The sequence below is a fragment of the Cololabis saira genome, chromosome 6, assembly GCF_033807715.1.
Source record: "Cololabis saira isolate AMF1-May2022 chromosome 6, fColSai1.1, whole genome shotgun sequence".
In the NCBI taxonomy this organism is placed as follows: Eukaryota; Metazoa; Chordata; class Actinopteri; order Beloniformes; family Belonidae; genus Cololabis; species Cololabis saira.
The window spans coordinates 43,806,466-43,950,644 of record NC_084592.1 but is presented as its reverse complement, the minus strand read 5'-3'; the positions used below and the strand labels follow the sequence as shown (position 1 = coordinate 43,950,644).

The 144,179-nt window shown below is 39.8% G+C and overlaps 3 protein-coding genes across 3 annotated transcripts in view; 1 reads left to right on the top strand and 2 right to left on the bottom strand.

Annotated features, from left to right (window-relative positions):
* The window catches only part of LOC133446219 (parapinopsin-like), a 98,001-nt gene extending 78,800 nt beyond the window's left edge, over positions 1-19,201 (bottom strand). Inside the window, exon 1 of the mRNA XM_061724172.1 lies at positions 18,393-19,201. Within this exon, the coding sequence (XP_061580156.1) occupies positions 18,393-18,762 (370 nt within the window). The 5' untranslated portion in view covers positions 18,763-19,201. The remainder of the gene's footprint in view (positions 1-18,392) is intronic.
* A 17,709-nt stretch (positions 19,202-36,910) lies between these two features.
* Positions 36,911-122,355, top strand: uxs1 (UDP-glucuronate decarboxylase 1). Its single transcript, XM_061724170.1, has 15 exons — positions 36,911-37,487; positions 52,083-52,110; positions 55,307-55,355; positions 60,354-60,397; positions 63,144-63,204; positions 67,116-67,296; positions 75,753-75,857; positions 79,086-79,145; positions 92,954-93,075; positions 107,045-107,164; positions 108,438-108,481; positions 117,338-117,398; positions 117,514-117,571; positions 119,834-119,937; positions 121,166-122,355. Exons 1-15 carry the CDS (start codon positions 37,400-37,402, stop codon positions 121,295-121,297), a joined length of 1,257 nt encoding a protein of 418 aa, XP_061580154.1. The 5' UTR covers positions 36,911-37,399; the 3' UTR covers positions 121,298-122,355.
* ecrg4a (ECRG4 augurin precursor a) lies at positions 121,953-132,811 on the bottom strand. Its single transcript, XM_061724171.1, has 4 exons — positions 132,659-132,811; positions 127,011-127,058; positions 124,685-124,929; positions 121,953-123,038 (listed from the first exon to the last, which is right to left on the bottom strand). Exons 1-4 carry the CDS (start codon positions 132,726-132,728, stop codon positions 122,889-122,891), a joined length of 513 nt encoding a protein of 170 aa, XP_061580155.1. The 5' UTR covers positions 132,729-132,811; the 3' UTR covers positions 121,953-122,888.
* Positions 132,812-144,179: the final 11,368 nt, after the last annotated feature.

Sequence of the window (144,179 nt, the reverse complement as noted above, 5' to 3'; positions counted from 1 at the left end):
ACAGTTTCCACAGGGAGATGCTCAAATGTAACGTCAGCAGCCAAACATGCGACCGAAGCAGCTTTCACATCCAATACAGATGTGCAGAGAGGAGTGGGCCGGCGCTGATGGAGACTGATGCACGAACACGAGAGAGGGAGGAGAAGGTGAACGGAGGAATGGAGGGTGACGAGCGTGAGTCACTCCGCCTCACGCTGGCTCCTGGCATTTAGGAAAGGAAAGGTAAACAGATGGAAGAGGTGACGGCAGAGACTTTGTGTGTCTTTCCAACGCCAGACCTCTGCCGTTGCACGAACCCGTCCGCTTTAAATCTCTTCCTCGTTGGGAAGGAGCCCGAGGCTCCGAGGCCCCGCCGACGATCAATTAGGATGTTGTAACTTTTGATTCTTTGTTCTCTGGCAATCGAAACAGTTTCTCTATGATATCATGTTAAAGAAATACAACAGGATGGGTGTGGTGGTTATAGATAGATAGATAGATAGATAGATAGATAGATAGATAGATAGATAGATAGATAGATAGATAGATAGATAGATAGATAGATAGATAGATAGATAGATAGATAGATAGATAGATAGATAGATAGATAGATAGATAGATAGATAGATAGATAGACAGACAGACAGACAGACAGACAGACAGACAGACAGACAGACAGACAGACAGACAGACAGACAGACAGACAGACAGACTAGTAGGACAAGTTGGCCAAAATTCTTCCACAATGACATGAAAATGGAAAACTGCTAAAATCATCCAAAATAAAATGAAAGTTGCATCAAGTGAGATGCAACTTTTATATTATTCAGGAATAATAACATCATGTAAAATATGTTTTTCATCAACATATTGTATTTCTGCAATTTCACTTTTTTTCACTTTCACTTTTTCAAAGATGTTTGACCTTTTTTTTCCTTTTTTTCTTCTTTTTTTTCTTTTTTCTTCTTTTTTTCCTTTTTTTCTATTTTTTTCTTCCTTTTTCCTTTCCTTTTTAATCTCCACATTTTGACTTTTTTCTCGAAATTTCGACTTTTTTCTCAACATTTCGACTTTTTCTCGACATTTCGACTTTTTTCTCAAGATTGTAATTCAACATTAATCTTGACATTTCGACTTTTTTTCTTGGAATTTCGACTTTTTTCTCGACATTTCGACGCGCACAAGTGCATAATGAAAAAAAGATCTTCCCCCAGTTATAACTAATATAGAAACATGCAGCATGTGTTGTCTTCATTCTAAGGCTTATACAATACTTTTAGATAGATAGATAGATAGATAGATAGATAGATAGATAGATAGATAGATAGATAGATAGATAGATAGATAGATAGATAGATAGATAGATAGATAGATAGATAGATAGATAGATAGATAGATAGATAGATAGATAGATAGATAGAGACAAGTTGGCCAAAATTCTTCCACAATGACATGAAAATGGAAAACTGCTAAAATCATCCAAAGTGTGTAATTCAGGAATAATAACATAATGTAAAATATGTTTTTCATCAGCTGAAATTGTATTTCTGCAATTTCAAGACCTGATAAGAACCAGACAATTTTTTTTACTATACTGATACATAAACTTTAGCAATGATAAAGTACAAGGTGTACTTTCTCTTCTATATAACCTTATTCTTCCTTTTTCCTTTCCTTTTTAATCTCGACATTTCGACTTTTTTCTCCGAAAATTTTGACTTTCTCGACATTTTGACTTTTTTCTCAAGATTGTATTTCAACATTAATCTTGACATTTCGACTTTTCTCGAGATTACGACTTTTTTCTCGACATTTCCACTTTTTTCTCGAAGTGCATAATGAAAAAAAAAATCTTCCCCCAGTTATAACTAATATAGATACATGCAGCATGTGTTGTCTTCATTCTTCACATAACAGTGCAGCGCCTCAATGAAAGTGTCTTGAGTGATAATCTGTGATAAAAGTTGCTAACTAGCTAGCGTGGCATGAAACCTGAAATTAAAAGGTCAACCGCTGTCCTTGTTTTGACATCCACCTGCAAAATTAACATGTTAACTCCTCTACATCTTACAAATGAACACCTTACATTATTATTATGATATCAAAAGGAATATTTTAGCCCCTCAGTAAATTTGCTACACTGTTTTAAACCACTGCTAATCATAGACATGAGGCGCAACATAAATTTTATTAACCGTTTCTTAGCAGATTTTAGAAGCTTTTAGGTTTTTTTTCCCAAGATATCATACTGTAATGCTTGTGTCTCCAGGGGGACTCCGTTTTTACCGCTAATTGTTTGATTATATTCACTTCCTGTGGGATCAGGTTTAGCTTAGCTTACAGTTAGCAAGCCAACAGTGCAGCAGAAGCTTTGGTTCCTTTGAAAAACCGTTTGACAAGTCTTTTTGGATCTATTAAAAAAAGAAAACTACTTTTTTCCACTAGGTAAGGGACATTTTATATGAATACTGGAGTTCGTAAAAGCTAATTTTCTAATGGATGGTAAATAACCGTTTTCTTTTTTTTTCTTTTTTCTCTTTTTTCCTTTTTTCCCTCTTTTTTTCTTTTTTCTTCTTTTTTTCCTTTTTTTCTTCCTTCTTCCTTTCCTTTTTAAACTCGACATTTTTACTTTTTTCACGAAATTTTGGGTTATTTTCTCGAAATTTCTGCACTTTTTTCTCGACAAAAAAAGAGACTAGTGAGACAAGTTGGCCAAAATTCTTCCACAAGGACATGAAAATGGAAAACTGGTAAAATCATCCAAAATAAAATGATTAAAGTTGCATCAAGCGTGTAATTCAGGAATAATAACATCATGTAAAATATGTTTTTCATCATCTGAAATTGTATTTCTGCAATTTCAAGACCTGATAAGAACCAGACAATGTTTTTTACTACTGATACATAAACGTTAGCAATGATAAAGTACAAGGTGTACTTTCTCTTCTATATAACCTTATTTTTACATAAATACTTCCAAGTTTCAGACAGAAGGTGTAACATATAAGGAAGGTTATTAAAGTTACTGTTGGTGTTTGGGCCGCCCTAGTGGCTCCTGGAGCTCTTTCAAAAATGTTTGACCTTTTTTATCCTTTTTTTTCTTCTTTTTTTCTTTTTTTTCTCTTTTTTTCTTCCTTTTTCCTTTCCTTTTTAATCTCGACATTTTGACTTTTTTCACAAAATTTTGAATATTTTCTCGACATTTCGACTTTTTTCTCAAGATTGTACTTCAACATTAATCTTGACATTTCGACTTTTTTATCGAAATTTCGACTTTTTTCTCAACATTTTCTGACTGACAATCTGTGATAAAAGTTGCTCTTCTAAACTTTGATGAATCCTGTCACCGTGTGTCCTGAATCCTCTCACGTGGCTTGACAGTATTACAGGTACGAGCACAAAAGTACCGACGCCCGGTACAATAGTGACAGAGACGGAGAGTCCTCGGCACCGTGGAGCCGGAGACCCAGAGAGAAAATAGTCAAAACACCTGCCGATCTCACATCACACTTCATCACAGCACGAAACGCATAAGCCTTTTGTCAATAAATGAACACTCTGTTGCATCTAAATTCCCACAGAGATGTGAATAAAAAAGAAAACCAACATGGATGTGGGAGGAAAAAATGAAGGTAGAGTTGAAATATTGTGCTTAGTTTTGTGTTGTGAGAGAGAGGATCGATTCAGAGTTTGATGCTGAAAAGAAACAAAGCAAAAAAAAATGCTTGAATAAGTGACATGATTCAGATTATCCGTACACATTCCTTCTCCCAAAACCTTGTTTCAGGGGCGGCTTTAACAGGAAACAGAGAAAATCCCCCAGAAAAATGATGCACAGATGCACATTTTGAGCCTAAAAACGCTTCCAGCAGATGTTTGTGTGAAGATTAAATCTTCATCGACACATCAAAACAAGCTACTATTTATCCCCCTTTTTTCTTAGAGTGAAGGGAAGGTCGTTATCTTTTATATTTTTAATAAATCATAGTCACCTTGGCCAAATGTATATTCTGAAAAACAAGTCTGGGAATGACACTCCGTTCATTTCAATTTGGTTTATTAGAGAAAAATCATAACATTCGCCGAGAACTTTAAAGATAAACTTAAATTCAAGTCCAATATATGTCAATTTCAATCCAATTATAATCCAGCTCATTAAAGCCCACTTCGCTATTTCATTTTGATAGAATGCAGACTCATAAAAACTGGTTTAGCTCAGTAAACCAACAGATTGCATTAAATCACCATTTTTATTAAAACCACTTTGGTACCCTCACTGTCCAACATTGAGCAGCTCACAGTAAAACAATTACATGATAGACGCCAGTTGTCCATGTTCTACAAAATATTACTGTCAGGTTCCAAAGAAAACTCTCATGCACATCTATCTGCTTGGAAGAATGATCTTCAGGTAAACATCTCTGTAGAGGACTGTGGGAAGACATGTCTTCTTGCCCAAACCCAAACCATAAATACTAAGGGCCTGATTTACTAAAGGTTTGCGTGCGTAAAAACGTGTGCAAACTTGACATCACCCGCAAACCAATGTGCAAGCTGATCTACTAACAGCGTGCAAAGAGGACTGCGTCTCTCAAATGAGCAAAATAGCACACGCTATTCATTTAGTACTTTTGTCCTGATGAATAATCAATATGGGGCGTACCCGCCAGAAATCCTAAATACTGGGAGGGGAAAATGCAAATATGTTCATTTACCACACGCAATGAGATTTACCAAGCCTGAAAGTTTTTGTGTGGATTGTGATTGCGTCTGTATTTAATACGTTCGAAAGGAAGGTGCTAATCTGCCCAGCATTACGCAGGGATGCTTGTTGGTGCCTGATTTGAGGACTGGGGTGGGGATGGCTCAACTTGTGGTGAGGATTCTCCACATGCAAAAGGAGAAATATTGTATTTGAATGTTAAATCGAGTATTATTCAGCAAAAGGTTGCCACAGGAGGCACATTCATTTTTTTATTTGTGATAATAAATAAATCACGTGTTTTCATGGAGAAAAAAGTGTTTCTCATTGTGCGCCTATACTTGTTCTGCAGTCATACCCCGGTGTTGTGCCGTATTCAGCACCCCTGCCGTGAAAAGCACCCCCTCGTCTGACAAAAATGATATTCTCATTCCGTGTCACGTTCTGTTTAGCGTCCAGTTTTGTGTTAATGATTCATGTTTAAATGCGCTCATGGATTCCACAATAGTCATACTTTCCCACAATCACAGTCACAGATAACAAAAATCGGGTAAATGGTTATTGATGTCATTAATTAATAGCCTGCTTACTGTGTTGTCTTCCATAATATTTGTCAATATATATAATATAAACTCCTAAGTATATGTTTGTGTGAGTGTGTATATATAAATATATTGAAGTGTCAGTGTGTTGTTGTTTTTCTTGGTCTACTTATCATTGAATATACGATGGGGTGCTTTTCACGGCAGGGGTGCTGAATACGGCACAACAATTTGCCTCTTCCACTAATATCTCTATAACTCCAACTCGTCAAATTTCATTTTGCGCTCGCAAAAGACACGCAACACCTCATTTAAATACTGCGGTTTGCACCTGTTATCAATTGCGCACGCAATCTTAGTTGATCAACCACAAAACACACAACAACAGCACGCGCAAACCTTTTCAGTGCACACGCAATTTAGTACTCTTTATCTAGGATCTTAGTAAATCGGGCCCTAATTGCAAACTGTTACATTATAAATGGCTGCTCAGGACCTTTATCACACCCGTTAAATTACACCATTTCAATCCCAGTATTCCTGACAATTGCACTAAATGTAATGAAGAAATAGGAACGTTGTTTCATTGCATGTGGAGCTGTCGTAAGCTCCAAGTGTTCTGGAAGGAGGTTCTCGAACTGGTTTCTAAACTAACAGAAAGCGTTATTCCTGTTGAAGCCAAAATATGTTTACTATATATATACCCTGAAGGTTTTCCAGCAGGTACGAAAGAAAAGAGACTTATTAATTTCTGCTTGTTACAGGCAAAACGCGTAATTGCATTGAAATGGAAGGATATTGTGGGACCTAATTCTAATCAATGGATTAAGGAGATGTCTGTCACGTCTGGGGGTAAGGTGTGGACCCAAACGCAGGAGAGCAGGAGGCAGAAGTTCAATGAAAAAAGGATTTATTAACAAAAAACCAAACTAAAGCGCTGCAGAGCAGGATCAAACAAACTACAGGAATCAAAAAAACTTGGAGGAGGAAGAACGTGGCAGGAAACATGAGGAGCAAACAGTACGGTCCGACAGGGAACAAGGGAATGACAAGACCAGATAAACCCAGGGGATAACGAGACACGACGAGACACAGGTGCAGACAATCAGGGCAGATGGGACACAGGCGGGAAAAAAAGAAACTGAAAGCTAGGGGGAATGTCAAACCTTCACAATGTCTAGAGGTTTGGCATTTGAAAAACATACTTACATAGTAAGGGGTAAAGTCAAGAGTTTTTATGAGATGTGGACGCCTTTCTTACAATTTATGAGTGACGTGAGGATGTAAGATGCTTGTGAGTGGATAATTGTAACTGTACTTTTATGTTCAGTCTGGTTTTACTTGTGAAAGTGTACTCCAGTTAAGGTAACTCAGCTGCAAATAATAACTTGGTTGTAAGAGATAAACAGAATGATGACTGATAATTATGATTTATTTAATTTAAATATATTTTATTTTTACTTTTAATTTTTTTAAATTTATTTACTTTTATTTTTTATTTTTTTAATTTGTATTTACTCATTTATTTCTTCCTTTATTATTTATTTCTTCAATTTAATTTCCCCATGCATATGTATATATGAGTATATGTGCATATGTGTATGCATGTATGCATGCAGGCTTGTGTGCATGTTTATATGTACATAGCTGTATTCTTTATTTAACATTTTGACTGAGAATGTTGTGTTATTGGGGATGGGAGGGAGGGTTTTTATGGATGTCTGTTCTGTATATTTAATGAAAAAAGCCAATAAATATATTGTTGAAAAAAAAAATCACCATTTTTAATCAGCCTACCGGCCCATGCAGGCAGGGGGCAGCAGCTAGCTAACAACTGGGACAAGTTCAGGGATTTCTTATCTTTTAAATGAATTATGTCTTTTTGATGGGAACATTTAGAAAACATCTTGTGTATTCCCAGGATATAACTTGCTCTGAGGCACCGAGCAAACTATTTCTGTTCCTCACAACCAAATGCTAAACATAAACCTCCACTACAATTAAAACAACCAACAACAAATTTAAGAGTTTACGAGTTTCATGATTTTAGTAAAACTTAAAGGGGACCTATTATGAAAACCAGGTTTTCTCTTGCTTTAACATATATAAAGTGGTCTCCCCTCAGCCTGACAACTCAGAGAAGGAGGAAAGAACCAGATTCTGCAGTGTCTGTACAGCCGCCTGGATGAGCCGTCCAGTGTGATGTGGATCTACGAGCCGTTCAGATTTGCGCATTTTCGTTACGTCACCAAAATGCAAACCACGCCTCGGTCTCCTCCACTGCTGAAACCACACCCACAACTAACTCCGCCGGCCGGAGCGTCCGCCATTGTTTAGAAGCGGTGACTGTTTGAACAACGAGGGACAGTAAAAATTAGGTTTTGCATTGACATTGACCCTCATAAAAGGATCAGCACGGACCCGGCAACTGCACACGAGTCAGCGGTAAGTGACGTTATTTTTTTATGTTATTTATATTTGTCTACAAGTATGATCTTTGCATGCGCTACGTATTTAGCTTAGCTCCGGTGTAACACCAGAGCTCTATTAGTAATTTTTTCTGTTTATGGTTTCAGATCTTCCAAGCACCTGAAGCTTCAACGACACCTTCAGAAGACGCACGGTCCTTCCTTGAGCCAGCAATAGTGCATAAATGTTTTTTTTTTTTTTTTAACAATAAAGTTGTCATTTGTGAACATTCAGTGTTGTGATTTCTTTACAGTTAACATGATTCATTTGTCTTGTAACATAAGAAATGAAATGATGAGGAATCAGAGTAAAGAACTGTTAGTGTGAAGACGAGGTGACCCGTTCCCTCTTCAGGTAACTAAAGGCTGATTTATGGTTCCGCGTTACACCAACACAGAGCCTACGGCGTAGGGTACGCGTCGATTTAACGCAGAACCGTGGACACGATTTGCTACGCAGCCACTGCTCTTCTCCCCGGAGCGACGCTTTGTCTCCTCCCCTGCTACACGTCATTCAAGCAGCCAATCAGCACAGAGCATCATTATCATAGCCCCCCCTCACCTCAGAATGAAGCACAGAAAAAGGCTTTAGAAGCGGTAAAAATAAAGACATGGCCCACAGGCTGAATTTCTGATTTATGTAGAAAAAACAAGCTTTAGATTGTTTTTAAGACATTCAAGGCCTTTTTAAAATATACATTAAATGCCATAATAGGTCTTCTTTAACTGTCATCAGGTGGGTTTCCGTTAGCAGCGATTTGTCGTAAAACGAAGGAGGCGGGAGTCGTAACGGGGCCAACCTCCGAGGGCCTTTTCGTGTTTTTGTTTACAGCGACGGACCCGGTAGGATCCACTGACGTAAACTAGCGCACCAAAGTGCGCCACTTTTCCTGTTTGGCTGTAAATAAATGAAAGACTAAATATACGCCAGGAAAAGAAGAGGAAAATAGAAAAACAGAGTGGAATAACGAGGTCGGTGCTGAAGGAGCGGAGATGAATACTACTTTTGTGTTGTTGTTTGCATGTACTGCAGAAGTGGTAGGGATGGGCGTATGGACTAAAAAATGTATCACGATCATTTCTGGCATTTATCCCGATAACGATAAAAATGACGATAAAAAAAAGACCAATTCAACTCCATCTTTTTAACTATAAATCTATCACCACATTCAGTCTTTGGAGCCAAATCACTGCTCTAAAAGATACTAAATACTAAACTACACCAATTAAATTGAATTGATCCTTCTTTCTTTCTTTCTTTCTTTCTTTCTTTCTTTCTTTCTTTCTTTCTTTCTTTCTTTCTTTCTTTCTTTCTTTCTTTCTTTCTTTCTTTCTTTCTTTCTTTCTTTCTTTCTTTCTTTCAGACTCATTTCTTCCTTCCTTCCTTCCTTCCTTCCTTCCTTCCTTCCTTCCTTCCTTCCTTCCTTCCTTCCTTCCTTCCTTCCTTCCTTCCTTCCTTCCTTCTTCCCTTCCTCTTTTCTCCCTTCCTTCCTTCTTTCCTTGTTTCCTTCCTTCCTTCCTTCCTTCTTCCCTTCCTCTTTTCTCCCTTCCTTCCTTCTTTCCTTGTTTTCTTTCTCCCTTCCTTCCTTCCTTCCTTCCTTCCTTCCTTCCTTCCTTCCTTCACGTACGTTGTGCGTGGATTTAACACAGAACCATAAATCAGCTTTACACAAAAACGTCATCAACAGGAATTTATCGTTTTTACCGCGAGATGAAAAATTCTTATCGTGGGGAATTTTTTGGACGGTTTATCGTGAACGGTAAAATATCGCCCATTCCTAGGAAGTGGTTACATTTGTAAAGAGTAAAAGAAGGTCATGTGACCCTCTGTGGTTTAGGTAAATAAATGTAAAATAATTATCTATTTCTATAAATGTCAGAAGATCTATTTAAAGATAGATATATATATATTTTATATATATATATATATATATATTTTATATATTTCATGGACCGCTTGCAATTACACCACGGACCACTAGGGGTCAGCGGACCCCCGGTTGAGAATCACTGCTCTAGGACTATGGAGCTAAATCAAGGCCAAAAGTTTTGCTAATTTGAAAATAAAATTTCAACCTGAAAATTCTTTTTTTCAGTTTCAGTTCTTTTTTTTTTCAGTATCAGAATTTTTTTTCAGTTTTGGTCTTTTGGCCCTGATCTAGCGTAGGGGGCGTGGCATCATGAGTGACAGCATAAGAGAGAAGGTGAGGGACGTTCCTCAGTCATGTTGCCTTCAGGAAACGTAGGTTGCAGAAGTTATCAGTAGAAGTATATACACCATATTCACGTGATTGGCAGTGGAAAAAACTGATATTAGTGACACATCTCCCCCTAGTGGCGCTAACCAGTAACTACAAAAACAATGAAGTATCGGTGCGTGGTATCGGAGAATTGTTGCGAGTATATGAGTACGAGTACGAGTATATGAGAGCAGTATCGGCCCCGATACCGATACCAGTATCAGTATCGGGGCATCCGAACTAATTACTTTGACGATAATGTATAAAAACTAATGTCTGTTGAGGTCTGTCACCCATCCAGCTGCTGAGACTGAGGCCCCGAATGTCGTAGCCTGTAAATCCCTGCAGGTGATGTGGCTCTACACCTGGCAGCAGCAACTATTACCTCAACAGGAGCAGCCTCCACCTCATCCCCGCATAAAAGCATTTATTCTCCAAACAGTTTAAAGAAGATTGGGCCGGCTGTTGCAGACACAGTCAGACAGATAGAGGGACAAAGAGACAGATGGTAAATGCTTCATGGCCCATGCTGCTCTACTGGATAGAAAACAAGGATTCATATCTGCAAACAAACAATGTTATCGTATATTTCCAGAGGTCAAAGATTAGTTTATCTAATTTGTTTCTTTGACACACCAGCTCCTGGAGAGATGCATAAAATAAGGCTTGCTGTGACAAACGGTAAAAGATCAGTAGAGCATCTTAAAGACATATTTACACCAGAACACTGCCATGCAGTGACCGTATACACAAGTTATAAAGCTGCAAACTGAATGCCACACATACAGATGTGTTGTTTACTATCAGCAAATAATAATTCCAAAGCCTGGTCGTGATTAGGATGCTTATATTGTCATATAGGGTGCACTTTGAATCGTGCTGCTCTTTGAGCACGATTCCTAAATAAAAAAAATAAATAAAGGAGCATTTGAGAGTTCAGGCACAACTGATCGGTATCAATGCAAGTACAGTGGCGCCACCAGGGGGTGGCCAGGGGGGCCCACGGCCCCCCCTACAAATTTGCTGGCCACCCCACTTGCCTCAATAAAAAAATAAATAAATAAAAAACACTTGCCAGTCACTTATGCATTTCATCCCAAATCATTTGGGCAAAATGCATATCAGTAGGCGTTTTTTTTAAGTATTTCTGAGCCTAATAATAATTAAAAAAAATAAATAAATATATATACACAAAAAATAATGTGTGTATTTTTTTATTATTATTTTTATTTATTAATACAATAAATATATGATATATTAAAATATATATTTATATATTAAAAATGCATATATATATATATATATATATATATATATATATATATATATATATATATATATATATATATATATATATATATATATATGCCTTAGGTTTTTACCAACATGGTATTAACCATTAATATATATGCAGATGAGTTAGAAAGTAAAAAAAAGAATTTAAAAAGTATTTGAGCCTGTATACTACAACAGTATAATAAAATCCTGTAACGATGGCTTTTAGTTTTGGTTCCACCCCAAGAATTGAAGTGGCCCCATCTGGCCCCCCTATGAAACATTTTTGGAGGCGCCCCTGTGCAAGTACCGTTCTGACATTTTCAAACTACAGAGAAATTGACAAAAACTATTCATTTCTGACAAGCACTTAAAACTCTTGTGATCAGAAAAATTGAATTTAAAAGAGACCTATTATGGCATTTAATGTATATTTTAAACAGGCCTTGAATGTCTTAAAAACAATCTAAAGCTTGTTTTTTCTACATAAATCAGAAATCCAGCCTGTGGGCCCTGTCACTAGTTTTACCACTTCTAACCTCTTTTTCTGCGCTCCATTCTAAGGGAAGGGGGGGTATGATAATGAGGCTCTGTGCTGATTGGCTCCCTGAATGACGTGCAGCAGGGGAGGAGCATAAACCCTCGCTCCGCCAGAGCAGCCCGAGCCTGTAAATTATCACAACACTGAATTTTCACAAATGGCAACTTTATTGTTAAAAAAATAAAATATGAGTTGTATATAAATAACATTTATGCACTATTTCAGCCGGATCTGCCCGGCGGATGCTGAACGCTGGACCCGGAGCCACGCCGGGCGCCCGGCGTGGCTCCGGGGCGCATTGCCCGTTACCGGGGATCAAACCGACAGATTTCGCTGAAAACCGGCCGGGACCGCAGGAACCGGCCTGGACTGGTAGCAGGGACTCCCGGGGACCGACCAGCGCAATTTCAGCCGGATCTGCCCGGCGGATGCTGCGCGACGGGCGCATCCGCGGCGCATCGCCCGTTACCGGGGATCAAACCGACAGATTTGGCTGAAAATCTCGGAGGGTGAAGCTGGTCCAGCCTGGGACGGACCCCCAAGGACCCAGCTCCCAAACCACCCGGGAACCTGGATGATTTAACCCGGATCCGCGGCGCCGCGGCGAAGGAAGCACCGCTCCAGCCTGTGGAGAGAGCTGGTTGTGGGCGTGGTTTCAGCAGCGGAGGCTGAACCTATGGAAATCTGCTCCCGTCGTGACGTCACGACGGGAGCAGATTCTAATCGGCTCAAAAAAAACCACGTGACACTGGGGGACTCTGTCCGCCGGGGGTCAGAGAGCTTGCAGAAATTCATGGTATTTTGTCTCCCCTGTGCTGGCAGGGTGAGGGGAGACCACTTTATATATGTTAAAACAAGAAAAAACGTGTTTTTCATAATAGGTCCCCTTTAAGAGGCACTCTCTTAAATCTTAAATTTATATATATTAATAAAAAAAATATATTAAACATATATGATATATATTTATATATTAAAAATGCATATATATGCCTTAGGTTTTTACCAACATGGTATTAACCATTAATATATGCAGACAAGTTAGAAAGTAGTGGCCCCATCTGGCCCCCCCTATGAAACAGTTTTGGAGGCGCCCCTTCTTCAACTACAGAAAAACTGCCAAAAACAATTCATTTCTGACAAGCACTTAAAACTCTTGTGATCAGAAAATTTAATTTAAGAGGCACTCTCTTAAACTGCATTAGATCTCTAGTAAAAAAGCAATATAAATGTCTCTGATCCCTTTAAGCCCCACAGTCACCGCTGTACAGAGCAACTTATTAGGTTTTGCAAGATAAAGAGATTTGCTGCATTGGTTTTTAAGCTTCCCCTGTAACTCAACTTCAACTCAACTTCCTTTTATTGCCACACGGCCACATTGGTCACGGTGCAGGTGGTAGCTGCAACAATACACCACAGCAGTACAAAACACAGAATGTTTCCAGAGAAAAAAGACAGAGTAATAACAATTGCAGACAAAACTGGACAAGGCACACAACAGCACATATAAGACCAAATTGATCTCACAAAAATCCGTGAAATGCCCACGACCTCTCACCACTATTTTCCGTGGCACCAACACGGAAATGGTATAATTCCGTGTGAGCACCACGGATATTGTACCATGCAAAGTCAATGGGCTCCGTTGTCGTGATATATACACGGATTATTACATTATTATTATTATTCTTTATTATAGTGGCTAAGTTATGAGTTTTCGACGTGCAAGTTACTGTTTGTTACTGTCAGTTTGTAAAAGCATGTTTTTAACGCTGTTTTAACAGTGTTTTGATGATTTTTAACAGTATTTTGACGGCAAGTATATAACCGTGTTTTCTAGTATTTAACGTAAATTCGAGTATTTAACCATGTTGTTTGTTGTCGCCATGACGACGGAGGTGGCGTAAGTGATGTGAAATTATTATTTTTAGCAAAAACCACAAGCCTTTCCTACTTCTAACCAATCATAAGTGGTGCATTAACCTAACCAGACCTTAACCAGAGCGTCGTCCAGCCACAAAATATCATTTTTAATTGCTTTTGAACCAGGAAGTGGAGACGATAGGCGATTTAAATTCATTGTTTTAACCATTCTGCCATTTCGTCAACCATAGGGAATTCCCTGGGCGTCCCCTCTACGTCATAGAGTGACGAGTGGAGATCCTGGTCACGTGACGAGTGCCCCGATCGCGGATGTGATGTCATAGATTACTGTTGCTATCGACGTGGAAGTAAACCGTTTTAAAATAAAGTTTCATACAAAAAAAAGCAAGTAAACCGTGAAATATATTGTGCTTTTGAACGGTAAATATTAAAATAAACCGTACCCAGGTACATTTACAACTTATATTGAACCACTGTGAACACATCAGTCAGTTACATGATGTTAAATAGACTATCTTAAATAAATAAACATATTTACAATTCCTTAACATACATCATCTCTATAAAATGTAGTTACTATTTTACATGCACTACATAATAGAAATATTCAATTGATATATGTTTTTTAAAACGTTTTTAGGGTTAGGGTTAATCAAACCAATGTGACTACAAATATGGCGCTGATTAGCATAAAGCTGCATAACATGACTCTAGGGAAATGTAGTTCTTAGCAAATATAATTTTTTTTCACAGAAATGGAGGTTGTTAATACTAAAATAAGAGTGTACATAGTAGTTTAAGGGCATGATACACACATTTGTGTAAATATATTTTAAATATATAATTGTTAAATGTGTGAAAATTAATTTTAACTTTAATACTGTAATAATCCGTGTATATATCACGACAACGGAGCCCATTGACTTCGCATAGTACAATATCCGTGGTGCTTACACGGAATTATACCATTTCCGTGTTGGTGCCACGGAAAATAGTGGTGAGAGGTCGTGGGCATTTCACGGATTTTTGTGAAATCAGGTTGATCAGACAAGACCACCGAAATAGGACAAGGAATTAAGCATTAAGTAGTCGTACGGCCGAGGGAAAGAAAGAGTTGTTGTATCTCTTGTTCCTTTTACCCAGTGACTTATAAATAATCCTCCTCTGGGAGCAGAGGCGCTTAAACAGATAGTTAGCAGGGTGTGAGGGTCCTCAGTTATTTTAGTTGCCCGTGTGATGGTGTGGTGTTTGTAAAGGGAGTCCAGTGTGGGGAGTTCATGTTTAGTGATTTTTTAAGCCCTTTTAATGATCCTGTCCAGTCTGTGTAGTGTATGTTTGGTTGTATTGCCGCACCATATGGTGATTGATAAACACTGAATATTTTGGATTATGGCAGTGTAGAATTGGACCATTAAATTCTTCCTGATTCTGTATTTTCTTAGTTGTCTGAGGTGAAATAGTCTCTGGTTTGCTGTTTTGAGAAGATGAGTGGTGTTGGTGGTCCCAGTTCAGTTTATTGTTGATGTGTGTGCCGAGGAATGTGACTGAGTCTGTGGCAGAGATGGGTTGGTTGTTGATGACGATGCGTGCGATGGAGACCAGTGGCGTCAATTCAGTCAAAGCTAAGGTGTGGCTAGGTTACGAGTCACAGAATTTAACTACAGTATCAACCAACATGCCCAGCAAATACTCATCACAGAAGTCTATGTAGCTTATCTGTGTGGTCAAGAAAATTTGAACTTTTTCAAATTCAGTCTCACTCACATCCTGCTAACTATGAACTACACTACACTTTAACAAAGTGTTGATCAATTCAGTCAATGCGCCTTTACGCAATACCAATCCGTTTTTGGCACCACGGCAGCAAGAGTTAGAGAGCAGAAATAGCGTATCTGACAAACGCAGGTAAAGGGGACCTATTATGAAAAACACGTTTTTTATTGCTTTAACATATATAAAGTGGTCTCCAAAGGACTAAAGGAACCAAATTGTGCAGTGTCTGTTCACCCCAGCCGGATGATCCATCCAGTGTCATGTGACTTTTACGAGCCGTTCAGATTTGCGCATTTTCGTTACGTCACCAAAATGCAAACCACGCCTCGGTCTAATCCGCTGCTGAAACCACGCCCACAACTAAATCCGCTGGCCGGAGCGTCTGCCATTGTTTAGAAACGGTGGCTGTTTGAACAACGAGGGACAGTAAACATTAGGTTTTGCATCGACACTAAAGCCTGAATTATTGTTCTGCGTCAACCCAACGCAGAGCACACGCCGTCGTGAACCCTTCGGACTTCTCCGTCACTCCATTTCTCCGTGGTGCAGTACCCCCCCAGAGCGCTAATTCGTGATCTTTTCCTGAATGGGTTATCCGACTTTTTCCGGTCACAGTGAATGAAAGAGTTAAGGACAACTATTGTGCAAAAAACCAAAACAAAAAAAATCACACATACACGAAGAAAAGAGCGCTGAAAGTTCACGACTGCTTCAAACCGCAGACCGGAAATGCGTTGCTACCAAGCGAACCAATCACAGCCCTCTCGTCTGCGTCGCCTCGACGCGTAGTTACAATTTTCGGGAGGTGCACGTCAGTGACGGCGCATGTGACGGCGTGTGGTCTGTGTCGACGCGTAGCACACGCCGTAGGCGCGCCGTCGTTTTTGACGCAGAACCATAACTCAAGCTTTACCCTCATAAAAGGATCAGTGCCCACAGTACGGACCCGGCAACTGCACATGAGTCAGCGGTAAGTGTACGGTACGGTAAGGTTAGAAGCGGTAAAAATGAAGACATGGCCCAGAGGCTGAATTTCTGATTTATGTAGAAAAAACAAGCTTTTGATTGTTTTTAAGACATTCAAGGCCTGTTTAAAATATCCAACTCATTCTGTTCACCTCATTCACTATGTCAGTGCAACAATATCACGACATCCCAGTTTAACTTCAAACAGTTAAAGTCCAAATGCAAAAAGGAGAGGGAGAGAGCAGAAGAGAGAAAGAGAAAGAGTAAAAAAAGTCAAATATTTCCCTTAAACAGATTTATAAGAGGGTAGGATGATTTGATATCTTACCTTAAGATGAACTTGCATAATTAATTAATCAGTGGCTAACAGCCTCGTTAATAGCCTGACTCCCTCCGCTGCCGGGGCAACATTGGACCCATCACTTCTTTTGTTTTTCTTTTTAATTGCGTGGTTTCCTGCTTCCTTTTCATTTTTGTAAGTTAGTAACAATGCAAAGCGCGCAAAAAACGAGATTGATCAAGCGACTACTGTCGTCAGGGACGCTGGGACATCACATTTCAACATATGAGGGGAATACAGGTGTTGGGAAAGATAATACTAATGAAATCGATCATGTTGTTCGGACTTGCATTTGTAGTTATTTTATATGTATTAAATAATAGAATAATTAATACAAATAGACACAGAGTAATTCCATATTCCATTGATTTATTTATTTAGTTTTTTCTGGTGTACATTGTGTAGCTAAGTGAGTGTGATATTGTATATTGATGATTTTCTGTTTCTGGTGTCTTATAATCCTGTAAGGAATGGGTCTTCGGACATGACACAAAAATAAAACTCATTCATTCATTCATTCATTCATTCATTCATTCATTCATTCATTCATTCATTCATTCATTCATTCATTCATTCATTCATTCATTCATTCGTTCGTTCGTTCCATACATTTATTTAAAAAACAAACATTTACATGTTCCCCTGAAGCCAATGTGTGACAGCTGCCATATATATCCTTTATTTAACCAGGTTTTAATCTCATTGAGATTAAAACCTCTTTTTCAAGAGTGACCTGGCCAAAATGGCAGCATTAAAACAATACAACAATACATACAAACACAGACAGTCAGTCACACATTCCGGGGAAACAATAGTAAAACAATAGTAACATTTACACAACGGGGCAGTCACAAGAACCGAGAGAGCTAATTTCTCCGTCTTTTAAAATTGATTTGAATTCACCCAAGATACTAGATCAACCAATTTCAATTCCTTCTGCGCATCATAATTGTATATATCATATCATCATATCATTATAATCAGTACTGGAGTTGTAAAAAAAAAATCAGGGGGGATGGTGGATTTTATCATATGGGGACAGATAATTTGTGCTGATTACAAATAATATAATATATTACAAATAATAGCAGTGACCAAAACACCTGCAGAAATACTGCAGGAATGACATAGCAGCAGTTAAATGCAGCCTTCTGTAAGCTTTAAATATCCTCTGGGCTTACATCAAATACATCAAAACACAACAATAAAAAACACTGAACTTATCAATATGCCTCTGTCCTTCACAGGATAAGTAAAATGGATCACTGCAAAAACTCTAAATCTTAACAAGAGTATTTGTCTTATTTGTAGTTAAAATGTATCATTTTAGTAAAAAAATCTCATTACACTTAAAACAAGACTCATCACTGGAAAAAACAACAATTTTCACCTGTTTCAAGTAGATTTTCACTTAAAATAAGTAGAAAAATCTGCCAGTGGAACAAGATTTTATTGCTTTTAATGAGAAGATAAATCTTGTCCCACTGGCAGATTTTTCTACTTATTTCAAGTGAAGATTTACTTGAAACAGGTGAAAATTGTCAAATAAGTTATTTTTCTGGTGATGACTCTAAATGTTGAAATAGCAGTAAAACCACATTCATTGATGAAATGACATAAGGGATGGAAAGGTCGGTGCGTCGGTGTAACGCAGAACCATAAATTGTCCCTTAACAAAGACTCACCGAAGCAGGAGTTGATGAAGCCGTACCAGTTGCATCCTCCCCGGCCCAGCAGCCACCTCCCTCGGACGCTGGAGGCGAAGCTGAGCGTGGTTCCGAACAGACACACCAGCATGTCGCTCACGCTGATGTTCAGCAGCAGCATGTTCACCGGGGTGCGCAGCTTCTTGAAGCGGACGAACAGCAGCAGCACGACCAGGTTGTTGAAGAAGCCGAAGGTCATGATGAAGCCCAGCACCACGGACAGCAGCACGAACCCCGCGGGGGGCAGGGAGGCGGCTCCGGCCGCCGCGTCCTCCGGCGCAGCGTCGCTCTGGTTCAGGCTGGAGTTCACTCCTGCAGCCGGGCCGGGAAACATGCTGTGGTGGTCCATTCATCTGACTTCACTCTGGACCGACTTTCTTTTGCTTTTTGCTGTCACATCAGCTCAGATTTGGAAAGTTTTTTTAGAAGAACAGCAGCCTCCTCCGGTATTTCTTTGTGCGCTTCATGTTGTCAAAAAAGGCGCATTCCTCCTTTTATTTCTAAAGAACGCTGTTTTTTTTTTAAAAAAAAAACGTCCCCAAAGGCTAAAAAAAAAAAAAAAAAAAAATTAAAAATTACATTACAAACATGAAATACCACCTGTTACCTGAGGGCTTCTTTCTTTTCCTCTTTTTCTTTTTCCTCCCAAACACCGCACTGACTTTAAGGTGGTGATGGGGAGTTTTTATCCATATTTCATCCCAATTTACACTGTCTCTACTTTTTTTTTCTAGCTGTTTTCTCTGTGTTTGTGGGACTCTGTTATCTTTTAGTCCCTTTAAGCTCGTTGTAATCAGTCCTCCCAGCGCAGAGTCCAGCAGGATGACCGCGGAGTGAAAAGTGCGCTCCGCTCCGGAGGTTTTAACGGCGGAGCGGCTCTGACGTCACGGGGAGGCGCGTGAGTGAGCGGGGGATTATTATATAGCCTATATATCAACTTTATTGCAGACACAGGTCCATATGAAACATAATACAATATAAAACGTATACAAAAGAAATACAAAATATACATTTATAATACAAGCTATTGCTTGTATATACAACATTTTCAATTTATAAAACATACAAGCTGCTGCAGCAATGCCACCTTAGCCTAGAGGGGAATCTATAGCAGCTTTTCAAAGGGCTGACTAAAGCTTATGTGCTTTAGTGTCTTGTGTATTAATAATAAAAAAAACAGGTAGACACAGGATTAGACGAAGAACAAGGTATGACCATCATCATTTATTAACCTTTGTGCTGTATGCGGGTCAAGGGAGGGTGAAGGGAGAAAAAAAGGAAGGGAGGAAGGAAGAAAGGAGAAAAGAAGGAAAAAGGGAAGGAAGTAGGAAAGGGAGTAAGGACGGGAGAAAACATGGAAAGAAGGGAGAAAGGAAGGAAGGAAGTAGGAAAGGGAGTAAGGAAGGGAGAAAAGATGGAAGGAAGGAAAGAAGGAAGTAAGGAAGAAAGGAGAAAAGAAGGAAAGAAGGAAGGAAGCAGGAAAGGGAGTAAGGAAGGGAGAAAAGATGGAAGGAAGGAAGGGAGGAAGTAGAAAAGAAGGAAAGAAGGAAGGAAGTAGGAAAGGGAGTAAGGAAGGGAGAAAAGATGGAAGGAATGGAGAAAATAAGGAAAGAAGGAAGGAAAAGCAAATAAGGTAATAAAGAAACGAATGACGGAAGGGAGGTAGAAAAAGGAGTAAAGGAGGGTAAAAAAGGAGGAAACGAGGAAGGAAGAAGGAAGGAGAGAGCAGGAGGAAAGAAGGATAGAAGAATTGGGTCATTTTGACCCAAAGACAGTACAAGGGTTAAACAAAAAGACCCCTGGGAACAAGGAAGGGTTTTTTCTGGAGAACCTCAGTCTGCTTAAAGACAAAAGGCATCAATGAAGACATTTTTGCTTCCCATCAAACTCAGAAAGGTTAGATATCCATTTCAAGAATGATTTGGATTCATTATGAAAGAGGATTAACAAGTTGTGTATTTTTCTAGAGGGGAATGTTTCAAGTTCACTCCAACATCAAACTCAGCAATGAAACTAGTGGTGGGGAAAAAAATCAATGTTGCAATATATTGTTGCGTTCTCTGTCGCAATAAATAATCGATAAACTGACGGCAAATATCGATATTTTATTACAACACACATAATGTATTTACGCATTGTCACCGCACTATTGTTCATGCACTTTAATTAGTCCAGCTGTACAGTGTTTACATTTACAGGACTAGGAGGCAGTGAGGTTTATACAAATGCACTTTCTTTGTACATTGTATGAAGTTTTGGCATTGAATAAATGCATAACTACAGACGTTTTCCTTTTTATGGGTATTTTTTCTGATGAAATTTCTTACAATATATCGAATATCGTGTATCGTGATATTATCGTTATCATGATCAGAAGTGGTAGAGTAGCCAAAAATTGTACTCAAGTAAAAGTACTGTTACTTCAGAATAATATGACTCAAGTAGAAGTAAAAAGTAGTCATCCAAATAATTACTTGAGTAAAAGTAAAAAAGTACTTGGTGAAAAAACTACTCAAGTACTGAGTAACTGTTGAGTAACGTCTGATTTATTTTTTAACACAACCATTCAAACAGACAAAAGTACAAAATAAGCATCTTCAAATTAAATCAATAAAATAATAAAATAAATTAGAATTTATAAAAAATAATTTAAAAAAATCTTAAAGTAAATTCAAGTACTTTAATAAATAATAAAATAAATAAAATAACAGAATAAAAAAATAAATTAAGCACAAGTAGCACAAAATTTCAAGCCTTTGTACTTTTCTTTTTTAACCAGGCAGAACTAGAACAAACATGAACTCATAGAAACTCTGTGTGTGTTTGAGTCTGTGTAAATGTGACAAAACATGCAAAAACAAACATTTTTCCCAAAGAATCACCAGTGATGTCATGAGATTGACGCGTACGTGGATAAAAGGGATAAAAGAAAAGTAACAGCTCAACGTAGCCTAATGTAGCGGAGTAAGAGGAACAGTTTCTTCTTCACAAATCTACTCAAGTAAAAGTAAAAAGTATAGTGATTCAAAACTACTCCTAAAAGTACAACATTTCCCAAAACTTACTCAAGTAAATGTAATGGAGTAAATGTAACTCGTTACTACCCACCTCTGAGTTACTCGTATCGTCCCACCCTAAATGAAACGTTGTAGAGCTACGACTCAGACCGTTAGAGTCCATGAAAGAAACGACAAAGACTCAGCTAGTTGTCAGGACAAGCTTTCCGGGAGAAAAAGTCTTGACAGCACGGTTTGGGTTTGTGAAGTTGCATCTCAAACCACGAGACGTTTGACAGTTTCCTCTGACAGAGAAGACGGACGTAGTGATGTTTCACCAAAATGCAGCAAAAAGTAGATTAGACTACGACCAACAAAGTTCATCAGCACCGACTCATGCCAGCTGCTAATGTTGGAGGGCTGATCATTCAGGGTTATTTTGCAAACACAAGACCTGAATCTAAGTTAAACATTCAATCATGAACACCATCTGTCAGACAAAAGCCTTCCAAGAAAGAAAATAAACCTTGATACTGGCATATATAAGTGAGTGTGTGTGTGGTTGTATATATAGATAGATTTTCTATTGTACTTTGCTAATTTTTCTAAATTTTATATTGCTTTTTTTTCTTTTTTTTTTTAATTATTTAGCTATTTATTGGTTATTTCTATTTTTTTTGTATAAACCGTTGAGCTTGTGTGTTTTTGGCTGCTGCACGATTGAATTTCTCCTCTGGGAGATCAATAAAGTCTTCTATTCTATTCTATTCTATAAATAACCAAGTAAAAAAAAAAAGAGACTACTGAGACAAGTTAACCAAAATTCTTCCACAATGACATGAAAATAGAAAACTAGTAAAATCATCCAAAATAAAATGACTAAAGTTGCATCAAGTGTGTAATTCAGGAATAATAACATCATGTAAAATATGTTTTTCATCATCTGAAATTGTATTTCTGCAATTTCAAGACCTGATAAGAACCAGACAATTTGTTTTTACTATGTACTGATACACACAGGACTGTCTCAGAAAATTAGAATATTGTGATAAAGTCCTTTATTTTCTGTAATGCAGAAATGTCATACATTCTGGATTCATTACAAATCAACTGAAATATTGCAAGCCTTTTATTATTTTAATATTGCTGATCGTGGTTTACAGCTTAAGAAAACTCAAATATCCTATCTCAAAAAATTTGAATATTCTGGGAATCTTAATCTTAGAACCATAATCAGCAATATTAAAATAATAAAAGGCTTGCAATATTTCAGTTGATTTGTAATGGATCCAACTTTTTATGACATTTTTATGACATTTTATGACTTTTTATGACATTTTTGTGACATTTTTATAACATTTTATGATTTTTTATGACATGTTTATGACATTATATGACATTTTTATGACATTTTATGACTTTTTATGACATTTTTGTGACATTTTTATGACATTTTTTTGACATTTTTGTGACATTTTTATGACATTTTTATGACATTTTTGTTTTTTTAATTGCATTAAAGTTTTTGTGTCCTAATACCTCAGTGATATAAGGCATGTCGTGGAAACTGGAAGAAATTTGGAGGATAAGGAGAGAAGAAGTCATAATAATATAGAAAACAAACTTTTTTGGGGCATTTTCAGCACCACATCTTTAACGTTTGGACATCCCGCTTCAGACTCAGAAAAGTTATTTTTAACTTAAGAAAACTCAAATATCCTATCTCAAAAAAATAGAATATTCTGGGAATCTTAATCTTAAATTGTAAACCATAATCAGCAATATTAAAATAATAAAAGGCTTGCAATATTTCAGTTGATTTGTAATGAATCCAGAATGTATGACGTTTTAGTTTTTTTAATTGCATTACAGAAAATAAAGAACTTTATCACAATATTCTAATTTTCTGAGACAGTCCTGTAAACTTTAGCAATGATAAAGTACAAGGTGTACTTTCTCTTCTATATAACCTTATTTTTACATAAATACTTCTAAGTTTCAGACAGAAGGTTGTAACATAAAAGGAAGGTTATTAAAGTTACCGTTGGCGTTTGGGCCGAGTGTTCGGGCTCGGGTCGGTCGGTCATGTGACCGCGGCCGAGGTCAGAGCGAGGCTGAACGGGGGGTGGGATTTATTCTAACAGACTCGTGTCAGTGCCAGCTGCTGCTGCTGCTCCAAACAGAAACTGCTCAAAAGTGAAGATAATGTAATCAAGACCCGGCACGCTGGATCCACAAGTGACAGAAAAAGACTGAATAAATGGATTTGAAGGAAAACTGGTGACAGTGAATGATAAAAACTGAGTCAACAGATAACTGCAGAAGCTTCACAGCCAACTTTCACGTTCATTCAAACTGTACTGACGGACCAAGTCTCCCACCTCACATAAGCATAAAAAACATCTTCATATATTATTAATTTATCACAATTTCATTCAAGTATTGAGCATGAAATCCCAACCATGTGAGCAGCTGATGCCACTTGTTTTAGTCTTTTAAGGCAGGGGTCAGAAACCCAAAATGTTTTAGAGCCATATTGGACCAAAAACACAAAAAACTAATCTGTTTGGAGTCTGGAGCCGCAAAAAATGAAAAGTCTTGTATAAGCCTTAGAATGAAGGCAAATAGCGAAAGGCGAAATGTCGAGAAAAAAGTTGAAATGTCGAGGAAAAAGTTGAAATGTTGAGAAAAAAGTCGAAATCTCGAGATTAATGTTGAAGTAAAATCTCGAAAAAAAAAGTCGAAATCTCGAGAAAAAAGTCGAAATGTCGAGATTAATGTCGAAATGTCGAGAAAAAAGTTGAAATGTTGAGAAAAAAGTCGAAATGTCGAGATTAAAAAGGAAAGGAAAAAGGAAGAAAAAAAAGAGAAAAAAAGAAAAAAGGAAATAAAAGGACAAAAAAGGGGAAAAAAGAAGAAAAAAAAGGGAAAATGTCGAGAAAAAAGTCAAAATGTCGAGAAAATATTCAAAATGTTGTGAAAAAAGTCAAAATGTCGAGATTAAAAAGGAAAGGAAAAAGGAAGAAAAAAGGAGAAAAAAAGAAGAAAAAAGAAGAAAAAAGGGGAAAAAAAGAAAAAAAAAGGGAAAAAAGGTCAAACATTTTTGAAAAAGCTCCAGGAGCCACTAGGGCGGCGCTAAAGAGCTGCGGGTTGCCGACCCCTGGTTTAAAGGATCCTCGAGCACATTTCACCTCAGCACGACAAAGAGAAGACGTAAAGCACTTGGTAATATTTATTAAGTCTTAAAATCATTTTTACACCCCAGTGGTATGTTTCCCAGCCACGTCCCTTGAAAGCAATCAGCTTCCTGTTAATAAATCAAACAGGCCGTAACAGAAAGAGCTGCTTTTAAAACGTCAGGGTCAAAGGCGGGAAGGGATTCTGAAAAAAAACTGCATCACGACTAAGAATAAATGTCAATCTCCATCCTACACCTTCCAATTACACCTCCTCTCAAATTACCACGTTTGCTTTTGCACGAGCTTTTACCTTTTTCTTGGCTTCACGCTATAAACTGTGGAAACCGTGAGACACCCTGGGAATGACAAGTGCTTGGAAATTACATTTGAATGTCACAAAGTAAACAGCCAGCTGTGTGACGGCGGCTGCCGGCTCCCCGAGCCGCCTGTTTTTATACTTTACATGTAATTATCGTTGGGGAAAAGAACGTTAAACATTGCTTTGCTTATTGTGTCTTATGCTCCGATGCAAAGCCCAGTAACGTTATTTATGAATCTGCTGATCCAGTCCATGAAACCATCTGAACATTCCTCAGGAGTGGAGAAAATATGATCCGTGAATTATTCCTTTTCTTCTGTTTTGGGAGAAAATCTAATATACAGCAGGAAATTGGATAAAAGGATCTTTTGAAATTGGCCTGATCTGTGTAACTTATTTACGACAGCCTATACGGTACAGTATGTTTCAGAGGTTTCCTTCACATACTGTACCCTCAACCTCCACGCAGAAGTGCTTGAAAACAGTCACAGTCGAGTACGTGTATCATGATTCAACAGCAATGCAAATAAAGCTGCCCTTTCTGGACCTAATGGGGATTATATTTGGTCCTTCAGGCCGTATTTCATGATGCTTTTGTCGTCTGTGATCACTTTTGAACTGATAATCTACAGCAGCCTGTGAAGACATCCAAACCGGCGTTGCAGATGTTGACGATTAGTTTCCAGCTGAGATAATTCACAAACAACCTCAGGTTATCCCTGACTAGTTCGGTTTAACATTCAAAATCAATTAGAAGTCAGCAAGAGATATTACTGGATTTTTTTTGTTGTTTTTTTTTTTATATATGATCCATGCAGAGGCAGAGTCCAGACCCAGAGGTGTCAAGTAACGAAGTACAAATACTTCGTTACCTTACCCTTAGATGCATAACTGGGTCAAAAATGACCCGGTGAGGTTGTTTTCTTGAAATATCTTCGTAATGAAAAATTGTTATCATTTCATATTCCAGGTATTCCTCAAAAAACATGTTTTTGATATAATGCCATTTACATTTTTAACTTACCTTTTATACATTTTAAGAAATTGTAGTTTTTGTATTACTACCCCAAGCTTCCATAAGTGTGTCAAAAATGACCCGCATGCATTTTCTATGGAATCCAATGGGAACCTTTGATTCTTTTCAACTGTGGCTGTCAGGAATAAATTAACTGTGGACCACACAGACTATATCCGAAGTGTCACCCCTCAAGATTATTTTACACAGCAAGAGCTGATACGTGTAAGTATTATCTTCATATAATATTGTGTGTGTGTCTTTCATGACTGTTGTTATTATTATTTATCAACAAATTGGCCTACTTAATAACTAGCTAACACTAGCTAGCTAACTAAGATAGCTAACATTACTATATGTAGTGTGTGTGTGTGTGTGTGTGTGTGTGTGTGTGTATTTATTTATATAGCTAGATATTGATCTATTAAAAACATTACTCTTATGTTTCCTCATCCAAGGTGTCATGGCTGCTCGACAGCTGAAATGGGCCTACAGATACTTGACGATGGAGAGGCAGTAACGGGGTTGGACTCCGAGTCTGAAATGTCTGATGAGGACCCAGACTATTGCCCAGACTACAGTTACACGCACGCACGCACGCACGCACGCACGCACGCACGCACGCACGCACGCACGCACGCACGCACGCACGCACGCACGCACGCACGCACGCACGGACGGACAGAATGAATTTTCACATTTTTCTATTGCTGTTCTGGGTAATTTTCTTTTTCAAAAATGTTAAAAAGTGAAAAATAAAGATATTTCAAACATGAAATCATTCTTGTGTGGTCCTAAATATAATACTAAATATTATACAAGTGATTATTCTTAACCAAAATGACAAAAATGGCATAAAAACACATTGATTCTAATATGGGTCATTTTTGACCCACTTATGGAAGAGTGTAGGGTCCAGTCACTCGTGCATCTAAGTAGTTTTGAAACCAGTACTTTTATACTTTTACTTGAGTAAAAAACTTGAGTTGATACTTCAACTTGTACAGGAGTATTTTTAAACTCTAGTATCTATACTTCTACCTGAGTAATGAATGACGTCACACTTCCGTCGTGGACTCTGGTCAACGCCAGAACAGTTGCCAAAAAGGAAAAATGGAAGAAAAACACTCTTTACACAGTGAATATTTACAATGTGATCTTATTGCCACCGTGGCTTTTCCAGGATTTTCCATGTTTGTTTGTTTCTGTCTCTTCGTGAGCAGGATTAAAGCCTCATGGGTGGATTAACAGGAAAACTTCAACAAGATGATGAGACATCGCCGGCAACGGAGAAATGATTAACTTGTGATGAGTTTTCAGTTTCTGACTCATTGTTTGATATTTGTCAGGTATCATTGCTCATAAAAAGTTACCTTTGTGTATTTTTCTTCCCGCGCCTCCTGTTGCTAAACAAGAGGAGAGTTTCTTTTTAATTCTAAAAGGTCAACAAGACTGTGATTAGAAGGAGAAAAAGATCCCTTGGACTGATGCTAATTCCCGTCAGATGGCACATCAACAAACAACTCCCCGGACAGATGGGTCGCTCTGAAAATCAGCCCCGAGGGATTTCATGAGTCAATTACATAAGCAAGTGAAACGAGTCAAAGACGATGTAGTGTAAAGGTTCCTCGTACACATCTTTATGTACGTTTGTCTGTTTCTGGCTTTTCATTTGCATAAAGGAGTGTAGCTCCTATAATGTAATCATTTCCTGAAAATGTAATAACGCCTGGAAATGTAATAAAATTTGCAAATTAACTCAATCGAAAATGTAATAAAACCCAATAATGTAATAACTTGACCAATAATGTAATAAAATATCCTGACTGATATTGTAATAACCATTTTTACCCATAATGTAATATTATTACGTTATTGGGAATTTATTACATTTTTAGGTGGGTCTTTTTTCTCAACATTTCGACTTTTTTTTCGAGATTGTCCTTCAAAATTAATGTCGACATTTCGACTTTTTTCTCAACATTTCAACTTTTTTCTCAACATTTCAACTTTTTTATCAACATTTCAACTTTTTTCTCAACATTTCAACTTTTTTCTCGACATTTCAACTTTTTCTCGACATTTCAACTTTTTTCTCGAGATTGTACTTCAACATTAATCTCGACATGTCGACTTTTTTCTCGAAATTTTTACTTTTTTCTCGGCATTTCCACTTTTGTCTCGACATTTCGACTTTTTTTTTCGAGATTGTACTTCAACATTAAACTCGACATTTCGACTTTTTTCTCAACATTTCGACTTTTTTCTCGACATTTCGACTTTTTTTTCAACATTTCAACTTTTTTCTCGACATTTTGACTTTTTTCTCAACATTTCGACTTTTCTCGACATTTCAACTTTTTTCTTGAGATATTTTATTAGGTGGGGTTTTTTTTTTCCAAAACTGATAATATAATACTTGACAGATAATGTAATATATATATATATATATATATATATATATATGTTTATTTTCAGTCCAGAGTTCTACATTTTTTGTTTTAAGTATCTAAGAATGTTATATACACTGGATTTGAAACACCAGAATGACTATTGGGTTAAATTGCAGACTTTGAGTACCATGTAATAAATTCCCAATAATGTAATAAGGTATTAAATTATCGGTAAAAATGTTGTTACAATATCAGTCAGGGTATTTTATTACATTATTGGTGAAGTTATTACATTATTGGGTTTTATTACCTTTTTGATTGAATTAAGTGCAAATGTTATTACATTTTCAGGAAATTATGACATTATAGGAGCTACAAGGAGCCGTTCGCTCTGATAAAAAGGAGGGTGTCTGATAAGATCCCTGTACTTGTTAGAAATTTAACTTGCAATTTAGGAGATATGGCACAAAATTGCTTTTCAGTTTCGCTCACCTCCACAGAGTCCGCAAAACTCTCCGATAAGAAACTGTGAAATATTTTTATTAGAAAGGGATGTTTGAAAAAAACTTCACGACCAAATTTTGCCCCGCTACCTCTGCTCCACGACAACCCTTACATCGCATCAGCAGAAGTGATTTTGGACGGAAGGATCTCCTGAAAAGCTGTTTTTTATGTTTTTCATGGATGACCGGTAAAGAGAAAGTGTTGAGTTTGCTGCCAGGCCAAATCCAGAGAGGACAGCTGCTTTCCGAAGGGAAATAATCTGTGAACTTCCTGCCGTTCGAGCTCCAAACATGTTGTATAACATGAGCCGAGGGCTCAGGGAAGTATAGTTTCAATGAGTCAGCCTCTTAAATCGTTTGCAGCGTAACATCACTTCAAATCCGTTCAATAATACTTTACCAATCCCAGAAGGGAACGATAAGCTGTAGTAACAGTCATTATCTAAGTTTCTTCACTTCTTCTAGACGTGGGCAAGAAAGAAACTCTGAATCACTTTGTCTTTCATTTTTATGAAGCATCTTTCTTTGTGCGATCTGTTCTCGAGGCTCCAGACAGGTTGTTTTGTTATCAGTTTATCCAGTGTATTTATTTATTTCTTTTCCGTCCTGTCCTTTTGTGTTTAAACTCTCGATGATTTTAGTCGTCTCTGACAGAATCAGGGTTTAACAAAGTATGTTTGATCAGACAAAGAGGGCTGATGAAGGACACACTCGCGCTCTCGCACACCCACGCATGGACAAAGAGAAAAAGAAAAGAAAAAGCATCTACTGCAAAGTCAAAAAGCTTCTGTGACTGATTTTAAAAAGCTTGTCAAATTATGGTACTGACCGTTAATATACAGGACTGTCTCAGAAAATAAGAATATTGTGATGAAGTTCTTTATTTTCTGTAATGCAATTAGAAAAACAAAAATGTCATACATTCTGGATTCATTACAAATCAACTGAAATATTGCAAGCCTTTTATTATTTTAATATTGCTGATTATGGCTTACAGTTTAAGATTAAGATTCCCAGAATATTCTAATTTTTTCAGATAGGATATTTGAGTTTTCTTAAACTGTAAGCCATGATCAGCAATATTAAAATAATAAAAGGCTTGCAATATTTCAGTTGATTTGTAATGAATCCAGAATGTATGACATTTTTGTTTTTGTAATTGCATTACAGAAAATCACAATATTCTAATTTTCTGAGACAGTCCTGTACATGTGCAGAAGAAGAAAGCCCCGAGCTCTGCTACACCAACATCTGACTGCAGATGAGACAAACTTGGCATTGATTACAACCCCGAGCCGTCGGGTAAGGTGCAAAGGGCTTCGCACACCTGGTGGATTTTCCAGGAGTCCTCTTTGAAAATCCTCTCAAGGTCGGCCAGTTGGACGGGGACCGCTGGCGGACGGCCATTTTCAGGTCTGTGTAGATCAGGGGTCGGCAACCTGGAGCTCCTGGAGCTTTTTCAAAAATGTTTGACCTTTTTTCCCTTTTTTTCTTCGTTTTTTTCCCCCTTTTTTCTTCTTTTTTCTCTTTTCTTCTTTTGTCCTTTTTCTTCTTTTTTTTCCTTTTTTCTTCTTTTTTTCTTCCTTTTTCCTTTCCTTTTTAATCTCAACATTTCGACTTTTTTCTCCAAATTTTGACTTTTTTCTCTGTATTTCGACTTTTTTCTCAACATTTCGACTTTTTTTTTTTTTTCGAGATTGTACTTCAACATTAATCTCGACATTTCGACTTTTTTCTCAACATTTTGATTTTTTTCTCGACATTTCGATTTTTTTTCTCGACATTTCTCCTTTCACCATTTGCCTTCATTCTAATACAAGACTTTTTAATTTTTTGCGGCTCCAGACATATTTGTTTTTTGTGTCTGATTTCTGAATTGTCTGAATACTTTTGTACATGTAAAATTTCAGGTTTTGTTTTAATTAAATGTGCAAAAAAAAGTTATTTTTATATTTTCATTAGGTGCACTGAGTGTAGACGGATGTAGGAAAAATTACTTTAACCCTTGTACTGTCTTTGGGTCAAATGACCTAATTCTCCTGTTCCTTCTTTCCTCCTGCTCTCTCCTTCCTTCCTTCCTTCCTTCCTTCCTTCCTTCCTTCCTTCCTTCCTTCCTTCCTTCCTTCCTTCCTTCCTTCCTTCCTTCCTTCCTTCCTTCCTTCCTTCCTTCCTTCCTTCCTTCCTTCCTCTTTTATCCCTTCCTCCCTTCCTTCCTTCTTTTCTCCCTTCTTTTTCTCCCATCATCCCTTCCTTATTTCCTTCCTTCCTTCCTTCCTTCCTTCCTTCCTTCCTTCCTTCCTTCCTTCCTTCCTTCCTTCCTTCCTTCCTTCCTTCCTTCCTTCCTTCCTTCCTTCCTTCCTTCCTTCCTTCCTTCCTTCCTTCCTTCCTTCCCTTCCTCCTTCCTTGACCCGAAGACAGATGAGATTATCTTTTTACACAAACAAACTGCAGTTGTTTTTTTCTACCACTACTGAAGAGTAATCTGAGTATTTCTGCAGGCGACAGGAGTCCTAATGAAGTGACTTGTAATGAAATTCTGAGGTATCACTTAGTATCATATTCAGACTTCAAATATGTCAAGTTATTTTTATTTCACTGTTAAAAAATTCCCCAGGGTAAATAAAAAAAAAAAACAAAGAAAAAAAAATCAGAGCAAAACCCGCCGTCGCCTCGTCCTGCAGAAGTCTGATGTGGACGAGTGACTTTCCCACTTAATATGGAGCAATAAGTGGAGCCCACCTGCACAGCCACCTCTTCATTACAAGGATTATAATAACACACACACACACACACACACACACACACACACACACACACACACACACACACACACACACACAGACACACACACACACACACACACACACACACACACACACACACACACGCTCTGTCACACACACTTGTCACTAGATGGTGGTAGGGAGACCGAGCACACGAAGAAAGAAACTGAACTAAACAGCTGTGATAACATGTCTTAGAAAACATCCGTTACAAAACAAGTGTAAACAGTACTCGAGTTGTAAAAAAATCAAAAAAAAATCAGGGGGGATGGTGGATTTTATCATATGAGGACAGATAATTTGTGCTGATTACAAATAATATAATATATTACAAATAATAGCAGTGACCAAAACACCTGCAGAAATACTGCAGGAATGACATAGCAGCAGTTAAATGCAGCCTTCTGTAAGCTTTAAATATCCACTGGGCTTACATCAAATACATCAAAACACAACAATAAAAAACACTTTTCTGTTGAGCTCATAGGACTAGATAGTACAATCCCTTAGATCAATCAGCACTTGGTAGTGAGTGGGTGGGGGGGGTAAGGGTAAAGGGGTAAAGGGGGTAAACGCTTCATTGGGGTCTTCAGGTGGGCACCCCCCTTCACCGGTGTTTCGTTGATAAGCCCACGACACCTCAGGAACTAACTTATCAATATGACTCTGTCCTTCACAGGACAAAAAATAAAAGGCTTGCAATATTTCAGTTGATTTGTAATGAATCCAGAATGTATGACATTTTTGTTTTTTTAATTGCATTACAGAAAATAAAGAACTTTATCACAATATTCTAATTTTTTGAGACCGTCCTGTATAGGGGTGGGCAAAAATATTGATACGGCAATATATCGCGATACATAGTCTCCCGATACGATATCGATATTCAACGTATGTATCGCAATATATTGCCGTATCAATATTTTTGCCCACCCCACTGTATTTTTGTGATTTCAATTTCAGTGTGGGTGAGACACTGCATTTTATTTTGAGTATTTTGTATCTAAGAATAATACACACTGCACTTTTTATTGTGTTTCAGTGTGTTTTTTCATGCAAATATGTTGCATAATTAAAATGGAAAGTTTGAATTACACTGTTTTGACTCAGTCTGTCCAATGAATTATCACTATCATCTGATGTACATATATACAACTTGGATTTTAAGATGTGTAATGCATTTTTAAATTTTTCGGTGAACTATGTAGAATATTGCGATATATTGGGATATATCGCATAATTGGGATATCGCAATATTGTATCGTATCGTGGCTCGAGTATCGTGATGCGTGTCGTATCGTGAGGTCCTTCCCAATACCCACCACTAGTCCTGTATACCTACTGTATGGCTGAATCGATCCCTGCTCAGTCCAGAGTCCAGAGGAGCCAGGCCATAGACATATATACGTAGACGCCGCATTGAGCGCTGAGCCGTACTCACAAAAATAAGAATGTTATTTGTTGTCTGAAAAATGGTTCAAGTGTTATTTTATTGTCTGAAAAATGGTTCAAATATGTTATTTTATTGTCTGAAAAATGGTTCAAATGTTATTTTATTGTCTGAAAAATGGTTCAACTGTTATTTTATTGTCTGAAAAATGGTTCAACTGTTATTTTATTGTCTGAAAAATGGTTCAAATATGTTATTTTATTGTCTGAAAAATGGTTCAACTGTTATTTTATTGTCTGAAAAATGCTTCCAATATTATTTTGCCCACTGAAATCAGCAGACGGTGTCTTGATCACCGACACTCAAGAGCAACTCTCCCGATGGGTCGAACATTACTCAGAGCTTTACAGCACCCCCAGGAGCATCAGTAATGCAGCAATAGCATCTGTGCCAGTTTTCGACAAGATGTTTGCCCTCGACGATCTTCCATCAATAGACGAATTAAGGGACGCACTGAAACGCACAGCTTCAGGCAAAGCTTCTGGTACCGATAACATTCCAGCTGACCTCCTGAAATGTGATGTTGATATGATTCCTCACCTGTACGACCTGCTAGTGACTTGCTGGCAAGCAGGCTCCATTCCTGTAGAAATGAGAAACGCTAACATCATGACCTTGTACAAGCAAAAGGGTGACAAAGGTGATTGCAACAACTATCGCGGAATCTCACTCCTGAGTGTAGTCGGCAAAGTCTTTGCTAGAGTCGTATTGACAAGGCTCCAAACACTTGCCAATCGCGTCTACCCGGAATCTCAATGTGGTTTCAGGAGCGGCCGTTCAACAGCAGACATGATTTTCTCTGTGAGGCAAATTCAGGAAAAATGCAGGGAGCAAAACAGACCTCTGCACTTAGCTTTCGTAGATCTTACCAAGGCATTTGACATGGTCAGCCGCGAAGGGCTATTCATCATCTTGGATAAAATCGGATGTCCTCCAACTCTACTCGCATTGATAAAATCCTTCCACAAAGACATGTCTGCAACAATCACCTTCGAAGGTTCAACTTCAGACAGCTTTCCAATCTGCAGCGGAGTTAAGCAAGGCTGCGTGCTTGCACCTACTTTGTTTGGCATATTTTTCTCAGTTCTCTTGCATCACGCCTTCGGTGATTGCGAGGATTCGGACAGTATCTACCTTCATACAAGAACTGACGGAAAACTGTATAACCTTGCCAGACTTCGTGCCAAATCAAAGGTCCACAAACTGTTAGTACGTGAACTACTCTTTGCTGATGATGCTGCTAGTGTCCCATTCCACAGAAGGCCTACAGCGCTTGATGGACAGGCTCAATGTTGCTTGTTCAGACTTCGCATTGATTATCAGCACAAAGAAGACAGTAGTTATGCACCAAACGGGATCCCCATATGACGCAGAAGTCACTGTTGATGATAAAGCACTGGACTGTGTAAACCACTTTACCTATCTCGGCTCAACAATCTGTGGCGATCTCTCAATGGACAAAGAAATCGAAATCCGCATCGGTAAAGCTGCGACTACATTCAACCGCCTTAGAGCTAGAGCTTGGGAGAACAACTATCTCACGGAACGAACTAAGTGCCGCATTTATGAATCCAGCGTTCTTAGTATAATGTTATATGGTGCGGAAACATGGACAACATATGCCCGTCAAGAACAACGGCTGAACTCCTTCCATATGCGTTGCCTAAGGCACATACAGGGAATTAAGTGGCAGGACAGGGTCACGAACGAAGACGTTTTGAAACGGGCTGGCAGCAAATCTCTCTTCCAAACTCTGAAGATCAGAAGGCTCCGTTGGCTTGGTCACCTGCACAGAATGCCAAACTACCGGCTGCCCAAGTGCATCCTCTACGGCGAGCTTTGTGAGGGTGTGCGAAGGAGAGGACGTCCACTTCTTCGCTTCAAGGATGTCGCGAAACGCGATATGAAAGCGTTAAATGTCGGTACATCTAGCTGGGAAAGGATGGCTGAAAACCGTAGCAGATGGCGTCGTACACTTTATGCTGGTGGCATTGAACTGGAGCAGCGATGGTTTGAAAAACTAGCCCGCAAACGCACTAACACTGTTTGACTCATTCATTTATTAACACTATAATCTCACGTAGATAAATTTGTCATTATTATATATATATATATATATATATATATATATATATATATTAACCGCCTTTATATACAGGACTGTCTCAGAAAATTAGAATATTGTGATTTTCTGCAATGCAATTACAAAAACTAAAATGTCATACATTCTGGATTCATTACAAATCAACTGAAATATTGCAACCCTTTTATTATTTTAATATTGCTGATCATGGCTTACAGTTTAAGAAAACTCAAATATCCTATCTCAAAAAATTAGAATATTCTGGGAATCTTAATCTTAAACTGTAATAATAATTAAGGCTTGCAATATTTCAGTTGATTTGTAATGAATCCAGAATGTATGACATTTTTGTTTTTTTAATTGCATTTCAGAAAATAAAGAACTTTATCACAATATTCAAATTTTTTGAGACCGTCCTGTATAGGGGTGGGCAAAAATATTGATACGGCAATATATCGCGATACATAGTCTCCCGATACGATATCGATATTCAACGTATGTATCGCAATATATTGCCGTATCAATATTTTTGCCCACCCCACTGTATTTTTGTGATTTCAATTTCAGTGTGGGTGAGACACTGCATTTTATTTTGAGTATTTTGTATCTAAGAATAATACACACTGCACTTTTTTATTGTGTTTCAGTGTGTTTTTTCATGCAAATATGTTGCATAATTAAAATGGAAAGTTTGAATTACACTGTTTTGACTCAGTCTGTCCAATGAATTATCACTATCATCTGATGTACATATATACAACTTGGATTTTAAGATGTGTAATGCATTTTTAAATTTTTCGGTGAACTATGTAGAATATTGCGATATATTGGGATATATCGCATAATTGGGATATCGCAATTTGTATCGTATCGTGGCTCGAGTATCGTGATGCGTGTCGTATCGTGAGGTCCTTCCCAATACCCACCACTAGTCCTGTATACCTACTGTATGGCTGAATCGATCCCTGCTCAGTCTAGAGTCCAGAGGAGCCAGGCCATAGACATATATACGTAGACGCCGCATTGAGCGCTGAGCCGTACTCACAAAAATAAGAATGTTATTTGTTGTCTGAAAAATGGTTCAAGTGTTATTTTATTGTCTGAAAAATGGTTCAAATATGTTATTTTATTGTCTGAAAAATGGTTCAAATGTTATTTTATTGTCTGAAAAATGGTTCAAATGTTATTTTATTGTCTGAAAAATGGTTCAACTGTTATTTTATTGTCTGAAAAATGGTTCAAATATGTTATTTTATTGTCTGAAAAATGGTTCAAATATGTTATTTTATTGTCTGAAAAATGGTTCAAATATGTTATTTTATTGTCTGAAAAATGGTTCAACTGTTATTTTATTGTCTGAAAAATGGTTCAAATATGTTATTTTATTGTCTGAAAAATGCTTCCAATATTATTTTATTGTCTGAAAAATGGTTCAAATGTTATTTTATTGTCTGAAAAATGGTTCAAATATGTTATTTTGTTAAAAAATAAGAAAAATCCAAGGCATTCTTCTTCAAATATAAAAAACCCTTTATTTGAAATGGCTATTTCATGTAGAAGATGACTTTTTAAAATCTTCTACATGAAATAGCATTTCAAATAAAAGGCTTTTTATATTTGAAGAAGAATGCCTTGGATTTTTCTTATTTTTTGACATCCTTTTTCCCACCAAAGGCTGCTGAATCGATCCCCGCTCAGTCCGGAGGAGCCAGGCTGCTGAATCGATCCCCGCTCAGTCCGGAGGATCTTCCAGGCTGCTGAATCGATCCCCGCGTAATCGCTCATAGAGACTCCTCGGCCCAGCTACTGCGGAGCAAAACCCCGACATTAACCACGTTTGTATCCCGCTAAAGCCCGCGTTTGTTTTACTTTTCCACCTGGACGTAAACGTAACACCATTTCCGCGTGTAATCCGCCATTTCAGCCGACATTGCGAGCTTAAATAACATTAAAAACAAAAAAAAAAACAGAAAAAAAACGCGTCCTGGTTGCTGTAGCCAGAGCTAAAGTGGAGCTAACGGCTGTTTTTGACAGTTTTTGGGGGGGGAAATGGAAGAAACATCACCTCACAGGCGCGGGTAAATGAGTGTAAGCGGCGTTTTTGGGGTGTTTTGTGTGCACTGAGGGGGTTTGGGTCTTACCTGCAGGAGAGCCACGTAACCTGCCGGGCTGCGTGACGTCACTGGTCTGTCTGCTGACGTCACTGGTCTCACCTGAAGCCTGAGTGACAGCTGGGAGTGATGACAGCGTGAACATGAGCTGAGGATGAAGCGGGTTCTCTGGCTCCTCTCAGGACTCAACAGGAGAATCATGAAGATGCTGTTCGCCCTCGCCCTGGTCGCTTATATCGCCTGTAAGTACAAATATATGTGTTTATCTGGAATATTTAACCACTAATATGACTTGAGAGGGGTTTAGATTCTGCTGTGAGAAGGTGAGACTAAAACACAACAACAAAAACACAGTTTGGTGTCCAACTTTGTTGTTGCCTCGTATTTCCAGTTCAGGAGAAACTCCTTCACAATAATATAACCCAACTCTGCAAGGTGCAGACAGCAGATATTATTATCTATAAAAGTTATTTATATGTCATTTTGCACTTAGTTTAGTTATAGTATAAAGTAGTGGACATTAAACCTTTGCTCTTAAGATTTTTATTTTATTATTTGCTAATTTCTTTTGTGTCAAACATGAACCTAAAAAGAGTCGTATATATACATATATATATACATGTGTGTGTATGTATATACATATGTGTGTGTGTGTGTGTGTGTATATATATATATATATATATATATACACACACACGTGGACAAAATTGTTGGTACCCCTCAATTAAAGAAGGAAAACCCACAATTCTCACTGAAATCACTTGAAACTTACAAAAGTAACAATAAATAAAAATGTATTGAAAATTGAATAATCAAAATCAGTCATTACTTTTGAACTGTTGATTAACATAATTATTAAAAAAAACAAACTAATGAAATAGGGCTGGACAAAAATGATGTTAGCCATAACTTAATATTTTGTTGCACAACCTTTTGAGGCAATCAAGGCAATTAAACGATTTCTGTATTTGTCAATGAGCGTTCTGCAGCTTCAACAGGTATTTTGGCCCACTCCTCATGAGCAAACTGCTCCAGTTGTCTCAGGTTTGATGGGTGTCTTCTCCAAATGGCATGTTTCAGCTCCTCCCACAGATGTTCAATGGGATTCAGATCTGGGCTCATGGAAGGAACTTTAGAATAGTCCAACGCTTTTCTCTCAGCCATTCTTAGGTATTTTTGGATGTGTGTTTTGGATCGTTGTCCTGTTGGAAGATCCATGACCTGCGACTGAGACCAAGCTTTCTGACACTAGGCAGCACATTTCTCTCCAGAATGCCTTGATAGTCTTCAGATTTCATTTTACCTTGCACACATTCAAGTCACCCTGTGCCAGATGCAGCAAAGCAGCCCCAAAACATTACTCAGCCTCCTCCATGTTTCACCGTAGGGACAGTGTTCTTTTCTTTGTATGCTTGGTTTTTGAGTCTATGAACATAGAGTTGATGTGCCATAAAAAAGCGAGACTGGAATTTGCAAAAATGCATGTTGACAAGCCACAAAGCTTCTGGGAGAATGTCCTTTGGACAGATGAGACCAAACTGGAGCTTTTTGGTAAGGTGGGGAAATTCGCTTTGTGCAGCAGCAGTACACACAACACACACATGCAGCGGAAGAAGGATGAAAAAATTAAAGAAATATATAATTACAAAATATATACAGTGGAATAAAAATAGTGCAGTACGAGAAAGAAAGAAAAACAGTGCAAAAAAAGCAGGTAGGATGTGTATGAGGTAGGGAGATATTGCGTATTTTGTTGTTATTGTCGGTTGGTCCATATGGGTCACAATAATAAAATTAAATGCCATAAATAAAACAAAATAAGATAGAATAAAATAAATTAAAAATAGAAATAAAATCAAGTAAGGAAAAATGTATAATGACATTTACAGTGTCTGTATTCCTTGTTGTTGGATGATTACACCAGGATTTGTTCTCATGGATTGGTGTGTTTTTTTTATTTTACACTATTTAAAGTGCTAATGGCTCTGGGAAAAAGAGCTGTCTGTGAGCCTGTTGGTCCCTGTAGCGCCGGCCTGAGGGCAGCAGGTTGGTTGAGTAGATGACTTACAACAAAACACAGTTTGGTGTCCAACTCTGTTGTTGCCTCGTATTTCCAGTTCAGGAGAAACTTCTTAATCCGCCTCTTCAAAGCTCAGACAACAGTTATTATTATATATAAAAGTTATTAATAAATCATTTTGCACTTAGTTTAGTTATAGTGGACATAATGTGAAGGATTCTGTGCTTTCAGACTCTTAAATCTTTGCATATAAGATTATTTCAGAATCAGGTTTATTGGCCAAGACAGGGAATTTGACTCTGGTTGTTTTCGCTCACTGTACAGGACTGTCTCAGAAAATTAGAATATTGTGATGAAGTTCTTTATTTTTTGTAATGCAATTTAAAAAAAAAAAAAAAAAAAAAAAAAAAAAAAAAAAATGTCATACATTGTGGATTCATTACAAATCAACTGAAATATTGCAAGCCTATTTTAATATTGCTGATTATGGTTTACAGATTAAGATTCCAAGAATATTCAAATTTTTTGAGATAGGATATTTGACGTTCCCAGCAGACCCTCACGATACGCTTGGGTCTTCCAGGTCTGACCAGCTTCCTCCCCTGCCAGCGGATCCAACTCACCACCAGGTGGTGATCAGTTGACAGCTCAGCCCCTCTCTTCACCCGAGTGTCCAAGACATACGGCCGGAGGTCAGATGAAACGACAACAAAGTCGATCATTGACCTCCGGCCTAGGGTGTCCTGGTGCCACGTGCACTGATGGACACCCTTATGCTCGAACATGGTGTTCGTTATGGACAGACTGTGGCTAGCACAGAAGTCCAATAACAGAACACCGCTCGGGTTCAGATCGGGGAGGCCGTTCCTCCCAATCACACCTCTCCAGGTAACACTGTCATTGCCCACGTGAGCGTTGAAGTCCCCCAACAGAACGATGGAGTCCCCAGTTGGGGCACTTTCCAGCACCCCTCCCAGGGCCCCCAGGAAGGCCGGGTACTCTGCACTGCCGTTCGGCCCGTAGGCCGAAACGACAGTGAGAGACCTATCCCCGACCCGAAGGCGCAGGGAATGGCAGATTCCCCTGTCAGGGGGGTCTTCAACTCCCACCTCCGGGAGAGCTTTGACCGGATTCTGAGGGAGGCCGGAGACATTGAGTCCGAATGGACCATGTTCTCCGCTTCCATTGTTGACGCGGCCGTCCGGAGCTGCGGCCGTAAGGTCTCCGGCGCCTGTCGCGGCGGCAATCCCCGAACCCGGTGGTGGACACCGGAAGTAAGGGATGCCGTCAAGCTGAAGAAGGAGTCCTACCGAGCCTGGCTAGCTCGGCGGACTCCCGTGGCAGCTGACAGGTACCGGCAGGTAGGGGTGGGCGGTACACCGGTGTCATAGTCATCACCGGTGTGACACTGCGCCACGACATGGATTTTGCAATACCGTCAATACCGTAATAAATCAATTATAAAAAAAATAAGCCTAAATAAGGCATTAAAAACGTTGGTGATATGCAAGGTTTGCTGCCGGGTTGTGACAGCAAGAGGTTGAAACACAAGCAACCTGTTTCATCACTTAAAAAACACGCACGCCCGTGAATATGAAGAGGCAATCCGGGCCAAAACGAGCGCAAGTGGGACCAGCAGCTGCAGCTGGTCCCGCTGGGACCGCTGCTCCGCTGGTGCTGCTGAGCAGCACCAGCGGAGCAGCGGCCCCAAGACTAAACAGCTTTCAATGCAGGCATCGTTTACTGCTACACCTTACAACAAGAGTAGTAAGAAATGCAGGGCTTAAAGTATTCCGGCACCGTGCCGGATCTCCGGCGTACGGAGTTTTTTTTCTCGGCGTGCGAGTTTGACTGCTTTAAAAAAAAAAAAAAAAAAGGTTTGAGAGAGAAAAAAAAGTTTGAGTCAACCGAGTTCGTCTACCAATGGAATGGGAGGAAAGCAGCTCTGGCGCTTAACCAAACTAACACTAGCCAATCAGAAGTGGAGCTGGGCGGGTCTTTGACGGCAGCGGAGAGCGGAGCGCAGAGCGCTGTTTCAACCTGCTGGAATACCAGTCACCCACTTCAAGATGGAGAAAAAATTAATGAATGTCGGTTTAAAAGAATCTTTTTGCCCAGAAGAAAAAAAGAGTGACAAAAAAATACCCATAACCATGTTCTTCTCTCGAAAAAACACACCTGTACCGCAGGCTTTAGAAGAAAAAGACGCTGCAGCGCGAGTCGGGATGCAGCGACTCAGAAGAGCAGAGAAATAGGGCTACGTGCGAAGCGGTGCTGAACTCCGCAATTTGAAGCTTTGTATAATAATTGTAAAAAAAAAAAAAGGGTTGCTACTATGCGGATATCACTTATCACGGGTTCTTTTTGGAACGTAACCCTCTCGAAAAACAAGGGATTACTGTATATGAATACTCATGGCATAAACCTGTCAAGTTTTGGATTTAAAATTAAGGGAAATTTTCCACCACCCGCTGTCCAACCAGCCCAACCGAGGTCCAGTATTACATTTTAAGACAGGTTTACAAAATATTTAAAATATAATATAATAAAAATAAATATTATATATATATATATATATATATATATATATATATATATGTGTGTAAGATCTTTAGGTTTTTTGCCAAATAAATATGTTGAGAATGCATAATACTCTCCCATGTCTCTTTTTGATAAGGATACTACCATTTACTTATTATATTATAAAAATATTAACCTTATTCACATAAAGGGACAGGACAGGCTACTCCTCCCAAAACGTACCAAAAAATACCGTGATATTATACCGTCACCGTTCAAAAGATGAAAAATACCGTGATATTAATTTTAGGTCATATCGCCCACCCCTACCGGCAGGCCAAGCGGGCTGCGGCCCGGGCGGTCGCGGAAGCAAAAACTCGGGTCTGGGAAAAGTTCGGGGAGGCCATGGAGGAGGACTACCGGTCGGCCTCGAGGAAATTCTGGCAAACCATCCGGCGCCTCAGGAGGGGGAAGCAGTGCTCCGCCAACACTGTTTACAGTGGAGGGGGGGAGCTGTTGACCTCGACTGGGGACATCGTCGGGCGGTGGAAGGAATACTTCGAGGATCTCCTCAATCCTGCTGACACGCCTTCCGTCGAGGAAGCAGAGGCTGAGGATTCAGAGGTTGATTCATTCATTACCCAAGCTGAAGTCACTGAGGTAGTTCGGAAGCTCCTCGGTGGCAAGGCACCGGGGGTGGATGAGATCCGCCCTGAGTACCTCAAGTCTCTGGATGTTGCGGGGCTGTCGTGGCTGACACGCCTCTGCAGCATCGCGTGGCAGTCGGGGACAGTGCCTCTGGACTGGCAGACCGGGGTGGTGGTCCCTCTCTTCAAAAAGGGGGACCGGAGGGTGTGTTCCAACTACAGGGGGATCACACTCCTCAGCCTCCCGGGGAAAGTCTATTCCAGGGTGCTGGAGAGGAGAATTCGGCCGATAGTCGAACCTCGGATTCAAGAGGAACAATGCGGTTTTCGCCCTGGCCGTGGAACGCTGGACCAGCTCTACACCCTCCGCAGGGTGCTCGAGGGCGCATGGGAGTTTGCCCAACCAGTCCACATGTGTTTTGTGGACTTGGAGAAGGCTTTCGACCGTGTCCCACGTGGCATCCTGTGGGGGGTGCTCCGAGAGTATGGGGTCGGAGGCCCTCTGCTGAGGGCTGTACGGTCCCTGTATGACCGGAGCAGGAGTCTGGTTCGCATTGCCGGCAGTAAGTCAGACCTGTTCCCGGTGCGTGTTGGACTCCGGCAGGGCTGCCCTTTGTCACCGGTTCTGTTCATTATTTTTATGGACAGAATTTCTAGGCGCAGCCAGGGGCCGGAGGGGGTACGGTTCGGGAGCCTCAGGATTTCATCTCTGCTTTTTGCAGATGATGTGGTCTTGTTGGCTCCCTCGAGCCAGGACCTTCAGCATGCACTGGGGCGGTTTGCAGCCGAGTGTGAAGCGGCTGGGATGAGAATCAGCACCTCTAAGTCTGAGGCCATGGTTCTCGACCGGAAAAAGGTGGCTTGCACCCTCCAGGTCGGGGGAGAGTTCCTGCCTCAGGTGGAGGAGTTCAAGTATCTTGGGGTCTTGTTCACGAGTGAGGGGAGAACGGAGCGCAAGATCGACAGGCGGATCGGTGCGGCGGCCGCAGTAATGCGGTCATTGTATCGGTCCGTAGTGGTGAAGAGGGAGCTGAGCCGAAAGGCAAAGCTCTCGATTTACCGGTCGATCTACGTTCCCACCCTCACCTATGGTCATGAACTCTGGGTCATGACCGAAAGAACGGGATCCCGGATACAAGCGGCCGAAATGAGTTTCCTCCGCAGGGTGGCGGGGCGCTCCCTTAGAGATAGGGTGAGGAGCTCTGTCACCCGGGAGGAGCTCGGAGTAGAGCCGCTGCTCCTCCACATCGAGAGGAGCCAGCTGAGGTGGCTCGGGCACCTGTATAGGATGCCCCCTGGACGCCTCCCTCGTGAGGTGTTCCGGGCATGTCCCACCGGGAGGAGGCCCCGAGGAAGACCCAGGACACGCTGGAGTGACTACGTCACTCGGCTGGCCTGGGAACGCCTTGGGGTCCCCCCGGAGGAGCTGGAGGAAGTGTCCGGGGAGAGGGAAGTCTGGGGATCCCTGCTCCGACTGCTGCCCCCGCGACCCGGACTCGGATAATGCGGTGGACAATGGATGGATGGATGGATGGATGGATGGATATTTGAGTTTTTCTTAAACTGTAAACCATGATCAGCAATATTAAAATAATAAAAGGGTTGCAATATTTCAGTTGATTTTGTAATGAATCCAGAATGTATGACATTTTTGTTTTTGTAATTGCATTACAGAAAATCACAATATTCTAATTTTCTGAGACAGTCCTGTATACTGTCTTTTTTTTATTGTTTTTGCTCTTTAAATCGGTGTTGTGTGCACTGTAATGGTGACCTTGAGTGCCCTGAAAGGCGCCTTAAATAAATGTAATGTATTATTGTTATTGTTATTATTATTATTATTATTATTATTATTATTATTAAATGTTTCTGCAACTTGAAATGATTTTACATCAGACAGTCCAGGTATTTAGGGGTGTAAATCACAGGTTTAATCACAATGTATTTTTGCGTCGTTTAACTAGATGAAGAATTTATATTTGCAAATATGGATATGAGACGACGTCTTATGAACACAGTTGCTGCCGTTCACATTGAATCACAGAAACTAAAACATTTCACATTTTTATTTATGGGTTCATCTAGACCAGGGGTCGGCAACCCAAAATGTTGAAAGAGCCATATTGGACCAAAAACACAAAAAACAAATATGTCTGGAGCCACAAAAATGAAAAGTCTTGTATAAGCCTTAGAATGAAGACAACACGTATATATCTGTATATCTGTATTATTTATAACTGGGTCCTCGGCTGTAAATGTAGCATACTAATGTCTTTCCACATGACTCTTTTTGTTACGCGAATCTATGGAAGAGTGTTAGGGCTAGGCAGGAGAAAAATAAAAATATTTTAGAGGAAGATTTTTTTTTCATTATGCACTTCGAGAAAAAGTCAAAATTTCGAGAAAAAAGTTGAAATGTCGAGATTAATGTTGAAGTACAATCTGGAGAAAAAAGTCAAAATTTCAAGAAAAAAGGCAAAATGTCGAGATTAATGTTGAAGTACAATCTGGAGAAAAAAGTTGAAATGTCAAGAAAAAAGTCCAAATTTAGAGAAAAAAGTCAAAATGTTGAGATTAAAAAGGAAAAAAAAAAGGTCAAACATTTGTGAAAAAGCTCCAGGAGCCACTAGGGCGGGCCTAAATAGCCGCATGCGGCTCTAGAGCGACTTACACCTGGGAGAATGACATAAGCAAGAAATCACATGTATTGATTTTGTATCTACTACTACTATCATTTAGCAGATGCTTTTATCCAAAACGACTTACATCTGAGATGCACACACCATTTTCATGGAGCAATTAGGGTTAAGGGCCTTTGCTCAGGTGCCAAGGTGGTTCATCTTGGTTGCCATTCTGGGGCTTGAACCTCGGTAGCCGCTAGACTACCCACCCGCCTATATATGTATCAATTTTAATTTTGTATCGATACTACCAGATCATTCGTCGTTAAATCGATGCATCACACTCAATTTTTTTCCCCTGCTCAAAAAGAGAGGACCATCCACTCTTCCTCCTGCCCAAAGGTTGCAGGAAGTTTGAATCCGTCCTATCTGATGTTGGGAAATAGTTGTTCTCCAGCCCACGGTGGATCAGTCCGTGACCGCGTTGTCACTAAAGCGCTCTTCACACTGCACTTCATATCATGTCATTCTGGCGTTAAAATAGCTGTCCTCGTTATTAAGCCACCAGCGGTTTTCATTTGGTGACTCACACGTACTGAACGCCGGCGGCGGCGGCAGCTGAGCACCGATCAGTGTGTGATCACACACTGTGACTGGTGTCTCGATGTCATTGGTGTGACATGAGCATCGCTGGTCAAAACCGGCCTTCCCCCGCGTTACTACTTCCCAAGGTGCAACAGTCGCGCATTGGAAACGCTCTGCTGGTCATTCACATACAAATATGAGGAATATCAGCAAGATTCTTTAAAGGTGACCCTTAGGTCTTCTGGATCTGGTTTGTTGTGGTTCCCAAGAACCAGAACCAAGCAAGGTGAGGCAGCGTTCAGTTATTCTGCTCCTCACCGGTGGAACAAACTTCCTGTAGACCTGAGGTCTGCTCCAACTGTAGATCCTTTAAATCAGAGTTAAAAACATTACTGTTTACTCAAGCGTACCCCTAAATTAAACTTACCTGCTGTATTCTACTGCCCTTATTTTTAACAGCTTGTGCTTTTTATTATTTGACTTCTTATCATCTTATTCAATCATATTTGTTATTTACTGTCTAATTATGTCAAATTATTTACTGTCTAATTATGCCTTGCCGCTTTTAATGTCAATGTAAAGCACTTTGAATTACCTTGTGTTGAATTGTGCTATATAAATAAATTTGCCTTGCCTTGCCTTGCCTTGCCTAAAGGGGACCTATTATGAAAATATGTTTTCTCTTGCTTTAACATACCGTATTTTCACGACCATTCGGCGCCGTGTGGAAAGGCGCACCCTCAGTTTTTGTATGTGTCATTTTTGGACTAAAAAAAATAATAAATTAAGAATAAAGCGGGAGCAAAACTTAGTTTGATTGTACTTTATTTAAGTTATTACATTAATCAAACCCATCAAAATCTTCATCCTCCGTTTCTGCATTCATCCGAGCCTGATCGCGCTGAGACCGGGAGAACTGATCAGCTGCAACGGGCACGAGCCCGCAGCTCTCTGGCCGCTGAGTAATTTAAGTTTAATAAAGTTTAATAAATTGACCGATACAGGACATGTGTCCTTTACATCGGTATCAAGAATAACTTACAATAAATACATAGGACTAAAATTTACATTCAAAACATTTCATAAAATCACACACAGATTAATTGATGAGTAGCCGAGTCACTTCCGTGCCGTGCGGCTCCTCGGAAATGATGCCGGCTTTTGCAAAGGCCCGAACAACAGTACAACCCAGCAGACACGTCAGCCCACGTTAGCATCTACAATCTTTCAACAGTAAACGACGGAGCCCGCCGTGTCGGCTGCCGCTCGGTTGGTGGTTCCTCCGGCCTTCCGGCCCGCCTCTGCAGCGCAGGTCCCCCGGGAGCCGCGTCTCCTTCTCGGTAGCGAGGCCGAGTCTCCCCGTCCGCCCCAGGAGCCCCGCCACGGAGCCGCCGCCGGGCAATCACGGGCAATTCACGCGCCCCCATTCCCCCTTTAACGTTCTCATGGTGGCCTCAATTACGTCCGCCTTATGGATCCGCGTTAAGACGACGCAGCCCTACGCCGTAGGCTCTGCGTCGGTGTAACGCGGAACCATAAATCAGCCTTTACCATAATACGTCTGTTCTTGTGCACCACCAACGTCGCTCGCGTAGTACGCGAGGAGAGTGCATCGTACCAGCGGTAACCGATAGGGGGCAGTAAGCAGAGCAAGAGTTGGAAAAGTGATTAAATATTTAGTAGCAGTAGCAGATTAGAACAACAAACAAGTTAACATGACAATATTGAATGATGTAGGAGATTATAACATTGCTTTGGTTGCGATCTCTGCGAGCCTACGGCGTAGGGTACGTAACCTACGCTGTAGGCTCTGCGTTGGTGTAACGCAGAACCATAAATCAGCCTTTATTCTGGCGTGATCTTCGCAACAACGGGCAAACAAGTGATTATGTACATTCACTGAGTGAATATTATGAAAGTAAAATATATATTTCTCGCTAGAAATCTAATCAAAACGCATTTTTATGCAGAAACTAACTCAGAATATTGATTTTATTCACTAAAAAATAAGAAATGTCCGCCATGTTTTTTTTTTTTTTATTCAGTCCGCAAATGACGAATAAAAGCATTCTGGGAAATTTTTCTGGCCCTAGTTCAACTAGTGTGCATCCGAAAACCCTTGATCCGTAGGGACAGATTCATAGCCACTACACTAGTTTTCTCCACTCCCCCTAGGTGGAAAGAGGAATTGGGACACCACTACCCTCACGGGAACGCGCACAATTTAGGGGTAGGGATGAAAAGTAGGGGTAGTGGGTAGGGCTGAACGATTTTTGAAAATAATCTAATTGCGATTTGTTTCCTCAATATTGCGATTGCGATTTAATATGCGATTATTTTTTCAAGGTCCTGTTCTCATGTATTTTTCAACTACACAAGCAATAAATCAGTCTGTTTTATAATAAACAATGTCAGATTTATTTAAAGCACAGATTACAACAATAAAGAAAACAAATCTGTGGCTTTACCTCTTTAACACGTCTACACACGAATGTTATGGGTCGTTCTCTCTGAACCCAATCACACGACACCAAACCGGGTTAAACTTTAGACAAAACGAGGTGTAGTTTAATAGAAAAACACAGAAAAAAACCCACAGGGAACAAAAAAACCTTCTTCACAGGAAACTCAGAACTTCTTCACAAATAACTCAAAAATCACAGGGAGAAAAAACCCACCAGCAAACTAACAAACAAACCAACAAAGCTCAGAGTTAACAAAACGAACCAGCAATGAACAACTGGCAGCCCCGCTGTTTAACCTCCTGATGAGCTGACGAGCTGCAGGTTCAGGCTCACAGCGACTCAAGGATGATTTATGGTTCCGCGTTACACTAACGCAGAGCGTAGGGTACGCGGCGACCCTACGCGCCGGGGGCTATGCCGTAGCCTACGTCGTAAGCTCTGCGTCGATTTAACGCAGAACCATAATTCAGGCTTCACTGTCCACCGGCGCGCGCCCGGCTCGTGCCCGTCGCCACGCGCAGCTCCTCGCCATGCCGACTCTGCGCTCATATATTTAATACACTTATAGAGCCCCTATATTTATAAAGCCCCGGCTGGCCGAGCCCTAACGCTGAGGCCATTGTAGATAGGTTACGCGGCACCGCTCTGCTCACTCGCACATTACGTGACCAGATCAATGACCAGATCACGTGACTGGTCAAATCGCAGCCTTTGCGGTTAGAAAATCTTGTTTTATCACATCGCGATATTATCGCAAATGCAATTAATCGTTCAGCCCTAGTAGTGGGTGTATTGGGACTGGGCCAAAGACATGGCTCAGAGGCTGAATTTCTAATTTATTTAGCAAAAACAATCAAAAGCTTGTTTTTAAGACATTCAAGGCCTGTCTAAAATAGGTGTTAGACGCCATAATAGGTCCCCTTTAAAGTCCGTCCTGAGTTCAAGCCACTGAAGACACAAACGAACATACTTGCAGTATGATGCCGGGATTTAGTTTAAATGAGGAAATCCTCTTTTAAAATGCTGCGGGTCCTGATTCTCGCCTTCAGAGATACAACAGAGGCCCGGAAGGGACAAACCAAAGATTTGTCAACGGTGCTGGTTCTTTACTGCATTCAGGGAAGGGAAATAGAGGTGCCAGGAATGTAAATAGTTTTAGTTTAGTCAGTTATTCCTGTTTTATGTGTTTATGTTTAACATATACTGTAACTGGGACGTACCTCGATGAATCATTCATTGTATTTTGCAAGTGATAATATTCATGATTGGAGAATCACCAGCCGTGCTCTCTGCTCTGGGCAGACCATAAAACGAAATCCGATAGTGCGGCACGACTCGTAAACACAGAGACGACGGCTTCGGGGAGCTCAGCGCCCCGAGTGGTGGCTGCTCGGGTGTTTGATTCACTCAGGGCTCTATTTAATCACAACTCCACAGAACCACCTGTAAATGTTTCAGTGTTGTTACCTCGCCAAAATAAAATACTTTGAGGTTATTATTCCGTGAATTTATCGTCGTGAGATGTTTGTCATTTCTTCCTGCTCTTGACTCTCTAAGTAATGTTTGCTGCAATAAATGTCATAATATAATATATAATAATACAGGACTGTCTCAGAAAATTAGAATATTGTGAAGTTCTTTATTTTCTGTAATGCAATCAAAAAAAACAAAAATATCATACTGTACATTCTGGATTCATTACAAATCAACTGAAATATTGCAAGCCTTTTATTATTTTAATATTGCTGATTATGGTTTACAGTTTAAGATTAAGATTCCCAGAATATTCTAATTTTTTGAGATAGGATATTTGAGTTTTCTTAAACCTTAAGCCATAATCAGCTATATTAAAATAATAAAAGGCTTGCAATATTTCAGTTGATTTGTAATGAATCCAGAATGTATGACATTTTTTTTTTTTTTGTAATTGCATTAAAGAAAATCACAATATTCTAATTTTCCTAGACAGTCCTGTATATCATAATATAAACACAAGCTAAGCAGTGTGGTTTGTCCTTTACTAAACTGATGTTTCACACTTTTGGATTGTTGTTTCTCTGAATAACTTATAAAATGACTTTTTTCTCTAATTTTCTACATATTTTTAAAACAATGCTCAAAAATAGAAGAAAAATGAGACGCTTTTGCCAATTATACCAGTGGTTTTATCGTCATTTGATTCTTTTCATATACTTTATTTATAATTTTGCTTTAACTTAGCTTTTATTTAGATGTTTATTTTGCTTTATTAATCAAAATTGAACATTTAACTCTTTTTAAAATGATATATTGTATTTTTTCTGGTCGGGTGTTTGATTCACTCAGGGCTCTATTTAATCCCAACTCGACAGAACATCCTGTAAATGTTTCAGTGTTGTTACCTCGCCAAAATAAAATACTTTGAGGTTATTATTCCGTGAATTTATCTGACGTTGTGAGATGTTTGTCATTTCTTCCTTCTCTTGACTCTCTAAGTAATGTTTGCTGCAATAAATGTCATAATATAATATATAATGATATATCATAATATAAACACAAGCTAAGCAGTGTGGTTTGTCCTTTACTAAACTGATGTTTCACACTTTTGGATTGTTGTTTCTCTGAATAACTTCTCAAATATTAACAAAGGTCCCTATAAAATGACTTTTTTGTCTAATTTTTCTACATATTTTTAAAACAATGCTAAAATAGAAGAAAAATGAGACGCTTTTGTAAATTATACCAATGTTTTATCGTCATTTGATTCTTTTCATATACTTTATTTATAATTTTGTTTTAATTTAGCTTTTATTTAACTGTTTATTTTGCTTTCTTAATCAAAATTGAACATTTTGATTCTTTTAAAATATCTGACGTTGTGAGATGTTTGTCATTTCTTCCTTCTCTTGACTCTAAGTAATGTTTGCTGCAATAGATGTAATAATATAATGTATAATAATATATCATAATATAAACACAAGCTAAGCAGTGTGGTTTGTCCTTTACTAAACTGATGTTTCACACTTTTGGATTGTTGTTTCTCTGAATAACTTCTCAAATATTAACAAAGGTCCCTATAAAATGACTTTTTTCTACATATTTTTAAAACAATGCTCAAAAATAGAAGAAAAATTAGACGCTTTTGTTAATTATACCAGTGGTTTTATCGTCATTTGATTCTTTTCATATAATTTATTTATTATTTTGTTTTAATTTAGCTTTTATTTAACAGTTTTTTGCTTTATTAATCAAAATTGAACATTTAACTCTTTTAAAATGATATATCGTATTTTTTCTGTTTTACAGCTTACATGAATCTCATTCTCTTGACTCTCTAAGTAATGTTTGCTGCAATAAATGTCATAATATAATATATCATAATATGAACACAAGCTAAGCAGTGTGGTTTGTCCTTTACTAAACTGATGTTTCACACTTTTGGATTGTTGTTTCTCTGAATAACTTCTCAAATATTAACAAAGGTCCCTATAAAATGACTTTTTTCTCTAATGTTTCTACATATTTTTAAAACAATGCTCAAAAATAGAAGAAAAATTAGACGCTTTTGCCAATTATACCAGTGGTTTTATCGTCATTTGATTCTTTTCATATACTTTATTTATAATTTTGTTTTAATTTAGCTTTTATTTAACTGTTTATTTTGCTTTATTGAACATTACTGAACATTTAACTCTTTTAAAATTATATATCGTATTTTTTCTGTTACAGTTTACATGAATCTCATTCAAAAACTGTGATGTAAGATGGTTTATTTAATCATTGAAGTTGTTAAGTTTAATAATAATCCACTTGTATGAACATTTTTTTTTTTCTTCAGTCCTTTTATAACAATTTGCACATGTTTATGAAAACATCTGGAGTTTATTTTCTCCACCAGGGTCTGAGTTGCTTATTGTGATGCTGTTTTATATATTTTATGTTATATCATTCCATTCACGATGCTTCATTTTAAATCCTCCTTTTTTTCTCTCTTTTTCAGCTGTTTGGGGAACATATACAAACATGAGGTAACGTAATATTTACTCCTGTTACACATTTTGTGGAATGAGTGCTGTTTTTGTGAAACGTGGAGCTCTGTGGTCACTAATTAAAAGTTTTTTTTCCACCACAAACCACAAAATTAAGGCGCCAAACCTTAAATCGAGAACTCTGTGACACATTTTCCAGTTTTTACTGCGACGCTGACGGATGTTTTAATGATTGACAAGTCAGTCATTCAAGTTTCACACCATTTCTTTCTCTTTTTTTGAATGCATTTCGTTTTACAAATGTCGTAAATGGCAGTTCCTCCTTTCGTAGGAGTAGAAAGTGTCGACTTTTTCTACCATTGCAGTAATAGTTCCCCTGCTTATGAAATACCCAGAGGAGAGGCGTTGCCGACTCGTGAAGGAATCTGTCCTGAAGTATTTTAATGTGTTTTCATGTTTCAACTGCGAGCAGCCAAACTTGTTTTCCGGAGCGTGATCGACGCCCCACCAGGGGCAGAAAATACACGTCCAGCTCTGACTCCCCTTCATACCGTTGACAGAGCTCCAGCTACCTTTTCATATGAATTTGTCAAACCCTTTTTCATTTAAACATGAAGGGGACCTCCAGTGATGTCCATGGATTCCCCTTCAAGTCTCTTTTCTCAGTGTTTCTTTCCTTCTTCCCTCCATCCGTCCGGCGCCGTGTCGGTTCTAAGCTGCTCTACACCGAACCAATTTGTATGTAAATCTGTCGGCGGAAGAAAAAACTAATGACATCACTTTTATGATGCGATACAGCCGGCAATAATTACTGTAACAAGCATGCGGTTAGTAAAACCGCCTGTGAGGACGTTCTCGGGACACGTCTGCAGTCGTGTCCTGTCCTGGTAGACTTTTATTCTTCTTCTTCTCTCATGGGCTCAGGGCCAATCCCAATTCACCCCCTACTTTCTACCACTAGCCCTCCCTCACTACCACTACCCCTAAAAAAGATGGGACAGATTTTAGGGCACTTGAAATCTTCCCAGGTCTGTCCCAATACTCCCACTACTCCTACTTTCAGCACCACCACTAAAATCAGGAAGCTGAGAGCTAAAAGCTGTTTTAATTTCAGCTGTAGCGCTGTTAATATGCCACTTTATTAAGTTTTAATATTTTTTCAGGCGTAAAAGTAACCGGTAAGATCCCCAACCTGGACTCAGTTTATCCAAATAACGCCTGTTAAGAAATTTGACCCGATGTTTTCGGAGATGAGAAAAGCCGCCGGCTCGGAGCAGTAGCAGATCACGTACAGACGTGATCGCCAGGTCAACCTGCTCCGTCGTCCCGGGGAGAAACCTGCAACTCTGTGGAGAATTACCGCTGGCTGAAATAAATCATTTAGGAAGATAAATGTTGGTTTAATAGATGAAATCTAACAGTTGTAGCTACGCCTGTTAAGAAATTTGCTCCGAAAATTTCTGCCTGCCGGCTCCGGAGCTGATTTATGGTTCCGCGTTACACCAACGCAGAGCCTACGGCGTAGGGTACGCGTCGAAAGTAAAATATATATTTCTCGCTAGAAATGTAATCAAAACGCATTTTTATGCAGAAACTAACTCAAAATATTGATTTTATTCACTAAAAATAAGAAATGTTCGCCATGTTTTTTTTTTTTTGATTCAGTCCGCAAATGATGATGAAAAGCATTCTGGGAAATTTTTCTGGCCCTAGTTCAGCTAGTGAGGATCAGAAATCCCTCGATCCGTAGGGACAGATTCATAGCCACTACCCCTCGTTTTCTCCACTCCCCCTAGGTGAAAAGAAGAATTGGGACACCACTACCCTCACGGGAACGCTCAAAATTTAGGGGAAGGACTGAAAAGTAGGACTAGGGGGAGGGCCTAAAGATGTAGAACCTGGAGGAGATGATAGATGTGCTGCTGGGTCTGTGGCTTGTGTTCGATATCAAGTTAAAAAATGAGAGTGAGCGAAGCTTCAAGCGGCGACGCTTTGTTTTTATTTTGTTTTTTTTCTGCATAAAAATGCGTTTTGATTACATTTCTAGCGAGAAATATATATTTTACTTTGATAATATTCACTCAGTGAATGTACATAATCACTCGTTTGCCCGTTGTTGCAAAGTCTTTTTCAAACCTCGCCAGAATAAAGGCTGATTTATGGTTCCGCTTTACACCAACGCAGAGCCTACGGCGTAGGTTACGCGGCGACGCACGCCGTACCCTACGCCGTAGGCTCTCTGTTGGTGTAACGCAGAACCATAAATCAGCTCCCGAAATCCAGGCAGAAATCCCGAAATTTTCGGAGCAAATTTCTTAACAGGCGTAGCTACAACTGTTAGATTTCATCTATTAAACCAACATTTATCTTCCTAAATTATTTATTTCAGCCAGCGGTAATTCTCCACAGAGCTGCAGGTTTCTCCCCCGGGACGACGGTGCAGGTTGACCCAGCGATCACGTCTGTACTCCGGCTGCTGCTGCTGCTCCGAGCCGGCGGCTCTTATCATCGCCGAAACCATCAGATAAAATTTCTTAACAGGCGTTATTTGGATAAACTGAGCCCAGGTTGGGGATCTTAACAGCTACTTTTATGCCTGAAAAAATATTAAAACTTAATAAAGTGGCATATTAACAGCACTACAGCGGAAATTAAAACAGCTTTTAGCTCTCAGCTTCCTGATTTTAGGGGTAGGGATGAAAGTAGGAGTAGTGGGAGTATTGGGACAGACCTGGGAAGATTTCAAGTCCCTAAAATCTTTGGCTTCTTTTTTAGGGGTAGTGGAAGAAAGTAGGGGGAGTATTGGGATTGGGCCAAAATATGGATTCAACTGTTTAACTGTGCGGCGGGATATGGGAACGGCAGCGTCATTCTTCATTTATTATTTCTGCTAAACTCGTGAGACTGCTGCTGATCTCAGGCCGCTGTTTTGATTTACGTTCAGTAGTGAACTGGAACACGATGTCCGGGAGATAAACGCTGCCTGTGGGAGACTATAAAACCAGTCCAGACCTGCAGACTTAATTGAAAACGCTGCTCATATGTTTAATGTATTAACGACATACACTGATAAAATAAATAATGTTGTAGAAAGAGATTTGTGTGCAGTATGATGAAGGGAAACATGCTTTCCTGCTGGGATGATCTGAAAAGGCTCCGGGCTCCGGTGTCGCATGGACGGGTTTGACGTCGTGATTGATTCCCTCCACTGTGTCTCTTCATGTCTCCTTCACAGATCCCTGCAGGAACCTGGAGATATGAAGATCGAGCAGAAAATTGATGAAGTGAGTTGCACACAAAATGGTTTTAATCACTTTACTCACTGATGCTTTTTTGAGAACAAGCTGAAGGAACTGCTTTGCTGCTCCCTCATATTTTAAAGTACTTTGTTTCCTTTAGTTGTAATTTCTACTAGGCCTGTGTTGAAAAAAATTGATTTTCCGATTCTAAATCGATTCTCATATTAATTCCTAAAAATCGATTCTTATGTCTAAATATCGATATTTTTTCATCATTACATTACAACTTTTGGTATTTTTTTGTTTATGCCCAAAAAAGGAATGTTTTGTTGGACACGAGAATAACTGGTGCCATGTTTTTGCATTTAAATATGTTTAAAGGTATGAAAACATTAAAGTTTTCAGTAGTGATGCACCGATTGTTCGGTAACCGAAATTGTTCGGCCGAAAATGGCAAAAAAACACTTTCGTTGTTCGGTGGAATAAGTGGGGAAAAAAACGAACAATTAATAACGGCGTTGTAAAATAAGGAAATAGACTGGCCGCTCCCGTAACGTTGCCCACTACATAAATCGTTGGCCAACCAAAAACTAACCCCATAAGAATTTGACCTAACATTCACCAGGAGGTGGAACCAAAACAACATAATGCTGGAAATTAAAAAAAATTCATTTTTTTATGTTCAATAAATATTTTTCTACCTTGTAATTTTGTAAAAGATTTTTTTCTTTTAAAAGCATGCCTAAATCAAATGTAGGCTATTTGATTTAAGCAATGGTGAAAAAATTGGCAAAATAAATGAAAAACTGCTGAAGAACCATGTTCGGTATTGTTCGGTATTCGGCCAAGTGTTTATTATTATTTTCGGTTTCGGTTTCGGCCACAAATTTTCATTTGGGTGCATCACTAGTTTTCAGTTATATATGCATAAATTGTCTATATTTCACTACTTTATATACTGTATTGGCGTTACATTTGCATAAAATGCTAAAAAACCAAATTCTAAAAAAATTAAAAACCGAAATAGACCAAAAATGGAAAAAATTTAAACGGAATGTGGGAAAAAATCAAACTGATTTCATACGTTCTGCCCCACACGATGTTTCTGTTTCAGTTCTATCAGCATTCTGGGAGCTGATTGGTCCTTACAGCATCATTAGCTGCAATACTTGCTGTTGAATCTCAATATAATACTAGTATTAATATGTTGCAGAACTACACAGTCATATAATTCATGCAACAGCTCAAAAAACAGTTTTAATAACAGTAACCCAAATCAATATCAGAATCGGATCCAATCAAATCTTGATAATCGATTCTGAATCTTAAGGATTAGCATCGAATCAATTCTTGACATTTGAATTTGATCCCCAGCCCTGATCAGAACCATCTTACAACGACTTATACGATCATTAATACTCTGATCTGATCTCTCTCTTTCGTTTCTCAGTAACAATTTTGTGTTAGAAGTCATTTTTAGTTTTACCTGGACGCCTAAGTGCAGCGGAGCCCCACATCATCAATTATGGAGTAAAAGCTTGATTAAAATAAACCTTTTAGAACTTTCCATCAAAAATTAAAAGTAAGTAAAGACCCAGGAACTGAATCCATTCATCCTTTGCCAAAACCTCCTACATCTACAACAGTGACTGTCTCATGGAGATCGCTGGGAATCTAAACATTTATCCTCCCCCCGAACAAAACATGTTCCTGATGTTTGTACTTCAAAATAATGTCAGAGCAGCACGATTGATTTTAGAGTCTTTAAACTCAAAAGGTCGACCTGATAATAAAACTAATTACTTCAAGGTGCATCTGTAATCTGTGATAACCTCTGGCTTTGATTCAACATGGCATTAATTATGATCTGTTATCCTGACGGGGTCTCAACCGAGTATTAGCATGAATGGATGGGTTAAATGTGAATAATCCCTAAAATAACTGAAGTCTTTATGAATACAGCATCGTGGAAAGTGGGAAATGTCACTACATGTGTTCAGGAGGACTACGGTACTTACCGTATTTTCAAGATATATATATATGCCCAATAGCCCAGTGCGCCCAATGTGTGCTGTTATTGTAAGGCGGACGTAGTTGAGGCTACAATGAGAACGACAAATGAGATTACTGTTATTCCGGGAGGGTTAGCTAGAGAGTATGGTTACTGTTATTAACCCTTGTGCTGTCTTCACGTCAAGGAAGGAGGAAGGAAGGAAGAGAGAAAAGAAGGAAGGAATGGAGAAAAGAAGGAATGAAGGAAGGGAGGAAAGAAGGGAGAAAGGAAGGAAGGAAGGAAGGAAGGAAGGAAGGAAGGAAGGAAGGAAGGAAGGAAGGAAGGAAGGAAGGAAGGAAGGAAGGAAGGAAGGAAGGAAGGAAGGAAGGAAGGAAGGAAGGAAGGAAGGAAGGAAGAGAGAAAAGAAGGAAGGAATGGAGAAAAGAAGGAAGGAAGGAAGGAAGGAAGGAAGGAAGGAAGGAAGGAAGGAAGGAAGGAAGGAAGGAAGGAAGGAAGGAAGGAAGGAAGGAAGGAAGGAAGGAAGGAAGGAAGGAAGGAAGGAAGGAAGGAAGGAAGGAAGGAAGGAAGGGAAAAAAGAAAGAAAGAAGGAAGGGAGGGAAAAAAGAAGGAAGGAAGGAAAGAAGGGAGAAAAGAAGGAAGGAAGGAAGGAAGGAAGGAAGGAAGGGAAAAAAGAAAGAAGGAAGGAAGGAAGGAAGGAAGGAAGGAAGGAAGGAAGGAAGGAAGGAAGGAAGGAAGGAAGGAAGGAAGGAAGGAAGGAAGGGAAAAAAGAAAGAAAGAAGGAAGGGAGGAAAGAAGGAAGGAAGGAAGAGAGAAAAGAAGGAAGGAAGGGAAAAAAGAAGGAAGGAAGGAAGGAAGGAAGGAAAAAAAGAAAGAAGGAAGGGAGGAAAGAAGGAAGGAAAGAAGGAAGGAAGGAAGGAATGAAGGAAAAAAGGAAGGAAGGAAGGAAGGAAGGAAGGAAGGAAGGAAGGAAGGAAGGAAGGAAGGAAGGGAAAAAAGAAGGAAGGAAGGGAGAAAAGAAGGAAGGAAGGAAGGGAAAAAAGAAGGAAGGAAGGAGAGAGCAGGAGGAAAGAAGGAACAGGAGAATTAGGTCATTTTGACCCAAAGACAGTACAAGGGTTAAAAAATAAATAAATAAAATAAATAAATAACAGTAACCATACTCTCTAACGTAGCCAGGACGAACTCGCGACGAGCTGTTGGCAGTCCTTTATTTAACTCCCATAAACAAATTACAGGGGAGCTATTACGAAAAACAAGTTTTTTCTTGCTTTAACATATATAAAGTGGTCTCCCCTCAGCAGATGAGCCGTCCAGTTAAGTGTCATGTGGATCTACGAGCCGTTCAGATTCTGCGCCCGTCGTTACGTAACGACGGGCGCGTTTTACATAGGTCGGCCTCCGATGCGTGAAACCACGCCCACCACTAACTCCGCCGGCCGGAGCTTCCGCCTTCTTTTCGTAGCGGTGTATCGCGTCATTCAGGCAGCCAATCAGCACAGAGCCTCATTATCATAGCCCCGCCCACTCAGAATCCTGCATAGATAATGAGGTTAGAGAATGAGATGATAAAGACATGGACCAGAGGCTGAATTTCTAATTTATTTAGCAAAAACAATCAAAAGCTTGTTTTTAAGACATTCAAGGCCTGTTTAAAATAGGTATTAAAATAGGCAACAAACAGAGACGTATGAAATCGGTTTTATTTTTTCAAATAATCCGGCCCGTGACTGGATTCCTCTCTGATGGGCCTCTGACAGCTCAGGATATGAATCCTTGAAATGTGTATGTTTAGTGTTGTGGTGACGGCGAAGATTATATTCTTTTGCAACAGCAACAGTTTCATTGGAAATGAGAAAAACAGGTGACGCATTTCGGAAGGTTGGCGTGATAAATGCAACTTTTCAGTCCAGTCATCGTTAAAGGATCTGTTTTCCACATCAACTTTTGGTTTCATGGCCTTTGAGAGCCATTTTACCGGCGTTCCTATCACTTCAGTGGTGTTTGTTTTTCAAGTGCTCTATAAAGAAAGTTGACTTAACCCTTGTGCTGTCTTCAGGTCAAGGAAAGGAAGGGAAGGAAGGGAAGGAAGGGAAGGAAGGAAGGAAGGAAGGAAGGAAGGAAGGAAGGAAGGAAGGAAGGAAGGAAGGAAGGAAGGAAGGAAGGAAGGAAGGAAGGAAGGAAGGAAGGAAGGAAGGAAGGAAGGAAGGAAGGAAGGAAGGAAGGAGAGAGCAGAAGGAAGGAAGGAAGGGAGGAAAGAAGGAGGGAAGGGAGAAAAGAGGAAGGGAGGAAGGAAGGGAGAAAAGAGGAAGGAAGGAAGGAAGGAAGGAAGGAAGGAAGGAAGGAAGGAAGGAAGGAAGGAAGGAAGGAAGGAAGGAAGGAAGGAAGGAAGGAAGGAAGGAAGGAAGGAAGGAAGGAAGGAAGGAAGGAAGGAAGGAATGGAGAAAAGAGGAAGGAAGGGAGAAAAGAGGAAGGAAGGAAGGAAGAAAACAAGGAAAGAAGGAGGGAAGGGAAGAAGGAAGGAGAAGACTGACTCAAAGGCTAAAAATGTCTACAGTTTTGTAATGAAATGGAAAAAAAAAATATAAACAATTTTTATTAAGTTTTTATTTGAGGGTCCGGCCCCCAAGGTGAAATTCTGGCCCTCTGACAAATATAGTTGGAGTCAGCTGCTGCTAATCCTCACAATAATCACAGTTATTTATACATTTAATGAAAATCAAGTCAGATTTTAATAAAAGGAATAAAGAATGGCAGGTGTGAATTTTCAAGTGAAAATACTTAATTAATCCCTGAAGGGAAGTGAATTCCTCTTTTAATCCCTTGTTCATCTGCACGTGTCGGAGCTAATCTGTGGTCGTATTGCTGAAGCGCAGCAGGGGTGTCAAGGACAGACTTTTCTGTCTAAACCAGTTCAGAGTTTCCCAAAAGGAAAGCAGAAACCCGGAGATGCAGGTTTCTCCACCCTGACGGTTCCCCGGTCCAATCACGTACTTCAGCTCACGCATCCTCTCCTCCTCTCTTCCCTTTAGGCCCTGGGTCCCCTCAGAGAGAAGATTCATGACCTGGAACAAAGGTGGGCCCTTTATTTATTTATTTATTTATTTATTTATTTATTTATTTATCTCATGCACATGCCTTTAAATACGTGCTTTTAGCATCTGTTTAGGTCCTGTCCCAATACTCCCCCTACCCCTACTTTTCAGCCCTACCCCTGAATTTTGCGTGTTCCCGTGAGGGTAGTGGTGTCCCAATTCCTCTTTACACCTAGGGGGAGAAAACTAGTGTAGTGGCTATGAATCTGTCCCTACGGATTGAGGGATTTCGGATGCTCACTAGCTGAACTAGGGCCAGAAAATTTTCCCAGAATGCTTTGCGTCGTCATTTGCGGACTGAATCAAAAAAAAAAAACATGGCGGACATTTCTTATTTTTTAGTGAATAAAATAAATATTTTGAGTTAGTTTCTGCATAAAAATGCGTTTTGATTAAATTTCTAGCGAGAAATATATATTTTACTTTCATAATATTCACTCAGTGAATGTACATAATCACTCGTTTGCCCGTTGTTGTGAAGTCTTTTTCAAACCTCGCCAGAATAAAGGCTGATTTATGGTTCCACGTTACACCAACGCAGAGCCTACGGCGTAGGTTACGCGGCGACGCGCGCCGTACGCCGTACCCTACACCGTAGGCTCTGCGTCGATTTAACGCGGAACCATAAATCAGCTCCGGAGCCGGCAGGCAGTTTTGATCCCAAAATTTTCGGAGCAAATTTCTTAACAGGCGTAGCTACAACTGTTAGATTTCATCTATTAAACCAACATTTATCTTCCTAAATGATTTATTTCAGCCAGTGGTAATTCTCCACAGAGCTGCAGGTTTCTCCCCGGGACGACGGTGCAGGTTGACCCGGCGATCCAAAAACATCGGATCAAATTTCTTAACAGGCGTTATTTGGATAAACTGAGCCCAGGTTGGGGATCTTAACGGTTACTTTTACGCCTGAAAAAATATTAAAACTTATATTAACAGCGCTACAGCTGAAATTAAAACAGCTTTTGGCTCTTCCTGATATGGTGTGACGTTTGTGCAAACGTAACTACGCAGTCGCTTACGTACCCGAACGTAAACCACGCAGTGACGTAGCAAAATTTAGGGGTGGTGCTGAAAAGTAGGGGTAGGGGGAGTATTGGGACAGGCCCCTGAGAAGATTACAAGTACCCTAAAATCTGTGGCTTCTTTTTTAGGGGTAGTGGTAGAAAGTAGGGGGAGTATTGGGATTGGCCCTAAACAGCTATATCTGATAAGTGGATCGGAGTTATACTGGGCTTACGAGCTTTTATCTTCAAAACCTTGAATTCCAACAAAACGGGAAAGCAAAGGTCTTTGTTCAGAAAGTGAGGTCCTCGTCGTTGCTCTGCAAAGCTGCATCATGTCAGAAGATAAGTAGGTAGATTTTTAAAAGAAGCAGTTGTTCAAACACACTGATTGTGATCATCACCAGTAGCTGCACGAACGCCGCGCCTCCGTGTCCGTGCAGCTACTGATGATGATACTTTCTGCTTCCAGAGGATCCTGAAGTAGGTCTGACATGAATGCAGACGAGATGGAAACGTACTTGTTAGTATTCTGATTATTTAAAAGATGGTTTTTAACTTCATCATTTCATTTTTTTTCTTTTCTCTGCCATCGTTTCTACCCCTTTTTGTAGACTTTGCATGAATCTCCAGGTTGTCAATCATCTGAAAGTGTATAGTATTTATTTTTTATCATCTTAGTTGGGAAAAGAAAAAAAGATTTGATTTGAAAGGATCTGTATTAAAACACACACACACACACACACACACACACACACACACACACACACACACACACACACACACACACACACACACACACACACACACACACACACACACACACACACCTTTACAGAGGCAGCATAACAGAAAAAAAATCACTTTCTCTCACTTATTAATTAGAGATTTCTGCAGTGAAAGACTTTTTTATTTGTGGTGTTTTTGCTTTCTTTCTTTCTTTCTTTCTTTCTTTTTTTCTTTCTTTCTTTCAGGCTCATTTCTTTCTTTCTTTCTTTCTTTTTATTTCTTTCTTTTTCTTTCTTTCTTTTTCTTTCTTTCTTTCTTTCTTTCTTTCTTTCTGGCTCATTTCTTTCTTTCTTTCTTTCTTTCGTTCTTTCTTTCTTTATTTCTGGCTCATTTCTTTCTTTTTCTTTCTTTCTTTCTTTCTTTCTTTCTTTCTTTCTTTCTTTCTTTCTTTCTTTCTTTTTCTTTCTTTATTTCTTTCTTTCTTTCTTTCAGGCTCACATCTTTTTTTCTTTCTTACTTTCTTTCTTTCTTTCAGGCTCATTTCTTTCTTTCTTTTCTTTCGGGCTCATTTCTTTCTTTCTTTCTTTCTTTCTTTCTTTCTTTCGGGCTCATATCTTTCTTTCTTCCTTTCTTTCTTTCTTTCTCTCATTCTTTCTTTCTTTCTTTCTTTCTCTCATTCTTTCTTTCTTTCTTGCTTGCTTGCTCATATCTTTCTTTCAGGCTCATTTCTTTCTTTCTTTCTTTCTTTCTGGCTCATTTCTTTCTTTCTTTCTTTCTTTCTTTCTTTCTTTCTTTCTTTCTTTTCTTCCTGTATTAAAACACACACCTTTACAGAGGCAGCATAACAGAAAAAAAATCACTTTCTCTCACTTATTAATTAGAGATTTCTGCAGAAAGACTTTTTTATTTGTGGTGTTTTTGCTTTTGTTTCTCTTTTCATTCTGGTTCTTGCAAATGTTCATCTCTCTCTGAAAAGTTGAAATTGTCCCTCCAGTTTTTCCCAGAAATACCCGCCAGTGAAGTTCCTCTCAGAAAAGGATCGAAAGAGGATTCTGGTGAGTGGCTTTATGATCACAGCCGGCAGCTTTCATACTCACAATCATCGCAGATAAAACACAACAGACTACAACCGCATTCCCCACTCTCTTCTACAATCACTTGGGAATAAATACTTAAACAAAAGACTTGGTTTTGATTTTAGCAAACCATCCTGACTCGTTTAAGAACTCTTGATTCCTGCAAGATGTGAGGCTGGCGCGGGCGCTCGGGGCTCCTGCAACACGTCTGCAGCTGAACGGAGTTAATCTGTCAACGGATCTGCTAGAAGACTCCCGGCTCCCCTTCTGCCGAGAGACGACACATTCAACAAAATATTTAAAAAGTTAACCCGAGCAGTATTCTAAGTCATCATCTTTAGTTATTTCCTGCCTCGTGGGCACGAAAGCAAAAGGAAGTGAAACCTCCAGCAGCTTTTTGAAACTATGAAAAAGATCAAACCTTGAGAAGCCCACACTGGAAATACTGGCAAACTTTTAAGTGATAAACTAGTTTTACATATTTAAAACCACTTTTGCACTGACAGAGTTTCTACTTCTCTAATAATTCCAACAGACTGATTCAGACAAATGTGTTAAAATGCTAAAAAAAATGCTTTAATAAACGTCTAATGCAGCTTTTTACTTAACATAAACATTAATAAATACAGGACTGTCTCAGAAAATTAGAATATTGTGATTTTCTGTAATGCAATTACAAAAGCAATTAAAGCTGCAAGCAGCGATGAACGGGCCCTCGCACTCACGGCCACCGCCCCCCATAAGCATATCAGAAATGACACCACCCATGACTTCCTATGTCAAACCATTCAAAAGTTATAGCAGAAAAAAGGGACAACCAATCAGAAGAAGGGGCGGGGCTAATTCAGGCGAATGAAGGTCAAGGAGTCCATACAGAGTCTGATGACACCACCCACGACTCTCTATGTCAAACCATTCAAAAGTTATAGCAGAAAATCGGGACAACCAATCAGAAGAAGGGGCGGGGCTAATTAAGGCCAACGAAGCTTAAGAACTCATTACAGAGTCCCATGACACCACCCACGACTCTCTATGTCAAAACATTCAAAAGTTATAGCGGGAAATAGGGACAACCAATCAGAAGAAGGGGCGGGGCTAATTTTCACCAATTATGGTAAAGGACTCAATACCGAGTCCCATGACACCACCCACGACTCTTTATGTCAAACCATTCAAAAGTTATGGCAGAGAATAGTATTCTAGGGGGCGCTGTTGAGCCGTTAGGCCACGCCCATTAATGCAAACCATGAAATATTAAATGTATCGCCAGGCCTGGCTTGCATGCAAGATTTGGTGACTTTTGGAAAACTATCAAATATGGACCAATCAGATGAAGGGGGGGCGCGCCTTTTGGCGTCTAGCGTCACCACGGTAACACTTTTGAAAGAGAAAAGTAATGCGCGTAGTCGCAAGATGAAGACGCACATTTTGATGTATAACACACCTGGGTGCACATTACGGTTCAGGCCGTATTAATTGCAGAAGGAATGGCATAAATTGCGCCAAAATTACACAATTAATTCAAAATGGCCGACTTCCTGTTGGGTTTCGGCCATGGCTCCAAGAGACTTTTGTTTAAGTTGTGCCATGATACAGGTGTGTACCGATCTTCGTGCATGTACGTGAAACCGTATTGTGGGGCTTGAGGCACAAAGTTTTCCGGGGGGCGCTGTTGAGCCATTTTGCCACGCCCATTAATGCAAACCATGAAATATCAAATTTATCGCCAGGCCTGCCTTGCATGCAAAATATGGTGCCTTTTGGGGAACTATCAAATATGGACCAATCAGATGAAGGGGGGTGCGCTTGTTGGCGTCTAGCGCCGCCACGGTAACACTTTTGAAAGAGAAAAGTAATGCGCGTTGTCGCAGGATGGAGACGCACATTTTGATGTATAACACACCTGGGTGCACGTTACGGTTCGGGCCGTATTAATTCTCGAAGGAATGGCTCATATTGCTCCAAAATTACGCGATTAATTCAGAATGTTCAAAATGGCCGACTTCCTGTTCAGTTTCGGCCATGGCGCCAAGAGACTTTTCTTTTAGTTGCGACATGATACAGGTGTGTACCGATTTTCGTTCATGTACGTCAAACCGTATTATGGAGCTTGAGGCGCAAAGTTTTTTCTGTCTGAACCAATCAGATGAAGGGTGGGCGCGCTTTTTGGCGTCTAGCGTCGCCACGGTAACGCTTTTGAAAGAGAAAAGTAATGCGTGTTGTCGCAGGATGGAGACGCACATTTTGATGTATAACACACTTGGGGGCACGTTACGGTTCGGGCCGTATTAACTGCCGAAGGAATGGCATAAATTGCGCCAAAGTGACACGATTAATTCAAAATGGCTGACTTCCTGTTCGGTTTCGGCCATGTCGCCAAGAGACTTTTCTTTAGGTTGTGTACTGATACAGGTGTGTACTGATTTTCGTGCATTTACGTCAAACCGTATTGTGGGGCTTGAGGCACAAAGTTTTCCGGGGGGCGCTGTTGAGCCATTTTGCCACGCCCATTAATGTAAACCATTAAATATCAAATTTTTCGCCAGGCCTGACTTGCATGCAAAATTTGGTGACTTTTTGGGCACGTTTAGGGGGGCAAAAAGGCCCTCCTTTCGTCAGAAGAAAGAAAGAAAAATTCCTACAGATACAATAGGGCCTTCGCACTGAAGGTGCTCGGGCCCTAAAAATGTCATACATTCTGGATTCATTCAAATCAACTGAAATATTGCAAGCCTTTTATTATTTTAATATTGCTGATCATGGCTTACAGCTTAAGAAAACTCAAATATCCTATCTCAAAAAATTAGAATATTCTGGGAATCTTAATCTAACTTCCGGTCCCCCCCCTATCCAATCAGAACCTTCCCAACCCCCAGACCTTAAGAGGAATTGGATAAAGCCGATCAAACGTGTTTTCCATGTAAACCTCAATTCAGAATTACTATTTCCATGTAAACTTGAAGGAAAATAGTTTAATTCTGAATGATTTAAGTCAGAATAATTAATTCCGAATTAAAAAACATCATGTAACCGTGGCCAATAGGGCTGAACGCTATCGTGCGAAGAGTATATAATCATTTTTTAATTATTTTTTAACTTTAAAGACTTTCTTTGCCAATAATAATTTTCAATGAAATACTTTTTTATTGGTGTCAATTACTACAATAAATGCTCCAATGACTCTTTGACCTGCCTGAGTTACAGCTAAGTTTGAAAAATGTTTCTAAACCTGTTTTCATCAAGTGGATTGTTGCTCCAGATCAGGGGTCGGCAACCCAAAATGTTGAAAGAGCCATATTGGACCAAAAACATAAAAAACAAATATGTCTGGAGCCGCAAAAAATGAAAAGTCTTGTATCAGCCTTAGAATGAAGACAACACATGCTGCAGTTAGAACTGTGGGAAGATTTTTTTTTTTTCATTATGCACTTCGAGAAAAAACTCAATGTCGAGAAAAAGGTCAAAATGTCGACAAAAAAGTTGAAATGTCGACAAAAAAGTTGAAATGTTGAGAAAAAGTTGAAATGTCGAGATTAAAAAGGAAAGGAAAAAAGAAAAAAAACAAGAAAAAAAGAAAAAAAAGAAGAAAAAAAGAGAGAAAAGAAAAAAAGGTCAATCAGGGAGCCACTAGGGCGGCGCTAAAGAGCTGCATGTATCTCTAGAGCCGCGGGTTGCCGACCCCTGCTCCAGAAGATTAATTTTGCCGCTGGTGGATGATATTTTTCTTCCCTCTATCATGTAAAAAGAAAATGATTTTCAGATTCATTGTAAAAAGCATCAGTGTCGGTTCTGGAAGACTGTTTACATTTTTTTTTTTAACCCTGCGATAACGCCACGCTGTCATTAGTAACATCTGTGATTGATTAGTGTCATGCGTGCTGTTCCTCCAGATCACCGGAGGGGCCGGCTTCGTGGGCTCCCACCTAACCGACAAACTGATGATGGACGGCCACGAGGTGACGGTGGTCGACAACTTCTTCACAGGGAGGAAGAGAAACGTGGAGCACTGGATCGGACATGAAAACTTTGAACTCATCAACCACGACGTGGTGGAGCCGCTTTACATCGAAGGTCAGTGATCGCAGGACGTCACACGTCTGACTTCCTTCTGCATCGGCAAGAAAAAGGGCCAATCCCAATACACCCCCTACTTTCTACCACTAGCCCTAAAAAAGAAGCCACAAATTTTTAGGGCCCTTGAACACACCGGAACAGGGCCCTGTCCCAATACTCCCACTACTCCTACTTTCAGCACCACCCCTAAATTGTGCTTGCTACGTCACTGCGTGGTTTACGTTCGGGTACGTAAGCGACTGTGTAGTTACGTTTGCACATGCGTCACACCATATCAGGAAGCTCAGAGCTAAAAGCTGTTTTAATTTCAGCTGTAGCGCTGGTAATATGCCACTTTATTAAGTTTTAATATTTTTTCAGGCGTAAAAGTAACCGTTAAGATCCCCAACCTGGGCTCAGTTTATCCAAATAACGCCTGTCAAGAAATTTGATCTGATGTTTTCGGAGATGATAAGAGCCGCCACCCCCGGGGAGCAGCAGCAGCTGTTACCATGGTAACAGCAGCAGCAGCAGCAACAGCTCACGGCCGGGTCAACCTGCACCGTCGTCCCGGGGAGAAACCTGCAGCTCTGTGGAGAATTACCGCTGGCTGAAATAAATCATTTAGGAAGATAAATGTTGGTTTAATAGATGAAATCTAACAGTTAAGCCTGTTAAGAAATTTGCTCAGAAAATTTCGGGATTTCTGCCTGCCGCCTCCGGAGCTGATTTATGGTTCTGCGTTAAATCGACGCAGGGCCTACGGCGTAGGGTACGGCGTACGGCGCGCGTCGCGGCGTAACCTACGCCGTAGGCTCTGTGTTGGTGTAACCAGAACCAAAAGTCAGCCTTTATTCTGGCGAGGTTGCAACAACGAGTAAGCGAGTGATTATGTACATTCACTGAGTGAATATTATGAAAGTAAAATATATATTTCTCGCTAGAAATGTAATCAAAACGCATTTTTATGCAGAAGCTAACTCAAAATATTGATTTTGTTCACTAAAAAATAAGAAATGTCCACCATGTTTTTTTTTTTTTGATTCAGTCCACAAATGACGACGAAAAGCATTCTGGGAAATCTTTCTGGCCCTAGTTCACCTAGTGAGCGTCTGAAATCCCTAGCTGTGAAGGGCTAGATTGATAACCACTCGCCCTCGTTATCCCCACTCCCCCTAGATGCAAAGAGGAATTGGGACACCACTACCCTCACGGGAACGCGCAAAATTTAGGGATAGGGCTGAAAAGTAGGGGTAGGGGGAGTATTGGGACTGGGCCAAAATCTCCATCAAATTAACAACAACAGCCGCAGTTTAGCTGATAATTTAATTATAATGTTCTTGTGGGACAGGAGTCAGTCCCACGTTAATCCCAGGACATCCTGCCCGTTCAGCCCCGTTATCCTGGACCGTGACTCAAAAGATTCAAGTATCGTTTCTCCTTCTGTCAACAGTGACAAACAAAGATCAATAACTCATTTGTATCATGACTATTAATCCTAATTGGGACCATTAGTATGATTAATAGTGATTAAAACAAGCTCAGCAGAGACTTTCTGTCCTCCCTGTCCTCACCAGCTACATCTCCTTGAATCTTCCTGAACTTTAAAACGGCCTCAGATTTTTTCCTTAGAGAGAAGGAGCTTCTTCTCTGCCGTTTTGGACCTTGATCCTGAAGCTGAGGCTGAATTTATATCCGCCAGCTGTCGTCGTCGAGCAGCTCTCTACTCATCTTTGTTCATCCTTCACGAGGAAGCAGTCCTGGTCCCGGCCGGACGCTTGTGGACATCCTGAGTGTCTCTCCGCGGCAGGAAAACGTCTTTTTAAAGTTGTTAATAATCCAGTAAATGGTTCCAGTTTGATGCAGGACAGCAGTGAGTAGGGTGGGGGTTCCATTCAGAATCGATTATCAAGATTTGATTTGATCCAGTTCGATTCCGATATTGATTTGGGTTAGTGTTATTAAAACTGTTTTTTGAGCTGTTGCATGAATTATATGACTGTGTAGTTTTGCAACATATGAATACTAGTATTATATTTTTTATTTTATTTTATTAGTTTGCACACAATAAAAAGTAACACTTGCAATCAAAATAGTAAAACAAATGTGACAGGAGAGGTCAAAAAGCCAACAGGCTTATGCAGCGAAACCTCCCCTCAATTTAGGAAGTAAAACAGTAATTACAAAAAATCAAAAACAAAAATACAACAAGATGAAGACTATAAACAAAAAACAAAGAAGGTTAGACTACATAATTAAAGATCATCAACACACAAAAAATAAACAAAAACAAACAAAAAAAAAACAACAAAGAAAACTTATGACATTTTTTAAACGTTAATTAAATGAGATGATAAATTTCTTTTAAAATCTCTAGAGAAGCAGAGCTTTTGATAATGTGAGATTTGGAGTTCCAGATCTGTACATCGAGATATCTGAGGGAAAACTGACCGTGTTTAGTTTTATAAAAAGGAAAATGAAGGTGATTAACCTGTCTAGTAGTATATGAATGTATTTTGAGAATTATATGTAAAAAAATTACTAAACGATAGTGGTAAAGAAAAAGGCAAAAATATATATTTGTATAAAAACACACATATCTGATGAATATTTATGTCATATACTGAAATAATTTTATTTATTTATTTATTTATTTATTATATTGAGATTAAACAGCAAGTATTGCAGCTAATGATGCTGTAAGGACCAATCAGCTCCCAGAATGCTGATAGAACTGCTTTCAGAAACATCGTGGGGCAGGATTACCAAACACATCCAGGGAGGAAACAGAGACGGAGGAAATCGGTTTTATTTTTTCCCACATTCCGTTTTTTAATTTTTGAGAATTTGGTTTTTCGCATTTTATGCAAATGTAACCCGAAGACATAAAGTACATAATGTAATGAAATATAGACAATTGATTCATTTATAACTGAAAGCTTTAATGTTTTCATACCTTTAAACATATTTAAAGGCAAAAACATGGCACCAGTTATTCTCGTGTCTAACAAAACATTCCTTTTTTGGGCATAAACAAAAATATACCAAAAGTTGTGATGTAATGATGAAAAAAAATAAAATCGATCTTTAGGAATTAATATGAGAATCGATTTTTTTCAACACAAGCCTAATAGTGAGAGCTCACGTTTCCATGGAGACATCCATCCATCACCAGAAGAAGAACCCTTCTTCCTTTAGTAAAAACGATAACCAGCATTCTTATCCCTGACTCGGATTGATCGACTGGGATTTGGAGGACTTTGGAGGCTTTTCCTGTTGAGGAACCTCCACGCGGATCATTTATTAACATCTTAACCCGTCGTCTGAATCTTTCTCTACAGTACCGACCGACTCTTTCATAACATCCTGAAATCCAGGGGGTTCAGATTAATTCAATTCAATTCAATTAAATTCAATTTTATTTATATAGCGTCTAATACAACAGATGTTGTCTCTAGACGCTTTCCAGAGACCAGAACATAAACCCCCGAGCAATTATTACATAAACAATGGCAGGTAAAAACTCCCCTAGTGGGAGAAAAGCCTTAAGCCAAACAGTGGCAAGAAAAACTCTCCTTTAGGAGGAAGAAACCTTGAGCAGGACCTGGATCATAAGGGGGATTAGTTGTAATTGTGCTCGTAATTAAACTGCAGTCAGAACACTGAGGTGGTTGAGGGAAGAGGTGGAGAAAAGGTGGAAGGTGAACACGGCAGTCGTGTCTGTGGTAGTTGGAGTTGTGTCCTCCGAGCTGGGAGAGAGGATCCAGCAGATCCCAGGAACCTTAACAATAGAGGGTCTGCATTGACGTCACTTCCCCACTGGACCAGCCCCCTTAAGGCTGAATTATGGTTCTGCGTCAAAACGACGCCGTGCCTTCGCCGTAGGGTACGCGTCGACGCAGACCACACGCCGTCACTGACGCGTGCCTCCCAAAAATTGTAACTACGCGTTGAGGCGACGCAGACCAAACGGAGACGGAGAGGGCTGTGATTGGTTCGCTTGGTAGCAACGCATTTCTGGTTTCCGGTTTGAAGCAGTCGTGAATTTTCAGCGCTCTTTTCTTCGTGTGTGTGTGATTTATTTTTATTTTTTTTGTTTTTTATTGTTTTGGTTTTTTGCACAATAGTTGTCCTTACGTCTTTGATTCACTGTGACCGGAAAAAGTCGGATAAACCATTCAGGAAAAGATCGCTAACTAGCGATCGCGGGGGGTACTGCACCGCGGCGAAATGGAGTGACGGAGAAGTCTGAAGGGTTCACGACGGGGTCACGGCGATGGCGTCACGGCGACGGCGTGTGCAAGGCGTTGTTTTGAGGCAGAACCATAACTCAGGCTTTAATCCTACGTCGTAGGGTACACGGCTACGCAGGAGTCTCTCCGTAGCCTACGCCGTAGCCTGACGTGCACCTCCCAAAAAATGTAACTACGTGTCGAGGCGACGCAGAACAACGCAGACGGAGAGGGCTGTGATTGGTTCGCTTGGTAGCAACGCATTTCCGGTCCCGGGTCGTGAAGCAGTCGTGAACTTTCAGCGCTCTTTTCTTCGTGTGTGTGTGATTTTTTTTTTTTTATCTTTGATTCACTGTGACTGGAAAAAAACGGAAGCTTAACAAAGTATCAACTAGCGCTCTGGGGGGGTATTGCACCGCGGCGAAATGGAGTGACGGAGAAGTCTGAAGGGTTCACAACGCCGTCACGGTAACAGCGCGTGCTCTCCGTTGGTTTAATGCAGAACCTTAATTCAGGCTTTACTCGCAGTGGCAAAACATCCAACTGGCAAAAGTGGCTGTAACTAGTGGAGAAGACGGGATAACAGCCGATTATCGGCTTAAATTAAAGGGGACTGTAGCAATGCTAGTGCTACGGGGGCCCGACCGACAGGATAGAGAGGACACGGAGTTTAGTGCAGAACCCTTTTATTTACCAGAACACGCAGGACACACGTGCCCAAGCACCTCAGCCGACATCAACAGCAGCTTCAGTCTCCCACAGCATCAGCCACCAGCAGCTCCTCCGACCCCTTGCTGCTGTCCAGCTCTGCCTTATAAGGCAGGCAGGGTGGAGAGCAGCAGCCACTCAGGTTGATGGGACACAGGTGCCCATCAACCTCTCCACCCTGCCACAGGGACCTATTATGAAAAACACGTTATCTCTGTCTTTAACATATATAACGTGGTCTCCCCTCAGCCTGCCAACTCAGAGAAGGAGGAAAGAAACCAAATTCTGCAGTGTCTGTACAGCCGCCCGGATGATCCATCCAGTGTGATGTGGATCTACGAGCCAATCAGATTCTGCTCCCGTCGTTACGGAACGACGGGAGCGATGTTTGAAATCACGCCCACAACTAACTCCGCCGGCCGGAGCTTCGGCCATTTTTTCGTAGCGGTGTATCGCGTCATTCAGGCAGCCAATCAGCACAGAGCCTCATTATCATAGCCCCGCCCACTCAGAATCCTGCATAGATAATGAGGTTAGAGAATGGGAAGATAAAGACATGGCTCAGAGGCTGAATTTCTAATTTAATTAGCAAAAACAATCAAAAGCTTGTTTTTAAGACATTCAAGGCCTGTTTAAAATAGGTATTAGATGCCAAGAACCAGTGGTCCATGGACATTAATATTTGGCCACAGATCGAGTTTCCTAATATTTATATGTACTGGTGTACATGTATAGGTATTCTATGCAACAAATCCCTGATTTTGGAAAGCTAGCAAGATTTGAAAGAGGCACCTCTAAGCCCCGCCCATTCGGTCCGAATGAAACGGATTGGTCCAGGACCAGAGGCTTTGCAGGAAGGGAAAGAACCAATCAGATGTCTTCATTTTAAACCACACCCCCCGCCCTGTCCCATGCGCGGACTCGCTTCCAGCCCCCCGTGTCCACTTCCCAGGGGTCCTCCTGGGCTCACAGTGTCCCAGTGTAACCCCCCTCCTTCCCCTCTGCCACGAACCCCCAGTATGTAGTTATTTATTATGTAGTTATTTCCAGAGCGGGTCGGTCCCCGCTGTGTGGGTGAGCGGGGAGCAGAGCCGTTAGTCCGGGCTGCTGCTGCAGGACTCTCTGCCCAGCAGCAGCAGCCCGCGGGGACACGTGAAGCCGCAATGAAGAGCCGCAGCAGCTCCGGCTCGGAAGCAGTATGGGGGTCCGTGGGGAAAAACTACCCCATTTCTCATTCACCTGTAAGCGAGGCCGGTTTTAGGGGGGGGGGGCAGGGGTGGGCTGTGCCCACCCAAACGTGCGTCCTGCCCACCGGCATCTCCATCCCGGCGAGAGCGGAGAGCGCCGGTGCGGCTGGCGGAGCGCTGCGGTGCCGTGCAGGCTCTGTTGCCACGGCTACGCCGTAGGGTACGCCCTAGCCGTGGCAACAGTGCCAGCAGCGCACCGCAGCGCACCGCAGCGCTCCGCTCTCGCCGGGATGGAGACGCCGGTGGGCAGGACGCACGTTTGGGTGGGCACAGCCCACCCCTGCCCCCCCCCCTAAAACCGGCCTCGCTTACAGGTGAATGAGAAATGGGGTAGTTTTGTTGAAAATGTGCTGTCCAAAATGTCCTGGAAAACTGAACTCCTGCAAATGCGCGTTCCCCAAAGTTTGTGGGGGCGTGGCTTTGGACGGAGCGCTGACGGGAGGGGGAGGAGGGGGCGGGGCTTAGAGGAGGTGCCACTTTCAAAATTTCAAAATTCTTGCTAGCTCTCCCAAATCAGGGAGAATACCTTTAATTTCTACGCCGGGGAAATACAAGAAGCAAAGCTTGAAGGCTTACAAAAGTCTTGACGACTTCAAGGCAGGATTTGTTGGTGAAATTAAAGTGATGAGGACACCGAACTTAATGATTTGACCGTTTAACGTTAGCTACCCAAAAATCCAACATTACCTGATACAAAATGGGAACCGCAAATCCATGTTTCGGTGCCTGGAATCCAGTTGTTTCTGCGAATTGCAGCGATCCGTTTATCTCTCTTAAAGCAGCACTATGTAACTTTTCCACCTTAATCTAATATTTCCAGAGTCATTGTGATGGAACATCAACTTCCAACAGGTTTAATGAACCTCTGTCATGGTCTGAGGGGTCTGTATCGCCTTCACTGGCACTATGTAACTTTGAGGAGCATGGTAGGAACCCTGCCACACTAAAAATACTACACATTTTTACGGCTTTGACTGCTTTACGGCATACGTCACTTCCCCCTCCTTCCCGATTCTTAGTCGAGATGAAAATGGGCGGGGCGTGGAGCGCAGAGCTCAGCAGAAGCTGGTAACCCGTTGCTGTGTTGTAGCTGCAGCAGCTCCACATAACAGACGTGGGGAAAAGATCGCTAATGGTTTAACTTTTCACCGCTTTCCTGCTTGGAGGAAGAACCACGGAGGCCCAGTATCTGATATAACAGAGTAAAAGAGTGAAAGAGTCACTCACACAGACCGGGTCGGATCAAAACACGGGTTTTATTCCCCACTTCGCCAGCTAAACGCAGTTGCTGGCCAGCTCTCTGCGGTGCGATTAATTTTGTTGAGGAAAAAATATTAACTCTTTTTGTAGCTGCAGAGGAAAAAAATAATCCCACGAGGAAAACAAAAATATTGCTCACGCCTCGGAGCCTCTTCAGCATAATATAGCACTCAAAAAAAAAGAAAAGAGAAGTAAGAGTAATAAAAAAGATGTACTGTATGTTGTACTATTATACAAATTTATTGAAACACATGGCGAGTCAAACATTTACCAAAGCAGCTGCCAAACACTCCTAAACAAGGTAGCCTAAGATGTTGGTTGTGCAGAACTGCGGCATCGGAGCCCCACTCTTTGATAGGGATTTCATATGGATCCAGACCATTAATAATCATTATTTTCTCCATATACCGCTCCATGGCTTCCTTGTTTAAGGTATCCCGGTAAATTCCAGTTCCTTTCCAGCAGTTTAACATCTTTTTTTTTGCGTTACGTCTGTTCACTTGGTGAAACAGAAAAGTAGTTTTGAAAGTCCGTCCCGTCTTCATTCACTATCAAAACAAATGCACGCGATGGGGACAGGAGTTTTCCGGCAGTACGCGCTGGTGCTCATGGGAAATGTAGTGTTCTTTCTGGTAAAGCACTACCGCTTTTGTCCAAAGGAGCCGCCAAACTCAACAAAAGCTGAAAGTTACATTGTGCTGCTTTAGGCTTATTTTTCCGCAGTCTGTAAAACGGTAACTCTGATTTCTTGCTAAATCTATGAGTACAGTCGATCGCACAACAGCTCGTTCCCATTTTAGATGTTTTCCAGTTGCTGAAACTGAAAGTTTACGCTGACACTCAGTCTTTCTGACACTCAGTCTTTCTGACACTCAGTCTTTCTGACACTCATAACCCGCTGTGAAGTTGCATCTGTGACGTCATTCGCATTCCCTCTATACCATTTTTGGCCTGGACTGGATCACCAAATACAACAGAAACTCGGTTGCTTTGTGGTTAATATTTCCTCACTTCCTCCTCTCTGCAGTGGACCAGATCTACCACCTGGCGTCTCCCGCCTCGCCGCCCAACTACATGTACAACCCCATCAAAACTCTGAAGACCAACACGATCGGCACGCTGAACATGCTGGGTGAGTAACCCGGACCGACCAGAACAACCGGACCTCAAACCAGCTCTGCATGTCACCAGATAATTAACATAAAGATGAAATATTGCTCCTTACTATTTTGTGTTTTAACAAAAGCGAAGCCATAAAGAAATGCAAGCCACGATAAAGTGGTGTCTAGAAGCAGCTTTGGCAGCAAATGTAATTGAAAGATTATCATTGAAACGTTCTGACTGGAAGTTATAATTTTCTTTAAGATAACATCAGTCTGCCGCGCTGCTGTCAGGGAGTTTTTTTTGCTTTAATTTTCTTTGCAGTTGCTGCTTTTTATCTGCAGTTGCTGCTTTTTAGGTTTGTGTGTTCTGTGTGTGGCGCGACGCTCTGGGGACGGATCTCTCCGGTTTGGTGTCGTGAGTCCAGAGGGGCATTTATTTTTGTAGTTTTCATGCGGCTTTGCAAGTCCTGGTGATTTCTTATTAAGTCCATGGGCCAGGCCAGATATCAGCACCAATCAAGGTGACAAAACTTATAATTTTTGAAAATATCCATATATGTAGATGATATTTTGGTATAATAACCTTCCTGAGTGGCAGCTGGATCATAGTTATCAGCTCATGAAGTTCAGAAAATTACATTTTAGATGCTGGTGCATATCCTGGTTTAGACTCATGTACAGGATATTTCATTTCATTTCATTTCATTTCATTTTTATTTATTCCGATCATGGAAATATGCAAACAAAAGAAACAAACAAGTAAAATGACAACACAATCAAAAGCATATTCCATAACCAGAAACAAGCAGGAAGAAGAAAATCTTATTCTACCTGCCCCTCCATCAAAACAACATTGAACAATAATAACAGATGGTCTGCACAATTACTTCGTTAATATCACAAGGAAAGAAAAACAAAAAAATCAAAGATAGATTATCTGTCTCCATACGCATATATTATACATTTTGACTATTTCATCCATACATTGCTATTTTTGTCTCTTTAAATTTCTTTTTAAACTGAAATATCTGTCAACGTTTCACAATATTGTCTTTGGTATCATTTTAAGCTTTCATTCAAGCTAAGATGTGAATCTTTCTGACCAACATAGAGGTCACTGCAGCTCTTTAAACTATAAACAACACACATTTTTACACCATTTTCGCCTAAATGATATACTATCTTTTATCCCTGTGTCATCTAGGAACAACAGAGACACAAAATACAAAAATTGGAATACTCACAGGACCATAAGGATTCAGGAAATGTATCACATGTTAGCTTGAATGAATGAATGCTTCAAAGGTCCCCTTTAAAATGATACCAAAGACAATATTGTGAAACGTTGACAGATTTCCTGTACATGAGTCTAAACCAGGATATGCAGCAGCATCTAAAATGTAATTTTCTGAAGGGGGTGGTAACTTCATGAGCTGATAACTATGATCCAGCTGCCACTCAGGAAGGTTATCAGACCAAAATATCATCTACAGACATGGATCTTTTCTAAAATTATAAGCAAGTTTGGTCACCTTGAGCGGTACTGACAAGTGATATTTTGGGCTCTGGCCCACGGACTATTTGGGGCAGAAGAGGCGTCTGGACGTCTTCCAAAAAAGCTTATCTGTCAAACGCAAAAGTTCTGGTGCAACGACAGCAATAACACGTCCCGTAAAAAAGGGTTTATGCATCTCAGTAAAGGCCAACCGACTTGGAGCATCCACAGAGCTCCAGAGGGCCGGTGTCCTTCGTCATTAACAGGTATATGTGTCTGTAGAAAAGCAGCAGTCGAAAGTAAAAGAAAAGGTAAATGGGGCTAAAATGCAGATTTCTCTACTCGGGTCCCACCTCTGAAACGGAAGGAAGGAAGGAAGGAAGGAAGGAAGGAAGGAAGGAAGGAAGGAAGGAAGGAAGGAAGGAAGGAAGGAAGGAAGGAAGGAAGGAAGGAAGGAAGGAAGGAAGGAAGGAAGGAAGGAAGGAAGGAAGGAAGGAAGGAAGGAAGGAAGGAAGGAAGGAAGGAAGGAAGGAAGGAAGGAAGGAAGGAAGGAAGGAAGGAAGGAAGGAAGGAAGGAAGGAAGGAAGGAAGGAAGGAAGGAAGGAAGGAAGGAAGGAAGGAAGGAAGGAAGGAAGGAAGGAAGGAAGGAAGGAAGGAAGGAAGGAAGGAAGTGAGAAAACAAGGAAAGAACAAAGGAAGTGAGAAAACAAGGAAAGAACAAAGGAAGTGAGAAAACAAGGAAAGAACAAAGGAAGTGAGAAAACAAGGAAAGAACAAAGGAAGTGAGAAAACAAGGAAAGAACAAAGGAAGTGAGAAAACAAGGAAAGAACAAAGGAAGTGAGAAAACAAGGAAAGAACAAAGGAAGTGAGAAAACAAGGAAAGAACAAAGGAAGTGAGAAAACAAGGAAAGAACAAAGGAAGTGAGAAAACAAAGAAGGAAGTGAGAAAAGAGGAAGGAAGTGAGAAAAGAGGAAGGAAGGAAGGGAAGAGAGAAAAGAGGAAGGAAGGAAGGAAGGAAGGAAGGAAGGAAGGAAGGAAGGAAGGAAGGAAGGAAGGAAGGAAAAAAAGAGGAAGGAAGGAAGGAAAAAAAGAGGAAGGAAGGAAGGAAGGAAGTGAGAAAACAAGGAAAGAACAAAGGAAGTGAGAAAACAAAGAAGGAAGTGAGAAAAGAGGAAGGAAGGAAGGAAGGAAGGAAGGAAGGAAGGAAGGAAGGAAGGAAGGAAGGAAGGAAGGAAGGAAGGAAGGAAGGAAGGAAGGAAGGAAGGGATAAAAGAGGAAGGAAGGAAGTGAGAAAACAAGGAAAGAAGGAAGGAAGGGAGAAAACAAGGAAAGATGGAAGGAAGGGAAAAAAGCAGAAGGAATAAGGAAGGAAGGGAGAAAAGAAGAAGGGAAGAAGGAAGGAGAATTAGGTCATTTTGACCCGAAGACAGTACTAGGGTTAACTATGAACTAAGTGAGACTGAGGTGAAGTGCTTGAAGTTACTCTGTTGTTCCGTCTCGGAGGAGACGAGGACGTCAGAAATCAGCAGCAGTTTTGATATCAAAAGCTCCATGAATGACTTGTTTTATATCTCACTCCAAAGACCTTGAAGGCTGTTGTGTTCATGTAAAAATCATAAAATAAAATCTCCCGTTGCCGTCATGTTTCTTCTTCTTTCCCGTTTCTGTTTACGTTGGATATTCACCCAGAACAAAGCTCTTTAAGCTCCTTTTGTGTGTCGTGAAGGAACATCTTTTCACCGTGTTTTTTCGTTTGGTAGGACTCGCCAAACGCGTGGGAGCACGACTTCTCCTGGCTTCCACTTCAGAGGTTTATGGAGGTAAGAAACACTTAGATCCTGATTTCAGGGATAAAGTTTATATCGGTATTCAGACCTCATCACAGACCTCTAGTTGTTAGAGGTTTTAATGCAAATCCAACACAGAATCTATGTAATACCTCCTTGTGGTCAGAATAAAACATAAGCGGATTTATATCTATGGAGCCAGAACAGTCTCAGTATTCACAAATGCACAGGACGTTTCACACGTCCATAGGACAAGATACACAGATATAACCAGTACTCGAATTGTAAAAAAGAATCAGGGGGGATGCTGGATTTTATCATATAGGGAAAGATAATTTGTGCTGATTATAAATAATATAATATATTACAAATAATAGCAGTGACCAAAACAGCTGCAGAAATACTGCAGGAATGACATAGCAGCAGTTAAATGCAGCCTTCTGTAAGCTTTAAATATCCACTGGGCTTACATCAAATACATCAAAACACAACAATAAAAAACACTTTTCTGAACTTATCAATATGACTCTGTCCTTCACAGGATAAGTAACATGGATCACTGCAAAAACTCAAAATCAAAATCTTAAATTTGTCTTATTTCTAGTAGGGCTGAACGATATGGACAAAATTTCATATCTCGATATTCATGCCAGATATCTCGATATCGATACGATACGATATGACTTGGTTCGGTGAAAACCAAGCATTTTTCAGAAAAATAAAAACATCAGAAATCAAAAGAGTGCAGTTTTATTGATTAGAACTCACTGCCAGTCATCAACATTAACATAAAGTCACTCAATAATAAATAATAATCAAAATATTTTACTGTAGCTCCGCTTTAACGATAAATAACCAATGCAGTTAGAGTTAGAGTTCAGTACATGTTATTGATTGTTGATTGGACGCTGCAGCTGAACGGACTGTAACAACATCACTGCAGTTTCATGACGGAGTGAAGACAGATTACAGATTAAACTCATGTTTCACTCCCAGGTTTCATATTTGATTTATTTTCTGTTTCAACAATTACATATCTAAAAATGTTAACTTTCAATCTGATCAACAAAAGAACCAGAAACAACTTTCTTAATTTATTACTGCGCATGTGGAATCCCCCCATTTGTCCAATCCTTGTTTTTCAGTATCCTCCAACGAATAGGAAATGGAGAAAAGAGTTTTCCACTCGCTGTTTTAATTCCCAATTTCGATTTTCAAACACATCAATGAATTTTTTATTATCAAAACAAAAGATGGGGAACGGATTATTTTGGTTTATTTCTCTATTTTTATTTTGTAATTTCAAAAAAAAAAAAACAGATGGCTGCGAAATACACGTCGCAATTTTCACCAAGCACGACTTGCACAACACCTCGCTCTGGTCGACATCATCCTTTCTAAATCCAATATACCTCCAAATAATGGAGGATGATTTATGTTTTGGCACAAAATTAGATTCAGCACTGCCACCGGCCGCATTATCCTCCGCACTCATGTCTCTTTTCTTCCGTTTGGATTTCTCCGCTCTTCTCCGCTCTCCTGTGTGTGTGGCTGTGTGCGCCTCACGTCTCCCTCCCTCCCACCCTCCTATCTTTGTCATTGGTTGGCTTCAGCTGTCGATCAACAGCAAGCATGAAATAAGCTTTGTGGTTGGCTAGCCGTAGTGGTGCGTTCAAGGGCAATCTTAAAAGTAAAGTTTATGGAGACTGCTCGCGCTGTACAAGCAGGGCGAGCGGAAATATATCGTTTATATCGTTGCTTTTCCGTTATTAATGTCTTGAATGTTCATATCTCGATATAGATACGATAACGGTATATCGTTCAGCCCTAATTTCTAGTTAAAATGTCTCATTTTAGTAAAAAAAAATCTAATTACCCGTGTGCAATAAACCTGTCTCTTTGTAAGTGCAATAACCACTAAATACCTCATGTATTTTTGAAAATATTTGTAAATATTTTGTAAATATTATCCATTTTTTTGGTGTTTACTATTTTTTTCTCTCTTGTACATACTCTTTTTCTACTTTTTATATTGCTCTTTTTCATTATTTAACTATTTATTGGTTATTTCTATTTGAAATTTTTTGTATAAAGCGTGTGTGTGTTTTGGCTGCTGCACGACTGAATTTCTCCTCTGGGAGATCAATAAAGTCTTCTATTCTATTCTATTCTATTACACTTAAAACAAGACTCATCACTGGAAAAAACAACAATTTCCACCTGTTTCAAGTAGATTTTCACTTGAAATAAGTAGAAAAATCTGCCAGTGGAAACGTGGATTTTTTTTGCTTGTAATAAGAAGATAAATCTTGTCCCACTGGCAGATTTTCCTACTTATTTCAAGTGAAAATTTACTTGAAACAGGTGAAAATTGTCAAATAAGTTATTTTTCTGGTGTTATTTTTCTGGTGATGACTCTAAATGTTGAAATAGCAGTAAAACCACATTCATTGATGAAATGACATAAGGGATGGAAAGGGGGGATGGCAGTTTTACAGGGGGGATGATTTGGACCGTTTTTATTTCAGATGCCATCCTCCCTCAACTCCAGTACTGGATATAACCTGATTTACAAATGGTTTATGGTCTGTGGACCTTGCTGCGGTTGTGAGTGAATTTTGAGACTCCCCTGACTTCAGCCTCAGTCCACAAATATCTTCTTTCAAACAGAATGATCTACAACCAATCAGATGTCTTCTTTGTTTCAACAGATCATAAGAACGCACCCCACATGGGGTACGATTTACTCAGAATCACATTAAGCCATTCAAACCGCACTATATTCATGTGTATTTTAGTCAATTCAACATGGCTTCCAGCAAGGACAGCGGAGCGAAAAGTCAAACATCTAATTTAATTTGTTTGGATACTTAATCCCCTTGTTTAGTTATTAATCTCAATCGCTTTAATTGTGGAACTAACGTACAATCCACATATTATTGTGGTCGCGGGTGTCCATGCTGATGTTCCAGGGACTCATGGGAGGTTCCTTCACTAACTGGCTATGGTTTAGCCGTTTTCTTTTTTTATTATTGTTTGGTCTCCCAGTATGATAGTTTTCCCAGAAGATTAATTGTTAATGAAAACTCACTTGCAGAATTTAACCCTTGTACTGTCTTCGGGTCAAAAATGACCTAATTCTCCTTCTTTCCTCCTGCTCTCTCCTTCCTTCTTCCTTTCCTCTTTCCTTCCTTCCTTCCTTCCTTCCTTCCTTCTTTCCTTCCTTCTTTCCTCCCTTCTTTTCACCCTTCCTTCCTTCCTTCCTTCTTTCCTCCCTTCTTTTCTCCCTTCCTTCCTTCTTTCCTCCCTTCCTTCCTTCCTTCCTTCCTGCCTTCTTTTTTTTCTTCCTTCCTTCCTTCTTTCCTCCCTTCCTTCCTTCATTCCTTCTTTCCTCCCTTATTTTCTTCCTTCCTTCCATCCTTCCTTCCTTCTTTTCACCCTTCCTTCCATCCTTCTTTCCTCCCTTCTTTTCTCCCTTCCTTCCTTCCTTCCTTCCTTCCTTCCTTCCTTCCTTCCTTCTTTCCTCCCTTCTTTTCTCCCTTCCTTCCTTCCTTCTTTTCTCCCTTCTTTTCTCCCTTCCTTCCTTCATTCCTTCTTTCCTCCCTTCTTTTCACCCTTCCTTCCATCCTTCTTTCCTCCCTTCTTTTCTCCCTTCCTTCCATCCTTCTTTCCTTCCTTCCTTCCTTCCTTCCTTCCTCCCTTCTTTTCTCCCTTCTTTCCTCCCTTCTTTTCACCCTTCCTTCCTTCCTTCCTTCCTTCCTTCCTTCCTTCCTTCCTTCCTTCCTTCCTTCCTTCCTTCCTTCCTTCCTTCCTTCCTTCCTTCCTTCCTTCCTTCCCTCCTTCCTTCCTTCCTTCCTTCTTTTCACCCTTCCTTCCTTCCTTCCTTCCTTCCTTCCTTCCTTCCTTCCTTCCTTCCTCCCTTCTTCCCTTCTTTCCTCCCTCCTTCTTTGACCCGAAGACAGCACAAGAGTTAAATAAAGTTTTAGTCTATTTACACTCATGTACATTTGTGAATATTGAGACAGTTGTAGCTCCATATATATCATCTTTACACGATTTAAATTGCCCGTCCTGCTGGAAACCCTGTTGTTTGGTGCGGATGTTATGTAGCTGGCATTTAAATCATTAGAGATATTTTCAGACGTGAACAACAGAAATGTTGAAATCCCAATCATTCAGACCTAAATCATCATAAATGAAAGACTGTTGATGAGAAACCTTTCAGGTGCAGTTTGAGGCTCTTTCACAGATCCGAGGATCTGCCACCAGAAGGCGAGAAGCTGCTGCGTGACCTGTGCTTCCTGTCTGCTGTCAGCTTCTCTCTTCACCCCACGTGACCTAATTACCAACCGTGTTTGGAGAAATTAGACGTGTGGTTTGACTACTGGTGAAAAAGTTAAAAGTCGGAGACTTTAGCAGTCGGTAGCGAGAGTCGGCGGATCTTTCAGCTGCTGAAATGTCTCACGTGTTAGTGCTCATTTAATTCAATTCAATTCAATTTTATTTATATAGCGTCTAATACAACAGATGTTGTCTCTAGATGCTTTACAGAGATCCAGAACATGAACATAAACATAAACCCCCGAGCAATTATTACATAAACAATGGCAGGTAAAAACTCCCCTTTAGGAGGGAAGAAACCTTGAGCAGGACCAGGCTCATAAGGGGGGACCCTCCTGCCGAAGGCCAGAGTGGGGGAGTCGGGGACGTCAGCAGCACAGCAGGCAGGTGGAAGCAGCAACGGGATGATCAGAGGGGATGGGGGGAGGGGCGGGACCGCAGGCCAGAACGCAGCTCCCGAGGCTCCGGCCTGCAAACATGCACAAAAGAGAAAAAAGGGGGCCAGCACAAGAAACTACAGGAACGATGGACAAAAATGATAGCTATGAGATATTTATAATGAATAAAAATGGAATGGAGAAGAGAGGAAGGGAAAAGGAGAGGAGAAGAAGGGTGAGAGGCACCGCCCAGTGGATCATGTCGGTCCCCCCTGCAGCATAAGCCTATAGCAGCATATCTACCACCAAGCTATATTTGAGACTAACTATTATAGTCTTGTTCTATAGCTGCAGCTATGACTACTGACTCTAAAACACTAGAGTTTACACTACCTAGAGATTTACCAACACCAGCTAGAGGTTTACTAAACACTAACTATAGGCTTTACTAAACAGAAAGGTTTTAAGTTTAGTTTTAAAGGTGGAGGTGGTGTCAGCCTCCTAACCCAGATTGGAAGTTGGTTCCATAGTAATGGTGCCTGATAGCAGAACGCCCGCCCTCTAAATCTACATTTAGATACTCTAGGAACTACGAGTAAACCTGCACTATGAGAGCGGAGAGCTCTGCCAGGAACATAAGGCACTATCAGGTCTTCATCACTCTGAATATCTCACGTGTTAGTGCTCATTTAGCTCAGACGAGCTTAGACATCTGTATTCAGTGTCTGATCAGACGCTCCAGAGTTAGATCGTAGTGACTAAATGTGACATTTCGGCCTGCGTGTTCAGGTTGCCGTAGTAACGGTAAACTTCAATGGTTGGCGCTGTCTTCGGTCTGACTGCTTGTTTCAAAAGTCTCTTCTACTCTTTAAAACCTTTTTACCTAAAGCCCTTTAACCGTCCTGTTCATGAAACATGCTTTACAAATAAACTTGTCTTACGTTTTATGTCCCAAAAATATCTGATCGTTACGCTACGTGGGCTGGCTGTGGGCTAAAGTGATTGATTGATATCTTTTATTTCAAACAAAAGCACACAAAAAATAAATAATTAAAACAGCAGAACAATAAATCAATTAAAGCTGCAAGCAGCGATGAACGGGCCCTCGCACTCACGGCCACCGCCCCCCATAAGCATATCAGACATGACACCACCCACGACTTCCTATGTCAAACCATTCAAAAGTTATAGCAGAAAAAAGGGACAACCAATCAGAAGAAGGGGCGGGGCTAATTAAGGCCAAAGAAGCTCAAGGACTCATTACAGAGTCCCATGACACCACCCACGACTCTTTATGTCAAACCTTTCAAAAGTTATGGCAAAGAAAAGTATTCTAGTGGGCGCTGTTGAGCCGTTAGGCCACGCCCATTAATGCAAACCATGAAATATCAAATGTATCGACAGGCCTGGCTTTTCTTTAAGTTGCGACATGATACAGGTGTGTACCGATTTTTGTTCATGTACGTCAAACCGTATTGTGGGGCTTGAGGCACAAAGTTTTATCTGTATGGACCAATCAGATGAAGGGTGGGCGCGCTTTTTGCCGTCTAGCATCGCCACGGTAACACTTTTGAAAGAGAAAAGTAATGCGTGGTGTCGGAGGATGGAGACGCACGTTTTGATGTATAACACACCTGGGTGCACGTTACGTTTGGGCCGTATTAATGACCGAAGAAATTGCATAAATTGCGCCAAAATTACATGATTAATTCAAAATGTTCAAAATGGCCGACTTCCTGTTCGGTTTCGGCCATGGCGCCAAGAGACTTTTCTTTAAGTTGTGACATGATACAGGTGTGTACCGATTTTGGTGCATGTACGTCAAACCGTATTGTGGGGCTTGAGGCACAAAGTTTTCTAGGGGGCGCTGTTGAGCCATTAGGTCCCGCCCATTAATGCAAACCATTAAATATCAAATTTTTCACCAGGCCTGGCTCAGTGTTTCGAGAGGAGGTAGTAAAACGTTAATACCTGAAGCAACAGCAGGACTGGTGTCATCACCATCACCACCTTTGAACAGCCAATATGCTTACAGTGTTTTTTCATACACGTATAGTTCATACAGGAAGATAGTGTAGCCTTTGTCTCACTTGATTTGGCCTTGTATTCATATACATACTAATTGAATGATTATAGGCTATCCCATTTGTTGCCCAAATAAATAATTTCAAAATCAGTAAATAATTAAAATCAGTACTCGAGTTGTAAAAAAAAAAAATCAGGGGGGATGGTGGATTTGATCATATGGGGACAGATAATTGTGCTGATTACAAATAATATAATATATTACAAATAATAGCAGTGACCAAAACAGCTGCAGAAATACTGCAGGAATGACATAGCAGCAGTTAAATGCAGCCTTCTGTAAGCTTTAAATATCCACTGGGCTTACATCAAATACATCAAAACACAACAATAAAAAACACTTTTCTGAACTTATCAATATGACTCTGTCCTTCACAGGATAAGTAAAATGGATCACTGCAAAAACTCACAATCTTAACAAGAATATTTGTCTTATTTCTAGTTAAAATGTCTCATTTTAGTAAAAAAATCTCATTACACTTAAAACAAGACTCATCACTGGAAAAAACAACAATTTTCACCTGTTTCAAGTAGATTTTCACTTGTAATAAGTAGAAAAATCTGCATGTGGAACAAGATTGTTTTGCTTGTAATGAGAAGATAAATCTTGTCCCATTCGCAGATTTTTCTACTTATTTCAAGTGAACATTTACTTGAAACAGGTGAAAATTGTCAAATAAGTTATTTTTCTGGTGTTATTTTTCTGGTGATGACTCTAAATGTTGAAATAGCAGTAAAACCACATTCATTGATGAAATGACATAAGGGATGGAAAGGGGGGATGGCAGTTTTACAGGGGGGATGATTTGGACCGTTTTTATTTCAGGGGGGAAATCCCCCTCATCCCCCCTCAACTCGAGTACTGATTATAATAAAGTGTCTTATAAATCAATAATTTAAAAATCTCAATCCTTATTTTTATTTAACGGCCAGGGTTTATAGGCTGCATATTTACACTGTGTAGCCTGAAAGTGAACTGCTACTTACGTGCGGACGCATCTTTGCTGTGGAGGGGGCTGAATAAATCAACCAATTTTTGACATGATTTGGCCGTGTCTTCCTCCAGCGCCTTTTTTTTCTCTCTCCCTCTCGGCACCGCCTTGTCGAGGCAAAACCTCATTTTAACTCTCCCTCGCTGTGGAAACAGCCCCTGCTTGTAATAATGGCTGCAGCTCGAGCGGCAGAGCTGGTGGTGGGCGTGGTTTCAGCAGCGGAGGAGACCGGAGGAGACCGAGGGGTGGTGTGCATTTTGGTGACATAAAGAAAATGCACCAATCTTAACGGCTCACAGAAACCACGTGACACTGGGGGACTCTGTAAGGGTGGGGGCGAGCAGATCTTTCAGATTTTCATAGGGATTTCATCTTTTCTGTGTTGGCAGGCTGAGGGGAGACCACTTTAAATATGTTAAAACAAGAAAACACGTGTTTTTCATAATAGGTGCCCCTTTAAAGATTTTCTAACAGTTTAGTTTGTTATGAACGTCAGAGATGTAGTTATAACACTGCATACTTGTGAATAATTATAAACATTGAAAAACGTACTTTTATATGAAAATAACCAGAAACAGATAGGTATAACATGGTATTTATATACTGCTTTAATGAACATTATTTTTATAGCCTATAAGCTATAAATATTATTTTTCTATTTTAATAAAATTAAATGTTTTTCTCTCATTTCAATTAAAACAAATAGGAATATTATCGGTTTTAATGACAATTATTGTACATCACAGCTAATTGTAAAATACATTGATTCAATTCGATTATATACAGGAATTAAAGGCTATGATAATAATAGAAAAGAAAGAAAAATGACTCAAACAAAAAAAAAAACAGTGAGTGAGACAGGCAAGACAGCGACAACCAAGGCAAGTGGGATGTCAACAGTGTTTCAAAACAACAGACAACTTCTGAGCAAGTGGTTTCTTGAACAGATATTGGAATTAATCTAAGATATTTGCATAAGGTCACTCTCACTCCCAAATAAATGAATAAATACAACAACACACCCCTCTCCTCTTACAATACATTCAAATGAACAATCATAATTCTTCCTTTATACAATTTTACAAAAACCATAGCCTATGTCTTTGTAAAACAGCATAATACAAAGTCCTTCAGAATACATTTACGTATTTTTAATGTGTGACAGAATCCTGTATCATAACTACATCTCTGCCATTTGTACAAACCAAACTGTGTGGAAATCGGGTAAAGAGTCTGAGAGTTATGAATGATTGTAGTCCGGGAGAAACCTTGCTCAGTAGAAATGATGCACTAAGACGCAAATAATGCCCTGTCCAAGATGGCGGCCGCATCGATCGGCGCCCGGTCCAAGATGGCGGCCGCGCCCCACCCCCCCTCCCCCGGGGAGCTGCGCGCGCATTTCAAACTGCACTCATCCCCCCACCGTCCCCCCGCGGGAGCTCAACCCCTCCCCTCCCCTCCCAGTGCTGCTGCAGCAGTCTTCTCAGCTGCAGCAGCACTGCTGGATCTGACTGAGACACAGTCTGATCACACATAAATATTCATTTAAAATCACGTCTAATGATTAGGTTTATCAAAATCACAGGACATTTTCAAAATACAGTAAACAATATACTTATGAAGTCCCATATGTCTATGACATTTATTGACAAAGACATAGCTTTTTACGTTATTAGTTCATGTTTTTAATTTTTAGAGTGACAAAGTTCTCCGAACATAATATGTTCCAGTGTATGATTTTTTAGTCCTGTTGTAAGCTATCTGAAACTGTCATTTGATTTTCCTTACACAAAATCTTTGATTTTTAATTAATATTTTTCCAGAAATACAGAGTGACATAAAAATGCCAATTCCTTTCAAGAAATAACCACGATACGCGACACAGTCAACAAGGAACCTACTGCCAATCAAATGTGTCAATCGCATTAAGATTGGATAAACCAAACAGGAACTAAAGCACATAATTTGATGAAAAATGTATACCTGACCAAAAGGTGGCGCTATGGAGTTCATCCAAGATTGTCATATCCACTTGTTCAGAATGCAAGCCCGATTAAATGTATTGAATTTGGGTTCATTCTGACCAATTATGTTTAAGTTACAACAACTTTTATGTTCATGGCGAGACCCCGAAATTTGACAACCTCTGACAGCGACGCCCTTTGACACAAACTTACAGTTTTCTCTGTCAGTCATCGTCAATGCCTTACCTATTATCTCACCAACTTTGAGATCAAGAAACTGATCTCGTTTGGAGCACAGATGCAAGCTAGAAGACATGACAATTCCTGGTGCCAACAGGTGGCGCTACAACCGATCCTGAATATTCCACCATAGATGGGTTCAGGCTCAAACTACAATCATGCACATACGTTTTCGACCACATCAAATCATGTATTGCTGAATTACAGCCAATTGATGTTTGATGGCGAAGCTTAAAAATGACCTCAAACTTCGCCGGATCACTACGGTCACGCCCTCTGGCAGAAACTTAAAAGCTTCGCAATTTAGCGTCGGCCATGTGTCTAGATTGTACAAACCAAGTTGTGAGCCAATTCGATAAAATCTCTAGGAGGAGTTCGTTAAAGTACGAGGCCTAGAAATGATCAGAATTCATGAAAAATTACATTTTCTGTTCAAAATGCCGGACTTCCTGTGTAACTTAGAGCATGGGTCCAAGAGACTTTTTTGTAGAGCTTTGTCTGATACAATAGACACATAAAGGTCATTGCTGTAAGTCAAACCATATTGTGGGGCTCGTCAAAAAACATAAAATAGGTGGCGCTATAGAGCCCATTCTTGTGGACCCATGCCTGTCGCCCATAAAATACGTAATTTTACGCGACTCTGGAAGCGTGTGCAAAATTTGGTGAGTTTTCGAGCATTTTAAGGCCTCCAAAAAGGCAATTCATTTACGGCGAGAATAATAATAATAATAATAATAATAATAAACATCACAGATACAATAGGGTCCTCGCACTTTCAGTGCTCGGGCCCTAATAACATGAAAAATAAAAATAATAATCACTAAATAATAAATGCAGCATCGTAAACAAAGTAGACGAGAATTAATAAATATAAAAGCAAATGTGTCATGCTTGATAAAGGAGGAAGAAGAAGTAAAGAACTTCTGAACTCGATTTTTTTCAGTTGAACCCTCGTTACTAAATATGAAGGAAAAGAAAAAAACATGAAAGAATGTTATAAATATAAATTGTGTATACCTGAGTTATTTACCCTGAGTCCCTGTATCTATACATAAATGCAAACATTATTTATGATGTGTATTTATATACCTCGTACAATCTTATTCATTACCAACATTCTTACTCAAAGATTTTTCTACACACATTAAAGCAAACATGTACACATGTACTTGTCTCTGTTCATACACGTGTTTCCATATATGTATATATATATATAAATATATATATATATATATATATATATATATAAATAAAAAATGAGAAAGAAGAAATAAAAACGGTCCAAATCCTCCCCCCTGTAAACCTGCCATCCCTCCTTTCCATCCCTTATGTCATTTCATCAATGAATGTGGTTTTACTGCTATTTCAACATTTAGAGTCATCACCAGAAAAATAACTTATTTAACAATTTTCAGCTGTTTCAAGTAAATTTTCACTTGAAATAAGTAGGAAAATCTGCCAGTGGGACAAGATTTATCTTCTCATTACAAGCAAAAAAATCCACGTTTCCACTGGCAGATTTTTCTACTTATTTCAAGTAAAAATCTACTTGAAACAGGTGGAAATTGTTGTTTTTTCCAGTGATGAGTCTTGTTTTAAGTGTATTGAGATTATTTTACTAAAATGAGACATTTTAACTAGAAATAAGACAAATATTCCTGTTAAGATTTTGAGTTTTTGCAGTGATCCATATTACTTATCCTGTGAAGGACAGAGTCATATTGATAAGTTCAGAAAAGTGTTTTTTATTGTTGTGTTTTGATGTATTTGATGTAAGCCCAGTGGATATTTAAAGCTTACAGAAGGCTGCATTTAACTGCTGCTATGTCATTCCTGCAGTATTTCTGCAGGTGTTTTGGTCACTGCTATTATTTGTAATATATTATATTATTTGTAATCAGCACAAATTATCTGTCCCCATATGATAAAATCCACCATCCCCCCTGATTTTTTTTTTTACATATATATATATATATATATATATATATATATATATTAGGGCTGTCAGCGTTAACGCGTTAATCGCGATTAGATTAATGCAATCCATAATGCGTTATTTTTTTTTAATCGCATTTTAATCGCAAACCTTTTTGTCCCTTCTACTCACCCGTAGTCGACTCTTCTGTAATGATCCAGAAGAGGGCGGTAATGCACCGGAAAAAACTGGATGCCAACCGCCAATAAACCTCAAGAAGAAGAAGACTCCTCTGTAGCGCCCGTTTTATAATACATCCATGGTAGCGCCACGTTTTCTGTTTCCTAAAGTAAACTTCCACCACCACCAACTACAAAGAGACGCCAAACTGAACCACTACCCGTGGATAGAAACAGAAAACGTGTGTTCGCCGAGAAGTGGCTGCATGATGTTACGCGGCGACGCGCACCGTACGTTCGCGCTCCCGCGTATCCTACCCCGTAAGCTCTGCGTTGGTGCAACGCGGAACCATAAATCAGCCAGTGTCCGTCACTGCGTGCAGCAGTTACCTGCAAGACGCTGCTCTGATTATGGCTCAAAGTTTATGAAAACCCCAAATAAAAAATAAATTAGAGAATATTTTATGAAATCAATAAACAATTCCATCATCAAAATTATAACAAATAAAGGTTCAACATATCTTGCTTTGAATGTAATAAGACTAGGTAATATATTAAGTTTCACCTTTTAAGTTGAATTATTGAAATAGATTAACTTTTACACCATATTCTAGTTGAATTATTGAAATAGATTAACTTTTACACCATATTCTAGTTGAATTATTGAAATAAATTAACTTTTACACCATATTCTAGTTGAATTATTGAAATAAATTAACTGTTACACCATATTCTAGTTGAATATTTGAAATAAATTAACTTTGTAAAGGACCATATTGAGCCATTCATCTTTATAAGTGAATAAATATCGTTTTGCCTATAACTTATTCCTGCATCCCTCTTTTATCGATCCGGCGAGACGGGTCACCATGTTTTTGGAGGCCCAAGTCACATATCCAGGGGCTCCTCTGAGCACCAGACCAAAATAATTATGTGCAGCCCTGTCTATATGGCACTTTGTTTAATTTGAAAAACTGTATTTGAAGTAGACAGTGTTTTAAGTTGGTCTACATGGCACTTTTTTGAAAGAAAATACAAAAGGTCAAAAAGGAAATTCTTTCTTTGTGTTCATTTGATTCCCAATTAAGACACAATGGTAAGAAATGATTTACATTATGGGCTTAAAACTGCCTTGAAATGCGAAATAACAGAATTTTAAACATGCAATTCAAAATGCGATTAATCGCGATTAACTTTTGAAATTCTGCGATTAATCGCGATTAAAAAAATTAATCGTTTGACAGCCCTAATATATATATATATACATGTAGTAGTAATAGTATGTCCTTTTCGAGCTTGTGGTCCATAGAGCCGGTGTTTATCTCCGGTTTCTGTTGCGCAAACGAACAGGTAACCAAGGATAGGACGCTAGTCTATCACTGGATATATATATATATATATATATATATATACACCCTTACAAAGTCGTGATGTATTATTACACTTAATTGCTGCATCTGCCGTAATTACGCCAGAAAAGAGACAGAAAAGCCAATGAGGTGAATTAAAAAAGAAATTACTGACGTGCAATCGACTGGGATTAATTACGATTATTAGGAATTACCGCAGGTCCCCAGATCATTCAGGTCCAGCGTGAAGGAGAAAGTGTTGCGAGTTGGTCATCGTTTGGACATGTGTAATTTCCTGCAGCTGGATCTTCTGTGGAAACGTTCAGACTTGTATTTGTGGGGAAGCAGGAATGAGAACTTCAAACTATTTAGTTAATCTACTTTGTTTTGTTTCAGATCCGGAGGTGCACCCCCAAAATGAGGATTACTGGGGCCACGTGAACCCCATCGGCCCTCGGGCCTGTTACGACGAGGGGAAACGCGTCGCAGAGACGATGTGTTACGCCTACATGAAGCAGGTAACAACAAGAATATAGATCAGGGGTCGGCAACCCAAAATGTTGAAAGAGCCATATTGAACCAAAAACACAAAAAACAAATATGTCTGGAGCCGCAAGAAATGAAAAGTCTTGTATAAGCCTTAGAATGAAGGCAAATGTCGAAAGGCGAAATGTTGAGAAAAAAGTTGAAATGTCGAGAAAAAAGTCAAAATGTTGAGAAAAAAGTCGAAATGTCAAGATTAATGTTGAAGTACAATCTCGAAAAAAAAGTCGAAATGTCGAGAAAAGTCGAAATCTCGAGAAAAAAGTCGAATTCTCGAGAAAAAAGTCGAAATGTCGAGAAAAAAGTCAAAATTTCGAGGATAAAGTCGAAATGTTGAGATTAATGTTGAAATGTTGAGAAAAAAAAGGAAAGAAAAAAGGAAGAAAAAAAGAGAAAAAAAGAAGAAAAAAGGAAAAAAAGAAGAAATAGAATAAAGGAGAAAAAAAGGAAAAAAAGGTCAAACATTTTTGAAAAAGCTCCAGGGAGCCACTAGGGCGGGTTGCCGACCCCTGATATAGATGATGATGCTTTGTACTTGTTTCCTTCCAATTACGCAGACGTTGAGTTGGACGACTGTTTTCACTGTTGTAGGACTGGGAATCGATTCAAATGTCAAGAATCGATTCGATTCCGATTGTTAAGATTCAGAATCGATTATTAGTATTCGATTCGATTCCGATATTGATTTGGGTTAGTGTTATTAAAACTGTTTTTTGAGCTGTTGCATGAATTATGTAAGTGTAGTTATGCAACATATTAATACTAGTATTATATTGAGATTAAACAGCAAGTATTGCAGCTAATGATGCTGTAAGGACCAATCAGCTCCCAGAATTCTGATAGAACTGAAACAGAAACATCGTGGGGCAGAATTATCAAACAGATCCAGGGAGGAAACAGAGACGGATGAAATCAGTTTTATTTTTTCCCACATTCCGTTTTTATTTGTTCCATTTTCTATTTTGGTTTTTCATTTTTGAGCATTTGGTTTTCATCATTTTTTGCAAATGTAACCCCAAGACAGTATATAAAGTAATGAAATATAGACAATTTATGCAATTTTAACCTAACACTTTAATGTTTTCATACCTTTAAACATATTTAAAGGCAAAAACATGGCACTAGTTATTCTCGTGTCCAACAAAACATTCCTTTTTTGGGGATAAACAAAAAAAATACCAAAAGTTGTAATGTAATGATGCGGGGAAAAAAAGATTTTTAAATCGATCTTTAGATATATGCATCGATTTTTAGAAATTAATATGAGAATCGATTTAGAATCGGAAAATCGATCTTTTCAACACAGGCCTACACTGTTGATGTTGTATTATTATTATTATTATTATTATTATTATTATTATTATTATTATTATTATTATTATTATTATTATTATTATTATTATTATTATTATTATTATTATTATTATTATTATTATTATTATTATTATTATTATTATTAATAATAATAATCCAGTTTTTATTTTTGGTTGATTTTTAATGAAACCTTAATGGTAAAGAAGTCCAGACTGTCGTCGAGTTAAAGCTGCAAAATCCTCCAAAATGAAATGATTTTGTTTGTTAATCACAGTTTTTTCGATGGTTAAATAAGAATCTTTTGTAACATTTAAAAAAACCTCCCCATCCTGCTAAATAACCGTCATGGAGCAGATTTAAAGGAATTTAGAGACGCTCACCGCAGCTCCGGTTACGTAAACCGTTCTGATAATCGCTTGATTGACAGCAGCCTTTAATGATCAGATATGATTGATCCCTCTTGCTTTTCCTTCAGGCAGGTGATATTTATTTATCGGCCTCATCTCCCGCTCTTCCTCAGTGACTCATTGGTTTCTTTCTTTTTTCCCTCCCACGTTTATTGGGAGGGCTCTTTGAAACGGCCACCTTTCAGAGCCGCGGCTGTCAGCTGATCGACGATAATATCAACCGTTTCATCTGCAGCCCCGTCACATAATCAAAACCCCGTTTTTTTTTATTTAAAAGGTGATAAAGTGTTATTAATCCACAAAAAAAAGAATGTTTGACAGCCAGCTGCTGTATGTCATGATAATTATAGTTATTTTTATGTCTTTGTTGTTTGGATAAACATGAAACTGCTCGGCGGGGCGTCGGCTCACAGGCGGATCAGAAACATCTCTTGGGTCGCAGGTTTAGAGCTGGAGGCCAGAGAGACGCGGGTCCGTGGACTTCGAAATGGCAAAATAAAAATAGAGAAATAATCTAAAATAATCCGTTTCCCGTTTTTTGTTTTGATAATAAAAAAACGGAAAACGGATCGTTATCCGTTATCCATTATCTGATTTCATTGATGTGTTTGAAAATCGAAATTGGGAATTAAAACAGTGAGTGGAAAACTCTTTTCTCTATTTCCTATTCGTTTCCAAGGAAACTGAAAACAAGGGTTGGACAAATGGGGGGATTGCACATGCGGAGTTTTCTTTCTTTCTTTCTTTCTTTCTTTCTTTCTTTCTTTCTTTCTTTCTTTCTTTCTTTCTTTCTTTCTTTCTTTCTTTCTTTCTTTCTTTCTTTCTTTCTTTCTTTCTTTCTTTCTTTCTTTCTTTCTTTCTTTCTTTCTTTCTTTCTTTCTTTCTTTCTTTCTGGCTCATATCTATCTTTCTTTCTTTCTTTCTTTCTTTCTTTCTTTCTTTATTTCTTTCTGGCTCATATATTTCTTTCTTTCTTTCTTTCTTTCTTTCTTGCACGCACGCACGCACAAAAACGTCCGTTTTTGTGTAAAACTGATTTATGGTTCTGCGTTAAATCAACGCACAACATAAGGGAAGGAAGGAAGGAAGGAAGGAAGGAAGGAAGGAAGGAAGGAAGGAAGGAAGGGAGGAAGGGAGGGAGGGAGGGAGGGAGGGAGGGAGGGAGGGAGGGAGGGAGGGAGGGAGGGAGGGAGGGAGGGGCCGGCACAAGAAACTACAGGAGCGATGGACAAAAACGATAGCTATGAAACATTTATAATAAATAAAAATGGAAAAGGAGAGGAGAAGAAGGGTGAGAGGCACCGCCCAGCGGATCATGTCGGTCCCCCCTGCAGCATAAGCCTATAGCAGCATATCTACCACGAAGCTATATTTGAGACTAACTATTATAGTCTTGTTCTGTAGCTGCAACTATGACTACTGACTCTAACACACTAGAGTTTACACTACCTAGAGATTTACCAACACCAGCTAGAGGTTTACTAAACACTAACTATAGGCTTTACTAAACAGAAAGGTTTTAAGTCTAGTTTTAAAGGTGGAGGTGGTGTCAGCCTCCTTAACCCAGATTGGAAGTTGGTTCCATAGTAACGGTGCCTGATAGCAGGACGCCCGCCCTCCAAATCTACATTTAGATACTCTAGGAACTACGAGTAAACCTGCACTCCGAGAACGGAGAGCTCTGCCAGGAACATAAGGCACTATCAGGGCTTGTAAATACTGCGGACCTAAGCCGTTTTGGGCTTTATATGCAAGTAATAACATTTTAAATTGGATTCTGAATTTGAAGAAAAGGGGAAGGAAGGAAGGAAGGAAGGAAGGAAGGAAGGAAGGAAGGAAGGAAGGAAGGAAGGAAGGAAGGAAGGAAGGAAGGAAGGAAGGAAGGAAGGAAAAGAAGGAAGGAAGGAAGGAAGGAAGGAAGGAAGGAAGGAAGGAAGGGAAAGAAGGAAGGGAAAGAAGGAAGGAGAGAGCAGGAGGAAGGAAGGAAGGAAGGAAGGAAGGAAGGAAGGAAGGAAGGAAGGAAGGAAGGAAGGGAAAGAAGGAAGGAAGGAAGGAAGGAAGGAAGGAAGGAAGGAAGGAAGGAAGGAAGGGAAAGAAGGAAGGAGAGAGCAGGAGGAAGGAAGGAAGGAAGGAAGGAAGGAAGGAAGGAAGGAAGGAAGGAAGGAAGGAAGGGAAAGAAGGAAGGAGAGAGCAGGAGGAAAGAAGGAAGGAAGGAAGGAAGGAAGGAAGGAAGGAAGGAAGGAAGGAAGGAAGGAAGGAAGGAAGGAAGGAAGGAAGGAAGGGAAAGAAGGAAGGAGAGAGCAGGAGGAAGGAAGGAAGGAAGGAAGGAAGGAAGGAAGGAAGGAAGGAAGGAAGGAAGGAAGGAAGGAAGGAAGGAAGGAAGGAAGGAAGGAAGGAAGATACATGGCGGATCTGAGAGCGAGATAGATTTATAGTTAAAAAGGTGGAGTTGAATTGGTATTTTTTTTATCGTCATTTTCATCGTTATCAGGATAAATGCCAGAAATTCTCGTGATAAATTTTTTAGTCCATACCGCCCAGCCCTATTGGAGGTTGAATTAAATGGACTCGGGTCGGTCCATAAATGGGTCGGTCGTCAGTACCAGTCAGGAGACGAGGCGGCCAGTTATTCCCACGCAGACATTCAAAAACGAGCCTTTTATGAAACGTGTTACGAGCTCCGTCCGTCAGGTTAAAGTCGGCTTGAGTCTTTTCAAATTTGAACTTTTGGAAATAAGAATAAATAAAAGAACATTTAACTAAAGCTAAGTTTGAAGTATGTGGAGGGTATAAATACACGACTGACGATGCACACATCAACATTCACGCCCTCCGTACCTGAAGAATCGTTGGCAGACGTGCACGTTTGGAGGAATCGAGTTCCTGAACACGGCGGCTTGGTCGCGTGCAAACATGTAGAACATATTCTGAGGTATTCCACCTCAGGCGCACGTGCCAGCGTTGGGGCATGTGAGCGCAGGATGAGTAAAAGAAAATAAACCGTACGAGGAACACTTGAAAATAAAAGCACACAAGCAGGGTCAAAGGTCACGGCAGTCGACGCCAATAAAAACAATGAAATTAACAGTTCAAATCAGTAAATAGGTGCTCGTGAAGTTAAATAAAACAGCAGATGGATGAATTTCTTAGAATATCATGATTGTAATCATTGAATTACAGCATCTGGAGGTACAAGAGTAAAATAAGAGGATTAAACGTGTTTCTGATTCAAACGTATCATCCGTTGAGCGTTTCTGATGCAGACTCTCCCAGAGCGACTCCAGGTCTCGGTGAATCTGAACCTCTCCGGCTGCTGCTCCTTTACCGACAAATACACCAGCCAATGAGAGGAAACGTTCAAAGACTTCCAATAAATGAGCACTGAAGGACCGGTGGGGCCTCAGCAGCAGCGCTGAATGAGGCACAAAACAAACAAACGAACAAAACAACAACATTCATTCACCTTTTTTTTTCATTCTTTTTTTAATTTGTTTTTTTGGAAGGGACAGATACAGAAAACATAGACAGACATACAGTTAGGTCCATAAATATTTGGACACTGACACAATTTTCCGTATTCCAGCTCTGTACAACACCACAATGGATTTGAAATGAAACAATCAAGATGTGCTTCAAGTGCAGACTTTCAGCTTTAATTTGAAGGTATTTACATCCAAATCAGGTGAACGGTGTAGGAATTACAACACATTTTATATGTACCTTCCACTTTTTAAGGGACCAAAAGTAATTGGACAACTAACATAATCATACATCAAATTGTCAATTTTTAATATTTTGTTGCAAATCCTTTGCAGTCGATGACAGCCTGAAGTCTGGAACCCATAGACATCACCAGACGCTGGGTTTCGTCCCTGGTGATGCTCTGCCAGGCCTCTGCTGCAGTTGTCTTCACTTCCTGCTTGTTCTTTGGGCATTTTCCCTTCAGTTTTGCCTTCAGCAAGTGAAATGCATGCTCAATCGGATTCAGGTCAGGTGATTGACTTGGCCATTGCAGAACATTTCACTTCTTTGCCTCTTTGGTTGCTTTCGCAGTATGCTTCGGGTCATTGTCCATCTGCATTGTGAAGCGCCGACCAATGAATTTTGAAGCATTTGGCTGAATATGAGCAGATAATATTGCCCGAAACACTTCAGAATCCATTCTGCTGCTTTTGTCAGCTGCCACATCATCAATAAATATAAGAGAAGACTTCACCAGAGGAAATACAGAGGAAATACAGATGGGTTACACAAGGTGTAAACCATTGGTGAGCCTCAAAAACAGGAAGGCCAGATTAAAGTTAGCTAAGAAACGTCTAAAAGAGCCAATGCAGTTCTGGAACAACATCTTATGGACAGATGAGACAAAGATCAACTTGTACCACAATGATGGAAAGAGAAGAGTATGGAGAAGGGAAGGAACTGTTCACTTTAATCTGGCTTTCCTGTTTTTGAGGCTCACCAACGGTTTACCTTGTGTAACCCATCTGTATTTCCTCTGTATTTCCTCTGGTGAAGTCTTCTCTTATATTTATTGATGATGTGGCAGCTGACAAAAGCAGCAGAATGGATTCTGAAGTGTTTCGGGCAATATTATCTGCTCATATTCAGCCAAATGCTTCAAAATTCATTGGTCGGCGCTTCACAATGCAGATGGACAATGACCCGAAGCATACTGCGAAAGCAACCAAAGAGGCAAAGAAGTGAAATGTTCTGCAATGGCCAAGTCAATCACCTGACCTGAATCCGATTGCGCATGCATTTCACTTGCTGAAGGCAAAACTGAAGGGAAAATGCCCAAAGAACAAGCAGGAACTGAAGACGGCTGCAGCAGAGGCCTGGCAGAGCATCACCAGGGACGAAACCCAGCGTCTGGTGATGTCTATGGGTTCCAGACTTCAGGCTGTCATCGACTGCAAAGGATTTGCAACAAAATATTAAAAATTGACAATTTGATGTATGATTATGTTAGTTGTCCAATTACTTTTGGTCCCTTAAAAAGTGGAAGGTACATATAAAATGTGTTGTAATTCCTACACCGTTCACCTGATTTGGATGTAAATACCTTCAAATTAAAGCTGAAAGTCTGCACTTGAAGCACATCTTGATTGTTTCATTTCAAATCCATTGTGGTGTTGTACAGAGCTGGAATACTGAAAATTGTGTCAGTGTCCAAATATTTATGGACCTAACTGTAAATGGCTAATTTATGCCTGTATCAACGCGTTTATAGCGAATGCTAATTTGCAACACTCGTCCCAACTTTTGACCCATCTTTAATTAGTCTGTCATAGATATAATACATATATATTATATGCACGTACATACAGGACTGTCTCAGGAAATTAGAATATTGTGATAAAGTTATTTATTTTCTGTAATGCAATTTAAAAAAAAAAAAAAAAAAAAAAAATGTCATACATTCTGGATTCATTACAAATCAACTGAAATATTGCAAGCCTTTTATTATTTTAATATTGCTCATTATGGCTTACAGTTTAAGATTCCCAGAATATTCAAATTTTTTGAGATAGGATATTTGAGTTTTCTTAAGCTGTAAACCATAATCAGCAATATTAAAATAATAATGAATAATGAATGTAATGAATCCAGAATGTATGACATTTTTGTTTTTGTAATTGCATTACAGAAAATAAAGAACTTTATCACAATATTCTAATTTTCTGAGACAGTCCTGTGTTTATGTACTTGCATTTATACATATATATGTATGTGTCTACATTTCTTTTTAAAAAAAGGCACCTAATAAAAACATTTATCCACCTTTTGATCCAACTTTAATTAGTCTGTCATATATATAATACATATATATGCACGTACATATACATGTGTGTGCATAAATACCTCGTCAAGAACGAGGCGTCTTTTCCAGGCTGATGTGCAGTTTGCAAAGGATGGATTTATCTTTATATATCTTTATAGATTTTATCTGCAGGATGAGAAACGTTTAAACCTTTTTAAAACCTTTTTAAAACCTTCTTTCAACGATTTCATAATGAGACGTGAAGGCGACCGGTCTGAAATCGTTTAGCTCTTTTGGTTTGGTGGGTTGGGAATTTGAATAATGGTGGATGTTTTCCATAGTTTAGTTCGGGTCCAGATCCACAGACACGTGAAGAAGCTCAGTCGACCTCAGATGCCGTCAGGACGCGACGGCTGGAGCTGCATCTTCACAAACGATGTCCTTTAAAGGCGTGAGAGGCGGTTTGAGGTGGATATCATCCCCTAAAAAGACACACACCTCTCGAACCCGGAGAGAAGAAGAATGAGAAGCATTTGGCAGCTCGGTCTCACGTCTTCCAGTCATTGTTGTGGTTCTGTCTGATGATGATGATGATGATTGATTGATTGAGGCCAAAGACCTGATTCCTCTCCAAGCTCACATCCCCTCCGTTAAAACGTCTTTCCATCAGGGCCGGATTTAGCGAGGCCCACTAAGGTGGGCAGACTGAAATGTAGGGTGGGCGATGCCTGTGCCGCAACGCGGCGCGGGTGAAAACATTTTGGGGGGTCAAACCCCCGAAATGCATAAAAAACTATCATCATATCAGTTAATGTATCTTCTCCACAGTATGCTAACCCAATTGCCCTTCCTGACACTTCCCTTCTGCATTTACCCGGGCTTGGGGCCGGTGTTCTGCCAATCCTTGCTACCTGCCGAGAAATACTACTTTGTGGTTCTGCGCATGCGCACAATCGATTTTCAAAGTTTGATTGCCAATCATTTCTTGCACGATGTAAAATGGATAATATGGGATGTTGAGTATTTGATCCTTCAAAATAAACTACCCATGACATGAACTGCATTACACTTTGTGAACATTATACGATAAAGAGAAGAAAAAAAAACAATTCTATCGCTTTATTTGATATTTATTCAGTCATTGGCCTTTATTTAACCAGGCACGTCATTAAGAACATTCTTATTTACAATGACGGCCTGGCAAGAGACAAGGAACACTTGGGGGAAAGGAAGTGGGCTAGGGAGTAAAGCACAGATGAAAAAAAAACACAAATTGTAGCTCTACAAAGGTAGAAAACCATTAGGTAGCATTTTTGGCAAAGCAGCAAAAAATGGCAGAACACCTGCACAAATAGGACACTGGCTTGTGCCCTGTTGAGGCCGCATTTATTTTATGTTTTTTGCTTCTTTTTTTTTTTTATCAATCAATCGTACCCTACGGCATAGGCCTGGTGGCTCCAGAGCCTGCACGGCACTGCAGCACACCGCCACCCGCACCGGCGCTCTCTGCCCTCGCCGTAGGCTACGCCGTAGGGTACGCGGCGACGCGCACCATTCTGCGTTGGTGTAACGCGGAACCATAAATCAGCCTTCAGTGTAGGGGTGTGCAAACAAGGGTACCTCACGATTCGATTCGATTTCGATTATTGGAGCTTCGATTCTTCTATTATAACGATTTTCCATTCGATTATTGGAGCTTCGATTCTTCGATTATTGTGATTTTTAATGCTTTTTTCCATACAAGATTGATTTTGTCTTCATCTGTGGCTACATTTGTAAATAAATAGCCAATCAATTAACTCAGTTCCTCTAACAACACTCATTAAGTAAATAACAAGGTTTTTTGAACATTTGTATTTTTCAAAGACACAAAATAATGTATTTTATGACTATGTAAACATTTGACTTCCTTAACTTTGACCAGGGAAAGCTGCACTTGCATGAGAGCGCCCTCTATTGGCGGAAAACACTGAAAACGGTCCAGCCCTGGATTTAATGAGTTCATTAATTCAAGTAAACTAGATATGTACTTAGTGTAAACATATCTGCCATATTTCAAGTGAACAATAAGAAATGTGCATTCTTGAAAATGAAATGATTCAGCAGCTTATTCAGTCTGGAATCTGGATAGGATAACTTAATTTTATTATTTTTTTTTATTATTAATCGATTCCAAATCGTCACGTGGCGCATCGCGATGCATCGACACATCGATGAATTGCACCCACCTCTACTTCAGTGTGTGCTCATTTTGCTGGGACGCCGGCTCCCTCCGCCGAGACACAACTTTTGCGGTATGCGTTTATTGCTGTGTCTAAAAATTATGCGCAGTGCCCACCCAATCAGAAACGGCACAGATATTCTGTGATATTTTTTTATATTTATAAAAAATAAAATTATAAAAAAATAAAGGATCCCCATAACTTTGGGTGGGCAGGATGCACGTTTGGGTGGACACAGCCCCCCCTAAAACCGGCCTCGCTTTCCATTAGGGACTGGGGATCGATTCAAATGTCAAGAATCGATTCGATTCCGATTCTTAAGATTCAGAATCGATTATCAAGATTTGATTCGATTTGATTCCGATATTGATTTGGGTTAGTGTTATTAAAACGTTTTTTTGAGCTGTTGCATGAATTATATGACTGTAGTTCTGCAAAATATTACTACTAGTATTATATTGAGATTAAACAGCAAGTATTGCAGCTAATGATGCTGTAAGGACCAATCAGCTCCCAGAATGCTGATAGAACTGCTTTCAGAAACATCATGTGGGTCAGAATTACCAAACAGATCCAGGGAGGAAACAGAGACGGATGAAATCTTTTTTTTTTTTCCCACATTCCGTTTTTATTTGTTCCATTTTCGGTCTATTTTGGTTTTTAATTTTTGAGCATTTGGTTTTTAGCATTTTTTGCAAATGTAACCCCAAGACAGTATATAAAGTAATGAAATATAGACAATTTATGCAATTATAACCTAACACTTTAATGTTTTCATACCTTTAAACATATTTAAAGGCAAAAACATGGCACCAGTTATTGTCGTGTCCAACAAAACATTCCTTTTTTGGGGATAAACAAAAAAATAACCAAAAGTTGTAATGGAATGATGAAAAAAAAACATAAATAAATTAAGAAAAAAAAATAAATAAAAAAAAATCAATCTTTAGACATATGAATCGATTTTTAGGAATTAATATGAGAATCGATTTAGAATTGGGAAATCGATTTTTTCAACACAGGCCTACTTTCCATCATGTCTTTGTAGCTTTCCTTCCAGCACCCTCTGCTTCTCATCTGTAAGATCACCTTGGTAGTGTGTCCTTCTCTTGTCGTTGAGGATTTCTTTAACTCTGTAACTTTCTTTATGTGATCACGAACAATATGGCAGAGTTGGTTGACGTCAACGTCCTTCACAGACGCACTCAGTCATGTGACCAGCTGCAACGTCACGCTACGTGATGTTTATTCACTGAAAAGTTTAGACGACTGAAGGCGACTAACTTGTCCGAGCCTCCGGCTGGAAACCGTCCTCCTCTTTTCGTCCTTGTTTCCCACCGTTCTGAATATTTGAACCGGCTCACTTTCAGGAGTTTCATCATGTTTTCAGCGGAACAATCTACATAATGTTCATGTTTTTATTCATGCTGTAACAACAGATATGAGCCCACTTAGCATCCGAGGTGGTCGTGGTGACGCGGCGGAGACTTAAAAGGGCCAAGGTTTGAATAAAGGCAGTATTTACTGTCTGTCTGGGATCAGACGGGATCCATCATGTAGCAGCCTCTCTAGTTCCTCCCTCAGAGTTTCTCTGAGACGAATGTTCTTACAGGGAGACATTAGTTATTATTTTATTCATTATTTTAGTCTGTAGAGCAACATTTTTAGCAACCCCGCCCCTTAATAAATTAAGAATATTCGAGAATAAATAAGTAAACAAGTAAATAATTATCATATAGAGTGGTGTAGCACGATATAATATAAATATAGCATAATAATATAGTAATATCCTAATATAACATATAACAAAATGATATCACCATACTATAATATATAACAATTAATATAATAATACACTATGAAACAATATATCATACAGAAGAGTATTACTAGGAAGATTTTTTTTTTCATTATGCACTTCGAGAAAAAAAGTCAAAATTTAGAGAAAAAAGTTGAAATGTTGAGAAAAAAGGCGAAATTTCGATTTTATTCACGAAATTTCGACTTTATTCTTGAAATTGTATTTCAACATTAATCTCAACATTTCAACTTTATTCACGACATTTTGACTTTTTTTCTCGACATTTCGACTTTTTTCTCAAAATTGTATTTCAACATTAATCTCGAAATGTTGAGAAAAAAGTCAAAATTTTTTGAATAAAGTTGAAATGTTGAGAAAAAATGCGAAATTTCGACTTTATTCTTGAAATTGTATTTTAACATTAATCTCGACATTTCGACTTTTTTCTCAACTTTCCGATTTTTTTCTCAAAATTGTATTTCAACATTAATCTCAAAATGTCGAGAAAAAAGTCGAAATGTTGAGAAAAAAGTCAAAACTTCGTGAATAAAGTTGAAATGTTGAGAGAAAAATGTCGAAATTTCGACTTTATTCTTGAAATTGTATTTCAACATTAATCTCGACATTTCGACTTTATTCTCGAAGTGCATAATGAAAAAAAAAATTATATTTATATATATTATATAATTATATATATATTATATATATATATATATATATATATATATATATATATATATATATATATATATATATATATATATATATATTATATATATATATATATATATATATATATATATATATATATATATATATGTGTGTGTACATTTCTTTTTAAAAAAGACACCTAACAAAACATTCATCCACCTTCTGACCGGACTTTAATGAGTCTGTCTCTCCAGGATGTTGAGGCTCCGGTGCTTTAGCAGCAGCTCAGCAGCGACAAGGACACGGATGAGACCATTCAAGGCCTTTTGTCACCTCTAATGGAATATAAATGTTCTGGAGTCTCTCTTCCTCTTAACAGTTATTGTGCAAATATAGATGTTCTTACCGTGAGAAGAATAACGTCTAAAGGTCTAAAGATCCGCAGAGACGGCTCGTGATTCAGAACCAGCTGTGTTGAAAAGAGCGCAGATAATCATCATTCGTCACGGCTCATATTTTATGGGCCAAACCAAGATCTCATCTGCTGGATATAAACTTGAAACAGTATTTGTATCTTTTTTAAGCGTTAAAATAATAAATCAGAGAGGGACAGAGAGGGCAGGTATAATTTAAGGGCTACTCTAAATTTTAAGACTCGTAGAACACGAACAACTATGAAAAGATTTTCTATATCACTCAGTTGAGTTAAACTATGGAACAGAATGGATTCAGAATTAAAACAATGTCCAAACATTAACCAGTTTAAAAACAAATATAAAAACATGATTCTCACGAGGTACAAAGAGGAAGAGGTTTAGCGGCTTTTAGGGGCCTGATATAACACTATTGGGTGAACGGGTAGATCTGTGTATATTTATGTACAGAAATGGGCAGCAAATTATATATATATATATATATATATATATATATATATATATATATATATATATATATATATATATATATATATATATATATATATATATATATTAGTGTAAATAAGTTTATATAAATATTTATATGGGCATGTGTGTACAAATATATAGAAACATTCAACTATGTGTATGTAGGTAACTATGTGTGTGAGTATAATTACAGTAAATAATAATAATAATAATAATAATAATAATAATACTGTTACTTAGCAGTGTGAGTACAGTGTGTGAATATTTATAAGTACAGGTTAAATCAGGGGTCGCCAACCCAAAATGTTGAAAGAGCCATATTGGACCAAAAACACAAAAAACAAATATGTCTGGAGCCACAAAAAATGAAAAGTCTTGTATAAGCCTTAGACTGAAGACAAATGGCGAAAGGCAAAATGTCGAGAAAAAAGTCGAAATGTCGAGATTAATGTTGAAGTACAATCTCGAGAAAAAAGTCGAAATGTCGAGAAAAAAGTCAATGTCGAGATTAAAAAGGAAAGGAAAAAGGAAAAAAAAAGAAGAAAAAGTACAAAAAAAGAAGAAAAGATAAAAAAGGGGGGAGAAAAAGAAGAAAAAAAGGGAAAAAATGTCAAACATTTTTGAAAAAGCTCCAGGAGCCACTAGGGCGGCGCTAAAAAGCCACATGCGGCTCTAGAGCCGCGGGTTGCCGACCCCTGGGTTAAATGATCAGTGAATGGGGGTAGGACTAAATAAGTTTACACTTCTTCCTACTCCTTTTTTGGCACGTTTTTTTTTTTTTTTTTTTTTTTTTTTTACACATGTACAAAAATAAAATAAATCAAATCAAATCAGCAGTGTAATGCAGGAAGGTTTCTCCCTCACTGTCCTCCGTCTGCAGGAAGGAGTGGAGGTCCGGGTGGCGAGGATCTTCAACACCTTCGGCTCCCGAATGCACATGAACGACGGACGAGTCGTCAGTAACTTCATCCTGCAGGCTCTTCAAGGAGAACCGCTCACTGTAGGCCTTTTTTCAGCACCCCTCCCCCCTTATCCTTCATAATTACACTGCTGTTGTACCTAACCTCCTGGCCCTTATAGCTGGGAGGGAATATGTCAAAAATCATGAAGATTGTGCACTTGGTGACAAGTTTTTGATATTAGGCATGGTGTAAGGTTTTCAAAAAACACCGCAAACAAATGGTGACGCCCCCTAGTGGCCGGTTTGCAGAACATTAAAAATGGCTCCTGCCGAAAAGACCAAGGGTCATATCTCAGCTTCTCTTAGTCCCAGATTGTTGTATATTGTCACTTTCTCTACTTTTTTGATGCTAGGAATTCAATTCTGAGATAAATGTCCTATTTCAAGGTCATGTTGAAGGTCAAATTTAATTTTCAAGGTAATTTTTTGCCCAAAAACTCCATAGAATTAAGTCACATAGAAAGATTATATAGGGCTCTAGACCCATATTTTCACCCCCAAGGAATGCAATTTTCTGTTTATTGGACAGGTCACTATCGCTGTAGTATCAATAATCTGATTGGGTGAGAACAGTGGCTTCATTCAGGTTTAAGATGAACAGAACCTCAGAACTAAGTCACAGTGAAAGAATAGGATTTTATTAAAATAACACACAAAAAACATCAGCTGTGCATGTTTAAACTCACTTAACACCTATAATGCTATGGAGGATTTTTTGTGCCAAAATTAAATAAATAAATACATCATTAATTAATTAAAATGGGAATGAAATATATCATTAATTAATTAAATGTGTAATTAATTAATTAAATGCAGTTTTACATTTCATGATTCACACACAACACGAAATCATTAATTAAATGTGTCATTAATTAAATGCTGAAATAATAAATATATTTTTTACTTAAAATGAATTGTATTTTAATTAATTAATGACATATTTAATTCTAATTTTAATTAATTAATGACACATTTAATTAATTAATGATATATTTCATTCCCATTTTAATTAATTAATGATGTATTTATTTATTTATTTAATTTTGGCACAAAAAATCCTCCATACAATGCTGCCTCTATCGCCTCGCTTATTGATTCATTTTGAATTTCCTGCAAACCGGCCACTAGGGGGCCGTCCCAATTTGTTTAGGGTGCTTTTTGAAAACCTTATGTCCAAAACTAACACCATGCCTAATATCAAAAACTTGTCACCAAGTGCACGAATTTCATGAATTCCCTCCCAGCTATTAGTTGAATTATTTAATTATTAGTTTGTAACGAAGTAAATCTGATCTGTTTCTCCCTCTTTCAGGTGTACGGTACTGGTTCCCAGACGAGAGCCTTCCAGTATGTCAGGTAAAGATTTGGACACATGTGTTGAACATCTACTGTAAGAAAACCCACAGTCCGTTCGTTTACATGGGAAGTTTAATTCCTCTTTAATTCAGAATTAAAAGTAAATCCAATTTAAAATTAGTAAAAATTACCATGTAAACACCTAATTCCGAATGAAAATGGCCATTCCAAATTCAACTTAATTCCGTAGTAAGTGGCTGTTTTATTCCGATTTTAAATCCGAATAGAATAATTCCGCGATCATGTAAACACTCATTCCTCTTTAAATTAATTCTGGTCTTTCTTTCTGCTCGTTCTCTCGCCCGTCTGTCTCCATGACCTTATATTCCACGCTGGGCTTGTTTTCCAAACAAAGTTTCAAGATGGTAGCACGCAGTAAACGCTGGTCAAGAGCAGAGACCATTTATTTAATAAATAGCTTGGAGGACCTGGAAATAATTAAAAGAACTACGACGAGTATTAGGGCCTAACTAAGAATAAAAAAAAATGGAAATTACGAAAATAAAGTCGTAGAATTACCACAATAAAGTCATAATGTTGTGAGAATAAAGTCTTAATATATAATATAATATATACTAACTTCACAAGATATTCCTCATTTTAACACAGGGAGAAGATGCTCTTCCTGTTATTCTCATAAATTACCACTTTATTCTTGTAATATTACGACTTTATTCTCGTAATTTTACGACTTTATTCTCGTAATTTTACGACTTTATTCTCGTAATTTTACGACTTTATTCTCGTAATGTTACGACTTTATTTTCCAACATTATGACTTTATTCACGTAATTTTACGACTTTATTCTCATAACATTACGACTTTATTTTCGCAACATTATGACTTTATTCACGTAATTTTACGACTTTATTCTCATAACATTACGACTTTATTTTCCAACATTATGACTTTATTCACGTAATTTTACGACTTTATTCTCATAACATTACGACTTTATTTTCGCAACATTATGACTTTATTCACGTAATTTTACGACTTTATTCTCATTGTATTATAACTTTATTCTCGTAATTTCCAATTTTTTTTGTCTTAGTTTGGCCCTAATACTCCGTCGTAAAGAACAGATGGCAGGAAACATAATTAATTCGGAATAATTAATTAATAATTAATTCTGAATTAAAAAACATCATATAACCGTGGCCAATAGTCGCTGAAATAAGGTGAAAATGACAGAAAGTAATAATAAATAAATAATAATTGGCTAATGATTTAAGCACAGTGACGTCTGTGTTCTGTAATTGCCGTCTTTTTATTCATTTATTTTTGGTGACGTTTTGATCTCGTCCCTCTGAAAGTCACCTTGGCAGCAAAAGTACATTTTTACTCGTGTGGACGCAGGGACGATGTATTTGTATTTCTTTTGAAAGGTTGGGTCTGACGTGTTCAGGCTGGATTCAGGAGTACGAGGGTTTGTCGGCTCAAACGGTTTGTGATTTGTGAGATTAATTTCAGAGATCAGAGTCTCGGAGCTTTTGAATCTCTCCCGTCTGACGATCCTTTTACCGTCTGCCCTCTGTGACTGATGAACTTTTCTCTGCGACCTCTGATGAGTAAACACGCGTTATTTCCTCCATCAGTCGAGTTAAACTGCCCTGATCCAACTAAACGCTGGTGATATGCTGCAGTCGTGGACAGAGCTTCTCTTTTATTCATCCAACAATCACTGATTGTGTTTATTTATCTACCTTGAACCTGCATTTTCTTTTTTTTTTTAATCATTTTATTTTTCTGAGAGAAACATACAGAATAGCTTCAACACCACCATACTTTCATAGCAAGGCAAAAAGATATGTACAGTGTGACTTACTTATTTCCCTCTGTTACTCTCCCTTCCATTTTGTAATATGCAAAATATAACGTGAACATAGGAACAATCAGAGGTGTCTTCAGTATTCACATTGATTACTCAGGTAGAAGTATAGATACTAGAGTTTAAAAATACTCCTGTAGAAGTTGAAGTATCAAATCAAGTTTTTTACTCAAGTAAAAGTATAAAAGTACTGGTTTCAAAACTACTTAAAGTATAAAAGTAAAAGTAATGTAAGGGGGAAAAAAGCCATTAAGAACAAAAGCCATTGAAAATGAATGCATCTTAGTAAAATGCAAATATATTAAAGAAGCATATATGTGTACTATTGAGCATTAACATGTGTTTCAGAGAGCAGCAGATATGATGACTAGTTGCCTATAAGTATTGTAATGGTGCAAAAAGTCAAACTTCAGAGGCATGTTATCATTTATCCTAACCTTTATTGGAATGTACATCCAAGTTTAGTTGCAGGAATCTGAGGGAACGGATGTAAGAACAAAACTGGACAAGAACATCTGAAACAACCACAACCAAATTCACTCTATCCGGATGGAGCAATTTAACTGGATAGTTTTTTTTAAAGGCCGAAATGAAATAGAGTAACAAGGCTGTTTTTAAAATGTAAGGAGTTAAAAGTACAGATAATTGCGTGAAAATGTAAGGAGTAAAAGTAAAAAGTCGTCTGAAAAATAATTACTCAGTGAAGTATAGATAACCAAAATTTGTACTTAAGTAGGGTAACAAAGTATTTGTACTTTGTTACTTGACACCTCTGGGAACAATGGATGTCACACTTCCTTTCCAATATCTGAAAGTCAAAAATCTGGTACTTCAAGTCATGCACAAAGGTACTTATAGCAGTTCAGGTCTCCGTGCTCCTATGTATCCTGTCCATTTGTAGCACCATCTCTCAAATGTCTCTGATTGTAGCCTTAGAGCAAATGTCCATTTCTCCATAGTATAGATTTCCTGAACAGTTTTTTGCCAGTCTTCCATTGTCGGCGCATTGGGTTGTAACCACTTCCTTGTTATGGCCTTCTTCACTCCAATCAATAACGTCTTCATTGGATATTTATCTGCTTTCGCTTGAGTATGCAATGCCATGGTACCAAAATACATTATGCTGACATCAAATTGTACAGTAATTTGAAATATGTGTTCCAGACAATCATGAATGTCATGCCAATAAGACAGAAGTTTTGGACAATCCCAAAATAAATGATAATGGTTAGCTAAATCTGAACCACACATCCTCCAACAACTTGTTTCACTTCCCAGGTGTCTCTTCTGAGCAGGTGTTATAAAAAATCTCATGAGGTTTTTCCATCCAAATTCACGCCAGCTGTGTGAATTTGTTGTTTTCCACTGTAGTTTACAAATATCTTCCCAATCTTGATCAGATCTCCCTCTCTTTCCCATCTACACTTAATATGTAGAGTGTTAGATTTTGAGGAGTCTTGGAAACTTTTGTATAATCTAGATATCAATTTCTTTCCACTCCCAGATTTGTAAATTAAGCTGCATTTTCACTGAAGCCTGAAACCTCAGCTGCTGATAAAGTGGAATTAGTAAATTCCTATGTTGTCATGGATCTGTTGGTCTCAAGGAAGGAAAAGAGTAACTGCTGCTGTTCAACCAGTGCTGGTTCTGTTTTTACTCGATTTTACAGGTTTATTGTATGTAAAACAAATAGTTCCATCAGGTATCCATCAGTAATTCATCATTTATCCATCATTTATCTATCAGTTATCCATTAGTTATCAGGTCATTCTTTTAGCGTTTGCGATGCAGAAGATCCACATCAGTGGTCGACGTAGCGCAGTCTCAGGTCCGTAACCACCACCAATCATTCAGCATCGATTGAGACCTTGGTTACAAATCGCTGAAGCGGTTCTGGCAGGTTCTGGTAGGTGCTACCAGGGGAGTTTCCTCTGTAACCAGTACTGGAGTTGAGGGGGGATGAGGGGGGATGGCATCCCCCCCTGACATAAAAACGGTCCAAATCATCCCCCCTGTAAAACTGCCATCCCTCCTTTCCATCCCTTATGTCATTTCCTCAATGAATGTGGTTTTACTGCTATTTCAACATTTAGAGTCATCACCAGAAAAATAACACCAGAAAAATGTTTTCACCTGTTTCAGGTAAATTTTCACTTGAAATAAGTAGAAAAATCTGCCAGTGGGACAAGATTTTTTTGCTTGTAATAAGAAGATAAATCTTGTCCCACTGGCAGATTTTCCTACTTATTCCAAATAAAATCTACTTGAAACAGGTGAAAATTGTTTTTTCTTTCCAGTGATGAGTCTTGTTTTAAGTGTAATGAGATTTTTTTACTAAAATGAGACATTTTAACTAGAAATAAGACAAATATTCTTGTTAAGATTGTGAGTTTTTGCAGTGATCCGTGTTACTTATCCTGTGAAGGACAGAGTCATATTGATAAGTTCAGAAAAGTGTTTTTATTGTTGTGTTTTGATGTATTTGATGTAAGCCCAGTGGATATTTAAAGCTTACAGAAGGCTGCATTTAACTGCTGCTATGTCATTCCTGCAGTATTTCTGCAGGTGTTTTGGTCACTGCTATTATTTGTAATATATTATATTATTTGTAATCAGCACAAATTATCTGTCCCCATATGATCAAATCCACCATCCCCCCTGATTCTTTTTTCACAACTCGAGTACGTAGTAGTTTGTAAGTGCCACTGATTGAACCAGTTCCCTGAAAAATACTGTAAAACAACGTAAAGTTATAGGGAAAGAGTCCAAAAACATTCCAAGGTAATAAATACTAACATGAAAACTCTGCGTTTGTCCCTCTGGGGACTCCGTAGCAAGTTTTACTTTTCTTTTTGTGATTTGACCAATGTGGAGACGTTCCTCCGCTCCAACCATCATCCCTGGAGCGGAAGAGATGCCTCACTCTGTTGCCGCGGCAACCGCAGATGGGACAGACGACTGACGACGCCTCACTCTGTTGGGGATTTTTTAGTTGTTTTTGCTCGCAATAGTCGGCAATTAAATCCGATTAAACCTTGACTTATCGTTGCACCTCCGTTCATCTTATTTGGAACTTAAATGTTTGTGCGACTCAGAAAAAGCACTTACCTTGAAAGCACGTACTTTGTCTATTATTTATTCAAAAAAATTTAATTAAAAGTTGCCGGAAGGATTTGCATATTTCTTTTGTCGACTTTTAAAACTTCCAGAGTTAATTTCCAAACCCAGGTCATCAAAACAGTGCAGCCTCTCTGTTTACAGCTAAAAATCATTTCTGTGAACAAAAGGAAAGTGTGTGTGTGTGTGTGTGTGTGTGGTTACTATGACAACCATCATGAACCTCATTCACGGAGCTGCAGCTGTGTTCAGATTAGTCATCTGCAATCACAATCTTTAGACATTAAACATTTCACATGCGTCTTTGAGTCCCTGAATCAACACGGTAACTATTGTTTGTTTGTTTTATTGTTGGCACTCGTAAAAAGGAACATTACACAAAGGAAAAAGTTAGGAAAAGATGAGCAGGAGAGGTCATAAAAAAACGGAAGGGCTTTTAGCAACTCCCCCTCCTAAAAACAAGAAAAAAAAAAAAAACGAATTCACAAAACCATGTAAGCACAATACATCGGCCTATACAGTATAACTGATAACTCAGTTATACGATACTTCAGTGTACAATTAAATAGCTTAGAAATATATTTGAATAATGGTGAATGAAAAACATTCACCATTATTATCTTTTGAATGCAGATAATGTTGAGCATGTTTCACTTAGATGTTTTAAACTGTTCCACAGCACAACATTTTTTTTCATTTTTTTTTAAATTTCATTTATTCATTTATTCTTTATTTCATTCAAAAAAATAAAACAATTCAATACAAATGTTCTTAAATTGTGAATGAAAAGGGAGCAGAAAGAAGAACAATCTTATCTGATCTGCCCCTTTTTCCAAGAAATAACTTCACAAATACAAATACAACACCTTGATACATAAATGAAAATGTAGCAACGGTGGTTCTACAGAAGGGGAAACGCAAATCATTCCTTCTTCTTGTGGAGTATGAATGATAATAAGAATTAAACTCAAAATAATTATGAAAATGTCTGGGTAAAGTTAACGGAGAGCTTGTGACTTTATACATCAGGATTCCTGTTGGATACTTATTCACATCGTAGATTGTTAGTGTTTGTAATTTTTTAAACAGAGGTGTGAATGGTGTTAAACGTGGAGAGTTAGTAACAATTCTTACAAAAGATTTTGGAGTCTATGAATAGGTTGCAAAAATATTGGAAAAAATAAGTATTAGGGCCAGGCAGGAGAAAAATACAAATAATATTTTAGAATAATAATATTATATTTTAGAATTATATTTTATTATTTTAGAATAATTTTTTTTTTTTTAATGAAATGTTGAGAAAAAAGTCAAAATGTCGTGAATAAAGTTGAGATGTTGAGGGAAAAAAGGTGAAATTTCGACTTTATTCACAAAATGTCGAAATATTTCAACATTAATCTCAACATTTCGACTTTCCACAAGATTTCTTTTTCATTATGCACTTCGAGGAAAAAAGTTGAAATGTCGCGAAAAAAGTCGAAATGTCAAGAAAAAAGTGTTGAGAATAAAGTTGAAGTACAATTTCGAGAAAAAAGTCGAAATGTTGAGGAAAAAAGGCGACATTTCGACTTTTTTCTCGGAAAAAAAAAATCTTCCCCTCTGATTTTTTTTTTTTTTTTTATTGTGCACTTCGAGAAAAAAGTCGAAATGTCGAGATTAATGTTGAAATACAATTTCAAGAATTGAATTTCAACATTTCAACTTTATTCATGAAATTTTTACATTTTTTCAACATTTCGACTCTTTTCTCAACATTTCGACTTTTTTCTCAAAATTGTACTTCAACTTTATTCTAAAACATTTCGACTTTTTTCCTCAAAATTTAGACTTTTTGAAGTGCATAATAAAAAAAAATCTTCGTCCTCTAAAATATTTTTATTTTTCTCCTGCACGACCCTAATACTCTTCCGTACAAAAAAAAAGAATAAGTGCTTGTCCAAATCAAATTACAATAGGAGATATGGGAATAAATTAAACTGTTGTACAAAGTTAATAAAGTGCTTACTTTTAAAAAGTAACTGCGGGAACCCAAGTATATATTTAAAGTACCGTATTTTCTGGACTATAAGCCGCACCTGCATATAAGTAGCATCCGCTTTATTTCTAAAAAAAATAATAAAAAAAAGATATAAAAGCCTCACCTGCATACAAGCCGCATCTGCTCTATTTAAAAAAAAAAAAGATATGCAAGCCGCAGATATTTATGTTGTTAGATTAGATATTTACTACATGTACAGAAGGATTTTGAACTGTGAAGGATGTACATGTTTGTACCTAAATAGATCTTTCCTAACAGTGTCTTTTAACACGGCAGCAACTTTGCTGATTAAAACGGGACAGAACCAAGAGAAAATAACCGGTATTTATTTATCTATTTATCTGTTTGAAATCTGCTTCTACCTACTTCTATCTGCTAAAGAAGAAGTAGCGTATTCTTCTTTGCATTTATTTTGTCTTAGTTTTGATTGTAATTCCGGTTAGAGCGCCCCGAGTGGTGGAAGAAAAATCCACAGAATAACCACACCTTTGTATAAGCTGCACGGTTGAAAACCTATGAAAAAAGTAGCGGTTTATAGTCCAGAAAATAATTAATTAGTAAGTAATTAATAAATAATCATTTGAATATGCAACCTGAGCTGACCGACGTCCCTGAGGTCTTTTCTCGACTACGTTACGTCTGCGGGTTGAAGTCTGGACTTCAACTCCACCAGTTGGAGGTAGATTTGCTGCTGTTCTTTTTGGATCTGTGTCTCGTTGCGTGTCCAAGTTTTATCTGCTGGACCGATGCCCTCACATGCTTGAGGAGTTTGGGCTGAATTGCTTTGTTTGGTTTCTGAACACACGGGATTAAGACGGCCCGTCTCCGCTCGGGTCTCGTCTGTCCACCGGACCAGATTCAGCTTCTCCCTCCTGGAAACCCACCCAGATTTAAGGAATGAGACGCAGATCTTTGATTTTTATCTTGTATTTGTTTAGTATTTATTTGGGTTTTTTGATCTTTGCACTTGTCCACATGTTTATGATCTTTTTTTTTTGTATAGATATCTTTATTGAGGACAATAAAAAAAGAAAAAAATAAGATTTACAATAACAATATAATTATCAATATTTCACCCCCTTTTTTAACTTTTCATAACATTAATTAAACCAAAATAAATAAATAATAAGAATAAGAGAAAAAAAATAAGAAAAATAAAAAAAATAAGTAAGTAAAAATAAATACAACACACCCCTCTCCCTTTCCCTCCCTCTTATGGTCAATAGATTACATCATTCAAAATCATTTAACTTTTTTTCACATATGTCTATCAATACTGGAACAAAATTGAATAATAAATTAAATAGTTATGATCTTTCTAACTGGAGAACATTCAACTATAATTTGTTTGGAAATGGTTTTATAACCTTTTTTTGTTTTGATGTTCAGTGAAATCTCATAAAAAGGTTTGTGTGTTTGTGTGTTTGTGTGTGCGCTGCAGCTTTTATTATCTACTCAAGGCCACCTGACATATTTTATCTACTTGATAAGAAAACTAGAAATACAACATTTTTGTAATAGCACAATATTTAATTATGTTCCTGATTTAATAACCTTTTGCATGTTTTTTTAAAAGTAAGTTCCACGTTTCTAAATACGTTTAATCTCATCTCTGATTGCAGAACAATTTCTGGGAAATGTCTGGGAAATAACAAACAAATAACAGTTGTTATTTTATAGGATCTTTTATATATATGTATGTATGTGTGTATGTATATAATATATATATATGTGTGGGTCTATATTTGTGTATGTATTCTTTCTTTCTTTCTTTCATATATATATATATATATATATATCTATATATATATCTGTATAGGATGAGGTTAAAGTGTGTTTGGGTTCATCTTGTTGCTCCTTCTCTTCCAGCGACCTGGTCAACGGTCTCGTGTTGTTGATGAACAGCAACATCAGCAGTCCCGTCAACCTGGTGAGTTTTTATAAACTACTCAAAAGTACTTTTGGTCAGAAAAATGAGCAGAAATCAACATCCTGCTGTGTTCTTCTTTACACTGATGTGATGAAAGTAAACGGTGTTGTTGCAGGGAAACCCGGAAGAACACACCATTCTGGAGTTTGCTCAGCTCATCAAGAGTCTCGTTGGTGAGAGAACAACCTGTACCTGTGTCTACCTGTGTGTACCTGTGTGTACCTGTGCGTTCAACCGTGTCAGAGTTGCGTGTTAGACGCCTGTCATCACATCTCAGTCTCAGCAGAGACGTGAACATCCTCTAGTTTTTATACTGCACACATGAAGACAAACATTATTTTCATCAGATCTGCTCACTATGGAAGAGTATCAGGGCCTTGCAGGAGAAAAATAAAAATAATATTTTAGAGGGGGAAGAATTTTTTTTTTATTATGCACTTCGAGTCAAAATGTTGAGAATAAAGTTGAAGTACAATTTTGAGAAAAAAGCCGAAATGTTGAGGAAAAAAGTCGAAATGTTGAAAAAATGTAAAAAATGTCATGAATAAAGTTGAAATGTTGAAATTCAATTCTTGAAATTGTATTTCAACATTAATCTCGACATTTTGACTCGAAGTGCATAATAAAAAAAAAATCATCCCCTCTCAAACATTATTTTTATTTTTCTCCTGCATGGCCCTAATACTCTTCTGTAGCTCACAGATCTGCTCACGGACTACGTTTACATGCAGTCAAAATTTGGGTTATTGCTAATATTCCAGTTGAGCCGGGCAGACACTGTGTGATTATCGGCTCGTTTTGAGACGATTCTCCAGTCGTGCGACTATTTTTTGGATCGGGCCGGATTTTGACCCAATCGTTGCTCGTGCCTCGTGCAGTAAACGTGGGGTAACGACGAGAGATTAACACCTCACAACGAGAGATTAACACCTCACGACGAGAGATTAACACCTCACGACGAGCTCCCGATCACAAATCGTGAGGTCGCAAGAAAATCAAGCGTGTTTGAAATCCTGGTCGCTCCTCGTGAAGGAATCGCACAGTTGAAGCAGCTACGACCCGATTTGCCTCATCCTTTCACAGAGAGCATGCGCAATCTCTGATGTCACGTCAAAAACTATTATTTGTAGTTTAAGTGTTGCAAATTCACATTACAAATCATGTTTTAATAGCAGAAAAAAGACCGCATTTCCCACAAACGGTGCGCGTCGCCGCGTACCCTGCGCCGTAGGCTCTGCGTTGGTGTAACGCGGAACCATAAATCAGCCTTTAGTGTGCGCTCTGCGCTGTTTTTGAACACAAAGAAGTGTTCATTTTGCCTCCGCCGAGACACAACTTTTGCGGTTTGCGTTCATTGTTGTGTCTATGATGCGCAGTGCCTGCCCAATCAGAAACGGTACAGATATTTTGGGATTTTATTATATATATATATATAATTATAAAAAAATAAAGGATCCCATAACCTTTGATCAGGTGGGCAGGACGCACGTTTGGGTGGGAACAGTCCACCCCTGCCCCCCCTAAAACCAGCCTCGAGTTCCAGTAACAGAGGTCCGACGTGAGGATTATGATCGTATAGTGTGAGCAGACGGAGCATCAGAGCATCGGGTCGTACAGTGTGAGACCATAAATCGTGGGCTGTGAACTTTTGAACTCAGTGATCTAGTCGTGCAGTGTGAGATGGGGCTGAATCAAACCATTTAAAATATCGCAGTGTATGCCCAGCTTTAATGAAACATTCGGAATATTCCGTTTCCATGGTAATTAATCATTCGGGATATCTGGATCAAACCAGCGACGCACGGAGAACATCATGACGCAATTCTCATCATTTCCACTTCTTCTTCCTGTATCCAAATTCAAAACAAATGCTGCTTCGCGCAACTTTTCTCTCACCTTCTTGTAAATCTTCTATCCCGGTACTTTCTACCGTCTACAAATGCAGAAATGTTCATATCCTTCATTACATTTATGAAGTGATTAGTTTCCTCCTGGTCTTGTTTCTCCGTGTTTATAAGAACTTCCTGGACTCAAAAGACCAGGATTCCTTGTGAACAGAGCATGTGCAGAAAACAGATTCATGTTCCTTTTGATGGGGATATCCCGTTAGGCGTTTACATGACCCAATATTCGGGTTTTAAAAGGATTAAACCCAGGGCTCATATTCTGGTTTTTAAAAACCCCAATATGAGCAAATTCCGGTTATTCAAAGGGGTTATTAGTGTTTACATGGCCGTGCAAATTAGGATTATTGCCAATATTCGGATTTTAAAAGGGTTATGCATGTAAACGCAGTCACGGATGTTTTCTTGGATCAGTCATGACGTTTGATCTCAGAATAAACTGCATTGTTAACTGATATCTCAAACAAAGGCGGCGTATGGACGGCCATATAACCGTCTCTCTCTGTTCTCTGTTTGTCCCCGACGCTGCAGTGAGTCGTAGCCAGATCCAGTTCCTGTCGGAGGCTCAGGACGACCCGCAGCGGAGGAGACCCGACATCCGCAAGGCCAAGATGCTGCTGGGCTGGGAACCCGTGGTAGGTGTCGTCTACGGCCCCCCCCCGGTCCGGCATTGGGGGGGAGACGGGGACGCAGCGTTTCCGTGTTGCATAAAGCAGTGACTTTAACAAGCAACAACAGTTCAGATATTTTTTCTTTTATTTTTTTTCTTTAAGGATTCGACAGAATACCCCGTTTTATATTTTACCACACACACACAAAACAAAACAAAAAAAAAAGTAAAATAAATAAGGACACAAAACTTAACATAACAAACTCCCCAAAAAACACACTGTAAAATACAGGACTGTCTCAGAAAATTAGAATATTGTGATAAAGTTCTTTATTTTCTGTAATGCAATTAAAAAAACAACATACATTCTGGATTCATTACAAATCAACTGAAATATTGCAAGCCTTTTATTATTTTGATATTGCTGATTATGGTTTACAGTTTAAGATTAAGATTCCCAGAATATTTAAATTTTTTGAGATAGGATATTTGAGTTCTTAAACTGTAAGCATGAAAAGAATAAAAGGCTTGCAATATTTCAGTTGATTTGTAATGAATCCAGAATGTATGACATTTTTGTTTTTTTAATTGCATTACAGAAAATAAAGAACTTTAGTCCGGGTCCCTTTAGGGTCTCCGTACCTCTTGGCCTCCACCTTCAAATCACGCCACTTCTTTTTTTTTTCTGCAACAGATCTGTCCGTGGCACTCACGGGCAGCAACGACGTGCTGCCACTCGCTCGCTTTATTTTATATTATTTATATACTTTTTCTACTTTTACTGTGACCACCAAATAATGTCATTTTCCTGTCCTCCACCTCATCCACAACATCTCCATCTCAGTCTCCGTGAAATTCAGTGGCACGGTGGCTCGACACGTCTCATTCATCCTGACGCGCAGCAGGAACAGGCTGCAGGTGGCGCTGCGCATGCTCAGCAGGTTCATTCATATGCAAATACAGTCATGAACTACTTTGCATTGCCCATTTATGGTATAAAGTGGGCGTGTAGGGGGCGGGGTATGAGGCGAATTCACGTGCGCAACCTTCCAGCTAGACTGTGATTTATAAAGAGAACATTGCGTGCAAGTGTGCGTGCACACGGTTTTATAAATCAGGTTGTTTTTTTTTGCGCCCGCCATTTTCGGCTTTTGAGTTTACGTGCACTTTTAGTATGAATCCTACACACTCTTTTATAAATGAGGCCCCAGGTCTGGTGCTCATGGGGTTTCTCCTTCCTCCTGTTTCCCCAGGTTCCCCTGGAGGAAGGCCTGAACAAAACCATCCAGTACTTCAGCAGGGAGCTGGAGCACCAGGCCAACAACCAGTACATCCCCAAACCCAAAGCTGCCCGCATGAAGAAAGGCCGACCCCGACACAACTGAGGCCCGGCGTCGCTCCTCACACTCCTCTGAAAACAGAGAAGAAGAAAAACCAACAAAACACTGACATAACCTGCTGTGAGTCGTGCACTTTTGGAACGGCGTCCTTTTTTTTTTTTTTTTGTTTTTTGAGAAGCAGAGACGAGTTTGTGTCGCAGAAACTCCCGTTGCCTTGCGTTGGAGTCGCGGCGGCGACGCCAGCGGGAACTTCCCGCTCCGGAGCTGCTGCGGCTGATTGGACGAGCCTTAAAGACGGAGAACACGGAAACCCCGCCTCCTTTTTTCTCTGCGATCTTCTGCTTTTTCGATGTTGAATCCACCGCCTTTCTGCACGCAGCTCAGCCTCCGTTTGGCCCGGCGTGTTTCGCTCGGGGACGAGCCGCGGCGGCGGCGCTAGCGGCGGCGGACGCCCCGGTCCGCGCCAGGACTTCAGAGAAAAGACTGACCCGGCGTCATCGTCGGCTCTTCAGGACGTCACCGCATTCGTGAAGCTTCTCGTCCAGATGTGCGTCATCATTTTGATGTGAAAATGCTATTTTGATAAAATATTTCCAATAGTTTGTGTATAATATTGAAAGTTGAGAATATACTTATGTCGTTAAGTGCAATTTAAACAACAAAAAAAGAGAGAAAAAAAAACATATTCAGGATGCAGAGGCAGGAAAGAGAGCAACATCTTTATTTACAACCAAATGTTGAAGAAGGACACGTCTGTGTTATGCAATTCTTTTATTTACCGGATGAAAGCGACAGCTGGAGAGTATGAGAGTATTAGGGCCAGGCAGGAGAAGAATAAAGATCATATTTTAGAGGGGGAAGATTTTTTTTTTCATTATGCACTTCGAGAAAAAAGTTGAAATGATAAGAAAAAAGGCGAAATTTCGACTTTTTTCTCAAAATTGTATTTCAACATTAATCTCAACATTTCTACTTTTTTCTCGACATTTCAACTTTATTCACAAAATTTTGACTTTTTTCTTCAACATTTCGCCTTTTTTCGTCTAAATTTGGACTTTTTTCTCGAAATTTTGACTTTTTTCTCGAAATTGTATTTCAACATTAATCTCAACATTTCTACTATTTTCTCGACATTTCAACTTTATTGACAAAATTTTGACTTTTTTCTCGACATTTCGCCTTTTTTCGTCTAAATTTGGACTTTTCTCGACATTTCGACTTTTTTCTCGAAATTGTATTTCAACATTAATCTCAACATTTCTACTTTTTTCTCGACATTTCAACTTTATTCACAAAATTTCGACTTTTTTCTCGACATTTCCACTTTTTTCTTCAACATTTCGACTTTTTTCTCGACATTTCCACTTTTTTCTCGAAATTTTGACTTTTTTCTCGAAATTGTATTTCAACATTAATCTCAACATTTCTACTTTTTTCTCGACATTTCAACTTTATTCACGAAATTTCGTCTTTTTTCTCGACATTTCTACTTTTTTCTCAACATTTCGACACAATAAAAAAAAATCTTCCCCTCTCAAATATGTTTCCTCCTGCCTGGCCCTAATACTCTTCCGTATGGAGGGATTATACGACCCAGCGCTGGTGGGTATATAGACTCGGCCCAGGCGCCGCGGCGTTAGTAATAGTCGTAGTTGACGTTGGCGCCGTGCCGGTAGGCGGTGGCGTCCCGCGGGGCGATGGGGGCGTTCTCGTCGTAGTGATGCTGCCGGCCCGGGTCGTTGGAGCGAGCGTGGTCCCTCCAGTACGACAGGTCGGCCTCCAGCCTCTGCAACACAGACGTGACATGTTTGGAAACCCGTCGAGTTAACAGACACAGCAGATAAGAGGCGACTACGGCGACGGCGGCAGCGTTGAAAAGGCCAATCCTCTGACAGCTTTGACCTTTCAGCTCCCGCCAGCTGTCAGAGGCAGCGCCGCATGTTCTGGCTGTGTTTTCTCCTCGCTGCTGTCGTTATCTGCTGTCTGCTTTCCTGAGAGGGTTTTTACTACGGAACAGTATTAGGGCCAGGCAGGAGAAAAATGAAAATACATTTTTAGAGTAGGAAGATTTTTTTTTCATTATGCGCTTCGAGAAAAAAGGAAGAAATGTTGAGAAAAAAGTCAAAATTTTGTGAATAAAGTTGAAATGTTGAGAGAAAAAAGTCGAAATTTCGACTTTATTCTTGAAATTGTATTTCAACATTAATCTCGAAATGTTGAGAAAAAAAGTCAAAATTTCGTGAATAAAGTTGAAATGTTGAGGAAAAAAGGCAAAATTTTGACTTTGTTCACGAAATTGTATTTAAACATTAATCTTGACATTTCGACTTTTTTCTCGACATTTCGACTTTTTTCTCAAAATTGTATTTCAACATTAATCTCGAAATGTCGAGAAAAAAATTTAAATGTTGAGAAAAAAGTCAAAATTTCATGAATAAAGTTGAAATGTTGAGAGAAAAAAGTCGAAATTTCGACTTTGTTCACGAAACTTCAACTTTATTCTTGAAATTATATTTCAACATTAATCTCGAAATGTTGAGAAAAAAGTCAAAATTTCGTGAATAAAGTTGAAATGTTGAGAAAAAAGGCGAATTTTCGACTTTGTTCACTTCATTCTTGAAATTGTATTTTAACATTAATCTCGACATTTCGACTTTTTTCTCAAAATTGTATTTCAACATTAATCTCGAAATGTCGAGAAAAAAGTCGAAATGTTGAGAAAAAAGTCAAAATTTCGTGAATAAAGTTGAAATGTTGAGAAAAAGGGCGAAATTTCGACTTTGTTAACGAAATTTCAACTTTATTCTTGAAATTGTATTTCAACATTAATCTCGACATTTCGACTTTTTTCTCGGAAGTGCACAATAAAAAAACATCTTCCCCTCTCAAACATTTTTTCTCCTGCATGACTCTAATACTCTACTTACTTTCTCTTAGACGGCAAACCAAGCTCATGTTTACGCCTTGTTTTTTTGTTTGTTTGTTTGTTTGATTGTTCGAGCTCAACAACTCAGATAAAGACTCAGAATTTTATCTTCTACTGTCTGTTTTGTGTTTTGTATTTTTATTTTGTCGTGTACTTCTTTACTGACAGCTTTAAAGCCCAGGTTTTGTTGGATGTAGTTAATTAGTGCCAAGTATCGGATATTTGGGACAAAAGAATAAAATCTGATTTTTAATTATTCAAATATTAAACAGGAAGAATAAAAAAAACTCCATCTGTTTTTTATTTTTATTTTCAGGTTTTCTGATAAAATACACGTGTGTCTTGATGCCTGTTAGAAGATGAAGTTTTTATTGCCTCAAAGTTTGAACAATATATGTTAAATATTTGGAAAAAAAAAAGAGCTGAAAGAACTTTTGTGTTCGGTTTATCATAAAGACTAAAAACCCCGTCCGGCTGATTGTTTTTATTTCTCCACAACAACTCACCTCCTCGTCAAAGCCCATGTACAGGAACTGCATGATCCACTGCTGCACGTCTGGCCGGTTCCGGTCCCAGAGGTTCCTCTTGGTTCTGCTCAGCTTGGCCAGGAAGTCCTGGGCCTCGGAGGACGGGATGGAGACGGGGGACTGGGCCGGGCCGGTGCTGGTACCGGTGCTGGTGCTGGTGCTGGTACCGGTGCTGGTACCGGTGCTGGTGCTGGTGCTGGTACCGGTGCTGGTGGTTCCAGGCGCTGGGGGAGAAAGGTTTGACAGGTTTAGCAGTTCTGGTGCAGCCGGTCAGCAGCAGGTAGATTTGTGTCTTAATTATTCAATCAAAAAAAATATTTTCTTTTTTTTTTTTTTTCTTACATACAGTACAAACAGCGACAAAAGACGACATCATGATATGATGAAAGTAGATAAATAAATTAAGAATATTAATTCCAGAATAAATAAGTAAACAAATAAATAATTATCATATAGAGTGGTGTAGCACGATATAATATAAATATAGCATAATAATATAGTAATATCCTAATATTACCGTATTTTCTGGACTATAAGCCGCTACTTTTTTCATAGGTTTTCAACCGTGCAGCTTATACAAAGGTGCAGATATTCTGTGGATTTTTCTTCCACCGCTCGGGGCGCTCTAACCGGAATTAGAATCAAAACTAAGACAAAATAAATACAAAGAAGAATACGCTACTTCTTCTTTAGCAGATAGAAGTAGAAGCAGATTTCAAACAGATAAATAGATAAATAAATACCGGTTATTTTCTCTTGGTTCTGTCCAGTTTTAATCAGCAAAGTTGCTGCCGTGTTAAAAGACACTGTTAGGAAAGGATCTATTTAGGTACAAACATGTACATCATTTACAGTTCAAAATCCTTCTGTACATAAATATCTGCGGCTTGCATATCTTTTTTTTTTTTTTAATAAATAGAGCGGATGCGGCTTATATGGAGGTGCGGCTTATAGTCCAGAAAATACGGTAACATAATATTTTTTATAATATTATAACATAACAAAATGATATCACCATACTATAATATATAACAATATATCATGATAATGCCAAGAATAATTATTAGAATTAGAATATTAGAAAAAATATATTTTCAATTAAAAAAATAATCTTTTCAATAAAAAAAAATGATTTCAATCAAGTAAAAAAAGTGTTTGAATGCAAAAAATTATTTGAGACTCAAAAAAATGCATTTGAACAGTTTTTCTTTTCTTTGATAGAAGTGAAGTATTTTTTGTTTGAAGCAACTTTTTTGATTGAAGTAGTGTTTTTTTGTGTTTGGGCCATATTATGGGTAGGACATTGCATTTGAACACTTTTGTTTTGATTGAAAATATTTTTTTCGATTTGAAGTGATTTTCTTTTATTGAAGTGAAAAAAGTTTTTAAGTATTTTTTTTTTTATTGAATCATTTTGACAGTGATGCTTCCCCATTGGTCAGCCCAGAGTCAGACATGTTTGAGTGACAAACTTCACTTTATTTGTTATAATTTTGGTGATTATGGCTCACAGTTTATGAAAACCTCAAATAAAAAATCTTAAAAAATGTAAATATTTTATGAAATCAATAAACAATTCAATCATCAAAATTATAACAAATAAAGGTTTAACATATCTTGCTTTGCATGTAATAAGACTATGTAATTATTTAATTTCACCTTTTAAGTTGAATTATTGAAATAAATTGAAAAAAAACTTTTACACCAGATTCTAATTTTCCGACCTTCACCTGTAGCTACAGGACTGTCTCAGAAAATTAGAATATCGTGATTTTCTGTAATGCAATTACAAAAACAAAACTGTCATACATTCTGGATTCATTACAAATCAACTGAAATATTGCAAACCTTTTATTATTTTAATATTGCTGATCATGGCTTACAGTTTAAGAAAACTCAAATGTCCTATCTGAAAAAATTTGAATATTCTGGGAATCTTAATCTTAAACTGTAAACCATAATCAGCAATATTAAAATAATAAAAGGCTTGCAATATTTCAGTTGATTTGTAATGAATCCAGAATGTATGACATTTTTGTTTTTTAATTGCATTACAGAAAATAAAGAACTTTATCACAATATTCTAATTTTCTGAGACAGTCCTGTACATTTCTATGCAGTTTAGAAGTTTTGGGGATGTCCCTTTTTTTGGTGCCTGTGCTGCTGAAATCCCTTATTTCTATTTCTGAAAGGTGGCATTGCTAAGTGCCGGTGGTTCCTGGCGCTGGGGGAGAAAGGTTGGACAGGGTTAGCGGTTCTGGTGCAGCGGGTCAGCGGCGGGGTGGCGGGGGTTGGAGCTCCTTACCGTCTCTCCTCCTCAGGATCCGGTGCAGGCGGCTGTCGCCGGACACATCTGTGGAGAGGAAGCAGCAGAGGTCAGAGGTCAGCGGAGGTCACCAGCAGCACCTTTATCCAGTACTGAAGTTGAGGGGGGATGAGGGGAGATGGCATCCCCCCTGAAATAAAAACGGTCAAAATCATCCCCCCTGTAAAACTGCCATCCCTCCTTTCCATCCCTTATGTCATTTCATCAATGAATGTGGTTTTACTGCTATTTCAACATTTAGAGTCATCACCAAAGGATCTTAGGAAGGGACTAGATGGTGTTGCGATGGCTTCCAGTGCAACTGTGAGAAACCTTGGTGTTATTTTCGATCAGGATTTGTCGTTTAAACCATATGTTAATCAGATTTGTAAAATAGCATCTTTCCATCTCCGTAATATTGCAAAAATTAGGAAAATCCTCTCGCAGAGTGATGCAGAAAAACTAGTTCATGCGTTTGTATCTTCTAGACTGGATTACTGTAATGTGTTGTTAGCAGGATGTCCAAGTAATTTGCTGAATAGGCTCCAGCTGATCCAAAATGCAGCAGCACGAGTGCTGACAGGAATCAGCAGGAGAGACCACGTCTCTCCAGTGTTAGCGTCGCTCCATTGGCTACCTGTAAAATTCAGAATCCAATTTAAAATTGTATTACTTGCATATAAAGCCCAAAACGGCTTCGCTCCGCATTATTTGCAAGACCTGATAGTGCCTTATGTTCCTGGCAGAGCTCTCCGTTCTCAGAGTGCAGGTTTACTCGTAGTTCCTAGAGTATCCAAATGTAGATTTGGAGGGCGGGCGTTCTGCTATCAGGCACCATTACTATGGAACCAACTTCCAATCTGGGTTAAGGAGGCTGACACCACCTCCACCTTTAAAACTAAACTTAAAACCTTTCTGTTTAGTGTTTTTTTTACAACTCGAGTACTGCCTTTATCCCCTAAACGTGAGTCAGACTACAGGTTTACGGAGAACCGCTGCAGCTTGTGAACTTCTTAGAAGATCCAGATCTCTGCAGGACTCTGAGGAAGCTGCACTTATGACAAGATGATCGCATGATGGCGTCTTTTTAGACGTAGCTTTGTTGTATAACCCTTGCACTGTCTTTGGGTCAAAATGACCTAATTCTCCTGTTCCTTCTTTCCTCCTGCTCTCTCCTTCCTTCTCCCTTCCTTCTTTTCTCCATTCCTTCTTTCTTTTCTCCCTTCTTTCCTTCCTTCCTTCGTTTCTCCCTTCTTTCCTTCCTTCCTTCTTTTCTCCATTCCTTCCTTCTTTCCTCCCTTCTTTCCTTCCTTCCTTCGTTTCTCCCTTCCTTCTTTCTTTTCTCCCTTCTTTCCTTCCTTCCTTCGTTTCTCCCTTCTTTCCTTCCTTCCTCCCTTCTTTCCTTCCTTCCTTCTTTTCTCCATTCCATCTTTCTTTTCTCCCTTCCTTCCTTCTTTCCTCCCTTATTTCCTTCCTTCCTTCTTTTCTCCCTTCCTTCCTTCGTTTCTCCCTTCTTTCCTTCCTTCCTCCCTTCTTTCCTTCCTTCCTTCTTTTCTCCCTTCCTTCCTTCTTTCCTTCCTTCTTTCTTTTCTCCCTTCTTTCCTTCCTTCCTTCGTTTCTCCCTTCCTTCTTTCTTTTCTCCCTTCTTTTTCTTTCCTTCCTTCTTTTCTCCCTTCTTTCCTTCCTTCCTCCCTTCTTTCCTTCCTTCCTTCTTTTCTCCATTCCTTCTTTCTTTTCTCCCTTCCTTCCTTCTTTTCTCCCTTCCTTCCTTCTTTCCTCCCTTATTTCCTTCCTTCCTTCTTTCCTTCCTTCCTCCCTTCTTTCCTTCCTTCCTTCTTTTCTCCCTTCCTTCCTTCTTTCCTTCCTTCCTCCCTTCTTTCCTTCCTTCCTTCTTTCCTTCCTTCCTCCCTTCTTTCCTTCCTTCTTTCTTTTCTCCCTTCCTTCTTTCCTCCCTTCTTTCCTTCCTTCTTTCTTTTTTCCCTTCCTTCTTTCCTCCCTTCTTTCCTTCCTTCCTTCTTTTCTCCCTTCCTTCCTTCTTTTCTCCCTTCCTTCCTTCCTTCCTTCCTTCTTTTCTCCATTCCTTCCTTCTTTTCTCCCTTCCTTCCTTCCTTCCTTCTTTTCTCCCTTCCTTCCTTCCTTCCTTCCTTCCTTCCTTCCTTCCTTCCTTCCTTCCTTCCTTCCTTCCTTCCTTCCTTCTTTTCTCCATTCCTTCTTTCTTTCCTTCCTTCTTTCCTTCCTTCCTTCTTTTTTCTCCATTCCTCCCTCCCTCCCTCCCTTCCTTCCTTCCTTCCTTCCTTCCTTCCTTCCTTCCTTCCTTCCTTCCTCCCTCCCTCCCTCCCTTCCTTCCTTCCTTCCTTCCTTCCTTCCTTCCTTCCTTCCTTCCTTCCTTCCTTCCTTCCTTCCTTCCTCCCTTCCTCCTTCCTTGACCCAAAGACAGCACAAGGGTTAAAGGGACTGATGGGTTGGGCGTAGAAATAAATAAATAAGATTCTAGCACTGGCTTGGCAGCACCAGTGTCCAACTGGACTCTCATTACTCTGACCGGCACTGATCTAGCTGGAGCCTCATATGTGATTTCTTGTTGTGTTCTCTCAGTTGTAAGTCACTTTGGATAAAAGCGTCTGCTACAAGACAGTAGTATTAGTAGTGGTAGTAGTAATGAAATAAGATTATCCTTTATTTCTCCCTCAATGGGGAAATTCACTCTGTGCAGCAGCAGTACACTTAGCACACACATGCAGTAAAAAAATATATAATTACAAAATCTAAAGAGTATATATATTGGAATGAAGAATAAAAAAAGTAGTGCAGTACAGGAAAAAGAAAGAAAAACAGTGCAAAAAAAATCAGGTAGGATGTTTGTGAGGTAGACAGATATTGCACATTATGGTTATTGCACGTGTTATTATTAACACGTATTATTATCTTAACTTATATAATATTAGCTTGTATGTCGTTGGCATGGAGACGGGTCATGTGATCTCCAATACCTCGAATGTGCCTGTGGGCTTCAGTCACGTTATTCATATATTAACTTATATTTTCACTAACAAAGAAACAGCAGAAGCAGGATGAATGTAAACTATGGTGAAAGAGTCTGCTCCAGGTTATTATGCAGACGAGGTCATTTCTTCATAATCGCCGTTATTATGAAATCCGGCTGATTTCAGTGCGATCATAAAGGACTCTTTCTCTTCATGGCTTTTGTTTGAGTTATTCTTCAGACTTCATGATGTTGATAATCGTGTATTATTATCTTAAAAGAATAAAGAAATCCGACATCACATTAATCTCCAAGGTAACGTAAGGACCAATAGTTAAAGCAGATAAAAACACAGCAGAACTCTGCCAGTATTTATTTAGCAGAACGTGAGAAACGAACCTCAACAGGAATTAGGAGGTTAAGCAGCAGCCAGACGCTGCAGATTCAAGTTGCAGCACTTCTAGTCTCCACAGTTTGTTAGCCGGGAGCATTCATGTAATAATAGAATGCTAACGAGGAAAGACATCAGCAGTGATATTAGAGGAGAGATTGTGGGATGACAGTTCCAAACAATTAGGAGTCCAAAGTTCTGTAAGGAAGGTTCCCAGAACCGGATGTTCCCGCTATAATAAGCGCTGTCACACCCGGAGAAGCTGGGAAACAGGGGTTGGTGTCGTGCAGGCTTCAGTCAGCAGGTTTGTCGTGGTGTGAAATGTGACGGTTGACGCCGGTGCAGGTGGAAAAAGGCTGAATGGTTTGGTTTATTTGGAGACGCCGCCGCCAGGACGTGTCTTTCTTCTTAAAAAAAAAACGTTAACTTTGGTTTATATTTTAATTCAGTGTTAAATCTGAATAAACCACAGGACTCTTGGGATGATCTGGACCGGCAAGTCCTTTAACTAAAACTAAACTCTGTTTATCAGCAAAAACTGCCCCAATCAAAAACTGCCCCAGGTCAAAAACCACCTCAATCGAAAACCGCATCGGTCAAAAACCACCCCAGGTCAAAAACTACCCCGGGTCAAAAACTACCCCAGGTCAAAAACTACCCCGGGTCAAAAACTACCCCGGGTCAAAAACTACCCCGGGTCAAAAACCGCTTCAATCAAAAACCGCCCTGGTCAGAAACAGCCCGGGTCAAAAACTGCCCCAATCCAAATCTGCCTCAATCAAAAACCACCCGGTCAAAAACGACCTCAATTGAAAACAGCCCCAATCAAATACCGCATCGGTCAAAAACTGCCCCAATCCAAAACCACCCCAGGTCAAAAACCACTCGGATCAAAAACCGCCTCAGACAAATAGCACCCCAGACAAAAACCACCTAAGTCAAAAACCGCCCCAGGTCAAAAACGACCTCAATCAAAAACCACCTAAGTCAAAAACTAACCCAGGTCAAAAACCACTCGGCTCAAAAATCGCCTCAGACAAATAGCACCCCAGACAAAAAACACCTAAGTCAAAAACGACCTCAATCGAAAACCACCCCAATCAAATACTGCATCGGTCAAAAACCGCCCCAGGTCAAAAACGACCTCAATCAAAAACTGCCCCAATCAAAAACCACCCCATGTCAAAAACCGCCTCAATCAAAAACCGCCTCAATCAAAAACCACCCCAATCAAAAACCGCCTCAATCAAAAACCACCCCAATCAAAAACCGCCTCAATCAAAAACCACCCCAATCAAAAACCGCCTCAATCAAAAACCACCCCATGTCAAAAACCGCCTCAATCAAAAACCACCCCATGTCAAAAACCGCCTCAATCAAAAACCGCCCCATGTCAAAAACCGTCTCAATCAAAAACCACCCCAATCAAAAACCGCCTCAATCAAAAACCACCCCATGTCAAAAACCGCCTCAATCAAAAACCACCCCATGTCAAAAACCGCCTCAATCAAAAACCGCCCCATGTCAAAAACCGTCTCAATCAAAAACCACCCCAATCAAAAACCGCCTCAATCAAAAACCACCCCATGTCAAAAACCGCCTCAATCAAAAACCACCCCATGTCAAAAACCGCCTCAATCAAAAACCACCCCATGTCAAAAACCGCCTCAATCAAAAACCACCCCATGTCAAAAACCGCCTCAATCAAAAACCACCCCATGTCAAAAACCGCCTCAATCAAAAACTGACCCGGTTAAAAACCAAGTCAGCCTGGTCAGCATGGTGATGGAGGCGTGATGGTCCGGGCTCCTTCTGCAGACTTCTACTGAACTATGAACTCCTTTGGAGACAAGAGGACGTTTGTTTGGAAACGTCTGACATCAATAAATGCCCCCCCACCTCCTCGTCCCCGTATGTGGGGCCGGAGGAAACACCGTCCTCGAGTTACAACCGTCGCTGGAACCGTTAGTTAAGGGAGGAAAAAACGCTTTTACAGGTGTGTGTGTGTGTGTGTGTGTGTGTGTGTGTGTGTGTGTGTGTGTGTGTGTGTGTGTGTGAGAATCATTTTGCGACACCAATTAAAACAGAAGCAGGAGCGACGTTTTCTGATGGATTCATCTTTTCTAGTATTTTCTGGATCCTTCTTTTATGAACGTCCTCGTAAACCAGGTCTTTACAAGCGGAGACGTCACTCACGTCCCTCACACGTCCTGCACACTAACTTGGTCGGAGCAAATTAAGCCAAAGGAAAACCAAAGCGTGCACCTACTTTACCTCCGAGAGCTGCCAGCGTCGCCAGAGCAACCAGGACAGTTGTCTTCAGGTAGATCCGGCGGGACGTCATCTTCCCGTCTCCTCGGAGGACGACTGAGCAGAGGAGCGTCTCCGGCAGACAAAAGGAAGGCGGTAGATATCCGAGTGGAAACTGGCCCGTGGCTCTGGAATGTCTTTACCTGCTGCTCCGTCGGGGGACGGAACTCAGAGCTGCTGCTGCTCCGAGGAATTTGAGCCTCCGGTCGTTTTCCGTCGATTCAGATGAACCGTGAGACGAGTCTCTGAAGCAGAAGGAGGACAAAAAGCTGCTTCACCTGAAGGCAGTTTAGGGGACATACCGTCCTCTCTGATGGGACACGCCGTCCTCTCTGCTGGGACATCCCGTCCTCTCTGCAGGGACATCCCGTCCTCTCTGCAGGGACACACCGTCCTCTCTGATGGGACACGCTGTCCTCTCTGCTGGGACATACCGTCCTCTCTGATGGGACACGTCGTCCTCTCTGATGGGACACGCTGTCCTCTCTGCTGGGACATACCGTCTTCTCTACTGGGACACGCCGTCCTCTCTGCAGGGACATCCCGTCCTCTCTGCAGGGACACACCGTCCTCTTTGCTGGGACATCCCGTCCTCTTTGCTGGAACACGCCGTCCTCTCTGCAGAAATGGGGCGTAAACACAAAACACAGCTGATTATTTGAAAAGCCAAACATTCATCTGTTCAGAAAGAAAGAAATAGTGGAGGTACGGTGTGGCCCTGGCCCGGCTTGGAGGGCCGGCTCCCGTCGACTTGGATGGCCGGTGGGGGAGCGTGGGCGTCCATCCTCGCTGGCGGTGGGTTGCCTCCCTCCTACTTCTCCCCTCTGTGGGGTTGCTGGTGGCCTGGGTTCCGGGTTCTTCCTCGTCGGCCTCTGGTCTCACGGGTGGCGGGGTTGCTCCCCCCCCTCCCCCACTATAGATACACTTCAGGTGGAGTTTTGATAGGATTATTACACACACACACACACACACACACACACACACACACACACACACACACACACACACGCATACCCACACACATGCATACACATAGCCACACATTTACACGCTCACACACACACACATACACACAGCCACTCAGACGTATACATATACACACACACACACACACACACACACACACACATACACAGCCACACAAACATATGCATACACACACACACACACACATAGCCACACAGACATATACACACGCACACACGCACACATAGACATACACACTGGCTTGTTCACCTGCATGCTTGCTCTGTAGTTTTTGGGGTTAGTTAGCGGTAGCTTAGCTCAGACTGTGATCAGATCTCGAGATTTGGGTCATTTGCTGCTCATGTTTTTGTCAGCTCCGTGTCGGTTTCGTGTTTTTGTTTTTGTTGCAGATTTCCAGTGCTCGACGTGTGCCTCCGTGTGTATTAAATATAGTAATAATGCACATATATATGCCTTAGGTTTTTACCGGCATGGTGTCAGCCATTAACATGTGTGCAGACAAGGTAAAAAAAAAAAAAGAAAAGAGAAATAAAGAAAAGAAAGAACATGATGGACAAATGAAGACATGAAGGACGACAGGAGCCGATGAGCAGCAATTGTCTCGGAGCAACAAACCTGTTTCCCTTCTGCTGCGTCTAACAGTATTACACACTATCACACTTACACACTTGCTTCAAGTGTTCTGCAACCCGTCAGCGACGGTCCTTGGCCAGTCTTTGTCTCATTCACACCTGAAGATTTACTCCAGACTCCTCACAGACCCGCCACCGATGCAACTGGAAACTTGGCCCTCAGATGGTCTGAAAGGTTCGTTGGACGCTCATCTGCTGCTCTGCTTTCTTTGCTCGTAATAGCAGCCCTGGAACCGGTTCGGTGGCACATCTGGAAGAATTAATTTAGTCCCACACGTGAGGTATCCACGTGATTACCATTATATGTATAAATTGCACTTTTTACAGCACAAACTTTACCTGACGCCGGAATTCATGGTATGGCTGATGGAGCTCTCTGAGGGTTCTTCCAACCCGACCTTCTCCAGCATGCACCCCCAGTGAAGACAAATAGCCGGTCATGAACTTTCGGCCATATGATGATCCCGTCTGTCACGGGATTACACATTTACTGTCAGTGTTTGCTATATAATATATAATATTTGCAATATACTGTGGACATCTGAATAAAAACTTACCTCATAAATAGATTGAATCAAAGTGCTCTCCAGCTCTGCGTCTGATATATGACTTTTTCTCCTCAGATCATGCCGAGCACAGAATCTTCTGACGCTCATTTCTGAGAGACCCATCTGCTGCAACGTGCAGGAAATGTCTTTGTGCGTCAAACCGCTGTGGAACAAGTCCTTAATCAAAACTGTGTGTTGTTCCAGCGCCGCCATGGTAGCCATGGTTACCCGAACTGCCGCGTACCATGAACGTAGAACCGCCGGGTCACGTGAACCCTGTGTTATAATAAAAACAAATAAAAAAATAACCAGTCACTTTTTCATGTTTTGATTTTTGATTGCCAATTGAAAATGGAAAGAACGAATGATACACGCATTGTTTGGCCTTGATGATAATTGGAAAAAGCTCCTCCGACTTTCTTTGGAGCAGCTTTTGTACCTGGAAGTAGAAGTATTGGCAAAAGTATTAGTCGCCCTAAAACCTGAAAGTCCTTCGACGTGGAGTCCGAGTCCTCCTGAAACCCCGTAGTTCCCCGATAGAGCCGTGAGTAACTCAGTAAACTGAGACTATTCGTTCATCAGAATCAAAAAACAAGGCTAGTATTGAATTTCTCCGTTCAGGTGGATCGGTGATCGTGATATTGATCCGTCCGGTTTCGCCTGTGGCAGCAGAATCGTGTCGGCGTCCATGAGTCAAATTCATCTAGCTATTGACGTTTCCTAGACACACAAGAGGAGAAGCCGAGCCACTCGATTTTATTCATTAACCCCAGGTCAAGCTTTGGTTGTGGCTCGTTTGAGTCCCTGAATTACATTTTTTCTCTCAACATGTGGAAATTACAAATATCTCTTCTGTGTGACGGTATTTTGACCACCAAGGTTTAATCTGACTTTCTGAATCGTGTTTGTTCGTCGCTCGATGTCAAGGACGGGTGAAGTCTCAATGGATTTATGGTCTCCGGATAAACGACTTCTGCGTCCAGTGTTTTCACGGGAGACGTTCTGATTGGGTGAAATCAATCTGTGTCTTTATTGACTTAGGTTTGTTTTAATTCAACCTCAGCTTGAGAAATCCTGTTTTTCTTCCAGTTTCCTCCAGTTTCTTCCAGTTGCTTCCAGTTTCTTCCAGTTTCCTCCAGTTTCTTCCAGTTTCTTCCAGTTTCCTCCAGTTTCTTCCAGTTTCCTCCAGTTTCTTCCAGTTTCTTCCAGTTTCCTCCAGTTTCTTTCAGTTTCTTCCAGTTTCTTCTAGTTTCCTCCAGTTTCTTCCAGTTTCTTCCAGTTTCTTCCAGTTTCCTTCAGTTTCTTCCAGTTTCTTCCAGTTTCCTCCAGTTTTTTCTAGTTTCTTCCAGTTTCTTCCAGTTTCTTCCAGGTTCTTCCAGTTTCCTCCAGTTTCTTCCAGTTTCCTCCAGTTGCCTCCAGTTTCTTCCAGTTTCTTCCCGCTTCTTCCAGTTTCCTCCAGTTTCTTCCAGTTTCTTCCAGTTTCCTCCAGTTTCTTCCAGTTTCCTCCAGGTTCTTCCAGTTTCCTCCAGTTTCTTCCAGTTTCTTCCAGTTTCCTCCAGTTTCTTCCAGTTTCCTCCAGTTTCTTCCAGTTTCTTCCAGGTTCCTCCAGTTTCTTCCAGTTTCCTCGAGTTTCCTCCAGTTCATTCCAGTTTCCTCCACGTTCTTCCAGTTTCTTCCAGTTTCCTCCAGTTTTTTCCAGTTTCCTCCAGTTCATTCCAGTTTCCTCCAGTTTCTTTCAGTTTCTTCCAGTTTCCTCCAGTTTCTTTCAGTTTCTTCCAGTTTCTTCTAGTTTCCTCCAGTTTCTTCCAGTTTCTTCCAGTTTCTTCCAGTTTCCTTCAGTTTCTTCCAGTTTCTTCCAGTTTCCTCCAGTTTTTTCTAGTTTCTTCCAGTTTCTTCCAGTTTCTTCCAGGTTCTTCCAGTTTCCTCCAGTTTCTTCCAGTTTCCTCCAGTTGCCTCCAGTTTCTTCCAGTTTCTTCCCGCTTCTTCCAGTTTCCTCCAGTTTCTTCCAGTTTCTTCCAGTTTCCTCCAGTTTCTTCCAGTTTCCTCCAGGTTCTTCCAGTTTCCTCCAGTTTCTTCCAGTTTCTTCCAGTTTCCTCCAGTTTCTTCCAGTTTCCTCCAGTTTCTTCCAGTTTCTTCCAGGTTCCTCCAGTTTCTTCCAGTTTCCTCCAGTTTCCTCCAGTTCATTCCAGTTTCCTCCACGTTCTTCCAGTTTCTTCCAGTTTCCTCCAGTTTCTTCCAGTTTCTTCCAGTTTCTTCCAGGTTCTTCCAGTTTCTTCCAGTTTCCTCCAGTTTCCTTCAGTTTCTTCCAGTTTCCTCCAGTTTCTTCCAGTTTCCTCCAGGTTCTTCCAGTTTCTTCCAGTTTCTTCCAGTTTCCTCCAGTGTCCTCCAGTTTCTTCCAGTTTCCTCCAGTTTCTTCCAGTTTCCTCCAGTTCATTCCAGTTTCTTCCAGTTTCTTCCAGGTTCTTCCAGGTTCTTCCAGTTTCCTCCAGTTTCTTCCAGTTTCCTCCAGGTTCTTCCAGTTTCTTCCAGTTTCCTCCAGTTTCTTCCAGTTTCCTCCAGTTTCTTCCAGTTTCCTCCAGTTTCCTTCAGTTTCTTCCAGTTTCTTCCAGTTTCTTCCAGTTTCCTCCAGTTTCCTCCAGTTTCCTTCAGTTTCTTCCAGTTTCTTCCAGTTTCTTCCAGTTTCCTCCAGTTTCTTCCAGTTTCTTCCAGTTTCTTCCAATTTCCTCCAGGTTCTTCCAGTTTCTTCCAGTTTCCTCCAGTTTCTTCCAGTTTCCTCCAGTTTCTTCCAGTTTCCTCCAGTTTCCTTCAGTTTCTTCCAGTTTCTTCCAGTTTCTTCCAGTTTCCTCCAGTTTCCTCCAGTTTCCTTCAGTTTCTTCCAGTTTCTTCCAGTTTCTTCCAGTTTCCTCCAGTTTCTTCCAGTTTCTTCCAGTTTCTTCCAATTTCCTCCAGTTTCTTCCAGTTTCTTCCAGTTTCCTCCAGTTTCCTCCAGTTTCCTCCAGTTTCTTCCAGTTTCCTCCAATTCCCTCCAGTTTCTTCCAGTTTCTGCCAGTTTCCTCCAGTTTCTTCCAGTTTCCTCCAGTTTCTTCCAGTTTCCTCCAGTTTCTTCCAGTTTCCTCCAGTTTCCTCCAGTTTCTTCCAGTTTCTTCCAGTTTCCTCCAGTTTCTTCCAGTTTCCTCCAGTTTATTCCAGTTTCCTCCAATTTCCTTCAGTTTCTTCCAGTTTCTGCCAGTTTCCTCCAGTTTCCTCCAGTTTCTTCCAGTTTCCTCCAGGTTTTTCCGGGTTCTTCCAGTTTCCTCCAGTTTCCTCCAGTTTCTTCCAGTTTCTTCCAGTTTCCTCCAATTTCCTTCAGTTTCTTCCAGTTTCTGCCAGTTTCCTCCAGTTTCTTCCAGTTTCCTCCAGGTTTTTCCGGGTTCTTCCAGTTTCCTCCAGTTTCCTCCAGTTTCTTCCAGTTTCTGCCAGTTTCCTCCAGTTTCCTCCAGTTTCCTCCAGGTTCTTCCAGTTTCCTCCAGTTTCCTCCAGGTTCTTCCAGTTTCCTCCAGTTTCTTCCAGTTTCTTCCAGTTTCCTCCAATTTCCTTCAGTTTCTTCCAGTTTCTGCCAGTTTCCTCCAGTTTCCTCCAGTTTCCTCCAGTTTCTGCCAGTTTCCTCCAGTTTCTTCCAGTTTCCTCCAGGTTTTTCCAGTTTCTTCCAGTTTCCTCCAGTTTCCTCCAGTTTCTTCCAGTTTCCTCCAGTTTCCTCCAGTTTCTTCCAGGTTCTTCCAGTTTCTTCCAGTTTCTGCCAGTTTCTTTCAGTTTCCTCCAGTTTCCTCCGTCCAGTGTTTTCACGGGAGACGTTCTGATTGGGTAAAATCAATCTGTGTCTTTATTGACAGGCTCTTAGGTTTGTTTTAATTAAACCTCAGCTTGGGAAATCCTGTTTTTGCGCCCCGAAAAATGATTCAGGGTACCAGGACCGCGACTCGGAAAAATACTAATCCGAGTTTATAATTGGCCGATTATATCCAGGTCCAATTTCTCCATAAAAAAACCACATCAATGATCATTTTGTAGGTGGTTGTTTGACATCTAGCACAGAAACCGCACCAGTGAAGGTTGCCAACGAGCCTCCTCAAGGCCTCAGATACGGACTCGTGTCTGCACCTGTCTCAGGACGCCCTGAGGCCGATACAACCCATTCTGAAGAGATTAAATCTGTTTGCTCGACCAGCAACGCTTCAGTTTCCCCAGGCCCGGTCTACGAGGGTGCATAATCATGCATTGCACCCTCAGTTTATGTGTTTGCATGCTCAGTTGAAAAGACGAAGAAAGTGTGCTCGCGCGTTAAGCCCAATTTATGGTTCCGCGTTAAATCTACGGCGTAGGTTACGCGGCGACGCGCACCGTACGTTCGCGTCCCCGCGTATCCTACTCTGTAAGCTCTGCATTGGTGCAACGCGGAACCATAAATCAGCCAGTGTCCATCACTGATCTGCGTACAGCTGTTTCCTGCACCAGCAAGAAGCTGCTCTCTGCTGCTCCGTTAACACAAAATAACGATGGATATTTAGAAGTTGTTCAAGCACAACCACGAAAGCAAGTTTATATTTATAGTTATATTTATTTTTCTATGTTTTATTTTCTGTTGCTAGATTGTCTGATGGGTGTGGTAGTCCAGACTAAATGTAGCATTTTCTTCGTTCTGCAGCGATATTGCTGCAAAAATGCACTTGAAAGACACTTTAAATATTATTGTTTGACTGGTATCATTCCACTTGAAATGACTGTCATGTTTAGTGATGGTTTTGAGCTGTATAGATAAAATTAGTTTGAATTTCTATGTTTTATTTTCAGGGTAAGAAACATCTGTTGCTAGATTGTCTGATGAGTGAGGTAGCCCAGACTAAATGTAGCATTTTCTTTGTTCTGCAGCGATATTGCTGCAATAAAGCATTTGAAATACACTTTAAATATTCTTGTTTTGCTATTATCATTCCGCTTTAAACTATGGGAAAATGCATAATTTAGTGTTGAATAACGTGCCAGGCATGTGCCCCACCTCTGATCTGAGATGCAGCCCTAGTCATCATTTTCTAGAACCGGCCCTGGTTGTCAGTGGTTGACATTTCCCCCAGTTTGTTTCTGTTTTACCCCGCCTGTCTTCCATCTCAAAACACAACAATAAAAAACAGTTTTCTGAACTTATCAATATGACTCTGTCCTTCACAGGATAAGTAACATGGATCACTGCAAAAACTCAAAATCTTAACAAGAATATTTGTCTTATTTTAGTAAAAAAATCTCAATTACACTTAAAACAAGACTCATCACTGGAAAAAACAACCATTTTCACCTGTTTAAAGTAGATTTTCACTTGAAATAAGTAGAAAAATCTGCCAGTGAAAAAAGATTTATTTGCTTGTAACAAGAAGATAAATCTTGTCCCACTGGCAGATTTTCCTACTTATTTCAAGTGAAAATGTACTTGAAACAGGTGAAAATTGTCAAATAAGTTATTTTTCTGGTGATGACTCTAAATGTTGAAATAGCAGTAAAACCACATTCATTGATGAAATGACATAAGGGATGGAAAGGGGGGATGGCAGTTTTACAGGGGGGATGATTTTGACCGTTTTTATTTCAGGGGGGGATGCCGTCCCCCCTCATCTCCAGTACTGCTCGTTACCCCCTTGTGTATATCTGGTCTTGTCTTTCCCTTGCTCCTTGTGGTTCCGTACTGTTTGCTCCCTCCATGTTGTCCCATAGTTTTTCAATCCCTGTTTCTGTGTTTTTTGATCCTGCTAAGCAGCGCTTTGGTTTTTGGTTCTTGCCTTTTTTTTTTCTAAATAAACCCTTTTTGGCTGAACTCCTGCCCCTCGCTCTCCTGCATCTGGGTCCTCATACTACCACTCCGTGACACTGGTTGAGCCTCAATATTGCAAGCTGCACATTTCTACTGCGATGCAGATGGTTGCTATAAAACCAGATGAAACTATTCCATTGATAAGAAGACCTAAAGGTCCCAGTGAGCTTTTCCTCTGGATGACGTTATTTCGGCGTCTTGGTGCTACGGCGAAGAGCCTCAGAGTTATTTTTGAAGATTTGTCCTTTGATGGCTGAAACCAGTTCCCGGGACTTCTCCGAGGACGCAGACTCTCGCTCCACTTTCAAGATCAGACTGAAAACCTTCCCTTTTTGATAAAAACCCTACAGCTCCAGCTAACTCAGGTGAAGCGCGGACTATCCTTTTATCCCCTGCTGAGGGACTTCCCATGATGCACCAGGCTCTTTTCTGAAGCCGGCCTCTTTATTCTGCACGCTTGCTGGGTTTCTCTCCTTCCTCCCTCCGTTGCCTCGTAGCAGGTATTCCTGCAGTAATCTCCGTTCCACTTGCAGATGCATAACAAATAAGAATAATATGAATATAATGACATGATTGGACAGAATTTGATTGCATTTTGTTTCAACATTCACCGACTAGTTTGGTGAATAACCCTAAAAATGTCCTGAAAAGAGGAAGAATCATGTGAGTAAAGACGACTGAATTACAGGACTGTCTCAGAAAATTAGAATATTGTGATAAAGTTCTTTATTTTCTGTAATGCAATTAAAAAAAAAAAAAAAATGTCATACATTCTGCATTCATTACAAATCAACTGAAATATTGCAAGCCTTTTATTATTTTAATATTGCTGATTATGGTTTACAGTTTAAGATTAAGATTCCCAGATTATTCTAATTTTTTGAGATAGGATATTTGAGTTTTCTTAAGCTGTAAACCATGATCAGCAATATTAAAATAATAAAAGGCTTGCAATATTTCAGTTGATTTGTAATGAATCCAGAATGTATGACTTTTTTGTAATTGCATTACAGAACTTTATCACAATATTCTAATTTTCTGAGACAGTCCTGTAAATTAAATACGTTATTTTTCCACGCTGAACATCCAAACGCTGACATGTTCTAACGAATAAAGGTCCGGATTAAAAGAAACGTCAACAAACAGCTTCATAACTGAGCTCTCGTCGGTGAACTGCAGATGCAAAAGTAATTAAGTTTAAATAAAAGTCCAATTACGGGGCCCGACTCGTGTCAACAGAAGCCCTCTTTAATATTCAGATAACTCGTGATTTTACGGTCCGTTTGCAGAGCCGTGAAACCGGCAGCCGAGTTCTCAAGGTCTTCTGGGTCGGCGCTTGAAACACCGGTTTGGATGGGCGGATGAGTGACGGAGCGGGTTGGGATGAATCTCATACATATAAAAAGAGAAGACCTGCTGCAGGTTTTTAAAGAAGAAAGTAGTTGTGAGAGCGAGCGCAGCTGAATAATTTATGATTTCAGAGTCTTTTACATAATATTTCTCCTCCGCGTTCTCGTCTCCCTCGACTCCAGAGAGGTTCGGTTCCGCCTTAGTTCGTGTTTTTCCTCCCAAATAGGAGAATGGAGTCCTTGTGGAGTTTGTGGCGGGACGATGCTCCGTGTGCCGAGAGGATGATTTCAGAGAGTTTTACCCCGACACACCTCTGAATCGTGTTTGAACTGCAAAGCTGCTCCAGAAGGGGATTACGTTGTCTGTTTGCCTTCAGTCCTCTCAGTTCATAATAAACGCCATCTGTTGTACGAGGAAAAGTCTCTCTCGCTCCTGTCACGACATTTATTTATGTCGGACTGATAAAGTCTTCTCTGGCACGTCCCAACGGCTCCCAGCGGGTTCAGGTCTGGACTCTGGGGTGTGATGGGTGGAAATGACGCCTCATGCATGATGAACCCTGAGACCCTGAGACCTGGAACCGGGAAGAACCTGGAAGAAACTGGAGGAAACTGGAAGAATCTGGAGGAAATTGGAGGAAACTGGAGGAAACTGGAAGAAACTGGAGAAACTGGAAGAAACTGGAAGAAACTGGAGGAAACTGGAAGAAACTGGAGGAAACTGGAAGAAACTGGAGGAAACTGGAAGAAACTGGAAGAAACTGGAAGAAACTGGAGGAAACTGGAGGAAACTGGAAGAAACTGGAAGAAACTGGAAGAAACTGGAGGAAACTGGAAGAAACTGGAGGAAACTGGAGGAAACTGGAGGAAACTGGAAGAAACTGGAAGAAACTGGAGGAAAATGGAGGAAACTGGAGGAAACTGAAAGAACCTGGAAGAAACTGAAAGAACCTGGAGGAAACTGGAAGAACCTGGAGGAAACTGGAAGAAACTGGAGGAAACTGGAAGAAACTGGAGGAAACTGGAAGAAACTGGAAAAAACTGGAAGAAACTGGAGGAATTTGGAAGAAACTGGAGGAAAATGGAAGAAATTGGAAGAACCTGAAAGAAACTGGAGGAAACTGGAAGAACCTGGAGGAAACTGGAGTAAACTGGAAGAAACTGGAGAAACTGGAAGAAACTTGTTTGTCAAAATTCCCAAAAAATAAAAGAGATTTGGAGTGAACTGACAGGATTGGGACTAAACGGCTTCACGAGAATCACGTATCGGTGGGAACGACCAGGAGAAAGAGTTGGGTTTACTGGGGAGCAGGAAGATTGGACTCATGAGTCTAGATTGACCCAGAGTTCCAGTATGGAGCTAGAACAGTCTCATAATTTGTAAATGCACACACCGTTTCACAAATGCGCAGGACAAAATTCACAAATGCGCAGGACACAATTCACAAATGCACACCCCGATTTGCAAATGCACAGGACAATTCACACGTGCGTAAGACAAGATATACAAATGTATTTTTGATGCACACACAAATATAACCTGATTTACAAATGTTTTTTTGTCTGTGAGCTACTCTGGATTTGCGTGTGATTTTTGAGACTCTCCTGACGTGACTCGATCCACAAGTGTGTGTGTGTGTGTGTGTGTGTGTGTGTGTGTGTGTGTGTGTGTGTGTGTGTGTGTGTGTGTGTGTGTGTGTGTGTGTGTAATAAACCAAACAAAGCTCCACCTGAAGTGTATCTATAGTGGGGGAGGGGGGGCGCACCCGCGAGACCAGAGGCCGACAAGGAAGAACCCGGAACCCAGGCCACCGGCAACCCCACAGAGGGGAGAAGTAGGAGGGAGGCAACCCACCGCCTGCGAGGCCCCCCCCGGCGGTGGCCGAGGGGACCCACGGGCGGGGCCCCCACGGCGCGGAAAGAAGCAGCCAGGGATCCGGCGGCGGCGGACCGCGACCCAGGCATTCCCCGGCCACCCGGTCCGGGCCGACAGAGCCGCCCCAGCCGCCGACGCGGGCAGGTGCACCCGCCCCCACGAAACGGTGTGAAACGGTGTGTGCATTTGCAAATCGGTGTGTGCATTTGTGAAACGGTGTGTGCATTTGAGAATTATGAGACTGTTCTAGCTCCATA

What these genes read in the sequence shown, in the direction of transcription:
- uxs1 (XM_061724170.1), top strand. Translation starts at nt 37,400, where the DNA reads ATGAAGCGGGTTCTCTGGCTCCTCTCAGGACTCAACAGGAGAATCATG. An exon ending in CGGCACGCTGAACATGCTGG is followed by an intron (nt 75,858 to 79,085) that starts GTGAGTAACCCG and finishes TTCGTTTGGTAG; the next exon opens with GACTCGCCAAACGCGTGGGA. An exon ending in CACTTCAGAGGTTTATGGAG is followed by an intron (nt 79,146 to 92,953) that starts GTAAGAAACACT and finishes GTTTTGTTTCAG; the next exon opens with ATCCGGAGGTGCACCCCCAA.
- ecrg4a (XM_061724171.1), bottom strand. Translation starts at nt 132,728, where the DNA reads ATGACGTCCCGCCGGATCTACCTGAAGACAACTGTCCTGGTTGCTCTG. An exon ending in GACGCTGGCAGCTCTCGGAG is followed by an intron (nt 127,059 to 132,658) that starts GTAAAGTAGGTG and finishes TCCTCTCCACAG; the next exon opens with ATGTGTCCGGCGACAGCCGC. An exon ending in GATCCTGAGGAGGAGAGACG is followed by an intron (nt 124,930 to 127,010) that starts GTAAGGAGCTCC and finishes TTTCTCCCCCAG; the next exon opens with CGCCTGGAACCACCAGCACC.